The following is a 143,786-nucleotide window of genomic DNA, read 5'->3' on the forward strand; positions in this document are numbered from 1 at the left end:
GATGCTGTGGGTTAATGCTGTTGAGAACTACTGTTTCTAGATCCATTTTACAGATGAAAATCCCAGACAGGGTCGGGGAGGGGGTCGGGGGCCGAGAGGCTGAGGTCATACAGGAAGTCCCAGAGGCTGGGAAGGAGGAGAAGAGTGAGGGGGCTGGGCTCACCGGAGGCACCAGGTAAGTTCTCACCCTGGAAGGCCATGCTTCGAGCACCCAGTCAGCAAGCAGGGCCACCTCACAGGTGACACATCCAGACCCCTAGGGTCAGTGCAGTCTGATAAGGGCCATTCATTCATGCCTTTTGGGCGCTTGTGTCATTGAATCATGCTTACTGAATACTTGCTAAGTACAGGGCACAGGGCTAGGGGCTAGGAAGGAGGAAGCATCAGAAGAAGCCCCAACCCTACCTATGGGTGCAGGCAATGCCTCCGATGCCACAGTTAAATCAGTCCAATAGAGTTGGCCAAAGTTGGCCTATCAGGATGACAGGCTCAAGGCTAGGACCCAAATGGCCTCCAATCCATAGACTCCCGTGCACACCCACTGCCACCACCTAGTCCAGATGCCTGCAACTCTTGATGACTTCCCATTGCTCTTAGGATAAAAGCCAAACTGTAAGGGGGCCCAAGGAGATGTGGTGCAGATCCAGCCACACTCCCCTCCTTCTGCCTTTTGAATAGATCACAAGTCCTAGCCCCTGGGGGCATTTGTTCCTGGCACTCAGACTCCCTAGAATGTTCTTTGTCCCCTTGTCTTGGTCATTCTCCAAGCCTTCACTCAAGTGGCTGTAGCTCTTTTTCTGACTGCATGGGCCACCCAGACAAGGAGATTGCTTCCTCCCCCCAGTTTCCTCTGCTGACATTGCTCTCGCATAGTGGACATCACCCTTTATTGTTCTAGATGGTGAGCTCCAGGAGGGCAGCGCCCCATCTGAGTCGTCACTGGGGCACAGAGACAAGCACAAGGGGTTGGAGAGGAATTGCAGAAGGAGGGGATTGAAGGGTGATTGAAACTCTGGAAGTATTCTCATTTTCTCTTCCTGGGTTTTGTCAGGTGGGGAGGAGATGACCCTGTGTCCGTGTGACGATGTGTGTGGGGGTGGTGATGGGAGAATGGGAGAATGGGTGATGGGAGAATTATATATAATTCTCTGACATGACTGGTGTTCTTGGTTCATCTGTCTCTTGGCAGTCAGCATTTTTCTGCTTCCAGTCTGGTGACCAGCATCGAACGCCTTCCCATCCCTCACCTTGGGCTGCTGGTGGCCATGGATTTGGCTTGGCATCGTAACTCCTAAATATACCCACTGTATGACCTAAGGTGTGTGGACCCCCTTCCCTTTCCAAAACCCCTAGCTTAAAGATGTAGAATGTGGAGGGCAGAGTGATGGGATAGATTTAAGGGTGAAGAAGAGGGTGGCCCTTGCCTCCCAAGGCTACCAGTGGGAAAGGGCAAGTTTGGTCCAGAGCCTTAAGTGTGGGTGGGCCAGGTAGGGAGCACCAGCAAGAGTGGGGTCCAAGGACAGCAATGGCCACTCAATGAGGGCTGTCCTGGGTTGGGCTGCCCTGGGGCCTTGAGCTCTTCCCATGTCCCAGGTGACTCAGCCCTTACCCAGGCCAGATATGCCACAACAGCACCAGCCTAAGAGACCAGCCTTTCCTCAACTCCTCCCTCCCTCCCAGGCTGCCAGGCCCTGCAGCTGATCTCACCTACAAACGGGTTTGACTCGAATGGTAACTGCCTTGCCCTACCCTGCCCTGCCTTGCCCACCTGTTCACTGCCCCAACAGAACCCCCCCACTCCTGCCAGGGCCACCCCCAGCCACCTCAGCCAGGCTTCAAGGCCCAGCCAACTTCATCAGCCTCTTCTTTGACTCCTTGTCCTCACAGACCTGGGCCCAGACACACCAAGTGCTTTCACAACACTGTACAAGATGTGTTCTTTGTAGTGACCTTCTACCTACTCCTAGTCACAACATTGGCTTCTTTATGAACTTCACCTTGGCCTACAACTTGAGGGCCAAGACCCTGTGGCTGTTGGCTGCCTCCAGACTGGGCTCTACCTCTGCTGGGCCTGCAAGGCAGAGGCAGGAGAGGACACGTGACACCCTCTCTGAAGCAGGGGTGGGTGCGGTCACAGCCCCTGAGCAGGCAAGAAGACAGATTCTCTAGGAGACTAGGTTGAAGGTGAGTAGGGGGATAAGTGGCTGTGTGGAAGGAACTGGCCAACAGTGCTCCTAAGCGCTAGGGAGGCTCTAGGGCCTGGAAAAAACTCCAGCAAGCCAGTGTAGCCAAAAAGTTCCCAGACTTAGGAAGGGGGCTAATGGGTGGGGCTCTGAAAGCTGTCAGGCCTCAAAGCCAATCCCCCAGCACAGCGTCCTCATATTGGAGGGGACTGGAGACGAAGCCCTGACCCAGACCCTGCCCAGACAGGGATGGCATCTAGCTGAGGCCACACAGGCGGTCTGAAACCAAACTAGGACTAAAGCCAGGTCCCCAGTTACTCTGGATGGAGCCCCCGTCTAGCTAGGTCACTCAGGTTCACGTGTGGGGAGGCCTGGGCCCATGGTTGCACCCTAATTCCCTTCTTCCCTCCCTCCTTCCAGGGCTCACCCTGCTGCCTCATCTTCCTAAGCTCTTCAACCAGTTTCCACTTGCTGGGTGACTCTGCCAGCTCCAAGCAGGGTGGGTCGCCTGGGGCCAGGGGTCCCCAGGCATGGCTGCACTCATAGTGGCCCCTACGGAGCTCTGAACCTGCAGGGCCAGACCTCTGAATCTGTAACCAGCTCTCCAGGTTCCTGGGAGCTGATCCAATCTGTCTGTGAGACCCCGCCTGCCCAGTCTTGCCTTTGAGGGGCCCCCGCCCTGCCCTCAGCCTGTATTCCCAACTATAGGGCTGGTCCCCTTCCCTGGCACAGATGCATACTCTCACTCACCAAGTGTCCCCTTTGGGCCTCCTGTTCCCCACCACACTGCCACACCCTCCACCCACTTAGAGACCAGTCAGACCCAGTCCTGTCTTGGAGCAGCTCCCAGTCTGATGGGAAAGGCAGACCAGTTCAGTTCCAAGGGGAGGAATCCATGCCTTGGGATTTCTTGCTCTGTGGACAGTGGACCTACTGGGAGCAGGGACGTCAGGTCATGTAGGTCAGGACCAACTTGACATCTCCCACCCCTATAGGCTGGACTGTCCAGTGCTTTTGACTAAGTCCAAGAAACACTCTGCCATCAGTTTTGGCCTATGTGACCTGATACCCCAGAACTCAGACTGCTTCTCGTCTCTGGCTCTGAAGCAATCCTGGGCCAGGCCCCCAGAGCACGAGTGCACAGGCTGAGCCAAGGCCTTGCTGGCAGATAATCCTCGCATGCCCTGAAGAATGGCTTTTTGCTGCTTTAAGAATCATCCACAGATCGGAAAAAGAATGTTCTAATTGGAAAACCTCCCCGCCATGGTTTTCCGGAGTTTTAGTACAGTTGGCCGGCAAGGAGGCTCCAGGGATGAGGAGGAGACAGTGGGCTCCCTGCCCAGTGCCCCTTTATCCCCAAGCTCAGCTACTCTGGGCAAGGGGCCATGCTGAGGGTCCCAGCGACAGGAGAATTTGGAGGCTGTCTGGCCCTGCTGAGAGCCCCTCCCTCAAGCCAGTCCCAAGCCCTGCCCCTTAGGGGCCCTGCTAATGCCCCAGAAGCAGCCCAGACTCTCAGGACCCACTTGAAAGACTGATTTCCACTGCATTGTGAGCACTGGCCCAGAAGAAAAATGGCGTGGAAGCTACCACCTGCTCAAAAAACAGGAAGGCCAGACTTGGTGTTGGAGGGTGTGGAGAGCCTCTGACATGACTGGTGTTCTGGGTTGGAAGACCAGGTCTGGGCAGGGCAGGGGAGATGCAGGCTGCAAGGGAAAACTGACCTTGGAACAGCTAGATCTGTGTGGCAGGGATGGGAACTCTCACTCGGGGACCCTGCTAAGCCTGGCCAGGTTAAACCACTGGCCAGTAGAGCTGAGGCCCCAGCAACCTGTGGGTCTGTCCAGCTCCAAGAGTTTCTGATTTGTTCTTTTTGGTTAAGCATTCCCTCACACTTGGGAAATGCCTACCTGGGAAGGGGAAATGCAGGGGATTCTTGAATCTCTTTTACACAGGAGAGCCAGGTTACTGTCACTCACCTCTTTCAGGATGTTTGCTTTCCTATTAGTCTTTTCTGGAAACCTCCCTGAGTGCTTAGCTGCCTTGATCTCCTCAAGAGAAATAGCCTTTGAGACATTGGATGGAAGAGTTCAGAGGCTGCTTGAGCAGGGTCAAGGAACGGCTGGCTAAAGCCCTCTTGGATGGAAACTCACATCTCAGCATAGCAAGAAGGGTCTGGCTCTCATCACAAGGGATCAGGAAAGCCAGGATGTGGGGCATACCTGTGTCCTGTTCATTCCACTTGGCTCCAGTAACCTGTACCTGTACCTTGACCAAATGGCTCTAGGTTCCCTGGCATCCCTTCCTTCCCAACCTTCCCAGTGGTGACTTTGTGGACTGCAGCTCCTGAAGCAGCACATTTCTCTAGAGCTTCACTAGCCATTACAGTGGCCACTGACTGTATGAGGCTATTTAAATGTAATTGATCACAATGAAATGAAATCGAAAATCCAGTTCCTCAGCCACAATTGCCATATTTCAAGCACTCCATAAGCTTGGATGGTGCCACTCTAGCTGCTCCACTTCTCCTTAGAAGGAACCTCTCCATTTCCTCCTTAACTGAAACAAATCTCCCTGCATCCCCACCCTATAGATGCTCTTCCTTCTCCCACACCCCATCTACCTCTAGACAAACTAGTCGGCCCTGGGATGAAAAATTCTCCTTCACAGGTCAGGCCAACTGGCTAACACACCATCCAACATTCAGGCAAGTCTTCCTACCTGGCTCATCCTGCTTTTCCACTGAGATCACGTGGATGTGAGAAAGTGACTGGGAGGTGGAGTAGTAAGTGTGTGACTTCAGCACCTGTGCCTGTGGACCATTCGTCACCACCTTTCAGCCCTCCGGGTTCTTTGACCTTGACATCTCTGAAGATCTTGTCAATTCCACTCAGCCTCCTCTTCCAGAAGGCACAGCCTGTATCCTGTCACCTCTGGAAGCTTCCGTTTTCTGACCCCTACCTCCTCTCTTTCTAACAGGCTTGTTCATAGACTTTTGAGGAAAGATAGCGACTATCTTTCCAGATCACAGGGAACTTCCTTCCCACCTGTTTGCTCCTCTACTTTTCCCCCATCCATTACCTTTTCCTCTGCTTACTTCTCTCCCTATACAGCTTAGAGACAATGGCCCATCACTTTGACAACTCTCTTGTCAACATCTGAATATCCTTTATTGTACTGTCCCTCCATCACCTCTACTTGACATGGCATCAAATCTGGACAAATGTAAACATCTGCTTTCTTCATGCCTTCCCCAAGTCAATCATAGTGCTGGCAAGGTCACACAACTATGCAAAATAGTATCGTTATAAGTTTCTGGATCTTCCCCATCTCACATTCACAAGGACTACCCTCTTTGTAATTACCTCTTATCTCTTTTGTATCATTTGGAGCATTCCCATCAACATTAACAAATAAAAGAAGAATCTTGCTTAAACCTACTCCCATCTCCAGTCCGTGTCCCTTTTCTCTGCTTCTTTGCTGAGCAAATCTCTGTGAAAGAGGTGTCTAGGCTCACTATCTCTACTTCTCCCACTGTCTCATAAACCCATTTCCATTTAAGATTTCAACCCTAACACTCTCTTAAAATGTTGTCGAGGTTACAAATGATCTCCGTGTTGCCAAACCCAGTGCTCACATCTCTGCCCTTGATTATTAACCTTTTAATCATGGTTGATCGCGCCTTCATTCTGGAAAAAAACATGCTGCTCTTGGCCTCCCTGACACTCTACTTATCTGGAGGTATTGAAGGTTAGGAGCACAGCCTCTGGATCTAGACTGTCTAGGTACAAATCCCGGCTGTGCCAATTAATAGCAGTGTGACCTGGGCAAATTATTTGCCCTCTCTGGTTTCTATTTCTAACCTGTACAATAGAGGTGAGAAAGCCAGCATCTGCCTCCTGGGGTTGTAAAGGTTACATGGAAAGTACTAAGAATAGAGCTTCTTACATGGAAAGATGCTCAATGAAATCACCATATGGCTGTGGGTGGGGTTTAGAACATGTGGGTGGGGTTTAGGACCCCAAAACATGGCACCCTGGTATATTGAATATTTTAAGATGAAAGAGTTTGAGAAGACGGCATAAGCAGAAAGCCTTCTGACCTTCCCCTTCTCCCTCTTGCCACCCTTACTTCCTGAAGCAGATTATAAGACCCTCATGTGAGAGTGCCCTCCCCATGTGCCCTCCCTATATACCCTGAGGAAAACAACATCCAAAGGGTAGGGGGATGTCAAGAAGTATCTGAAAAAACAGGCCCTGCTAAATTCCCTCCCAGTTTACTGCACTTAGCCCCAACTCTTTATCCTATCATATCTTTTCACAACTTTCCACCCTTCACCAAACCTACTATGGAAACAGGTTTAACCATTTCTTCAGGTTTTTGCTTCCTTAGGAAGGCTCCCATGCCACATAAAACTTTTATTAAATAAATGTGTATGGTTCCCTCTTGTTAATCTGTGTCAGTCTAATTTTTAGATCCAACCAAAGACCCTAAGAGGAAACCTTTTTCCTCCCTTTCAATGTCTAAAGGTTGACTCAGATTAAACATGTTCAAAGATTTATTTATTTATTTGATACAGAGACAGTGCTTGTACGCGCACAAGCAGGGGGAGGGGCAGAGGCAGAAGGAGAGGCAGGCTCCCTGCTGAGCAGGGAGCCCAATGTGGGGCTTGATCCCAGGACCCTGGGATCACGACCTGAGCCAAAGGCAGATGCTCAACAGACTGAACCAGCCAGGCATCTCCCAAACTGAACGTGTTCAAACAAATCTCCATGACCTCCAAATCTCTCTTCTCCAAGTCTCCCTCCTTTTCTTCAGTTGCATTTCCCACATGTGCAGGTCGAAGGACTAGGTGGTTAACTTGATTTTTCTTCCTTCCCTCATCTCCACGTCCAACCAATCAGTAAGTCCTGATTGCAGCTCTACCTTGAAAATATACCCAGACCCTGTGTCTGTCTGCCCACTTCTACCGCCACCACCATGTTAGGCTAAGCCAGCGTTCTCACTCACCTCCTCCATGTCTCTCAGCTTCCACCCTTGCCCTGGGGCATCTATTCGCCACAAGTCATCCAGAGCCATGTCCCTGTATGCTCTCATTCTGAGTGATAAGGTAACTCCATTCACCCAGCTGTCCCAGCTGGAAACTGGGGTGCCATTTGAGAATTCTCTTTCCTTCTGCCACTCCAAGACCAGTTAAGTGCCTCTTCCCGGACTGCCCTTCTGCCCCAGCACTCACTAGTCTGTAAAGTCACTGTCTCCTGTCTGTTTCCTTTCTTCTTCCTGGTTGTGGTAGGAAACACATCTCATGCTTGCCCACTCACCCAAGCACTTGGTATAGTGCCCGAGTGGGCACATAAGAAATATATGCCAAATGAATGTAGGAAGGGATAAAGGTTAATTTCAAGTGCAGTGTATGATCAGGGTGGGATTTCATATCAGTGGATTAAAAGTGTATCATTCGATAGATGATGTTGGAATAACTGGCCATGTGGAAAAACAAGCTGGATTTCCTATCTTGCACGCCACACTGAAATAAACTCCAGATGGCTCAGAAATTTAATGTAAAAAAATTGAAACCATAAAAGTACTAGAAGGAATCCTGGGGTGTGGACGGCCTTTCTAAGTATGTCATGAAAACCAGAAATCATAAAAGAAAAGAGAGAGAAATTGAAAACTTCTGTATGGCAAAACTCACTAGAACTGTCATTAGGCAAATGACAAATGAGGAAGAGTTATTTTCTATTTGCACCACATATGACAGGGAAAGGCTTAAGCTTCCTAAAATAAAAAAGGGCTCCTTTCAAAGCAAGCAATAGGAAAACAGGGGGCAAAGAAGGGAGCAAACAATTCACAAAAGAAGTTCATTAACATATGAAGGCAATGCAAATGCAGTCAGAAATTCCAATCCCTCCCTCAGATATGGAAAAGTGAAAATGGGGTATGGGAAAATGGTCCCTCTCAGGCCCCAGAGGCCCTAAGGATGAGAGTATTCATTGTTGGAAACTTTTTGGAATGGCCATCTAGAAATATATAACAAAATGAACAATGAAGACTCCCTTTGACTCAGCAATACTAATCTTCAAAAATTCCTTTTATTATCTGGTTTTATATAATAGCATATATATGTGCATACATACATACATACATATGTATAATATTGCTCTGAACATATGTACATATGTGTACACATGTATATGTAAATTATATAAAATATGTTGCTGATAAACATTTACCCACTAGCCAGCATCATATCTATGCCTTCTGGCCTTCTGCCTTCAGTCCTTGTACTCAGGATGACCTGTCCTGGCTTGGGATGAAAGGCCAACTTCTATGCTTGTGCTCTTAATCCCATCTCCTGCCACCTACCCAGGAGCATCCCACTAACATTTCACTCTTTTTGAGTCATCCATTATTTCCTCTTGGCTGGATCATTCTGATCAGCGTACAAATATGCTACAATTTTTCCCACCATAAAAAAGTTTTTTCTTGATCACACTTTTCTCTTTAGCTACTCTCCCTTTATTGCCCATATCCCCTTCTTCCCACACTCCCTGTTTCTGATTCCCTTCTATCTCATTCACAGCACTCAACAGAGATGGCTCTTGCCAATGTTACCAGTAATTTCCATGTTGTCGAATTCAATGGTTTTCAGTTCTCATTTTACCAGACATGTCAGCAGCATTTGACATAAGAAACACTCCTTCTGGAAACACTTTCTCTTGGATTCTAGGACACCTTACTCTTCTGGTTTCCCTTCAACTTCACTGGCTCCTTTTAAGTTTCCTTTGACATCTTCTCATCGTCCCTACCTTGTCAAACTTAACTTTGGAGGGACCCAGAACTCTCATGTGTTTAAATACCATCTGAAGGCTGATAACTCCCATATTTACATCTCCAACTCGGGCTTTTCCTCTGAATTCCAGGTTCCTATATCACAAGACCTAAGCAATATCCCCACTTAAATTTATCTATTAGGCATGGTGGCTTGGGCCGAAAACCTTGGTGTGGTCTTTGACTCCTCACTTTCTCTCACTCTTCCCATCCAATCCATTAGGAAATCCCTCAGCCCCACCTCCTCAATAGATCCAGAAGTCTGGCCACTTCTCCCCATTCCCACCATTTGGTGAGTTTCTAGGTGTTTTGCTGTTAAGAACAACACTGCTCTGAACATTCTTATGTACATCTGATCACACAGGCAAAACATTTTCTAGATGAGCTGTTCTCAAACTTTGGGGGACATCAGAATCCTTTGGAAGGCTTGTTAAAACCCAGAGTGCTTGACCTCACCCCAGAGTTCCTGATTTGGTTTGGAATCCATCTGCATTTTTTTAAAAGATTTTATTTAGGAGCACCTGGGTGGCTCAGTGGGTTAAAGCCTCTGCCTTCAGCTCGGGTCATGGTCTCAGGGTCCTGGGATCGAGCCCCGCATCGGGCTCCCTGCTCAGTGGGGAGCCTGCTTCCCCCTCTCTCTCTGCTTGCCTCTCTGCCTACTTGTGATCTCTGTCTGTCGAATAAATAAATAAAATCTTTAAAAAATAGATTTTATTTATTTATTTATTTGTCAGAGAGAAAGAGAGAGAGAGAGCACACAAGCAGGCAGAGACAGAGAGAGAAGCAGGCTCCCTGCCGAGCAAGGACCCTGATGCAGGACCTGATCCCAGGACCCTGGGATCATGACCTGAGCCAAGGCAGCAGCTTAACCCACTGAGCCACCCAGGTGTCCCATCCATCTGCATTTTTAACAAGACCTCAGGTGATGCTGATGCTACTCATTGGGGGAAATTACACTCATTGGGGGAAATCTATGGCTCTAGGGTATATTATACCCAGGAATGGAAATGCTGGGTCATAGGATACACACATCTTCTACATGACAATGGAACACTGGTTTTTATTCCTATCAGCAGTGTGTGAGAATGCCTAGTGTTCCACAACCTTGCCAACACTTGATGTTGTCAGAGATATCAGTATCACCAAAGTAGTAGACACAAAGTGTTAGTTTTTGTGGTTTTGCATTGTATTACTGGTATTGCGTGGGATATTGCAGGGGGGGGTGGGCACAGTAGAAGTATACTTGTTGTAACATTGTTTATGATATTAAAAAAACAGTAACAACCTAGGTTTCCATCAATAGGTACTTTCAAAATTTACAACAGGATATTATGTGACTGATCAAGATGATGATTATAGGTGTCTAGTTACGGACATGGAAAATGCCTATAATATATTGTTAAACAAGAGGGGGAAAGCAGTTTACATAAGGTACATGACAGCATGTATAGTGTGATTTCATTTCTGTAAAATTGTTCAAAGGAACTGAGAAACACTTTGGAGAATGTTAACACTTGTTATCTTTAGGAGATGAATTTGGGGTTACCTTTACTTTCTTTGTTTTCTAAATTTTCTGTAATGTTGATTCTTTTTAAGTGTACTTATCTCCTTTTTCTTTAAAAGAGTTATTTTGAAAAAATACATTCTTATATTTCTGTTTGTATATGACAGAAAGTATCTGGAGGTTTCATATGAAACTGATCCAAACGGGTACTTCTAGGCAATGGGTTTGTGTGGGCCGAGTGGGAAGGTACTTTTATTCTATTCTGTACTCTTTGATTTTTATGACAGTGTATTACTTTCATAATAAAAAAACACTAATAAAAACAAAAAAGAAAAGAGAGCTATTCTTAACACCCAAGCCAGCCCTGCCAGACCCTGCTGCTGCCAGCCCAGCCCAGCCCAGACCAGCCCACCTAGCTCTGCTGAGCCTCCAAAGACTTCACAAGGAACCCACTTAAGTCGTGCCAGGGAGCTGTCAAGCTGTGGAGCCAGGGCCGGTCATTGGACTGCCCAAGAAGGAGTTCCTCCTGCTTCTGGATGCTGCCTTGAGCCAAAAGAAATGTGTCACCCCCATAAAGCCTGTGGCTGTGGGCTCCCCCACCCTCTGTGCTGGAAGGAGAGGCCAGCCCCCTAGAGGGCCCAGAGAGAAACCATTAACATAGCCAAGGAACTGACTGTCAGAGGTGGGCAAACTCCAATAATGAAAATCTGTGTCTCTAACAAAGCACTTTTAAGTCTTCAAAGATCAGAGGTAGGAAGAAATAAATTCTATAAAATCAGAAAGATAAAGAGATGGTGAACATGAATTCATCTACAGCACACTTGGATGGCAGAAACAGAAATCATCCTGAACTGAGAAAGAATTAATTTGACCTAAAACAAACAAGACTTCACAAAGGGACTGGATCTGCAATGGGACTATCTATAGTTGTGGTTTCCCAAAAGCTACCAGAAGGGAATGCTTCCTCCTCATGTCATCCCCTCTGAGCTCTGGGTGACTACCATGTGGTCATAATGTGGTTTTCCTCTGTCTCTCCCACAGCCCACAAGCTCCAGAAGGCAAAGACCAGCTCCCATTCCTCTCCTGCCTCTTTGTAACAGGCACGAGGCCTACCATACACTCAGTAACTGTTGGGGCAGTGGAACGGGATCATCTCCAATATAGAAAGAAAACAAAGGGGTGCCTGGGTGGCTCACTTGGCTAGGCGTCCAACTCTCGATCTTAGCTTATATCTTGATTTCAGGGGTTGTGGGTTCAAGTCCCATGTTGGGCTCCATGCTGGGTGTGGAGCCTACATTAAAAGAAGGGTAAGGAGAAGGGGAAAGAAAGAAAAAGGAAGGAAGGAAGGAAGGAAGGAAGGAAGGAAGGAAGGAAGGAAGGAGGGAAGGAAGGGAGAGAGAGAGAGAGAGAAAACAAAGATGCCATTTTGCAAACACCCAAGTTCCAAAACTCTTGGTAGACAGTCATAGCTAGATACCTCCCAACATCACTGCCCAATCTGCTATGGCCCAGTATGCCCACGAAGTGGGTAACACAGGGGCTTGGCTCAAACTGCTGGGTTCTAGACTGAGATAGCCTACTTGGAAAAGTGGGTTCCTCTCCAGGGAGTGGCTTGGAGAAGGTGACACTCTTGAATATATACTTTCTCTTTAATAAAACAGCCATACAGAACAAAAACTGAAATCCAGTGATGGGACTTCATGGTGCCCCCTCCCCCGACCTCTACCAGCCTTCAGCTGTCTTTCCATGATTACATTTGGCCACTCTTAACATTTGTATGAGGATAATATTTGTTCACAAGTAGAAGCTCAGTAAGCACTTGGTTTATTTTTAAAACAGGTTCAATTGTGCTTTTTAAAGTTCTTTTAAGGGGTGCCTGGGTGGCTTAGTGGGTTAAGCCTCTGCCTTTGGCTCAGGTCATGGTCTCAGGGTCCTGGGATGGAGCCCTGCATCGGGCTTTCTGCTCAACAGGGAACCTGCTTCCTCCTCTCTCTCTCTCTCTGTCTCTCTGCCTACTTGTAATCTCTCTCTCTCTCTCTCTCCCTCTCTCTCTGTCAAATAAATTAATAAATAAATCTTTAAAAAAATAAAAAATAAAGTTCTCTTTAAACTCATACATATTTGTTATAAAATATCAAAATTGTATAGGATTGTATAAAGTTATCCCAGAAGGTGCTCCCTGAGCTCCATGCCTTGCTTTTCTCTTTGCGAATGAGTGAGAAGGAATGAATTCAGGTTTCACATGGCCACACATATGTTCTGACTGCTGGGTTTGGGCCACGCCCTGGGCCAGCCCCAGGTGGCTCTGTCAGGAAGGGGATACAAAAGTGCTTAAGAGGCTTAAAAAGCCACTGAGTCCTGGGGCAAGACTGGAGCAAGGATGTGGTCAGAGCCAGTGGGGAGAGGACAGAGGGATGTTTGGGAGAAAAGGGAAAGAGATGGTGTTAGGAAGAAGAGACTGGAGGGGAGCCTGGAAGTGGCAGAGACTATACCCATTTAGAGCCTCTGGTCTCAAGGAAGGGGGAACCAGACGTAGAAGGTAAAATCATATCTTCCTGGGGTGGCTGAGATGTCCTTCAGGTCACAGGTCTTAGCTCCTGGCTGTGCCCACAGGGGACACAGGCTGCTCTGTCAATGTTAGCAAAAAGAAAGGAGAGAGGGAGAGAGGGAAGTCAGGAGGTAATCTCCTATCAGTGAAATGCCCCCGTCAGCTCATTCCCTACGTGTAAAACTTTATTCATTTATTGTGATATCTATTGTGTATTGTATTTCCACAGGGAAAAAGGTAGGGGAGGGAGAGAGGGTCAGCTTGTGCTTCAAAATAATAGAAGGAAGAAAAAAAAATGTTAGAAGAGATAAGAATCTTAAATTCCATAAACCACTCCTAAGTGGTGGTAGGTGGGGAGAGGGGGCTTTCTGCTCCATGAGCTTGAGAAGGAGGGAAAGGGATCAGGAAAATGGCACGGGTAGGGTGCCTCCCTATGTAGGCAGGACCCCACATAAAGCTAAGGAAGTGTGGACTCACATTCACCTGGCTTCTATTAGCTCATCTGTGGCCACTTTGATGCAGATTCCGTGCACAAGCAGAAACTTTCCTGTGTGGTTGTGATATACTTTAATTTCCCTTTTCCCTGGCAGCCACTCCCAGGTTTGACAAGGGAGTCCCCCACTAGCCCTCTTCTCTCTTGGTTTAGAGGGGTTAAACGGTTAGGCCTGTGCACAAAGAGGATGTTTGTTGCCTTGCCATTGTCACTAGCCAAGCTACAGCTCCTCCCCTTCCACGCTTCTCTCTACTAGGGAAGGAAGGAGAGCAGGAGCTGGTTGGTCCATGGCAGAGGACTGATAGTGGAGAGGCTTCCAAAGAACCCCCAAAAGAGTACACAACTTTCTCCTGAGCCAGTGTCCTTTAATTTTCTCAAAGAAGATATAATAGTGAGAGGACCTCAGGGAGGTTGCACTGGAGGAAGGGAGAATTAAATCGAGTCTGACATTGGCATTTGAATTTGCTCTCAGTTTTAATAACTGAAAGAGAAAAGAGACTTCTGAAACCTGCCCAAGATGCTGTTAATGGATGGGCAAGCCTTGCTTGACATAGCTCAGTTGAACGGAGTGATTCGTGATACCCAAATAACTGACATTTATTTAATGCATTTTATGTTGGACAATGTGCCCAGAAGTGTACCAAAATCATCTCAGTTCATCTTCAGGACAGCCCTATGAGATAAACACTATGGTTTTCCTCATTTTACGTGTGAGGAATCAAAGGCCCAAGGTCACGCAGCTAACAAGTGGTAGAGTTGGACTCCTAACCTCCACTTCTATTAGCTCAATTAGCCAGTAAGTGCAGAACCAGGTTGGGGGTGTTTGTGGGAACTGCACTAGTCATACCAGTAGTGATACTAATATTTATTTAGGGGTCACTATGTGCCAGACACAATGCTAAGTGCCTCTGTTACTAGATGTCCTGGGAAAATCCTCTTGAGGGCCTTTTTTCAGCCATTTTGTAAGGAGACTTTCTTCCTTTGGTCAAAATTAAATTATTGGAATTGTGCGGGCCTTAAATAGAAGAGAGGCCGATGCAACTTAAGCTTATGCTGGAGTTTAAACATCTGTGCGGAAAGCCACAATTGAAAGAAACCATGCAATTGGCTTTTAGCAGGATATTTCTAGAAAGATCAGATAACTTGCGTTTGGGCATCCCAGCCTTGGCCATCTGGCTGCTTGCAAGGAGAGAGAGAACTATACATGGTCCAGATGATGACACTAACGCTCAGAGCGATGAGGTCATTTGTCCAAGGAGTGAGTGAGCCTGGAGAGCAATGCAAGGTAGCCAGAGCCCTTCAGATAAACATCTCTGCTGGGTCTCACTAACTTTCCCCACGAGACTCAGCTGCCCGGCTCTGAAAGCCATACAAGGGCAGAGCCTTAACCCACTGAGCCACCCAGGCGCACCTAAGAGACTTTATATTCGACAGATTCTACTTCCTCTGTCAGGCTGAAGGTCAAAGGTTATCTTGAGAGGGACCTTTCTGAAGGTGCAGGGCAGGAGTGGCAGGGAAAACCTTTGCAACATGCACATGTCCAGGCTCTACTCCCAGAGTTCCAAATTCTTTGAGATGAGGTTTGACTACTCACATTTTTAGCAAATGTCCCCAGAGGTTCAAATGTACTCCAAAGATTAAGGACTGTGGCTCCTGAGTAAGGCACCAGGGTGGGGTAGGGAGTTTCAGGAGAGTAATGCAGGGGTGGGACTGGGAAACTTCCTCAACCAGGTTTGTCAGCCTTGGGTCCTGGGGCATGAAGGTGTCAAGGATACCAAAGATATGAAGGTAGTTGAGGTATGCTATTTGAAATACATTTCATTAGAAAGTTTGACTGTTAGTGTGTTATTACTCTCAAACTGAATAATAATATTATTTACATTAATATGAGTTGACCCTGCAAGACTTGATTTGCAAAATTGCAGGATAATCTAGAAATTTGAAACAAAATACAAATTCATAGAAAAAAAAGCAACTTAGAAAGGTCTAAGTAGTCTTATAAACTTTTAAAAATTGAATCAGCAATTGAAAGTCCTCTGTCCCATAATTGGTTGATTTTACATGCCATCTTGACTAGGCTACTAAGTTACTCAATCACTCTTCTAGGTGTTGTGGAGGCATTTTATTGATGTGATTAAAGCCATAATCAATTGACTTTAAGGGAGATTACACTGGATAATCTCGGTGGGCCTGATTTAATAACACTGAAAGGCCTTAAAAGCAGAACTGGAACTATCTAGCAGGAGCTGAAGGTGCCAATCCCCACAAAACAATGTTTATATGTAGTATTTTCTGTATTAAAATATTTAAAATATTTCAACTTTCCATTATGATTTTTCGACTTATACTTATTTAGAATTATTTTGTTTAATTTCCAAACATGCCAAGATTTTCCAGCTATGTTTTTATTTTCACTGTGTACCTTGTTCGCATTGTTGTCAGAGGGTACAGTCTATATGATTTCAAGCCTCTTCCCTGTAGATATCTTTTGAGGTTTTTCATTCATTTCCTGAAACATAGTAAATGTAGTTCTTTTATAGTATGTGTCTGATGAGGAGTGGTGGCACAGGTAAGCCTGGGAATGTGACTGACAGCTGAACTGTGGAGCTAATGTCTCTCTGTGCAACTAGGACATGTTCTTAGGGGCTCAGTATTCCCCCTCATTAATTCCCCATTAATTACTTGCATGCTATCTTCACCAATTTTTGCCATATCTAAGTACCATATATATAATTATTTACTTAAAATGTGTTATTTAAATTGACTCTCTTTAAAACTCATATTTTACATAAAAGGCAAAGTTTATGTTGCTATTGCAAATAGAAAACTAATCATTTGTCATAAATTGAAGATAGCCATAAAAAGAGACATTACAGGGGCACCTGGGTGGCTCAGTGGGTTAAGCCGCTGCCTTCGGCTCAGGTCATGATCCCAGGTCCTGGGTTCGAGCCCCACATCGGGCTTTCTGCTCAGCAGGGAGCCTGCTTCCTCCTCTCTCTCTGCCTGCCTCTCTGCTTACTTGTGATTTCTCTCTGTCAAATAAATAAATAAAATCTTTAAAAAAAAAAGAGAGACATTACACTAAAAAGAGAATAATACGACACATTATCTAAAATATTGTAGTTTTATGACTGCTTTAAGGCTGAGACCTGCTCTCTTATTGTGAAAAATAGAAGATTTACCAAGTGTTGGAGGACCTAATGAAATGCTAGCACCACAGGAAAAGGATGGACTTTCCAATAAACCTTATGTATAACATGATATTAAAAACACTTTTCTTGTTATTTTGCAATCATCACTGCAAAAATCATCAATGAAAGGGGCAAAGTTTGTGAAAATTATTTGCATGGGGGGAATGTAACTATGCAGGGGAGAACTTGGCTATCATTTTGACTGGGTAATCAAAATTAACATCATCTAGATGACACCCTTACAAGGACACGACATCACTTCACCGGGTACTCATATGGAAAAAAATGTCCATAGATTCTGCCACGTATCACACAAAAACTTAGTTGCAGGCAGATTGCAGATCTAAATGTGAAAGGTGAAACAACAAAGCTTTTATTTTATTTGAATTTTTAAAGTAGGCTCCATGCCCAGTGTGGCGCCCAGTGTGGGACTTGAACCTGAGCTGAGATCAAGAGTCAGATGCTCAACCTCAATCAACTGAGGCACGCAGGCATCCAAAACAACAAAGCTTTTAAAAGAAAAACAGGAGGTTAGTAGGGAGATTGGGTAATTGGGTGATGGGCGTTAAGGAGGGCACGTGATGTGATGAGTACTGGGTGTTGTATGCAATGGATGAATCACTAAATTCTACCCTGCAACTAATAATACACTATACTTTAACTAAATCAAAATTAGAAAATGAGACATTCAGCAGCGCAGACTGAGGAAACAGTATGATAGGATGAATATTTCAAAAAATATTATATATGTTAGTAGAAAGATGCTTCTAAAAAAAGAAAGAAAGAAAGAAAAACAGGAAACTATCTCTGTGAACTTAGAGTGGTCAAAGATTTCTTAGACATGACACAGAAAGTGATAAATAAAATAAAAATTTGATAAACTGAACTACAGGAAAACAAAGAACTTCTGTTCTTGAAAACATACTGTTGAAATGCAAGGCCACCCCAAATATTAAAGGAAATTTTCACAATACAGAAATCCAACACAACACTCATCCAGCATCCATCAAACAAACAGCTAAACAACTACTATAAATCAACACTAAGGGTACAAGATCTGAATGGGTGCTCAGTTTTAGTAGTTCTTAGGAAAATGCACATTAAAGGCATAAGAGCTAACATTTAAAAGACAGAGAATATCAAGTATTCGTGTAGTGAAGTCTTCTCCCTTGCTCTGTATCTCTCAGTGTGACTATAGTTGGAGCTAGGGTCTTTACAAAGGAGAGGAGATTAGGACACAGACATGCATGGAGGGAAGACCATGTGAGTCCACAGAAGAAACTGGAAGTGCTGACATCTTCATCTTGGCCTTCTAGTCTCCAGAACCGTGAGAAACTAAATTTCCGTTGTTTAAGCCACACAGTCGACGGTAGCACTTTGTCATGGTAGCCTGAGCAAACTATTCAACATAATTGCATAAATACATTCGACAAAAGGCAAACACAAGGAATATCCATAGCAGCACTATTTATAATAGCCCAAAGCACCCTCGTGCCCATGACAGTAGAAAGAGCAAGTCATGGGGTCTCCAGTGTGGAGGGAGAGACCCAGACATGTAAGTTTCTTGATCCGGGTGCTTTTACATAGACATGCTCTCTGTGTGAGCTGTGTTCAAGTGGGCACTTACGTATGGCACGCATATTCTTTGTAGTGTCTATTTTGCTTTACTACAAAGTTTAAAAACATAAAAGCACCAGACTTGGGGGGGTTCCCCCCACCCTGCCATAATCTGAAGGAATCAAAGAGAATTAAACAGGAATGGCCTGTCTTTATTTGTTATAAGTACCACTGATAATGTTCCAGACAACCTGGTAGAACACAGAGGGTGAGGGCAATGGGCAGCCTTTGCCTGGCGTTCAGTGAGAGATGGCAAGAGCAGACTGCCTGGCTCATGGAGCCCCTGGCTGCTGGGCAGAGGACAAAGGGGAGCCCAAATAAAGGCAGGGAGACCTGGGATGAAGCTGTTGATATCATCCAGGTTAATCAGTGGCGTAGCTGAAGGCAGGACTCCAACCTGTGTCCCCTGGTACTGTACACTACAGCATACCCACTATTCATGGCGGACCCTGGTGTGGTGTGGACAGCCCAGCCCTCCCCCTTCCCACCATGCCTTGCAGGCCTTGGTCTGAAACTCTCCCCACTCTGACTTGGAATGGGTTCTTGTCTCAAGGCCTTGCAAGCAGCTACTTGCCCAGCTCAAGTACTGCTCATCTGCTGGGGTCCTGAATATAAAGGGTAAGGGGATTATTCTCCTTGGTTCTAGAAGGAAGGGGATACAGAGGCCCTGGGGGTCAAAGAAAGAGCCCCACAGGGTTATTTTGTGGAAAATCTGAATATATATCTGAATTTTTGCAGGCTTTTGTTTGGAACTCCCATTAAGAGCATTTCAGTTATGTGGGACAGTACCGGGGTGTGCAGTTCAGACATAGACATGGACACACACACACACACACACACACACACACACACACAAAGTCGCAGAACCCCTTTGTGTCACATGGTCGTTTTCTGAAGCCCATGGAGCTGAGGAGGGTAGAGGGCCCTCCCTAATCGGTGTTCTGTGGGACAGGCACAACATGTTAACACAAGATGAGGCTCACAGCCCAGCAGTCACCAGACTGCCTGTGGCCAGATCTGGGCACAGAATGGAAATGATGTCACTAGAGCTTCACATTATTTCATCCAATTAACTGAGAGTTAATTAGCATGTCCAAAGTGCTTTGAAGCTGAGGAGCACTGTTTATTCACGATTGGGGTGAGCGCGGCGAGCTCAGAGAAGCAGCACAAGGAGCGCCGTCATTAGAATGGGAAGATGGACAAGGCTTCTGCTTCTGTCTTGCTCTGAGGAGCTAGAGGACATTTGTGCCAGTGTCTGTAGGAGTTTATATGTAGTATTGCTGCCACAATCAAATGCCACACACTAGTGGTGGCTGAGGGACTAAGACAACAAATATTTATCCTCTCACAGCTCTGGAGGCCAGAAGTCTGAAATCAAGGTGCTGGCAGGGCTGTGCTTCCTCCAGGGGGAGATCCTTCCTACCTCTTCCAGATTTCAGCCTTCAGTGTTGCCCTGGCTCATAGTCACATCACTGCAGTCTCTCTCTCTGTTGTTCACATACCTGTCTTCCCTGTGTCTGCATCCCTATTTCCTCTTCTCATAAGGGCACCATCATATTGCCTTAGGGCCCACCTGAACGACTCCATATTAATGTAAACGATAAAATTCAATTTGAAAACAACAGTAGCACCACTAGAGTCTTCTGTCCAGCTCTTTACAGAAGACTTTGGTTCTCTCTGTCACTCCTAGATTCCTGTGCTGAGGAAAAAGATCAGAGGGAAACTCAAAGGCACGAAGCACTCATTGGCCACGAGAGATCAGATGGGCACTGTTATGGGTTGCATTATGTCCCCCCAAAAGACGTGTCGATGTCCTAATTCCCAGGGCCTGTGAATGTGACCCAATTTGAAAACGGGTCATTACTGTTTTCTCATTGTTGCTGGGTTCCCTCTGGCTCTGTGGAGACTCCTGCTGGGGCGGGGACAGGTAGGGTCCAGGATGCCAGAGCCTGTGCTGGCACTGCAGGGGTCGCAGGGAGGTCCCAAGCAGGCACTGCCTTGGAGGACTCCTTAGTGTGGAGGGAGGCAAGTATAAGAACCGTCGGTGGAAGAAGCCCTAGGCAAGCACCAGTGGGAGCCTGGGAGAGAGCAGAGCAGGAGCTTCACCTGGCCTGGCCGCCCACCCAGTAGAGCGTTGTAGGACTCAGCCAGGAAAAGATGGCAGGAGGCATTCCAAGGAGAGACCCTCACACACTGCCATTAGCAATGGCCTTCTTAGTCCAGGGGAGTCCCTTTAAAGCTCCTGAACAGACTACCCGTGAAGCCCCCGGCCCAGGGGGCCTGTAAATGTTAAACGTTATCTTGGGCCCCTCCACACTGAAAGCAGCTTCTTAGCATGCAGTGGTCTGGCCAGAACTGACTTCAGAGAAGACAGCAATCAATCAACTGTTAATGGGATAAGTACCTCAGGACACTTGGTTCTGTAGTAGCATGGTGTGCCCCCTCCTGCACAGTCTACAGTGACTTGAGGCCTTGCATCTAGTCTCTGCCTCTCTTGCAGAGTCTAATCTCCCAGGCTTGGTCTCCGCACCACCTGGGCCCACGTTGGGAGCCCCTTTGATTGACCGACTATGGTTAGATGATCTTTGGGTGGCCTTACCTTAGTTTCTGGGCTCCACTTCCCTGAACACTAGTCCCAGCCCCAAATACAGCACAAAGAGGCATGTCTAAATCCTACTTCCTCTCCTACCAGGAAACGAGACCCAGTCCAGGCCTGGAGGCGGTGCTGGGACCTAACATTTGCTCGCCTGGGCCACTGGATTCTCAGACCTTTCTAAACCCGCCCTACACATCCACCCACATTTCTCAGCACCTTCTAAGCCGGCACCTCCTATTAGTGACCTCTGTACAGGTTTTGTAATCATCAGCTGGAGCCAAACTAGCCCAGTGAATTATCTGAATAGTATTTGGCAGGCAGGGCTGTAGGGATGCAGCAGTTTGCTTGAAGCCCTGGGCCTGTCAGAGATAGGCTGGAGCATTGGCACTTTACCCGGGGGGCCTGCCTCTCCCTGCTGGCTTGGTGAGGGGATGCTCCTCCCTAGATTCATGATTGTTGAGCCTGTTGGGACTTGCCTGTCCTCTGGCCCCTTTTCAGCTGGAGGCCTGCCTTGTAACCAGGCCCCAATACCTTCCACGCAGACTTCAGACAGAACTCTATCTGGCCAATGCCTTAGCTAGTCATCTCACTATCTTGCCCTTGGGTTCGGATAGAACCTCATACTTGACAGGTTCTGCTAGGCAGGAAAGAGGACCAGGAAACTCCTGCTCTGCTGAAAAGCCCAGAGCCGTGCTTTTCTATATCTCATGTACCTTATTAGCCACTGTGGCAGACTGAATAATTGCTTCACAAAATGTCCACCTCTTGAGGAGGAGATGTATTGATGGAAGTGGGGATTGGGGTGATGCTCTCTGAAGATGGAGGAAGGGGCCACGAGCCTTGAACTCTTTCCACCACCACACAAATGCTACCATGTCACTCTTCAGAGGGCAATGAAATCCAAGCTCCTTGACACCTGCAACCTCATTTCCCACCATTTCCTGTCACGGACCAGGTGGTTCCCTTGGCCTGGAAGCCAGAATGCCATTCCTTATCTTCTCAAGCTGGCCAAAGTGGATTCACCCTGTTTTATTTATACGTTTATTTTTTGAAAGTAGCCATCCTCATGGGGGTGGGGTGGTATATTATTATGGTTTTGATGTCCATTTCTCTGATGATGAGTGACGTTGAGCATCTTTTCATGTGCCTGTTGGCTTATCAGTCACTCTTAAACAGAGTTGGCAAACTTTTTCTGTAAGGGGGAAGGTAGTAACTATTTTAGGCTTTGTGGGTTACACGATCTCCGTTTACAACTGGTCATCTCTGCCATTGCACCATGGATGTGGCCATAGACAAGATGTAAACCAATGGGCGGGCTTGTGCCTGTAACATTTTATTGACCAAAGCACAGGCAAATAGGATTTGACCCCAAGTTCAGTTTGTGGACATTTGCTCCCAAGGCAAAGAACACTTGGGTTATTACTTTTCTCTGTGGGTCACTTCTGCATCGCTTTGGACTTAGCAGGTGCTCAGTTAATATTTTCTGAATTGATGGTCTCCACAGAGAATAAAGCCAGTGGTGTGTGTGTGTCTCCCAGTACTTACTAGAGAAGACATCTCATAAGAGTTGCAGTACAGGGAAAGGCTGAAAGGCATTCGCCCTCTTCCCCCCTTTTCTCTCCTACCCAGTTCACTCAAGAAAGTTTTCTGGGCTGAAGGAGCTAATGTGAACACACTTCCTGGGGGCTGAGTGGGTAAAAGACCTGACCACTATCATTCAGAGTCTTCCATAATTGGCAACTAGGCGGTGCTGGGGAAAAGAGGGGCATGATGGAAGGGTCCTAGTGTCTCTGAACGTGCCTCGTTTTTGTCTCCATTCCCAACTCTTCTTTGTACCCTTTCAGCCCTTCGTGTTGCAAAGCGTCTGTTTAGAGCCTGTGTCCCTTCTTCCCCAGATGAGCCCCTTTGCTCTGTCAGCTTCATAAATCTAGATGCGTGATGTGGGGTGCACTGGCCCGAGGGATCAGGAGCTTGTGGTTTAACCCTGGCTCTGCTAATTCCCTTGGTCATGACTTCTCTCTCGAGTTCCCCCAGTTGGTCATTGTGTTAGTAGTTTTCTTCTCTTAATGCCCTTTCAGTCTGGTCCCTCTTACTGGGCAGAGAAATAAATCAAAAGTCCCTGGTCCTCGAGGAATGCAGTGGCTTGTTGGAGATCTGGGCAGCTAAGCCAGTGACTGATGGCAATGCAGGGCGGGCCCTGTAGGAAGCCAGAAGAGGGAGACTATGGGGATGAAGCTGTGAGGAGTAAATAATGTTGGAGATGACATGTGAAAGAAAAGGAGGCTTCAGGCCCAGCAGTAGATACCCTGAGGTGAGCTGTGCAGAGGAGAATGTAGCTGAGAAGCCATGAGGAGTTTATAGGCCAGCTTGCTGGCATTAGGTGGAGAGAGGAAGGCAAGGACCCACAGACAGAACAGCTGGCCAGAGCCACCACTTGGTCCATGACCACATGCACCTAAAGATGCTAACGAAGCCTGGGATCCCGACTCTGGCCACTTCCCCCTCAGCTTGTCTCTCTTGGGCCCTTCCTCAAAAGCAGGCTTCTCTACAGCTGTTGGCACTCACCCCACTGACTTGAATTTTGTATGAGGCCACAGTCATCTTCGAAAAGCTAATTAGAGCTCTGCACCCTCTTCCGACAGAAGACACACACAGATGCCCCAAGGCTGTGTCCAGTTCCTGGGGTTCACAGGCCTCCTAATTCTACATATGAACGCCAGGCCTGGAACCTCTGCTCTAACCAGTCCCACTGGCTCTTCCCTTCTGTTGCTGCTTTTATGCTGGGATTTCAGTAGAGGCAGGTGGTTACCCACGTTTCTTGAGCACCCACTCTGTGGGGACACTGGTTGGTTCTGCCCTCAAGGGGCTCCGGGCCTGGCGGGTGTGGGAGAAAATGCACTGAATAAAGCAAACACTGAGGGCAATGGCCTGGGAGCCCAGAACAAGTAGATGATTTCCAATTGGGAAGAATAGGGTAGGGTAGATTTTTGTGGGGAAAGGGATCTGGCCACCCTGTGTTTGGGGACGTAACAAGGAGAGGACATGGCAGGCAGCCAGGGCAACCCGAGTAAGGGGATGTCCGACAACTCATGAGCAGTTTGGCTGGTGCAGAAGTGTGAAACCAGTGGAAGAAGCTGGAAAGGTGGGCTTAGAATAGGCTGTGACAAAATGGCTGCAGAAGGTGTTTGAGACAGTTGGAACGCACTGAAGTGTTTTTGATGGAGGAGCGACAGATCTGGTCTCTTTTGGGAAGGACAACCTGGAGATCCACAAAGGCTGGATCAGGGGAGGCGGAGAGATCGGCTTGGCTGTTCCAGTACACCTGACCCTGGTGCAGATAGGGCCAGGAGCTGAACTAGGTCAGTATCAATGGGGAGGGGAAGGGACTGAAATAACAATGAACACGCCGAGCTGGATGTGGGCTTTCAGCTGTCCTCAAGCCAGCAGACAATTGGCTTCCCTCCAGCCTGATTCTACAGGTGGATGTGACGAGGAGGCGGTTGGAGCCGGGAGGGAGGTGCAGGCCTAGGTCACTTCTCCAGGATGTCATTTTAGGGAAGTGTGCAGCAAAGTCATCAGCCATCCAACGAGGGACGGGTTGGAGTGGCCTGGGGACTCAGGCTGCTGATTGGGATGAGTTCAGTCTTGCAGTGGCTGTGGCAAGGTTCTAGCTGGACTTGGTGACCTGGAGGGAGTCTGCTTCGGTGGTTTGGAACCATGGGTGGGGCCTGTACACAGAGCGGCCGGCCCATGGAGCCTCCGCCAATAGGTCTGGGCAGTCAGACCTTCTCCAAACAGATGGGAGTGACACAGGTGTGAGTCAGGAACGCCGGGCAGAGCGAGGAGTGGCCATAAAAGCTGTTTCCACTGCGGTATCGGCTCCAGGCTGTGCCCGTTTCTTCCCCATGGCAGCCCACGCAGTGCCCAACAGACGTGTAGAAGGACTGGCTGAGGGGCGCCTGGGATCGAGCCCCGCATCGGGCTCTCTGCTCAGCAGGGAGCCTGCTTCCGTTCCTTTCTCTGCCTGCTTCTCTGCCTACTTGTGATCTCTGTCAAATAAATAAATAAAATCTTAAAAAAACAAAAACAAAAACAAAACAAGGACTGGCTGAACGGAACAAGTGAGCAGACAAAAGGTTCCCGAGGAAGTAGAAGATATTAATGGACTACCCCACCCATCTTAAGCAGAGGCAGCTGCCGGCATTTCCCGAAGATGGCTGGAAGGACAAAGCTGAGGGCACTTTGGTCTGCCAGCTTCGCTTTTTTAGGCCTGAGCCTGTCCTCCTAGCAGCTCTGAGAGCAGAGTGTAGCAGTCCCATGCCCCGGCCTCCCGTAGGGAATCAAGCAGTGAGCGCTGAGTCCTTTCCAGGTGCTTCTGCTAAGGCTTCACTTCTATTTCCTGGCTGCACCATCATCACCCAGACCTTTGTCACTTCCTATTCGATCACCCAAGCTCCACACAGGGTGGCCACAATATGTTTCTTGATTTTTACGTAAAGCGTCACTGGTTTCCCATGCCTGCAGGAGACAGTTTAGTGCTCTTGGCTTGGCAGCCCTCAGCCCTGCGTATCCGTTCAGCCAAGCCAACCTCCCACTGCTCCACGCCCCCCACCCCAAGCCCGACTGGTCACTCCTGTGCTTCGTTGGATCCGAGGAAGAAACTGTAACAAGACTCTGAACCTGACCTTTCAGCCTGAAGTGCCACCTACTGACTCAGTCCGATTCAGTGCTGTCACCTCCTCCTTGCAAGCATCTTTGACGGTTTTGCCTGGAGGCCGTAGCTCCCCTTCTTGAACTTAGACCACCTTGTCTCAAGTGTCTCATTTTCTGTCTGGTGTTACAGGGGCCTGTGAACATACCTTGGGCTCCTCATTCTAAGTACCTTAAGGGCAAAGACCTTGTCTGTCTTTTCTAGTTGTGCGCCCCTGCCCCGTCTGCTTAGCACAGTCTCCCCCCAGGCGTGTGTGATACTCCTGTCACAAACCTCACGGCACGTACAATATCGTCACTTTCTTCCAGTGTCCTCGGCTGCCTCTCCACCCCTAGGCAATGGCAGAGAAGAGAACAGAAGTCTTTCACATTACATTTCCATCAGTCTGGGAAGAAACCAGGTCCTATAAGCAGAACGTCACCAGAAAATAGAGAACACCGCATCTTGTGTGCTTTGCCTCTTGGAAACTGGCCTGAAGGGGTCTATGAGCATGAGCTGCAGAGAAATTGTCCTTTCTGCATCATCTCATGGACTTTCTGCCCAAACGCCAGTGGCTCACTGTCACCCAGCCCCATGTTAGAAGAGCTACACAGCAGAAATGGCAGGCCACTGGGGCACACTACCTTGCAACTAAAAAGGACAATGGGTCTCTGCTGATAAAGAGAGATGTGTGGGGGCACCTGCATGACTCAATTGGTTAAACGTCTGCCTTTGGCTCAGGACACGATCCTGAGGTCCTGAGATCGAGCCCCGCATCGGGCTCCCTGCTCAGCAGAGAGCCTGCTTCCCCCTCTGCCTGCCACTAGCCCTGCTTGTGCTCTCCCTCTTGCACCTGCTGGCAAATAAGTGGATAAAATCTTTCAGAAAAAAAAAAAAAAAAAAGAGAGACATGTCCACGAAAGAGTGTTTTATGAAAGAACAATGGAGGCAGGCACACCAGCTGTACTGGGCAGAGAACACAGAAGCAGAGAAGGAGGTGGCCAACCGTGGTCAGTTCCCGCTAGGGGCTGATGGGGTGAGGGGTGACAATTATTTAAGCTTTTAAAAAGTGTTTGCTTTACATTCTGCATCTCTCTGAAGTTTCACCATGTGTTTGAAACTCCTGCTTTTCTTCTGTGGCTTCTACTCTAGTACTGCGTTGCACGGAAGTAAATCTAGTTTACCAACATCGATTAGCAAATGGATTGTTTTTCCCCTACAGCTTTGATTATGTAGGACGCTGGAATGCTAAGTAACCTGGCGGGTGGGGGTGACAGGGAGAGAACACCAAAAAGCAGAATATGAAGCTGCCTGCTCTAAGAAATTCCAGTCCAATCTGACAACGGGAGAAATGCCAGCTGTTTCCTCCACCCTTGAAGGACGTTCGTTTGTGGGTCCACAGAGGAGTTGGTGGCTGGGGAATGCACGGAGGTAGGCCCAGTCTCCGGGCCGCATCAGTCGACCTTCCGCAGGTAACGAAAACTCTGCACGGTCCTTTCTATGGCGTCATCCATGCTGACCAGTGGCCGGTAGCCCATGAGCCTTTTGGCTCTCTCACAGCTGTAATAGTGGAACGTGCCAGCCAGCGCGACACGCATCGGTGTGAAAGTGGGCTGGAGCTGGATGATGGGACGCATCACCATCACCAGGAGGGCCAGCAAGAGGGCCAGGTAGTAGGCCACCCAATAGGGGATGTGGTACTTGGGGGCCTCGTAGTTGAGGCCTGTCAGGATGCGGGACAAGAATGTCCAGAAAGGGATGGGTTCGTCATTGGTGATGTGAAATGCCTGGAGAGAGAACAAGAAGTCAGGAAACGCTCCCTAGCTGGAGAGGTGGGCAGACCACACTTGGAACCTGGAGCTCAGGCGTAAGCTCATGACTCAGCCCGGGACCAGTATTTTGGGAAGCTAGTGGCCTCTCCCCACCGGCCCACCCAGCATCTCTGATCTGCAAACATCAGCCAGCGGCAGAGAGGCTTTTCTGATTGGGAGCTATGGGCAGCCTTAAGGTGTAGAAAGGAAAGGTGAGTTTTCTCTGTGGGGCAGGATTTTTAGGTGAAGCTTAGATTGCACTCAGGAAGGTATGTTTGTTAATTTCATTTAATAATCATGTTAATCGTGGTGAAACTCCTTATCTTCAGATGCAACAAGAGGTCACACGCCATTTCTCAACTGTGCTGTATTTGGTCTGAAACATAACGCCACACACTCACCGACCCCCACCACCCTAAGTGTCACAGGAGTGGGAAAACAGCAGAGGCCCAGGAGAAAAGTGAGATCCAAAGAGGGGGTCCAAAGGTAGCAGTGAGAAACAAGGAAGGGGGGGGCCCTATGAGTGGGAGGAGAGGGTGAGGGGGCCCTACTGTGCTCTCCCCTCTCCTCATGACAGCCTCTTCCCGACATGTCTGTCCTGTGCACCAGGTGCCAAACGCCAGGAGACTGAGATACATCCACCCCTCCGGAGGGGTGAGAGGCATGAGCAAGGGTGGGCAGTGGGGGAGAAAATATGAGATTTTCAGAATGACGGGGAGGGAAGGTGAGTAGCAAGCACCCCACCAAATGTACATGGGACCCTGCTAGAGCGGTCACGTCCACAGTGGGCATCCAGGTCACGTGGCCTGGAAAACTAGGCCCCGAATGCTTGGTCAATCCTGGCTCATTGGCTCTGGATGTGGGCTGTCCTGAGGGATGAGGCAATGTAATTCACCATACTCCCGCCCACAGGGCATCAGCCTGGGACCGAGGGGGTCCTAAAGCAGATCGGCCAGGATACAGAAGCATGAAAGCTATCAGCCAATGAATCCAATCCCAGGGACACACAGTCCGAAGACAGGCAACTGTGCTTGGGGCAAGAGGAGCAGGTGCCTTACCTTCCCACTCTCAGCTGCATCTCGGGAGAGGTGCTCTGCAGCCAGGATGTGTCCATGTACCACGTTCTCCACAAAGGTGAAGTCCACCAAGTTCTCCCCGTTTCTGCAAGCAGACGAGGCACGGTTAAGGGACCAGGATTCCTGGGGCCCTCAGAGGGCGATATAAGGGCCAAGTGACGAGTCTGAAAGCCCGGTCCCCTGCCTGCCCATCCTGGCATGGCGTACACAGGTACTCCCTGCTCTAGACTTCTATCTGAGCTGTAAATCATCTTCGGTTCCCCCTAGGACACTCAGGGCTAAGGGCTTGCTTTGGCCTCACACTTTTCAACCATCTCTTTCTAATCCCTCAAAGCAAGAAGACAGGGCAGCAGGGGGGCAGAGCTACAGGCAGGGAGGCAAGGTAGCAAGGCAAAAAAGAAAGGAAGCAAAGATGTACTGGGGAAACAGCCACGTGCTGTCAGCACCCACAAAGGCCTCGCCACCCGCACTTTCCTGGAGAAGGAATGTGAACACCTCTACAGGCCTTCCTAGATCCAAGGAGAGTTGAAGGCCTGGCCCTTGACCCTGTGCCAGTCTTTCCCCCTCCCCGGGCCTATTTCCTCAATTTCCAAAAAGGGACACACATATTTTCTCAGTCTACATGATGAGGTACTAAGTTGAACAGTGTCCTACCCAAATTCATGTCTCCCTAGAACTTTTGGATGTGACCTTATTTGGAAATAGGGTTTCGGAAATACCGTCTCTGAAGATGTGACCAAGTTAAGGTGAAGTCATACTGGGGTCGAGTATGCCCTAAATCCAAAGGCTGGTATCTTTGTAAGAGGCAAATTTGGATACAGACACACAGGAAAGATGGCTCATGTGCGGGTGGAGGCAGAGATTAGAGGGACTTGTCTACAAGCTAAGGAACAGCAAAGATGGCTGCCACCACCAGAAGCTGGGAGGAAGGCCTGGAACAGATTTTCCCTCTGTTTCCAGAAGGTACCAATGCTGCCAACACCTTCATTTCAGACTTCTTGCATCCAGAACTGAGAAAGCATTAATCTCTGTTGTTTTAAGCCCCTCGGTTTGTGGTCATTTGTTGGTGGCAGCCCCAGGAAACCCACCCAGAGGGCAGCAGAGAAGGCAGCATTAGAGAAGAGCTAACCAAACAAGACTGATCTTTGTTAGGGGTCAGGGAGAAGACCAACTGCAGGCCAACTTACCCAATCAGGAACTTCATCTTGCCTCTCCTGGCTGCCTCGATGAGGATGGGCACCAACTGGGGGTCTCTTGGGCCAAAAATGCCATGAGGGCGAATGGCCACGGTTAAGAAATTCCCCTTGGGATCATTGGCACCCAGGACTTCCTGTAAAGAAGCAGAAGGGGCATGTCAGCGGACACAGAGGCTGACTTCTGCTCTGGTATAATTTGGGGCTACTTCTCTATCCCATCCACCCATGGGAGACACAGCTGGGTCAAAACCAGTATGATCAGGGGCCCCTGGCTGGCTCAGTCAGTAGACCATGTGACTGTCGATCTCAGGGCTTTGAGTTCAAGCCCCACATCGGTCACAGAGCCTACTTAAAACAACAACAGCATGATCAAAGAGAAATGCCTGGGGTTGGGTTCAAAGACTAAAATGCACAAATGCAGTCAGGGCAAGATGAGCCTTGGCTGCAGTCTGTGGAAAAGATCTGAGGGTTCCAGGTGATGAGTTAGCCATGTTGCCTTAAGTTCCATGTGCTTGTTCCCACCAGTCCTGAGCTGTTCTGGTCAGTTCTGAGTGCCATCCCCTAGGAAGGGACTCTGATGAACCCAAGTGAGCCAGGAAGAAGGGGCTGAGAAGGTAAAGGGTCTGGGAGAAACAGGTCAATTCTTTAAGATGTGTCCTGTGAGGTTCAGTGGACAAACCAGAACTTAAGGGATTAAAGTACAAAGAGGTTTTGCCTCAAAAGTTAACAAAACATCCTATATGATTTGTTATGTTATTGGTCAAAATGGTAACCATGACAATTCCTACCTAGATGGGACTGTGCACTTATGACATGACTTAGGTCACTTGACTCAGGAAGTACGTGCTTGATAAGGACACTTACTGTAACGCCTCACCTAGGATTTCTACTCTATGGTGGCAAAATTCCTGTGTACATTTTGGTTCCAGTGATGTTAAGCTACTTGACTGAGTTTACCATCAGGTACCTAAAGTCAATGCAAGTGAGACACTGATGGTCTAAGCCATGGCTGTCCCTTGCAGCTCCTGAGCACAGGAGGTGGGAGTCTTGGTGCCTGAATCAGAGTACACGAGGCCCGGCAACAGCCTCGGTGCTTCCAGGTTAAGTCCTCACGGGTGGGAGCTCTGGAAAGCTCCCTGTGCTCCCAGGAACAGGGTGGCAGAACCTGGAAACAGGACTCTGACTTACAAAAGGCCAGGCTTCCTTCCGCCCCTGGATTGGGGAGGCCCTTGTGCCTGCCCGCAGACGAGTTCTCCTGGAACTTTCTGACCTGGAGTGACAGCAAACAGATGGGAGGCAACTGGCTCTTGGGCAGCTCAGAGAAATTCACGCCAAGCAAGCACTAAGCTCTAGCTCGATGTGGGACATGGTGTAAACACCTGGGAGAGGCACTCGCAGCTTCCCCAGCTAAGGCAAGTTGTCTGTGGCCCACAGGCATCCATGGCCTTCAAGTGAGTCTGTCCTTACAGTAATATTCTCCGTGGACGCTAGTGCTGGGGCTAGCTGCTCTGGAGTCCAAAGGCCTGGTGCCCATTACTCAACGCAGACTGCTGTAGAACCAGGTGCTCCCTGGCAAAGTGGGCCTGCCAAGTGGGAACCAGTACCTTCCCAAGTACTTTTCCTTAAAATAAAGCAAGATCCTTTCATGGTTTAAGTTAAATAAGGGAGGGGGGCAAGAGTGCCCCTAGGAAGGCGTGTTCAAATGAAAACACTTGCGTGTTAAGCCCAAGTTCTGCCTGTGTGCTCAGGGTCAGCATAAATTGCCTCTGATTTCTGCGGCAACTGCTGACCTTGCGTGGCCTGGAGGCCGTGTGGTTTTGGGCCTCTCCCAGCGGCACGGCCTCAAGACGCAACTGAATCCCTGCGCATCAACTGTCCTCCAGCATAACCTGCTGCTGCTGACAGTGTCTCCCTTACGGGCTCCTTGTGAAGCTTAAACGAGGTACTTCCTGTACAATACTCAGACCCCTGTCTGGTCACATTAAGCTATTGGCATCGTTTTGAAAGTTGAATTTCAGCCCCAAAGTTCACTTCCCAAGTTAGGTATGTAGGCTTGAGAACATTAACAGCATAAATACTTTTCTGAAAAATCTAAACCATCCAGATGTTCATGGAACTTGCTTGTCACTCAACCAGTTCTCGGGTACATACTCTCTCCTGTAAGATTTTTGTCTCCGTGTAATAGTCAATCGGTCTCACAGCATAAGGGAGGTCTTCAGTTCCATTCTTGATGTTGACACCCTCAAAAATGACACTGGCACTGCTGGTTAAAATGAGTTTCTGGCAGAAGAGAAAGGAAGATTTAAAAAATACAAGTAAGAAATGATCACTATTTAAAGAAGCTGATGGTCGTACATGAAACAAAATCAAATGGCCCAGTTTGTAACCATAGAAATGATTTATTGCTTTTCAGGCCTTCTTAAAATAATTCAAAGCTCACCTTCTTCTGTAGCTACGTGGATTTGACACACATTCTATTACATTCTAAAACAGTGGATTTCACCTTTTTTGTCTGCTATCACTACTGAGAGATGGTACAGACTTCCATTATTTGTGGTATCTCAGTATGGGAATGATTCCCCAAGGGAAAAGGATAGCCCACAAACTCCGAGGGTCATGTCTGTCTCAAAGAGATGCTTTGTGATTCTAAGGCCAACTCTGGCATGTCAGCACATGTACACATGCCCAATTGAGGGCGCCTGGGTGGCTCAGAGGGTTAAGCCTCTGCCTTCAGCTCAGGTCATGATCTCAGGGTCGTGGGATTGAACCCCGCATCGTGCTCTCTGCTCAGCAGGGAACCTGCTTCCCCCTCCTCCACCTGCTACTCTGCCTACTTGTGATCTGTCAAATAAATAAATAAAATCTTAAAAAAAAAACCCCAAATACCCCAAAGTTGTTCTCCTTTGCCGTTATTATTTTTAGTAGTCTCATTTATACATACTGATTTCCTACGAGGGTCTCCCCTTCCCTCTGGTTAAGGGTGACGCCCAATACTGAACACCATTAGCTCGAATCATAGCTTTACCACTTTAATTCGACATTGTACTGAAGTCCTAGCAGGCATGGTGGGTTAAGACAAACAAGGAATAATTTGGAAAGAAGAGACAGAACTATCACCATTCACAGATGTTGGAAATGTCTACGTAGAAAACATTATGAACATATAGAAAATTTTACAATTAGAGTTCAGCAGTACTGGGGAGTACAAAATCAATATACAAAAACCAACTGTTTCTATGCGTTAGCAATTAAAAATGTAATATGAAAGATATTACTTCAATAACCAAAAATTAGGTACAGAGGGATAAACTTGACAGAGGATGTGCAAAACCCTTCTAAAGTAAAGGGTAAAGTATTAAAAGGCATTTGCGAGAGAGAAAGAGATGATGTGTCTATGGATACAGAGACAGTATCGGCAAGGTATCTGTGCTCTCCCAAACTGCCTTTAAATTTGATGCAGTTACAGTAATGATTCCAAGAGGAACTTGACAGGCTGATTCTACAATTTAGATGGATGAGCAGAGAGCTAAGAACAGCCGGGCAGACTCTGAAGAACACAGCTGGGGGTGGCCTGTCCGAGCAGTTACTGAGATTCATCCTATGGCTAGCAGGTGAGGGCAGAGCGCGGCGGCACCGGCGCAGGCGGAGGCCGACCGGGCGGAAGAGAGCGCTGCGGCAGACCCATGCGAGGCACCGACGCCTGCGGTGTGCAGGACGGGGCGCTGGGCGGGAGGAAAGGATGGATCGTGGGATAAATGGTGCCGAGCAACAAAAATTCAATCGGTACCTCAGACCATATAGAAACGCAAATTCCTGGTGGATTAAAGATTTAAATGTGCAAAATAACACTTTAAACCTTTGGGGAAAAAACCCCAAATCAAATAATCTTTTGATTTTACTCTTATCAAATGATTCCTAAATACAACATGAAAGCCATTTTTTTCCTTTTTCTTTTCATTCGAGAGAAAGAGAGGGAGGGAGGGATAGAGGGAGCACGAGACGGGTAAGTCTCAAAAACATAACATTGGGGGAATAAAGCAAGTTGCAGGAAGATAGAGTCAAGATATTTCTATAAAGTTTTTAATTTTATAGAAACTGATAACTTATATTGTGGCTGCACCTGGAGCAAAACAGCAACGACAAATCCGGATTCAGAACACTGGTTCCCCAGGGGTGGGCAAGGACAGCAAAGGCCTCGAGAATGGATACACACAGAACTTCAATTCCACCGGTGACGTTACTGAAATGCTGTGATGATTATATGGGTGCTATGTCATTCCTGAATCTTTTCTGGATAACAAGATTATTCCATTTAAAAAACAGCAGCCAGAAAATTCCAAACTCTAGTTACACAAGCATGGTGTAGACTAAGGAGGCTGGGATTTGCCATCAGAGAGTCTGATCTGAGTCCCAGTCACTTTCATTTACTAGCAAAGGGCTATTTCCTCACCTCCTAAGTGACATTAGTAGCTCCTGGTTACCTATCCAGGAGCAAATCAGGTGACAACTGCAGGGCAAAGTTCCTTGCCATTTGCAAAGCATAAGGGGTGGTTTTGACCCTGATCCTTCCTTTCCAGGGCACTGAGCCCTGAAGAGCTTCTTCCTCAGATGTTCTTGCTGGGCCAGCTGATGATGCCGGGGACCCCATAAGGGTGAGCCTGAGAACCCACATTTGTAACAAAGCACGTGGTAGAAATGTATAGCTCCTCAGGTCTGAGTTATAACAGGTTTCTATTGGTGAAAAGTAAATAGTTTGAAAATAGAGGCAAAGTCTGGAAAACAGTATGGCAGTTCCTTGAGAGGTTAAACACAGAATTACTGTCTGACCCAGGAATTCCACTTCCGGGTCTTTACCCAAAAGAACTGCGAGCAGAGACGGGAGCAGGTATTGATACAGCCATGCTCCTGGCAGCACGATGCACAGTACTTTCTCAAAAGTGGAAACAACCCAAGTGTCTACTGGTGGATGAATGGCTAAACAAAATGTGGTCTATCCACGCAATGAAATATTATTCAGCGGTTAAAAAAAAAGAAGGATGGGGCGCCTGGGTGGCTCAGTGGGTTAAAGCCTCTGCCTTCTGCTCAGGTCATGATCCCAGGGTCCTAGGATTGAGCCCCATATTGGGCTCTCTGCTCAGCAGGGAAGCTGCTTTCCCCTCTTTCTCTGCCTGCCTCTCTGCCTACTTGTGATCTCTGTCTATCAAATAAATAAATAAAACTTAAAAAAAAAAGAAGGAAATTCAGAGACACGGTACAACATGGATGAACCTAGAACACATCACACTGAATAAAATGAGTTAGACAGAAAGGTACAGATACCGTTTACGAGTCCACTTCTTTGATTCATGGAAACAGAATGTAGGATGGTAGGTATCAAGGGCTTGGAGAGGAGGGGGTGGGGAGCTGATGCTTAATGGGGATGGAGTTTCAGTTTGAGAAGATGAAAGTTCAGGAGGACGGTGGGGATGTTTGCACAGCAATATGAATGCACTTGATGCCACTGAGCTGTAAATTAAAAAATGGTTAAGGGGCGCCTGGGGGGCTCAGTTGCTTAAGCGACTGCCTTCGGCTCAGATCATGATCCCAGGGGCCTTAATAGGGCCCCATGTTGGGCTCCCTGCTCAGCAGGGAGCCTGCTTCTCCCTCTCTCTCTGACCCTCCCTCTGCCACTCCCCCTGCCTGTGCTCTCCCACTCTTTCTGTCAAATAAGGAAATAAATAAAATCTTTTAAAAAATGGTTAAAATGGTAAACTGTATGACATTTATTTAACCACAATAAAAAATAAAAGCAATTATCGACACTTTTATGGCTCTTTAACCAAAGACTAAGCCTTAGGGTCCTCAAATGGTCTACTGACATGCAGCTCACGTAGGCCCAGCAGCAAATAGGACTCAGTTTCTAGAATCTGCATAACACTTTAGGAAGCAAGCCTGGCTAGGCCCAGGAAGAGAACAAGAAGAATCCTGGCTCCCACACTTAAAAAGGGCCATGACATGCTCCTGACAGCACTCACTCAGCTTTCCCCTTACCTGAACCCCAGCCGCTTTGCAAGTTTCAAGGACATTCTTGGTGCCAATGTAATTCACTCTATAAAAGAGTTCCTTGTTGTTACTGGATGGTGGGGGTGATGCACAGTGGAAAACTGTGCTTACACCTTTCAGAGCTGGGTACAGATCCTGGAAAAGCAAACAAAGACAAAAAAAAAAATCACTCCCGCTTTAGACAAGTAAACAGCCTCCTCACATTCCCACTGTCCAATCTGTGGCATGTAGGTGTCTTGCCCTTTTATAATTCTGTAATTAACATGAAAATACATCTCATTGTAATTAACATGAAAATACATCTCATTGTAAAAGAGTCAAACAAAGTACCTAGGATGGAAACCATGTTGTCCCTTCAATTGCCTCTCTCCATTGACTGGTCCCCAATAAAAACTGTGTTAGGGCTTTAGAAACCTGTGGGATCCAGAATAAGGTAATATCTGTACCTCTGTGCACCATGGGGGTGGGGGAGTGTGACAATACAGGACACCTGGGGGTAAGTCTTGGGAAAATAGATACAAACTATGAATCACATGAAAAAGTTCCATACCATGAAAGGCAGTGCAAATAGCCAATACAAGGAGTATCCCTTTCTGTGAAAATAGATATAGAACAGCAAGCTGAAAGGGAATGAAAACACGTCCATTTGATTTACTGCTAAAAGGAACCCAAACTCCTGGGAGCAATGGCTGATTGCAGATCTGGGTCAGGAAATAGACAAAAAAAGCCAGGAACACCTTGTCAAATCACAAAGTAAGGAAGCTAGCCAAGACTGCTGGGGTCCTGTCGAACTCAAGAGTTAACCTGAAGAGGCTCTCACTGTTCCAAGAAGGGACAATTTGATCACCAGTAAGAATAAGAATTCGTTCTATAAACTAATGAGTAAAGGTAAGGCCAAGCAAAGAACTGAATCAATAAAGAAAGATAGCATGTCACCATTTTCTGAAACGTTCATTCGGTAATAAGATCTAAGAATGACCATCGGGGCGCCTGGGTGGCTCAGTGGGTTAAATCCTCTGCCTTCAGCTCAGGTCATGATCCTAGGGTCCTGGGATCGAGCCCCACATCTGGCTCTCTGCTTGGTGGGGAGTCTGCTTCCCCCCCCTCTCTCTGCCTGCCTCTCTGCCTACTTGCGATCTCTCTCTCTGTCAAATAAATAATAAAATCTTTTAAAAAAAAATCTAAGAATGACCATCAATAGATTAACATTACTAAAAGAAAGACAATCATGAATTATGTGCCTAGATTCAATGATTATCAATATTTTTCCATAATTGTCTTTGTGTAGATAATGGACATATGATTTTTTTTTGAAACCATTAGAGAGTGAGCTGCAGGCAATGTGCCACTTTGCCTCTAAGCTCTTCACTACGTATCTTCTAACAACAAAGACATTTTCCTAAATACTGCTAAATAATGATCACATACAAGAAAGGTTACAGGATAGGACACTCTTTTCCAATAATCAGTCTATATACAAATTTCCCCCATTGTCCCAATAATGTCCTTTAAAGGCATTTTTATATTTTGATCCAGGATCCAGTCACAGATCATATTACATTTAGTCCTCCTATCTCTTCTGTTTCTTTGAATCTGGAACATTCAGTGATGATTCTTGCCTGGAACAATTATTAACATACTGGTTGCAAAATGGTAAAATCCTACTTTTTACTTTTATTAGTTGACATTCCTCTGTAATGTAGATGTTCCCCTTCCTCTATATAAGTTTTCTTTTTAGCATTTCCATGGACACATGGATTCTTATTTTATTCATTGCATTACAATCCACTACTATTGTCTTTTGTGAGGCTTAAAACGTCCCAAATTTGGCCAGTAGGGGTTCTTGAAGTTGGTTCTTGCATTCTTTTGGTATGTTCCCATTAGTTTTTGAACACGTTTTTAAAAAAGTAGGCTCCATGTTCAGAATGGAAGTCAATGTAGGGCTTGAAATCACAGCCCTGAGATCAAGACCTGAGCTGAGATCAAGAGTCGGACACTTAATGGACTGAGCCACCCAGGTGCCCATGAGCACTTCCTAATTCTGTCCTTAGAAAGCGTTTCAGACTCACTTGGACCACCCCCGCTCAGAGTCCTGAATGGGAGCCCTGTTTTCTTCTATGGGCAATTGTGTCTAGCAATGAAAATCTGAGCATTAGATAACGCTGATTGCTACTGGTGCCCCAGAAGAAAAAATGGAACCAAAGTCATATCCAGCTTTTAGTCCACTAGAAGTATAGTAATACAAGGCACAGCTGCGACTTTAAATTTAGTAGGACCCACATCAAAAAAGTAAAAAGAAACAGATGAAAATAATTATAACATATTTTAAGATAAGATTATCTTATCTTATGTGATAAAAATATTATCACTTCAACATGTAATCGATAGAAAAAGCATTTATGAGTTATCTATATTCCCTTTTTCTATTCTAAGTCTGCTTTACTAGACAGTGCAGTCCTAGGTCTTCCAGTTTGGAGGGAACACCAGAGGACAGAGGGACATAGCAAACAAAACCATGGGGATGCAATCTGTAAAATCTAGTCCCTGAGAAATGTTGTGGGACAATAAGCACAGTTTTAACTAAACATCGGTTATTCGACAAACAAAATGGGAAGGGGAACATATAGGAGAGACTTAACTAGGTCAATCAACTTCAATGTCTTCACCTTCTTGGCTCCTTATTTGGAAAAAAAATCTACATAAAAATTCTTATTAGACATTCAGGGATATTTGAACACAGGTTGGAGATAAAGGAATTGTCAGAGTGTTTCACGTGCAGTCATGGAATTGTGTTTTTAAAAAGGCTCCTTTAAGGAGCACTTGGGTGGCTTAGTCGGTTAAGTGACTGCCTTCAGCTCAGGTCATGATCCGGGGGTCCTGGGATCGAGTCTCGCATCGGGGTCCCTGTTCCATGGGGAATCTGCTTCTCCCTCTGCACCCCCGTCTCTCATGAATAAATAAATATTTTAAAAATGCAAAAAAACCCGGCTCCTTTAAGTCTTGCAAAAAGCGGGGGGGCACCTGGGTACAGTTAGTTAAGCGTCAGACTCTTGGTTTTGGCTCAGGTCTCATCTTGGCGTCGGAAGATCAAGCTCCCTGGGCTCCATGCTCAGTGTGGAGTCTGCCTGAGATTCTCTCCCTCTCCCTCTTGCCTCTCCCCCACTCATGCTCTTTCCTCCTCAAATTAATAAGTAAATCTTTAAAAAGGATCCTATCTTTTAGAGACAAATACTGAAATATTTATAGAAAAAGTGATAATGGTGCCTAGGATTGGCTTCAAAATAATCTGAGGGTGGGGTGGGGATACAGGTGAAGCAAGACTCTCCATGAGTGGACACGAAACAGGAAACCTATAAAATATTACAAAGACAGAAAGTAAAAGAACATATGAGGGAGAAACTAACAGACATGTAGATTATAATGAAGACTCTACTGTATGTCCGGTAAGGCTTCCAGAAAGAAACAAAAGAGAGAATGGAGGTATAGTCAATATTTGAAGAATTTTCCAGAAATGAGGAAAGGCATGAGTCCTCAGATTTTTAAGGCCCACTAGCTGTTGAGTAGGTTTTAAATATAAAACTAAAACATAGACCTAGACATATTCTCTATAAAACACATGGGATAAAAAAGAAAATCCTAAAAGGCATGAGAGAAAACCCAGCTGACCCTCAAAGGAATGATGATCAGATTGAGCACCGGGAGGAATAATTATGAACCTAAAATTCCGCCCCCTCCCAGCAAATCAGCATTTATGAGAGGGTGAAATAAAGACATTCTCAGGCACACGAGGACTCAGCTCAGTGCCCAGATATTCAGTGAGAGATGCTAAAGGAAATGCTTCAGGAAGAAGAGGAAGGAACCTGGGAGAAAGAAATGGGGAATAAGAAGTACTGATGAATGAACTCAAGAATATGGCAGAAAACCCAAGCGGTAACTTTCACACCCATTTCTGAATGTCCTTCACCCTCTTCATGGCCTCCTGAGTTTGGACTTCATGATCCATCATTGCAGTCTCGGCCTTGCTCATGTCTGTCTTTACCAAGCTGGTCTGGCAAACTCTGGCCCTGGTTAAGGGCGACTCTCTCCTTGTCTCTGCAGGTGCCTGAGAGCAACACACCATGGTAGCGGGTCTCGCTTTGAGTTTGTGTTTACAACAAATCTGTAAACAAATACTAGCAACACCATCACAGGAGCAGTTTGGAGGGAAGCTGAAGTTTGCTATGGAGCCTCATGTCCTTTGAGGGGACACAGCAGTGATCTGAAGAGACAATATCCCTGCCTTCATGGAGCTTATCTTCTGTGGGGGCAGTGGGCAGAGAAACCAGCAGACACAGGGTACATCAGGTAGTACCAAGTGTCATACAGAAAGCTAAGGTAGAATAAAGGTGATCTGGAGAGACTTAAATAAATTTAGGGAGCAAGCTCTGTGGTTCACAAAGAGCACTCCTGGCAGAAAGAGCAGTGAGTACAAAGGTCCTGAGGCAGAAACACAGTTGGTGAGTTTGAGGAGTAGGAAAGAGGCCAGCGTGCCTGAAGCACTGAATGAGTATAGGACAGGGTGAGGCCAGAGAGGGAGTGAGGCAGATCATGCAGGGCCTCGAAGGTGATGATAAGGGCCTATACATTTGCGCTAAACAGAAATGGACCACTGGAGGCTTCTGAACAGAGGGGCATCACGATTTGACTCACGCATTAACAAGGTGGTGGCTGGGACCAGCATGGTAACAAAGGAAGGAGTGAGAAGTCGCTGGACTGTGGATCTATTCTGAGAGTTCAATGGACACAATCTGCTGATGAATGGGATGGAGGGTACAAGAGAAAGGAATCAAGGGTAAATCTAATGTTTTCTTTTTTTTTTTTTTAATTGAAGAAGCCTGGTTTTATTTTTTACTATTTTTTTAAGATTTTATTTCTTTATTTGACAAAGATCACAAGTAGGCAGAGAGGCAGGCAGAGAGAAAGGAGAAAGCAGGCTCCCCACTGAGCAGAGAGCCCGATGTGGGGCTTGATCCCAGGACCCTGGGACCACGACCCGAGCTGAAGGCAGAGGCTTTAACCCACTAAGCCACCCAGGTGCTCCTAAATCTAATGTTTTTGGCCAAAGCAATTGGGAGGACAGAGTGGGCCATTTACTGAGACGGACAGGACTTTAGTAGGTTCGCTGTAGTGGGGGCGGGGACTCGCAGCAGGGAACCAGGAGCTGAACGGTGAACTGTGAACACGGCAAGTACAAATGTCTATTATGTATCCACACAGAGATGTCCAGCAGGCAGCTGGATGGACACGAGTCCAGCAGAGCTACAGGCTGCAGATCTCAAGCTGGAGCTTGTCAGCTCCGACACTGTACTTCGTCTGTGAGCCGGGGACGGAGGGCTTCGCTTGGACACCGAGTGTGCTCAGAGAAGGAAAGAGATGTAAGCAGTGAGCTCTGGAGCCTGCTACATTCAGATATTACAGAGCTAATGAGGCAGAATGGCAGGAGGAGAAATGGGCAAGTGGGGTGTCCTAGGCTTGGCCACTGGATCTGGTTGCCTCCAGGTCCTTGGTGGCCGTGACAGGAGTTGCTGGTGACAACCTCACGGGAGTGCTTGCAACAGACAGTGGAATGAAATAATCACAGGCGGCAAATGGCTCTGAGCTCTCCTGTGACGGTGGAGAGAAGTGGGAGCGCACATCAGGGCGATTCTGCAACGTGTCTGCGTGTTGTTGGCTATGACTGGGTGGAGAAGGACCCATTGCTGATGCGGGAGAAGAAGACCAGAATCCCCAGTGGGGCTGGCTGAAGGCCGTGGTCAGTAGAAAGAGGCAGAAACCTTGTATTTTCTTCTCCAGCCCTGTTCAGCTGCCCAGAGGCTCCCAGGGAGGAAGGAGAATCAGATTTAAACGTGGCTGGGGTTACACCGAGGAAGTTATTCCATCCAACACTGGTCTAGGTACTGTTGCAAAGGTATCTCACAGCTGGGGTTGACACCTGTCATCAGCTGACTTTAAGGACCGGAGAGTGTCCTCCGTCCTCTGGGTGCGCTTCATCTACTCACTCAAAAGGCCTTAAGAGCAAACCCTGAGGTTTCTGTAAGAAGAAATTCTGCCTCAGGACTGTAGCAGCACGTCTCGCCCGAGTCTCCTGCCTGCTGGCTTGCCCTGCAAATTTGTCTTGCCAGCCCCACAATCACACGAGCCAATTTCTTTCATTAAATCTCATTCTATCGCCACGCCCCCCAGCCACTTCCTCTCTGTCCACATACACACGCACCTTACTGGTTGTTTCTCTGGAGCGCCCTGACTGACCATAGAGACAAGAAGAAAGAGGCAAGGCGGCTAAGTGTTATGCAAGACAGCGAGTCAGTCGTGGACTTCAAGGCAGTGAGGACACAAACGGGGTGAAGGGCAGTGGCAAGGAGCCCGATGAACTGGTACAGCGCAGGTATTAGAGGGCCTGAACTAGAAAGACAGTAGGTGGTGCTCAGATGGAGGGCTTGCAAGTGAGATCGTGGAGAGGGAACATTTACTGGTGACAATAGGCTCTGGGGCGGGGGACGACAACAGGCCTGGAGGCCAAGAGGAGTGAATGAGAGGAGGCCAAGGAGAGGTGAGGCGAGGGTACTGGCAGGGTCATGTGTGTGAATACTGAGCTCATCAGCAATTATGACAAGGCTGACCTCAGCCAGGAACTAAAATCACTAAGAAATGAGAAGGAGCCACCTGGGAAAGTTGGGAAAGGGAACAGGTGCCCATGGAGGACTGTCACAGGGAAGGGCACTGGGGTATGTACAGTCTGCCGGCATCCCCCACACAGCCAGAGGGACCTCAGGGCAGTGAGGAAGTGGCAATGACAAACAAGGAAGACTTCTACCCCACCTCCAGGCTCAGAGGCGTGGGCAGTGTGGGAGGGAAAACAGCCTGGAGGGGAAGCGGTATCTTAAAATTCAAAGTAACAAAACCATAGTAAAGCCAAACAAAACAAAGTACATAGTAAAGCCAAAAACAAAACCAAAGCCAAGAAAAAAAGATCACTGATGGGCGAAGGGAAGCTATCTGTGACACAGCATTCCAGATCGAAAGGAATTAAAGAGCCATAAGGAAAACAAGGTAAGCCAAACACAAATGGACAAAGGTCACTGACAGGCAACCTCACAGACCATCAACAAAGAGCACAGAGCCTGGCATCCTGAACAGGGAGGGCACATGCCTGTAAGCCTCACCTAGGTACCATTCTACACCTTTCAGAATGGTAACACCAGAAAGTCTAACTACATCAAATGTTGGCAAAGACATACAATAATGGCGATCCTACCTACCACGCTGCTGGTGTGAATGGAAAATTGGCATAGCAGCTTTGCTGAGCCATAGGGCAACATCTAATAAAATTCAAAATGTTAATACCCTATGACACAGATAAAGCTTGCAAACATGATGCTCCGTGAAATAAGCCAGTCACAAAAGGACAGATATCGCATCACTCCACTTAGATAGGCACCTCCAGAGAGACAGGAGAGGAGTGCTTGTCAGTGGCTGGGAGGGTAGTAGAGGAAAAGGGGAACGATTGCTAATGGGCCTGGGATTTTCTTCTTGGTTGACAAAAATGTTCTGGAATAAGATAGAAGTGATTGTTACACAACTCTGTGAATACACTAACAACCACTGAGTTGTATATTTTAAAAATGTTAAATTTACAGAATGTGAAGCAAATCTCAATGAAAAAAACTCCTGAAAGCCAGCAATTGCACTTCTGGGCATTACAGGGGACCCTTGAACAATATGGGTCTGAACTGCACGGGTCCCCTTATATGTAGTTTTTACATAAATACAGTACAGTACCATGAATGTATTTTCTCTTCCTTATGGTTTTCTTTTTCAAATTTTTGTTTCAATTCCCTTCCTTTTGTTTTTCTTCATAACATTTTCGTTTCTGTAGTTTACTTTATTGTAAGAATATAGTATATAACACAACACACAAAATGTGTGCTAATTGACTGTTTATGTTATCAGCAAGGCTTCTGGCCAAGAGTAGATTATTGGGGACTCCCCAAGCTTTTGGGGAGTCAAAAGTTGTACACAGATTTACAACTGCATGGGGGTCCATGCCCTGACCCATGCTGTCTCAAGGCCAACGGAATACTCTGCAACAGCAGGAGGCACGCTATAGCTGGTGGACAACTTTGTTTGCAAATGAAGGTGTCCTGGCCCATGGCCACACCCACTCATGCGCGGAGCTCTGCTGCTTTCCCAGTACCATGGCAGAGTAGAGTTGTACTGACCGAACGTGGGTTAAGTTCTTTCCTGTAACTTCAAAATTTTTCAAAAACATGTTGTTTTTTTTTTTTAAACAATGTGGCTGACCTGTGAGTCGGGCAAGCCTGTAGTTTCCTTCTGGGGGCCTGTGGAACCCTGACAAGGCTGGGTGGTGCATTACCTGTTGGCTGCAGAGATCTCCTAGGAAGAACTGCACCCGGGGATTGTCGAACCCCTGCCGCATATCAAATACATTGACAGTGTAGCCTTTTGCCAGCAACTGCTCCACCATGTGCTGCCCCAGAAATCCAGAACCTCCGATAACTGTGCACTTAGTGGCCTGCAGAAAGAAAGGGGTGGTAGGTGGTACGTGAGCACTGGAAGCTACAAAGTGCGTCCAGCTGTTTGAACTTCTGGTGTTCTATTGCCAGTGGTACCCTCATCTCCTGGGGTCAGTTAAGAAGGAAAGAGAGAGAGCAAATGAGACCAAGATAGATGTGGCTGGACTGGATGATCTCATACATGCACGCCACACATTTAACGAAAGGAGCAGGAGGCATCTCCGAAAAAAATGAAACTACCAACGATCAAAACTGGACAATACAAAAAACCCCAAAGCGATAGCTTCTTGCTCCTAATAACTGATCCCTGGGACTTCTAAGGCATAAGAAACAGAAACAAAACAGAACATACCACCCACTCAACTGACAATGTCCACTTAAACCATCAGAGAAGAAAGCAAGGTCTCTATGCTCACAGGACAAAGCCCCTTTCCCTCCCTAACCAGTCCAGGGCTGGGCTGTGTGACTTCAGGCTTGTCTCCTACCCACTCCCTGCCTTAGTATATCCAAGACTGTTGCTGTCTGGTAGGATCTCCTGAGGAACCTTGCAGGGAGGATCGGCAAAGTGTTAATCAGCCAGGCCCAGGACTTTGTTTTCCCTTCTCTGAGCCCTGAGCAAGTTGAGGTATCAGGAAGAGCCGTGGTGTTTACATTTCAGCTTTTGCAACTTGTGCCCTTTCCAATTCTGCTAACTGGGGATAATGGAAGGACAGAGCAGCAGATGCGGGCACTTCAATACTTTGACACCAGGGAGGCAGTGTAAAACTGCATCTGCTGCATACTGATTGAGCTGGCTCCAAGTGTCTCTGAAGGCACACCTTGGGGGTCTTTTGGAAACCATATCTGGGATTCCTGAAGATGACAAATCCCCATTCTCTCTCCCTAAGATCATCAGAGCTGGGAGTGTGGAAACGGAAGACATTAAAGATGTGGTCCATATACACAATGGAATATTACTCAGCCATCAGAAAGGATGAATCCCCAACATTTGCATCAACATGGAAGGAACTGGAAGAGATTATGCTGAGTGAAGTAAGTCAAGCAGAGGGAGTCAATTATCATATGGTCTCACTTACTTGTGGAGCATAAGGAATAACATGGAGGACATTAGGAGATGGAGAGGAGAATGGAGTTGGGGGAAATTGGAGGGGGAGAGACTGTGGACTCTGAGAAACAAATTCTGGGTTTTAGAGGGGACAGAGTTGGGGGGATGGGTGAGCCTAGTGGTGGGTATGAGGGAGGGCACGGATTGCATGGAGCACTGGGTATGGTGCATAAACAATGAATCTTGGAACATGAAAAAAATAAAATAAAATTAAGATGTTTAAAAAAAAAAAAAAAGAAATTCTGGGGTGCCTGGGTGGCTCAGTGGGTTAAAGCCTCTGCCTTCGGCTCAGGTCATGATCCCAGGGTTCTGGGGGTTCTGGGATCGAGCCCCGCATCGGGCTCTCTGCTCAGCGGGGAGCCTGCTTCCCTCTCTCTCTCTCTGCCTGCCTCTCTGCCTACTTGTGATCTCTGTCAAATAAATAAATAAAATCTTAAAAGAAAAATAAAAAAAAATTCTGCTCCTGATTAGAAAACAATCAACCAACCCCTCTATTTTTTCCTTAAATACCTATGTGATTGCGATATGCAGGAGACTCAGGAGGTGCCAGGGTCCCTTCTACACATTCACCCCTTCAACCTGGTGTCCCATCCAGGCTGGCATCTTTAGTGGAGTCCCTTGGGCCACCTGGAGATGGCTCTGGAGCTTTGGCATCATTGGTTTGGGCCTGCATAATCTACTGACATAACCAGCCTTGCCATTCCACCCCCCCCCCACCAAATGACCTCTTGAACCCATTTCTGTCTAGGTTTTGTTTTGATGACTCCCATATACATGTCATCATACCATGGTAAATAATTTGCACTTTGACTCAAATTTTGACTTTCTGCAGGACACAGGCAAACTAAATATGCAATTCCATTTGATCCTCATGTGGGCTACCCCTTCTCCTTTCCTCAAGTCATCTGTACAGGAAAATGCAGTATTTTTAGATAACTCCAAGCCTCCCTGCTCCCCAAACTGATTTTTCATGGTTTACTAAAAGTTTGCCTGAATCCAAAGGTGTTCAGACTAGACATGTTTTGATAGTATCCCAAAGGATTTCAGATTATTTTGGTTATATTATCTGGCATCTCTAGTTACAGTTGTTTCAAAGTTTGATGGTCTAATTAAAAAAAATCAGATAATATTTCTATTATGTCCAGTGTAATTTCATTTCATGATTTTAAATGTGGACAATCCTTTTTTTAAAAAAAGATTTATTTATTTATTTGAGAGAGAAGGAGAGAGCATGTGCATGGGGGGGAGGGGGAAAGACTTTTGTAATGATGGGACCTTAACTGACATTTATCTCAGAGAAGTCAGGTATGAGATGGGGCAATGTCTCCAATCATACCCGTAATACTACATGGTTAGAGATCGTGTGAGATAACTACTTGCTTTTTACCGCCACGAATGATGATGCAGAGGAAGTGGGCACAGCGGATAAGAAGGAATGTGTTCTAACCACTCCAAACTGAAATCAGGTAGTGAGACACAAGAAGGGGTTACTCAGGGAAATTATAAACTCAACATCTTGGAAAGAGTTTTAAGAAAGAGTTTTAAGAATAGAAAAGAAAGCCAACCGAATGATTTCAATTGCACTATGATCTTGAGCTAAGAGAATGGTTTAGGCCCCTGGGTTTCTTTAACCTGTTCTGTTTTCCTTCGTCGCTAGCAGTGGGCCTCTTTTCAGAAGTCTTACATAGCATATATTATAAGGTAAGATGAAAGTATTCTTTTTATTTTAGTAGTTCAAACTTATAACTTCTACTTCTTATCAAGTCAGCCAGCAACAAAGAACGCCATTGATACAACCACTGAAATCTACATTTCTTTGGCAACTAGACTCTTACATTAACCTTCAGCTAACAGAGGCGATTTAGAGGCTTTATTCTGAGCTACGCATGAAGACCAGGATGATCTGGTGGTCCAGGGCACCTCCTGGGCGTCTATAATTTATTAACATTTGATACAAACACATTTTACCTTGGTGTGATTTCATTTCTGAAGTGTTAGCATTCATTAAAAGTGAGTCAAAGAGTCAAACCCAACATCTGCAGATCTACACAAAGAACCTCCAGGGGGGCCTAACAATTCCTTCAAGTCTTTTCTGACACTTGCTCAAATCACAGCATCATAAACAAAGAAAGGGATGTTGAAACCACTACGTTCTGACATTGTTACACAGCAGTAAGTAACTGGTAACTTAAATAAATATATATGTATCTTAAAAGTCAACATTGATTGATTAAATAAATGTACCAAATACAATTTTTGACCCACAGCTAGTATCAATGGTTTGCTGGTAGTGTATGTGTGCTTGAGTTCCCCCTTACCTGGTTTTGGCTGATCGTTTTCATGTCGTACTTACATTGGGAATGTCTTCTGTCCGATGTGTCTGTGTGTCTCTCACTGGCTCATCACATGCTTGGTCCATTTCAGCTCCGAACATGGTTACGCTTGTGATGAAGTTTTCGCTTCATAAAGACATATTTAGAGACATTCATGTTACAAGACTGAAACATCTTTTAGGTGTTCGTGTTTTTGTGGATGCCATTCCCGTCGAGTTTTCACGAAGAGCTGAACCACTGCTATTGCTGTTAAAGGAAGCCCTCTGCTTCCCGCTCCCGGATGGGCTTCCCTCTGACGCAAGGGTGTGACTGGGCCCATAACTCACCATACACTTGGATTAGAGGCAGAGTGAAAAGTGAGTTAAATGACTTCATTCATTGTTTACAACAAAAGGAACACCTGTGGCATTGTAGCTTTTTCCATGGCGCTCACGTGCTCCGATTGTCCTGTTAGTCTGTACTTATCATTACGCTGTGGTAGTACAGTGGCAAAATGCACAGACCTTAGGAGTCCCGGGTTCTGGTGCCAGCCCTGCTACAAACTAGACACAACCTGTCTCTTTGCTGCTGCTGAGTTTCCCCTAAATGGACGACGTGCTCATCCCCGTGACGCTAGGGCAGGGGCTGCCGGGAGGGCTAGAGTGTAACAGGAGACAGAGCTCTTCTTCTCGGTGAAACGAAAGCCACCCTGACAAGGTGTGGAAGGACCCAGTGTCTGTGACCGTCAGAAGCCCGCAGGAAGTGGCCCCAGCATGGTGAGCACCGAGTACCTCACAACCGGGAGACAGTGACGTCTATCGGCTGACAAAGACACACACCGCCAAACGGAAGAGTGGTTTCTTTTTTTTTTAAAAATAAAGATTTTATTTATTTATTTGTCAGAGAGAGAGAGCGAGAGTGAGCACAGGCAGACAGAGTGGCAGGCAGAGGCAGAGGGAGAAGCAGGCTCCCCGCCGAGCAAGGAGCCCGATGTGGGACTCGATCCCAGGACGCCAGGATCATGACCTGAGCCGAAGGCAGCCGCTTAACCAACTGAGCCACCCAGGCGTCCCGGAAGAGTGGTTTCTACGAGAAACTTTTGTGATAGCCCTTAGGATATGCTCCTCTCTCCATTCACCCACAATATTGACGTGAAAACCAAGAGCAGTGTTCAGTCTGGGTTAGATGTATTCGGTCTTACACCTGTTTTCTTTATAGCGGTCAATGGATTAAGTCATGGATTTCCAACAGAGAACCAGATACCATCTGGAGACGGTGAAATCTGTCACAAAGAAAACCATCGAACCGCCTGCAAAAAGCCGTGAGAGAGAACACTCACCGGTGAGCAGGCGTCTGCCAGGCAGCCGACGCTGCGGCCTCAAAGGCCATGACTGCTCCAGTCCAATCCCATGCCTCTAGCTACACACACACACACACACATCCCTGTAGGAAAGGATTCTGCGGGCGGATGAAATGGCCTTGAAATGGATACTATGAACCTCTATGTCCCATGGGAACCATTTTAGGGAAACATATCTCTGAAATCATAATGGAAGTTATCAGGAAAACGTATTTCAAAACTTCACTTTTCATGACCTTTCCAGATGCACAGCAGAACCCCTCTGCTCCCTACCATGCAGACACCCCTCTAAAATGCAGGAGCTTCCCTGAGGGCCGGTGGGTTGCCACAGTGCTGCACTCACAATACCCACTATTTCCCAGAAACCTGAAGAAGCGTGAGGAAACAAGAGGGCAGCTGGTCTTTGCAGTAACGTGGCCGTGAGCCAAGGAGCGTCTGGAGCCATCAGAAGCCAGAAGAGGCAAGGAAGTTCCCTTCCTTGGTGCCTTCAGAGGGAGCATGGCTCTGTAGACACCTTCATTTCAGACTTCTGGCCTCCAGAACTGGGAGAGAAGAAATTTCTGCTGTTTTAAGCTACTGGGTTTGTGGCTGTCTGTTACAACAGCCACAAGAAATCAAAACAAGCATTCTTTTAGTTCGGAAATCCAAACAGCACAGCTGCCGATCCCATAATCCTCTGTACTGTTAGAAAAGCAAGAAGCCTTTAAGCCTGTTCCCCACTTGATCTCTAGGGAAAAATCTGGGAGGTAAAAGAAAGCCATTTTGCTGTCATGATCCATACCATTGAAACAGTGCTCACTCAATCCTCAGCAAACCAACCCCCTGTAGAAGCAAAAACAAAATCAAATCTACTTTGTCTCAAATTATATACAAATCACTTTAAAGTCTGTAAACACTATGAGCCAATTCAGAATGTTGGTGATACTTTAGTTGTCTCTATGGACGAGGGTACCAAAGACGAGCTCAGAAAATGAGTCAGATCCCACTGGTGATCCCCTCCAACCTAAACCCCCATTTGATATACACTCAGATTAAAATGAACACCAAGAACAGCTCTGATCAAATAGGCATTTCTTCAAAAAAGATATACTTTACAGATGGCCAATGGGCAGATGAGACGATGTTCCATATCACTAATGATTACGGAAATGCAAATCAAAACCACAATGATACCACCTCACACCCATTAGGATGGTGATTATAAAAAAAAAAACCCAGGAAAACAGAAATTGACAAGTGTTAGAGAAGCTGTGGAGAAACTGGAACTCTTGTGCACTGCTGTTGGGAATGTGAGACAGCATATGGTTCCTCAAAAAATGAAACATAGAATCACCATAGGACCAAGGAATTCCATGTCTGGGTATACAGCCCCAAAAACCGAAAGCATGAATTTGAACACATAATTGTACACCCCTGTTCACTGGCACCACTACTCACAATAGCCAAAAGGTAGAAGTGGGGGCACCTGGGTGGCTCAGTGGGTTAAAGCCTTTGCGTTCAGCTTGGGTCCTGATCCCAGGGTCCTGGGATCGAGCCCCACATCGGGCTCTCTGCTCCGCGGACAGCCTGCTTCTTCCTCTCTCTCTGCCTGCCTCTCTGCCTACTTGGGATCTCTGTCTGTCAAATAAATAAATAAATAAAATATATATATATATATATATATATATACATATATATATATATATATATATATTAAAAAAAAGGTAGAAGTGACCCAAGGGTCCATCAGTGGATAAATAGATAAACAAAATGCAGTATTATTCTACCTTAAAAAGGAAGCAAATTCTGGCAACTATGTAATGGGAGGAAACATCTACAAACCATATATCTAATAAGGGTTTTTAAAAAAATGGGCTAAGGACTTGAATATACATTTCTCCAAAGAAGACATACAAATGGCCAACAGGTACATGAAAAAATGCTCAGTGTCACTAATCTTTAGGGAAATGCAAATCAAAACCATAATGAGATATCACTTCACTCCTGTTCACTCACGATGGCTGTTATCAAAAAGTCAAAAGAGATGGGGCGCCTGGGTGGCTCAGCGGGTTAAAGCCTCTGCCTTCGGCTCAGGTCATGATCTCAGGGTCCTGGGATCGAGCCCCGCATCAGGCTCTCTGATCAGTGGGGAGCCTGCTTCCTTCCATCTCTCTCTCAGCCTGCCTCTCTGCCTGCTTGTGAACTCTGTCTGTCAAATAAATAAATAAAATCTTTAAAAAAAAAGTCAAAGAGAAGTGTGGGTGAGGATGTGGAGAAACTGGAAGCCTTGCACACTGTTGGATGGAATGCAAAATGGTACAGCTCCTATGGAAAATGTTATAAAAGAGCCTCACAAAATTAAAAATAGAACTACCATATGATACAGTAATTCTACTCCTGGGTATATATCCAAAAGAATTGAAACCAGGATCTCGAAGAGATAAACATTAGCCCTCCTTTGCTCATTACAGCACTATTCACAATGGCCAAGATGGAAACAACCTAAATATTCCTCGACAGATGAAGAGATAAAGGAAATGTGGCCCAACCACACAATGGAATACTACTCAGCCTTAAAAAGGAAGGACATTCTATAATATGCAACAACATGGATGAACTTTGAAGACATTATGCTAAGTGAAATAAGCCAGTCACAAAAGGATAAATACTATACGATTCTACTTATATGAGGTATTTATAGGAGTTAAATTTAAACACATAGAAAGTACAATGGTGGGTGCCAGGAGCTGGGAGGAAAGGGGAATTGGGGAGTAAGTGTTCGGCAGGTACAGTTTCAGTTCTACAAGATGAAGAATTCTGGACATGGATGGTGATAAAATGTACTTGATGCCACCCACTGTCCTCTTGAAATGGGCTCAGAACAGCTCTGATTGGGAAACATAAGACCCCAAAGAGCAACATGGATTGTTAAGATTCACATATCAGAAGCCTCAAGTCTGTCTCCCTTTACAAAGTTATGTCTTTGAACCCATTGAAAACCAGTATGTATGCCCGCCATACACATTGGGACAAAGCCTTGAACTAAAAAAAAAATATCTAGGAAGAGACCAACTGAGCCCAATCTCCTCCCTCTTGCTGAGGCAAGGTCCCAACAACTGTTCTGGAGGCAAAAGGAAGGGACAGCCTGTCCACTTCAAACCAGACAGAAAGACAAGTGTTTTCTCCTTTGAAAACATGGGAGATCAGCTTCTTTGTAAAGATGAAATACAGAGCAATTCAGAGGGACCCTGCCTGCTGTCCTCCATGGAGTCAGTGCTAGAAGCTAAGATGTGGTGAGCCACAAGTTCACCACTCTAGTCTGTGCACAGAAAATGCCTGTGTGCACAAGAAAACTGCAAATAGGAATCAAGGCAAAATGTTCTTCCTTAAAGGACTCAATTAGTGCAATCTTGTCCTTTCATAGATCTGAGGTATCTGGTTGTTTCTGTCAGTCATTCGTCTCCCTGCTTGTCTGTTTTTTAGGACACAGAAAGGCCCTGGCTTTGAATTTGAGGTGGCCCCTGAGAAAACCATCAGCACGCTTGCAAGTTTTGTCTTATGTTGTTCCCTCCACCTGGAGTGTCTTCTCTCCTTGGTGAGTTCTTTAAATAAGTCCCAAGGGGAAAGGGAGCTGCAAGCTGGAAAAGAGCACCTGGGCACTGGCTCACTCACTGAATGCTGGCCACCGCCAAGCAGGACCTGCACAGGACACAGCACCAGGAAGCCCACGATGTAGTATGGGAGACAGACTCAGCGGAACACCGTGGAAGTGCTTCTGAGATCTGATGAAGGTACACCCAGAGCAGGGAGGCTGGCCCACGGTGATAACTAGGCCAAGTTCTCAAGGCCCTGGAGGAGTGAGTCAAATAGGGGTTGGGTGTCCTGAAAGACATTCCATGGCCAGGGATGGAAAGGACAAGATACCAGCATATTCTGGCAACTGTGACAAGTTATGTCACAGTGAGTGTGAAGCAAGACTGGGAACAAGGTCAAGAATAGGAAGGGGCTGTGTGTCAGGTTAAGGGGTTACACCAAGAGAATATGGGGGAGCTCCAGGAAGTTGCAAGCAGGGTGAGTGTTAAGATCCGAAGCATCACTCTGGCTGGAGTGTGGAGAAGGGATTTGATCCAAGTCTAAGGCTTTGGGCGTGCCCGGAAGGGAAAGAGCCGATCAAAACGCTGCCAGATGTCAAGTCCTTTCACATCCAAATATATTAGGCCATTAAGATCCCCAAAGCAAGGAGAAACCCAGGCCTAGAGAGGTCAGCAGACTTGGCGGGAGTCACGCTGATGTTCCACAGCAAACGCAGCACTTGTGGCGGTTTTCTCTGCTCTGCCAGGCTGCCGCCCCGCACGCTGACTGGGAAGCAGGGTATGGAGGGACGCCATGTGCAAGGACTAGCAGAGGCAAAAGTGGGCACGAGGCTCAGATGCCAGGCTGAGTGTGGACTTTACTCAGTAGTCCCGGGAAAAAAGGGCAAAGGGTCAGCAAACACTTTCACTTAATGGATGCTAATATACTGCATGCCTTTCTCAGCCTGAGAAACTTATGCTGTCCCCTGCCTCCCTAAATAATGCTCCAATGCCCAGAAGGGAAGCACATAAGGGCTGGGAACCCTCTTACATTGGGCTAGCTGCAGATGGCAGCTCCTGGATCTCCAGCTCCCCTGCTTCAGCCCATACCCTTGCACACTCCCCTTGTAATTATCCAAGCATGCATGCAACCAGGAGCTGGTTCTTTGACAAGATCAACAAAATTAATAAACTTCCAGCAAGACTCATCAAAAACAGAGAGGACCCAAGTAAGCAGAATCACTAATGAAAGAGGAGAAATGAAAACCAACATCAGAGAAATACAGAAAATTGTAACAGAATATTATCAAAACCTATATACCAACAAACTGGACAACTCAGAAGAAATAGGTAAGTTCCTAGAAACATATAACCTACCAAAACGAAGCAGGAAAAATTAGAAAATTGGAACAGACCAATTACCAGCAACGAAATTCAATCAGCAATTAAAAAACTCCGAACAAGCAAAAATCCAAGACCAGAGAGCTTCATAGGTAGATTCTACCTACTCTTTTCAAGTTATTCCAAAAGATACAAGGAGAAAGAAAACTCCCAAATTCATTCTATGAGGTCAGTGTCACCCTGATGCCAAAACCAGATAAAGACAGCACAGAAAAAGAGAACAGGTTAGTATCTCTCACAAATGAAGAAGCAACAAATCCTAAACAAAACCTTAGCAAACCAAATTGAACAATACATTGAAAGAAATCATACACCACAATCAAGCGGGATTTATTCCTGGGACGCAAGGGTGGTTCCATATTTGCAAATCAATCGACATGATCTATGACATGAATAAGAGAAAAGATAAAAACCATATGATTATTTCAATAGATGCAGAAAAAGCATTTGACAAAGTACAACACCCATTCATGATTAAAAAAAAAAAAACCCTCAACAAAGTAGGTCTAGAGGAAACATGCCTCAATATATTAAGGAACTTATATGGAAAACACACAGCTAACATCATAGTCAACGGGGAAAAACTGATAGCTTTTCTCCTAAGGTCAGGAACAAGAAGACAAGGATGTCCAGTCTTGTCACTTTATTCAACATACTACTAGAAGTCCTAGCCACAGCAATTAGACAACAGAAAGAAATAAGAGGCATCCAAATTGTCAAGGAAGAGGTAAAACTTTCATTGTTTGCAGATGACATTCTATATATAAAAAACTCTAGGGGCGCCTGGGTGGCTCAGTGGGTTAAGCCGCTGCCTTTGGCTCAGGTCATGATCTCAGGGTCCTGGGATAGAGTCCCGCATCGGGCTCTCTGCTCGGCGGAGAGCCTGCTTCCTCCTCTCTCTCTGCCTGCCTCTCTGCCTGCTTGTGCTCTCTCTCTGTCAAATAAATAAATAAAAAATCTTTAAAAAAAAATAAAATAAAAATAAAAAACTCTAAAGAGTCCACCCCAAAACTATGAGAACTGATAAATGAATTCAATAATGTCACAGGATATAATATTAATGTACAGAAATCTATTGCATTTCTACATACCAATAATGAAGCAACAGAAAGAGAAATTAATGAAACAATCCCATTTACAATTGCACCAAAACAATCCGCTATCTAGGAATATACTTACGCAAAAAGGAGAAAGATCTGTACTCTGAAAACTGTAGAAAGTGATGAAAGAAATTCAAGATGATGCAAAGAATGGAAAGACATTCCATTCTGATGGGTGGGAAAAACAAATATTATTAAAATGTCCATACCACCCAAAAGCAGTCTACACATTTAATGCAATCGCGATCAAAGTACCAAGAGCATTTTTCACAGAACTAGAACGAACAATTCTAAAATCTGTGTGGAACGACAAAAGACCTCGAGTAGCCAAAACAATCTTGAAAATAAACAAACAAACAAAACCGGAGGTATCATAATCCCAGATTTTAAGTTATATTACAAAATGGTAGTAATTAAAACAGTATGGTACACCATGGTATTAAAATAGGCCACAGAGATCCATAAAACATAATCGAATACCCAGAAATAAACCCAGAACTATGTGGTCGATTGCTCTATGACAAAGCAGGAAAGAATGTCCAGTGGGAAAAAGATAGTCTCTTCAACAAATGGTGTTGGGAAAACTGGACAGCCACACGCAGCAGAATGAAACTGGAGCACTTTCTCATAATATGCACAACAATAAACTTGAACTTTGGATTAAAGACATAAATGTGAGACCCGAAACTCTAAAAATCCTTGAAGACAGCACAGGCAGTAATCTTTCTGACATTGCCTACAGCAACATTTTTCTGGTAGGTCTCCTGAGGCAAGGGCAATAAAAGCAAAAATAAACTTGGGACATCAAAATAAAAAGGTTCTGACTGGCAAAGGAAATAATCAACAAAACTAAAAGTCAACCTATTGAATGGGAGAAGATATCTGCAAATGACACATGTGATAAAGGGTTCATATTCAAATATATAAAGAACTGGTAGAACCCAACCTCCAAAAATCCCCAAATAATCTAATTAAAATGTGGGCTGAAGACAAGAACAGATATTTCTGTATAGAAGACATCCAGATGTGCAACCGACACATGAAAATATCCTGAACATCAGCCGTCATCAGGGAAATGCAAAAATCAAAACTACAGTGAGCTTCACCTCAGCTTCCAGAATGGCTAAACTCAACAGCACATGAAACGGGTGTTGGTGAGGATGTGGAGGAAGGGGAACACTCCTGCTCTAGTGGTGGGAATGCAAGCTGGTGCAGTCACTGTGGAAAACCGTATGGACATTCCTCAAAAGATTAAAACTACAGGGGTGCCTGGGTGGCTCAGTCGTTAGGCGTCTTCCTTTGGCTCAGGTTACGAGTGGAGAATCCTGGGATCGAGCCCTGCATCGGGCTCCCTGTTCAGTAGGGAGTCTGTTTCCCTTCCTCTCTCTCTCCTCTGCTTGTGTTCCCTTTCTCATCTTGTCTGTCAAATAAATAAAATGTTGAAAGAAAAATTAAAACTAGAACTACCCTATAATCCAATAACTGCACTACTGGGTATTTACCCAAAGAACAAAAATAAAAATTCAAAGGGATACATGCACACTGATGTTTATAGCATTATTTATGATAGCCACGATATGGAAATAGTCCAAGTGTGCAGTAACTGATGAATGGATAAAGAAGACATGGTCTATGTACACACTGGAATATTACACAACCATCAAAAGGAATGAAATTTTGCCATTTCCAATGACATGGGTGTAGCCAGAGAATATTATGCTAAATGAAATATAGGAGAGAAAGACAAATACCATATGATTTCACTCATATGTGGGATTTAAGGAACAAAACTAATGGACATGGGAGGGGGCTAAAAAGAGAGGTATACCAACAAAAGGCTCTTAACTAGAGAGAAAACAGTGATGGTCACCAGAGGGGAAGCAGGTGAGGGGATGAGTTCCACAGGTGATAGGGAGTAAAGAGTGCAGTTATCATGACTGAAAAAAAAAAAAACCCACAATAAAATAAATTAAAAAAAGAAAAACAGAAAACCTCACACTTCCAAAACTCTTGTGTGACTTTGCTCACAACATTGTCTCGGCCGAGTGTTTAGGTGTCAAAAAGAGTATATTTTGATGACCTCTCCGTCATGGTCGCTCATATCTCTTTCGCTACCTTCAAAGTCCGTTCCCAAGTCCCCATCTTCCTGGGCTGGCTTTGCACTGGAGAGAGAAGTGATCCTCTCTTAAAATCTGTTCGGGGGGGACGCCTGGGTGGCTCAGTTGGTTGGACGACTGCCTTCGGCTCAGGTCATGATCCTGGAGTCCCGGGATCGAGTCCCACATCGGGCTCCCAGCTCCACGGGGAGTCTGCTTCTCTCTCTCTGACCTTCTCCTAGCTCATGCTCTCTCTCACACTGTCTCTCTCTCAAATAAATAAATAAAATCTTTAAAAAAAAAAAATCTGTTCGGGGGACGGGGCGGTGCTCTAGAACGGACACTCTCAAAGGAAGAGCCTCGGCTGGATTCGGTTTCTAAGTCTCGGTCGTCTAAAACTCTGTGACACGCCCATTCCCTTCTCTGGGTCTCGGTTGCCCTTTGAGCACAGTCTCACGCAAGGTCACGGTCTTCTCTGGCCCCTCGGTCCCTAATTCAGAAAGTCCCGACCCAGAGGCCCCACCCAGTCCCCTACTCTTCCGCCCAGCAGCCGTTAGAAAGGTAGCCTCCAAGGATGAGGTCGTGATCCTTACCCGTCCGTAGGTGATCCCCTGTGCGCCTTCGCCGTTTGCACCAAAAGACCTCCAGCCCTGGCGGCCACCTTTTTCTCCCCGCCCGCATGAGCAGAGGATCTGCCGAGATGCCTCCGCCGAGAGGATTGGCTCAGCTCGGTGCCAGCTCAACCAATCGGTGCTCAGAACATGATCCTGCCCAATGAAGCCAGGTCTCTGCTGGGAGCGCGCAGCCCCGGAGCCCCGCGCCTGGCGTTTGTCCGGTTAGACCCGCCCACCACAGCCCTACACCAATGGGGAGCGGCGCCCCGCGCGCGGGACGGTGGGAACAGCGCCGAATCAGTGTGTACGTCGGTTGCCGTAACAACGGCCCGCGGAGTCCATCGGCAATGGTGAGTGGGGGCCGCCCTTTGGTGCCCCGCGCCCAGAGGCTGAGCTCTTCCCAGGCCTCATCGGGCCCTGGCAGCTCTCTGGCGCCGTTCTCGGCTTTGGAGTGACCTTACTTCCTCTGAGCTCTTTCCCGGAAGGGTAGGGTAAAGACGCTGGCCGTCCACCTGGGCCTGTGATTCTCCGCTGCCTCCCCTTCACCCACTCTGCGCCCACCCATCCCTCGGGCTCCCCTGGCCTTCCCCTGCCAGCCCCCTCGGTGATCGCCCTTGGTCAAAGAAAACTCGGGTTACCCGCATGCCCAGACCTTTCAGACCCTGACCTGCTGGCCGCCTTGCGCTACCGAAGTTTACCCACAGAACCGGGGGGAGGTTTATTATGTTTGTTAACGTGCATTCTAAATAAGTACAGGGACAATTGGGAGACGTTTGGAGCTTCTTGAAGGAGGCACAGATGTGTCGAGTGGATTGAGTTTTATTATTCGGTATTGGCAGAATATATACCTTAGCTACGTAGTAATATTTGGCGAAATGTAGAATAATCACAAAGTCGGAATACATAGAAGGAAGTGGAATACTGCGAGCGGGTGTTATAAGGGCATATCCAGAATTAGGATCCCCCAATTCAAGGGTAGCTGATTATCTGTACAGTTATCCACAGCTCCTTGGCTGGATCTCTTTGGGGATGATTTTCAATAAAAGATGTCCAAAGGAACAAAGGGTCTCCTTGCTTCTAGAAACAATGGGGAAGAAGAGGGAGGGATAGATGTGCATGGAAAGATTCGTTGTTCTTTCCAGTAAAGCATTGCACTTTCTGTTAAGCAAAGCGTTGGAATCGCTTGGTGTAAATATTGTTAAAACACTTTATAATTATTTTATGTAAAATATGGATTGTATTACATAATATTGTGCTTCTATGTTTGTAAAATATCTAAAGGCCTCTAACTTTAAGAAGGCAAGCATGGCTTCGTCTGCCCAGCGAAAAAGGATGAGTCCTAAGCCAGAGCTCACTGAAGAGCAGAAGCAGGAAATCCGGGAAGCTTTTGACCTCTTTGATGCCGATGGGACTGGGACCATAGATGTTAAGGAACTTAAGGCAAGCCCTTTACATTCCCACTGTGCTGCCTTGCCTTTCCTCTACTTCTTCATCTTCTTTCCCTTTCACTGTTCTACCCCTTTTGCCCTCTTCTCCCTGCAAAAAGTATCAGTGGACGATGTACTATGCTCTGTTTTCGGTCTTTATTTACCTCAAGTGTTATAAAATGAAATTGAGCACAGATATCAATCTGCATAATGTTGTAGTATTTCCCAATCATTTCAACTTGATTGTGTCAGATGCTGGCTTGATACTCTCCATGCTCTGATTTTTGCTCCTGCAAGGGTTAGCTGTGTCTATTGAGATGGTCCTGTTTTCATTGTAGGTGGCGATGAGGGCGCTGGGCTTTGAACCCAAGAAAGAAGAGATCAAGAAAATGATAAGTGAAATTGATAAAGAAGGGACGGGAAAAATGAACTTCAGTGACTTTTTGACTGTGATGACTCAGAAAATGGTAAGTTAGCTGGGATAACTAGCATATTTTCCATGCATAATAGTGAACACATTTGAATCTGGATATAAAAATGTTTTCAGTGAAGAAAACGTGATACAGACTGGAGGGTTCAGCTGAGAAAGTATAGTACTTACGACTGACAGGATGCTTACATTCTACTTGGCTTTCTTCAAGGCCGCAGAATCACAGGAAAAGTCAGCTTACCCTCTGTAAACTCATAAACTAGCGCTGTCACTCTTGTGATTATTTTTCTCCAACTGATACGTCACTGTGACAAGCACAAGCAGGAAATGCTGTAAATGCCAGCAATATTGCACTGCCTGACTAGATGAAATGCCTATACTTTAAAGGTCAAAATTCTTTTCTCTCTCGTTTATTCTGCGAAGCTTTAGTCTGAGGACAGGTTACCTCGACAGCTGTGTTTTTTCCTGCACCAGGAATTGGCCGTTCAGCACTTTCACCCATTGTCTAGTCCCTCAGATGTCACCATTTTACAGGATCCAGAGGGTCAAGAAAGACAACGTGACCCGAAAAAGCCACTTCACTCCCCCGCATGTCATCGCCCCGCCCAGGCTATGTGTTTATGCGCCCCGTGGGCCATTGCTCCTTCATGGCCTTTCTGGCTCCTCTCTTGTGTGGCTCAGCTGCTTGACTGGCCTGTGGAAAAGTAGCTCCATGTGTGCCTCAGGTCACAGGACTGTTCCTATTCTGATAATTCCGTTGCTTTGAAAACATCTAATCCTACCTGTACTTTTTGTGTATGTACTAATTTAAGAGATCAGGAAGCTTAACATTCTGTAACTACCTAGTAAAGCCGTCCCACACTGAAGGTGGGTTCCCCGATTACTCTTATTAGAGGGGTTCTCTCTATCTTTAGCTACTTTTCAGAAGTTTCTGGAGTTTGAGTTCTTGGAGATTTTCCTTTCTTCCTCTTAGAGTACTTGGGATCCCAGTAACTCTCTGCAATCCCATAACAAGTTCAATGGCCCCTGCACCTCCCTACCCCTGCCAAGTTCAATGGCCCTCTCTCTCCTCCCTGCACCTCCCTACCCCTGCCAAGTTCAATGGCCCTCTCTCTCCTCCCTGCACCTCCCTACCCCTGCCAAGTTCAATGGCCCTCTCTCTCCTCCCTGCACCTCCTTACCCCTGCCAAGAGGATCCCTTACACCAGCTTAAGTAGTGTATTTTCCCCTAGCTTTAACTCTACCCTCTACTCCTATTTCTCTTTGGTTTGTACAGAAGGAATGTTTTAAGTCAATCCTTTATATTTCTTTTTTTTATAATAACGTCTCTGACTTTGTGCTCTTCTACCCGGGATGATGTTCAGTCTCCGGTGAGCTAAGACTTCTGTGATGAAGGCTATCATCAAGACCATGTGAAGGGGTTTGGTGGTAGTGGGGCTGCCGCATGACTAATTGCCCCTGTGTTTTCTGATTTACTTGTTAAGTCTGAGAAAGATACCAAAGAAGAAATTCTGAAAGCTTTCAAGCTCTTTGATGATGATGAAACTGGGAAGATATCCTTCAAAAATCTAAAGCGCGTGGCCAAGGAGTTGGGTGAGAACCTCACTGATGAGGAGTTGCAGGTTTGTAAGGCATCAGACTGGACTTCAATTCCTGCTTAGAGCTCCTGAGTTTTATTTTCTTGATGTGAGCCCCAATGTGAAGGGAAAATAGTGTTCCCTTACCCCTCTGTTGACCACTTAATTTCTCCTTTGATAGTGTGACAAACCTATGGGTCCCACTCCTGGAAAAATGCACACAGATACATTCTTACTTACTATTTTAGGTTTTAGGAATTCCCTTGGTCAGGATGATCTTCAGGTTCCCTTCTAGATGATATGTGTGACAAAGTATTGCTTGATTTTTAGATAACTTTTTGGTAGGCAAGCTGTTAGAAAAAGTGCATTATTTGCATTGGGTGGACCACAACTGTCTATTCATGTAACATTATAAAGACCTACTGCTCAGTCATAATTTAGTTACATTTATGAATTAATCTAAGCTGATTCTTCATTATCCTGCAGGAAATGATCGATGAGGCTGATCGAGACGGAGATGGAGAAGTCAATGAGCAGGAGTTCCTGCGCATCATGAAAAAGACCAGCCTTTACTGAGATCGGTCTCTTCTTTTCGTATTGTGTGAAACCTGGGTTTTGAGAACATAAACTATTTTCTCCTACTCACCTCCCTGTATGACTTCAGTAACAATCTTGGATCTCTTTTAGGTATCTGAAAGTGTTCTTTGACATTTAGGTTCTTTGTAAGGTGATCTGCTGATTGCTTCAATTCCTCAGAGCAGAACAAGAGCACATTAGGGTGGTGAAAAGGGTCTTAAAGCTTTCGCCCACCTGCACTCCTGCCTTTTAATCAGCTCACTCAAAACTTCATGCATTTCCACACTGAGGCCACCAGACAAGCACATGTTGTACCCATGCCACCAGGAGCAAGGGGCATCTCCTTGATGTTTCTAGTTATAACTGACAGCTGAGTGCAGCTTTCTCTTTTATAAAACCCAGTGAACTTACTCACGTGCATTTGGATGTGTGTTTGTGCTATTTGTTTTGTCTTAAAAATAAAGCCTTTCTTATTTTAAGCTTTTGTTCTCTAGGGCTGAGTTCTTTGGCCTTGACTATGAGTTCGTCTTCTAAGCCTCTGTGTTGAAGGCAGCCTGGTAGATCCCCAAGTCCTTCCCAGCCCATGGACAGAAAATGAAATCAACCTTTACTATTAAATTGTTTCTTGCCTTGGGAATTTGTCAGGGTTAAAAGTAGCAGAATTTCCATTTATCTACAGCTAAATGCTGCCTTAAAAATAGTTTGTGCAAAGTATAAGGCTGAGAGTCCTATTGGTAATTTGTGCTTGGACAAATTGGGGAAAGGCAAGTTACTATGACAGTAGGTTGAATTCAGCCAACCTCTGGTCAGTGTCTCAGACCTCAGTGTTAGGTTGGGCTGAGTGACCTTGTCCAGCCTCCTCTGGGCCCTGCATGGCATGGCCTATAAGAGAAGCCCTGGCAGATAAAATTAAAGTCTCTGCCCCAGGCTGGGCGAGGAACAAGAAGGGTCAAGGGGAAATGGAAAACCTGTAGAGGGAGAGAATAGGTTTTATTTTTTTATTATTATTATTTTTTAAAGATTTTATTTATTTATTTGACAGAGATCACAAGTAGACGGAGAGGAAGGCAGAGAGAGAGAGAGGGAAGCAGGCTTCTTGCTGAGCAGAGAGCCCGATGTGGGACTCGATCCCAGGACCCTGAGATCATGACCTGAGCCGAAGGCAGCGGCTTAACCCACTGAGCCACCCAGGCGCCCCAGAGAATAGGTTTTAAACTCTGGGGACATCCTAATCCCAGGCTGGGGTTGTCTGATACAGATAGCAAAGAGAACACCTAAGTCTATTTGAATTTCAGATCATTTTTTTTAGTATAAGTATATCCCATTTGGACTTTTTGTTATTTATCCACTGTTGATCTGAAATTTAACTTGACTTGGGTTTCCTGTATTTCACGTGGTACCCTTACATGGGGAGCAGGTAAAGAGGTATGGCTCTGGGCCTCATCCCTGGACACTGGCACCCTGAAGGACTTGGGAACCCTCCAGACATGTCTGCAGAGGGATCATTCCCTGAGAAACACTGGTGTGGTGGGGGGAGCCTAGAGTAGCCTCAGACCTGGGTTCTCTCATGGGCTCCACCACTTTCTGGCTGGGTAATCGGGGACAAACTCCTCCAAGTGCCTTAGGTTCCTTGTCTGCATAGTGGGGAGAAGGGTTGTGCTTAAGTCAGAGTCACTGAGGACCCAAGACAGACTCACACAAAGGGCCAAGAAGGCATTTCAGAAGTGTTTGTTTTCAATCTCATTTCCTTGGTGTCATTGTCACATGGCTTTGTTAGGTGTGGGTCTGTGAGGCTTTATGTTTATTGTCCCCCAGAGCTGAGTTGACAGCATTTACCAGGAGGGTTTGACCTTTTTCATATTGCTGTTTTCTAATAAGAGGCACATGATCTGATAAAAGACATACAATATTGGAAAGGAGTGAGAAGACTGGGCCCTACTTCCCATTTTACTGTTAACTGTCACCCTGGAAACATTCTTATCTCCTGCTCCTTAATGTTCTCATAAATGAAATAGAGTGAGAAATATTGGGGGAAGGGAGGGTGATAAGTAACCTGTTATCCTTAAGGTTAAAAACAAGCATAAGGTACTCACATTGGTGCCTGCCAGCCATTTAAAAAAAGATTTGCCATTGCTCAGTGGAAGGGTTTGGGACAGAGGGAGCAGCACAGATCAGTGGGTGTGGGACTGGAACAGAGAGTCACATGGGGGTCAAGAATATGGGGAGAGAGTCAGCTGGGACTGCTTCATGTGGAGGCAGAGAAGAGAGCTGCAAGGGGCTAGGGGAATGTGGATGGAGAGAGGGCTGGGGTCAGTTTATGAAGGGCTGGACCAGATCGTTGAAGGACTGGAGGGGATAGGGAAGAAATGGTAGGGGAGGTCGGTGCAGGTGCAGATGATGTAGAGAGTTGTAGAGCAGGTGTAGGATAATGGGGAGGGAGGGGGCAGAGTCAGCTCAGGTGGGGTTGGACCAAGAAGTGTAAGGGAGGTGGCAGGGGGTGGGGACAGAGAAGTAGAAGAAGCTTCTGTGAGGCCAGACCAGGGAAAGGTTGGAGTATTTAGGTAAGATGTGGGGGGTGGAGGGTGGATAGGGAGGGAGAGTCAGACTACTCTGCCTACTCAGTTCACAGGGAGGATCTACAGAGCTGGAGTGGAATGGAGGATGTTGGGAATGGAGAAAGAGGGATCAAGAGTCTACTAGAGAGATGTATGGAGAGTAGGAAGGTGGGAGAGATCAGTTCAGCTGGGGAAGAATTAGAAAGGTCATGGAGAGTGAGAAGGGGTTGGGAAGTGGAGGGACCACAGCCAGTCCATGAGGTCAGGAAAGAGTGATTCAGGTGGGGGGGGGGAGAGAGAAAGGGAGCAAGGGCTAGTTTCTATATAGATAGCCCAGCCCTGTAGGGGCTTGGAAGGGGGTGATGGGGAGGTGGGGGGAGCAGAGGTCCATTCATGTGGGGCTGGAGGAGGGAGCTGCAGGGGAGTGGGGGTGGGAATGACGTAGACAACACAGAGATTGGTTCATGAGAGTGCGGGGGAAGAGAGGGAAGAGAGGGGAAGCGGGGGAAGAAATTCCTTCATGTGGAGTTGAGGAGAACAGAGCAGAGGTTAGTTCATGTGAGGGTGGAGTAGAGAAGTGTAGGAGTGTGGTAGGATGGAGAGCAAGAGACAGCATTTCATGTCAAGCTGGATATTGGCAAGGAGAGGCAGCTGAAGTTGGTTGATGTACGACGGACCAGGGAGAGTCTTAGGGAGGTGGCAGGGATGTGGATATGCCTTCATACGGAGCTGGGACAGAGAGGTGTAGGGGTGTAGGAGTGAGGATGGAGAGGGAGCTGGGGTCACTTCCTATGACGATGCAGCAGAGAGATCCAAGGAGATGATGGGAATGGAGGCTTTAGGGAGGGATGGAAAAGGAGCAGTCAGTTCCTGTTGGGCCTCGTGGGCCTCCTTAGTAACTCAGGGATATAGTGAACTTTCTTGAAAGGACTCTTCGGTGGAATAGTCTTTTCTTTGCTCCAAAGTGTTCCAACTGCTAGGAACAGCTGCTTTAGCTGACAGCCGTAGTCAGGCTTGATATAAGTAAAATCTGTCTCAGAAAGTTGTTTAAAGAAAGGAGGTAGCCCAATCCCTGTCTTTCCGACATGGAATCGAAGCTGGAGCCAGGATGCTGACAGGGCATTAAAGGGCAGAAACCTACATTAGCTGCCCTGGGGGCACCTCTTGGGGTCTGTTCAACTTTTATCAGATTTTATTTTATTTTATTATTTTATTTATTAAAGATTTTATTTATTTGACAGAGAGAGAGAGCGAGAGAGGAAACACAAGCAGGGGGAAAAGCAGAGGGAGAAGCAGACTCTCTGATGAGCAGGGAGCCCGATGCAGGACTCCATCCCAGGATCCTGGGATCATGACCTGAACTGAAGGCAGATGCTTAAGCGACCAAGCCACTTGGGTGCCCCTTCTGTCATATTTTAAATGCTTGTTTTTGTCACACTTTCAAATACTAAGAGTTTGGGCAGCCTGCTCAGAGGGAATAACACACCCAAAGCACTTTACCAATGATTACAGCTCAGCCACACCTGCACAGTCATCTCACTACGCACTGAAATATCCCTTTGACTAGAACTGCTCACTCCCTCACAAAGCCAGCTCCTCCACAGTCCAGGTACTACCTCTTTTTGAGTCCTCCATGGCCGCTGTGGTAAGTCTCTTGTAGCAAGTGGCTCCCTTTTCCGCTCCATGTCTCAGGACCCGCTCAGCTCAACATCTAGAGGTCACTGGACCATTGCACATCTTCATCTGCAGCAGAAGTAGTCAGTCTGCATTGATCACAGCTGTGAAGTAGTAACACTACTGACCCACTCCTTCCTTTTTCAGTTCTGAAGCTACCACCTCAACACAAATCTGGATTGGTGTAGTGTCCTTCTTTCCTTGCCGTCATGGGACCTGGGATCTCTGCAATGCTGCATCTGCCCCTGTCTAGACTTCCTCACAACTATTCATTCCTTGGAGTCCCTGGGATCCAACAACCTCACTACTCACCTGGATTTCCTCTCATCTCGCCTCTCTTCCCTCCAGCCTTTTTGAGCTTGAAAAATCAATCCTCTTGAAGGAATATGCCAACAAAAGAGGATTTATTTTCTTTCAGAAAGTTGCTCTTTTTCTTCCTTGCACTGACTAAAAGGCTTTTTACTTATCTGTCTTTAGCAGTTTTTGAAAGCTTCAATACATTCTTGGCTTTAGCCTCCCTGAGATTTTTCTTTGGGATCCACATCATTGTTTTTTTTTGTTTTTGTTTTTTGTTTGTTTGTTTGTTTGTTTGAGTGCATTATTAGATGTGTTCTCTCCTTCTATCTTTTACACTTATTTATTTATTCATTCATTTAGCCAATACTTAAGAAACACCCAGCCCTTGACCCAGGCCCTGAACTGAAAGAAATACAGTTGCTAGCTTCATGGGATTTATACTCTAGTGAATGATTGAGGGGGTGCTCTTTTAGACAGGGTGGTGAGGGAAGATCTCTCTGTGGAGATGACTTTCTAGCAAAGACCTGAAGACATGTGGAAATCTGGATAAAGACTACCAGGCAGAGAAAATACCAAGTGCAAAGTCCCTGAGGTAGCAGCAAGCTTAGTGTGAGTAAGGAACGAATGAGGAGGTTCATGCAGCTGCAGCAAAGTAAGCAAAGTGCAAAATGGCAAATTGCAGAAGGAGGCAGGGGTTGGGTAAGTCAAGGTCTTGTAAACCCCAAAAGTAAGGGTTATGTTGTGTGGGTGATGGGGAGTATATATCTTTTCACAGTATGAACTTATTTAGAGGTCTCCCTGCATAGCTACATGGCTGACTTAGAACCTTTTTATTTTTAGATTGTTTTTAATTTGACAGAGATCACAAGTAGGCAGAGAAGCAAGCAGAACACCCGATGTGGGGCTTGATCCCAGGACCCTGAGATCATGACCTGAGCTGAAGGCAGAGGCTTTAACCCACTGAGCCACCCAGGTGCTCTGACTTAGAACTTTTAAAAATAATTTTATTTATTTATTTGTCAAAGAGAGAGAAAGAGAGCACAAACAGGGGGAGGAGCAGAGGCAGGAGAAGCAGGCTCCCTTCTAAGCAAGGAGCCCAATTCAGGACTTGATCCCAAGACCCTGGGATCATGACATGAGCCGAAGGCAGATGCTTCACTGAGTCTCCCAGACATCCCATGACTTAGAATTTTTTTTAAAAATTTGGATTATTTGAGATTGAGAAATTTCTGGGACAAATTTTGCTCTGAAATGTGAAGCGATAAAGTCAGATTTTTCCTTTTTAGAATTCCCAACTTTCAGCAGCTGCATTCCCTTCTAGAGTCTCCAACAGTGGGATCACAAATTATGCTCTGTGCTATTTTGCTTCCTGTCTTTTTGCCAGGTCCTCAAAATGTCATTATTATTTTCTCCCATGTTCTGGTTATTTTCTCGCCCCACAGCCAATCCTTTCTAGCTGGTCAGGTTTAATAGATCATTCTAGGGACTGTGGCTTATTAACTCCCAGACCTAGGGTTTCTCAAGCTCCTTATGGTTTATTTAGAAAGGACTTGATCCTTGCCTTATGAGTGTTGGGCGTGGATAATTATTACCCCATTTTACATAGAAAGCAACTGAGATTCAGGAAGGTCAAATATGAAAGCCAAGACTCAAACTCAGAGTTTCTGACTCTAAAACTCATGTTCTTTCTACTCTAGCACTCTTCTCTCTAAGAAAATTTGCTTCTTATTTCAATGAGTTTAAACACTTTCAAGCGGAAACTGGTTGGTTTATCCTATTCTCTTTCTCTCTGGATTGGCTTACATCATCTCTATCTTAATTTCTCCCTTGGAACTTTGATTGTCTAACCCTAACCCATCAGGATAATTACTTAAATGCGCCACAGCTTCCTGGTATAGATTTAGACCCCCAAAGAGGTTCACATAGATTTAGACCCCCAAAGAGGTTCACATGACCAGCGCAATGATTAAGTTTCTGTATCAACCTGACTGGGTTATGGGGTATCAAACATTACTTTAGGCATTTCTCTGAGGTGTTTTGGCTGAGAGTAACATTTAAATCTATAGACGGAGGAAAGCAGATTGCTTTCTAATTGCTTTCTAATGTGGGTAGGCCTCATCTAATAGGTAGGAGGTATGAATTTAACAAAAAGGTTGACCCTTCCCCCAGTAACAGGGAAAGAATTCCTCCTTCGAACTGGAACATTGGCTTTTTCTTGCCTTGGAACTCAAACTGACTGGAACTGCACCATTGTTTCTTCTGGTTCTTAGACCTTTACACTCAGATTGAAACTTACATCATTGTCTTTCTTGGGCCTCCAACTTGATGATTTATCCTGAAAATCTCTATAATCGTGTGAGCCAATTCCTTATAATCTATCCATCCATGCATCCATCTCTGTCTCTAGATAGACAGATAGATAGATATATAGAAAAATAGATAGATAATAATCATATGTATATGTACAAGTATAAGGTATTGATTCTGTTTCTCTGGAGAACCCCAACTAATATAACCAGCAGAGGGCAATCTCCTATCAAACACTGCCTGTTTCCCATTTGAAACTCAGACAATTGCTCTCTTCCAAGGGGAGAAAATCTTTATAATTCTTTTTTCCCCCTCCGGACAAAAGAAGGTAACTTCAGAGAGCGAAAGGAGCATAAAGAACCGTTGGTGTATGTGATAGGAAGAGGTCATCCCCAGAACAGGTCTGAGGCCTCCTGGGAAATACATTCTGCATGAAATAGACACCAAAGTTCTGCTGGAAATTATAATTAAAATTATAATCAGTGGGATAAGCTATAGGGCAAGATTTCACAGATAGAAGTTCTCTAACAGAAAGAACAATGGAATGAGTAGGAAGAAGGATGGAAACTGACCTTACTGACATAGTTTATGTGTATACATTATGTATAATCTTACATTCGTACCTACGTAAGAATGTAAATTCAGGAAACAAGGTTTGGAAGGAGGCACACCAAACTTTTAATAGTGGTTTTCTCTGGAGAGAGGAAAGTGCTTGGAAGGGGCTAGAGTGAAGTGGATTTCTTCCTTTTATTCTCTGCTGGGTTTGAATCTCTTCAAGATTGTATTGATGTATGAATTATATTTTTAAGATGTTATTAAATAACACTTCACACATTTTAGGGTGGTCATACTAAAAAAAAGCCATAAAATAAGTGTTGGTGAAGATGTAGAGGCATGGGAACCCCGACACATTGTTGGTGGGAATGTAACATGGTGCAACACTTTGAGAAACAGTTTGGTGGTTTCTCAGGATCAACACTGAACTATCATATAACCCAACAATTTCACTCTTAGATATATTACCAAAATAATTAAAAGTAGGGACTTGGAAAGATATTTGCACACCCATGTTCATAATAACATTATTCATGGTCAAAAGGTGGAAACTCAGGAGTCCGTACACAGATGAATTGATAAACACAATGTGGTATATACACAATGGAATATTATTCAGTTATAAAGAAAAGTTAAGTTTTTATATGTGCTGGGGCTCCTGGGTGGCTAGGTTGGTTATATTTAATGTCACTGAATTGTACACTTATGAGTGGCTTCTAGGGAGTGCAGAGGCGTGGCCTCAGTTTTCTGGATGATGTCTTTGAGTGAAGCAGCAAGTGCTGAAGAAGTTTCTCACAGTTGGAATATAATAAGGAGATGTGAGAATTCACTGTCACCCACTTAATGCAATCTTAGAACCTAGCACAGGGTTGGTGTACCATAGATACTCAATAAATATGTGTTGAATAAATGAATGAATTTCTGTGACTTGCTAATAATCTACTTTAAAAAACAGTTTCTATACTATAATTTTGGGCACCATAGTCAATTATTTGATCCACAATGAGAAGTACAAGCCTGGAATTCACATGCTTGGTTGTCATTAGCATAGAAATAGTATATTAGTTGGGGGAGGTTAACTGCTATATCAAACAATCTCTGTATCTCAGTGGGCTGACTCAAGAAAGGATTATTTTTCACTAGGGTTGTACTACAAAATCAGTAAGGGTGGGTTAGAGTGGGGGGTTGGGCTCAACTCCACACGGACTATTAGGGACCCAGTTTCCTTCTGTGTAGTAGCTCCACAGACCCTAGGCACTACAAGATCTCCACTGGCTTCTTTGCACCTGGTTGGCAGATGAGTGAAGACAGAGATCTCAGAGGACCATGTGTGAGGTTTGAGTAGCCAGACCAGCAAATGTCATATATCTCTTTTTCCTATACCCTTTGGTAAGAACTCAGTCACATGACTGCACTGAACACAAGGGATTGTGGAAAATGTGGTCTAGCTCCAAGTAAAAGAGGAAAAGGAAATGGTGTTTGATGAACATGTAGCATCACCTATGTCATAAATAATATAAATGTGGAAAGCACTCCTGAGGTAACTGCATATCATGCATGCTGAAGGAAATTTGCCCAGGACCAGAGTCCCAGGAGCTTCAGTGTTTAGGAAATGGGAAGAGGAGGGGAGTCAAAGCAAAAAGACTGAAAATAAGGAAAGTGACTGCAAGAATGTCACCAAGCAAGGGGAAGGTATGTCAAGAGACAGATCTTAGAAAGAGCAATGTCTTTGGAAATCAGACTGTGGTGGCTTAAGAGTGCAATGTGGTGAGAAAGTAGACTACTGTACAAGAGTAAGAGAGAAGGGTAGTAGCTGGTGGTCATGCAGAAGTGGCATGGGGGGGAATTGTTTTGCTTTGTTTTGTTTTTTAGTGGGAGAGACTTGAGAATGTTTAAAGGCAAGGAACCACAGTAAATAAAGACAGAGTGGTATGGGGCAAAGAACAAATACATGACTACTGGAACAGAAGAAATGGTCTCAAATCAGACTTCAGTGTACATGGTGATTTGGTTTATGTCAGGAAAGGTGTAAAGTGACAGGCTGTCTCTGATGCACCTGTGAATGTGGTCATCCATGTGTATCCTTTTATTTTTTCAAGAAAGGACTAAGGCAGCTTGAAAAGATACATTCTGGTGGCAAAATAAATTTTTAAGGAGGGAATAAAATGACGTGTTGGGACAATGACCTGAAACATGCATTTAGGTTTTATAAGTGAACATCTCTTTAACACTGACTGCTTTAAATATCAGTGCTAAACTGATTTGAGATGACTTGATCAATTTGTCCTGTGAACCATTAGATAATTCCATTTATGTAACTTGCTCTGCAATGTCACTTTTCAGGCAGAGACTTAAATTTATTCTGGATGTTGCTAGGAGAATCACGCAGTCCCTGCTCTTTGCCCCGTGTATTGTGCAACAGTCTTTGACCACAAGCAATAAAACCTGAGATGAACATTAGACAGGCACTGACTGTTCTGGCCTCAGAAACAGCTTCAAAGTCTGACAAGAAGCTCATTTTCATTTCTCTATAATCATATCTTGTTCTTGATCCCAGTGGCACCCTATAAGCCATCCCATTTACTCTGAACTCTTTCTCCCAAGCTGTTTGATACTGCTAAGGCTTCACACATCCCTTTGTCTACAATGTCCTCTTATTTCTCCTCTCCCCACAGCAGACTCATTCTGAGCCTACAAGATCTAGTTTACTTGTCACATGCTTTAGGAGATTTTTTTCGTGACTGGCCTGGGCCGGATCTGTACTCCCCTCTGTGCTCCCCCAACCCCTGTCCTCTCCATCATAGCTCGGGTCCTGCTAGATTAACGAGATCACCACTCCACTGACTTTGTGCTTCAACTCTGCATCCTTCGGGCCCCATACCTAGCATGGTCAGAGCTGGCATACCATATGTAGAAAGACATTGTAGCAGAGAGGTAAGGATTTCTATTAAAAGCACAGCTACCATTTTGACCTTGGTGATACTTACATGGGTGTGTACCCTTGTCATATTTCTCATCAAGATTTACACTTACAATCTGCGCAGTTTACTGGATGTAAATTATACCTTGATAAAATGCTGTTAACCTAGAACAAAAATTAAACACTGTATTTATTTATTTGTCAGAGGGAGAGAGTGTAAGCACAAGCAGGGGGAGCTACAGGCAGAGGAGCCTGATGCAGGACTCAAGCTTTATACTTACCATCTGTGCAGTTTACTGAATATAAAGTATACCTTGATAAAGCACTGTTAACCTAGAAAAAATGTTTAAAGATTGTATTTATTTATTTGACAGAGAGAGAGAGAGAGAGAGGGAGAGAGAAAGAGGGAGAAAGAGAGAGAGCACATATGAGCACAAGCAGGGGGAGCAACAGGCAGAGGCAGAGGGAGAAGCAGACTCCCCGTTGAGCAGGGAGCCCAATGTGGGACTCCATCCCAGGACCCTGGGATCATGACCTGAGCTGAAAGCAGATGCTTTATTGACTGAGCCACCCAGGTACCACCAGAATTTGTTTTAATAAAAAAGAAGAAAAATTTCCTTAACTACTTGCAGTTGCTTTTCCTTTCCAGGGGAATGACACACTTTTCTCTGAGTAGATAGTTCTTTGCTTAGGGAGATACTTGACTGCCTTGGGGATGAAAGGAGAAAGCCAAAGAGAGAACTTAATTGCTCTCCACATGAAGGCAGCAGAATCTGGGATTTCCTAGTACAGCCACTTTAACACTAAAGAAAGTTGTCCCCCTAGTGCTGGAGGGCTTAGGGACTTTGTTTCATGATATCTATGAAAGGCCTTGTGTATCTACTCTTTTGTTTGGTCCTCAGGACCAATGTCAATAAGTCTTCAGAGTCTTTCTGTGAAAGAAACCAACCAGGCTGATCATCTCAGACTGGGGCATGGGTGCCAATCACCAAGAAGCTTTGAGATGTTGGAACCCTAGGCAGAAATATGCTGGTCATGGGTCCCAGGGCAGGAGAACTGTGCCAGAAGTCCTTGAGCGCACAGATATAACAGAGGGACAGGTATGCCCTGGAAAATGCTCTAGATGTTCAGAATTGGGTGAGCTGGGGTGCAGTTCATCGAGGCTGGCTGAGTTGTAAATCCAGGCTTGTGATTGGTTGGTTGGGGGTTACTAAACTAAACTGGAGTCCTGGCATATCTGCCGGGTACCTTGTGTGACCCAGAGAAAGATATTTAAACTTCGAGTTTTGAGTCTCTTCTCTATAAGATACTCACAGTCTTTACCTCACAGGACTGGAAGCACTGAAGGATGTTGTATTAGTCTGCTTGGGCTGTCATAACCATGTACCACAGATTGGGTGCTTAAAAAACAGAAACATATTGTCTCCCAGTTTTGGAGGTTGGAAATCTGAGGTCCAAGTGTCAGCAGGGTTGGTTCCTTCTGAAGGCTTTCTCCATGGCTTGTAGATGGTCCTCTTCTCTCTGTGTCCTCACATGCTCTTCTTTCTGTATTTGTGTCTTAATCTCCTTTTCTTATAAGGACACCAATCAGATTTGATTAGAGCCCACCTATAGGACCTCATTTAACTTTAATTACCCCTTTAAAGACCCTGTATCTAAATATAGTCACATTTTGAGGTGCTGTTGTTGAGAGTTCAACATAGAAATTTTAGGAGGATACAATTCAGCAGAGAACAGGTATCACCCCAGAGTCTGGTGTGCAGGAAGTCTCACTAAATATGTGTATAATTTTGCGTTGGGATTTTCTGGTTGCTGTACAATTAGTGCCTAAGGGACAAAGAGATGGGACAAGTCCACTCTCCAAAGAATCCAGGGCAATAGGAAGCAGACATACTCTTCAGGGCTTTCTAAGACATGAACAGAATCAGTACTGCTACCACCTCCCCCCGACCCCTGCCATAGACTTGCCACCACGTCAACCCTTATTCCAATTTTGTCTTTTTATTGCTTGCAGTCTTCTCTACTAGACTGGTGCTCCCCAAAGCTCTGTTTACTCCAGTTCTCTATTCAACCCCCAGAACAACTGAGGGGACCATGACTCTGGCCATTCCTATTTTCCTGCGAAGTGGATATCAGAAATGCTTTCCCATACTGAAGGCATTTTTGGGTTAAGTCCCTCCAGCTGCTGGTGTCTGAAAGCAGCTAAGGGCAAATACAGTGGCCCCTAAGGGGTGCTTTCTGACACATGAACTTAGGCTCATTATATCTGCTCCCTATTGGTCAATTTTCTGCTTTGTAAATTATAACTATGACTGGCTACATAATTTGTGGAACCCAGTACAAGATAAAAATCCAGGGTTTCTTGTTCAACAGTTGAATTTCAAGGTTACAACGGAGCATTATATCAACCATTCAGAGCTCTTCTAAGCATGGGCTCTGTGGGATTGCCAAGGTTACAGACCCATGAGGGAGGCTGGTGTTAGTTCTAACCTTGGGCTTTCTCTTGAAACCAGACAGGTGTGTGCTGCATGATAATCTTAGGGAAAGTGCTTTACAAATAGCCAAGTGCTGGACTTGAAGACTGTAAATCTTCCCAAAGCCCAGCGTCTTCCACTTCCTGAAATCTGCTGGGCTCATTTGGACTTTGCTAATTGGTTTGCTTACTGCACAGCACTCTCTCCTTATTCTCCTCTTAAGACCTCTCACCCAGTGTGCATCCCCCATTCACTTGGCTATAGGCCAGGATGACCTAAAATGATTAGAATCAAGGGAGACCATCCATTCCTTAGGACTAAGATCCACAGATGTTCTCACACCTCTGCCCTCAGTCTAGAGAAGTCTTCCTTATGGGGCAGCCTAGGAAATCCCAGCGTTCCCTAGCAACAAGACCGAACCAGAGCTGTTGCTAGGGAAACCCTGGGATTTCCATAGCTACCAAGAGCACAGTGAGCATCTCTGCTTCCACAGCTGAATATATCCGGTGTCAGCAGAAGAGGGGGAAGGGGAGCTAATGTTTTGCTGCCAGGGAAGGCAGGACTTGTTCCTCTGAATTTCATTATCTGCACAAAGGGGGGCAAACAGGTCACAGAGTGTAGGACCTCCTCAAGGCTGACAAGTGGATGGTCTCTCCTACTACAAATAGACTTCTGAGAAATGGCTGGGGAACTTTTCTGTGTAGAGTTGTGCAGTCTCCTGGGCTTCCACAATGTCTGGTGCCCCTGGCACAGAAATAACCATACTATTTTGCATCTACATATTTGTGTGCTCTCCTAATGCCCAGCATCTGAGATCTTTCCAAGGCTGTGTCATGGGTTGCTGTGTCCCCAGTGGCCAACACAGGGCAGGGTTTCCTAACTTCCTTGCTCATCTGGGGAAGTCTGTGGGGCTCTTCTCAGAATGTTTTTGAATGCATGAAACAAAATAGGTAGGATTACAAAGGAAAGCAGTTTTATTGAAATACAGTTATTAACACATCTTTTAAATCATAGTCTTGATATTATAAAATATATATGCATCTTTATTGATGCATTGAATGATAAGATTGAATGGCAGGTCTAATAATTCCTGTAATTTAAAAGTAGTAACAAGTGTAAAGGATATTTGAAGATACCTGCTTCCACAGTAACATGATATGAAAATATCAAGGATTTCTCTTGGTGACAAAGTCAGAGGTACTGCTAATATTCCTGTCATTGGTTGTTTACATTCATTATCCATAATGCTGAATTTTAGTGAGAAGTTAGTGAAAATTGTGATGTGGAGTATGTAAACCTGGCAATTCACAGACCTGTACCCCTGAGGCTAATAATACATTATATGTTAATAAAAAATAAAAAAATTAAAAAAAGGAGTTAGTGAAAATAAAGAACTTTCTTCCTCCTTCTAAGTTCTTTGTAGGTTGTGGCTCTGTGTTTGGACATTGCATACTCTATGAATGAATGGGCAATGAATGAATGAATGAATGATGAAAGAATACTAGCTGAATAATTTGCCATGTTCTTTGAGCAAGTTAGTATCTCAAGAGGAAGGGCCTTGTTCAGTCACCCTATCCCTTGTTGCTTCTTTCTTTAAGAGCTGAGGAATTTCAATAAGTGATCTTGTAACAAGTGGGTATCTATATGAAGAAGAATGAAATTGGACCCTCATCTGATACCATATACAAAAATTAACTCAAAATGGATCAAAGACCTAAACATATATGCTTAGAGCATAAAACTTTTTGAGGAAAACATAGTGGAGAAACTTCATGATACTGTATGTGAGAATGATTTCTTGGATATGACACTAAAAGCACAGGCAACAAAAGAACAAGTAGACAAATTGGACCACATCAAAATTAAAAATTTTGTGCATCAAAAGACACAATGAACAGACTGAAAAATAACACATTCAATGGGAGAGAACGTATTTGCAAATCGTATGTCTGATTAGGGGTTAATATTCAGAATACATAAAAAAGTTTTACAACCAAACAGCAACAAAACAAACAGCCTGGTTAAAAATGGGCAAAGGACTTGAATAGACATTTCTCCAAGGCAGATATGGAAATGACCAATAAACACATGAAAAGGTGCTCAAAATCACTAATGATTAGGGAATTGCAAATCAAAACCTCAATGAATACCACTTCACACCTATTAGGATGGCATCTATAAAAACCACCACTACCAACAACAAATAACAAGTGTCAGCAATAATGTGGAGAACTACCACATTCATCCAGCAATTACACTTCAAGTATATACCCCAAAGAACTGAAAGTAGGTTTTTTTTTAAAAGATGTTATTTATTTATTTGACACAGAGAGAGATCACAAGTAGGCAGAGAGGCAGGCAGAGAGAGAGAGGGAAGCAGGCTCCCTGCCGAGCAAAGAGCCCAATGCGGGGCTCAATCCCAGGACCCTGAGATCATGACCTGAGCTGAAGGCAGACGCTTAACCCACCAAGCCACCCAGGCGCCCCTGAAAGTAGGGTTTTGAAGAGATATTTGTTCACTCATGTTCTTAACATTATTCACAATAGCCAAGAGGTGAAAACAAATGTTCATTGATGGATGAATGGATAAACAGAATGTGATATATACATATGCAATGGAATATTATTCAGTCTCAAAAAAGAAGGGAATTTTGAGACATACTACAACGTGAGGACATTATGGTAAGGGAAATAAATCAGTCATAGGAAGACAAATACTGTATGATTCCACTTACATGAGAAGTCAAATTTATTCATTTATTTATTTTTAAAGAATTCTTTTAAAAATATTTTATTTATTTATTTGTCACAGAGAGAGAGACTTAGAGAGAGAAAGAGAGAGAGAGAGAGTGAGAGAGCACATGCAGGGGGAGAAGCTGGCTCCCCGCTAAGCAGGAAGACTGATGCAGGACAGGAGTCAAGTTTATTGAGACACAAAATAGACTGGTAGTTTCCAGGGGCTGGAGGGGGAGAGGGAGATGGGGAATTAGTGTTTAATGGAATAAAATTTTAGTTTTGCGAGGTGAAAAGGGTTTTGAAGATGAATGGTGGTGATGGCTGAACAACAATGCGAATGCACTTAATGCCACTCAATTGCACACTCAAAGATGATTAAGATGGCAAATTTTATGTTATGTGTATTTTACCATGATTAAAAAGATCTGAGGGAAAAGAGGAGGCAGCCTCTTGGTTTCAAAATGCTTTGTGTGGGAAAAAGCTGCCCATGGATCCTGGCAGGGGACTAGCAGGCAATCAACAACCTTCATGCATGGTCCTGCAACCAGAGAATGTTGAGCTAGTGTTTGGGATAAATGAATGGCGCAATCCAACTGCTTTGCAGAATGTTGGAGAAGGATGCCTGTTTCAAGGAATTCTGCAACAAGGACTCTCCAGGGGGCCCTGCGGGAGGTACTAATAGCTCTCAGCTCTCAGGCCTCCCAGCCCTCTCACTTTCCATCTCCTGGAAACCCAAGCAGCTATAGTGGCTTCTTAGCCAAACACCTGGGGAAGCAAAGCCAAAGGAGGTGTTGCTCCACAATCCCATTATTGTGTCATCAGTGGGGTGGGGGCCTGGTGAGTCTGAATCCTGCACAGGGTGGCCCTCATAGGCCATAGAGGCTCAAGGGCACAAAGGCAGTGTTGGTTGGGGGCCCCAGCATAGCAGATAAGATCTCCATTTGAGGGGTGTGGAGATACAAGGCCCGAGATTGCAGCCAAGTGGAGAGAGTGGCAGGAGGCAAGACTGGATAAGGGGCTAGCGTCCTTGTTGTGCAGGACGCTGTGGGCCATGGAAAGGAGTTGAGACTTTATTCTGAGGGAAGTAGGGAGCCACTGGAGGGTTTAAGCAGGGGAGAAATATGATCTAATTTACTTTTTAGTTAAGATCTTTTTGATAACTGTGCTGGCCAGCACACAGTGATGCAGTCTGTAAGTACTGGGCTCTCAGAGAGCCCTCCCCACTAGTGGCACTTCAAAGAGCCAAGGCCCCAGCCCAGTGGCCTTTGCTTGCAACTGCTGAAGCACAGTGGTGAGAGGCTGGGGCCTATTGTCCCTTTCCTATATTGGCTTTGTTAGTGGTCCTTGATTTGGAAGTCGAGACTTTTGGTCCAAACAGCAGGTACAAACTAGTAAAGTTAATGAGGATGAGGGGCCCCCAACTGGGATTGGGAAAGCAGGGACAGATGGAGGGTTGGTTGGGAAAGCAGCAAGGGCTTCTCTTTGGGGTTCCCTCCTTGGCTAGACTGCAGGAGGCAATCAGGACTCTAAAAGTGTGGAAGTGGCAGTGGGGGAAATTCTCTCTGTTTAAACTGGCTTCACTCTCAGGCAAAGTCTCCCTCTTCCTAGGACTTTTATCTCATATATCTTCCAAGGTTCCATGGCCAGAAACCTGCTTCCTACCTCCACCACTGCCAAATTTGGTGATTTTTTTTTCTGAGCATCAATGTTGTTACATTCTGCAGAGTTACCCAATGAGGAAAAGACTGCAAAATAGCTGCTGTATTTAGTAACAGAGAGACAGTGGAGACTGAGATTACATTCATTCATTTATTCAGCTAAATCTACTGAACATCAGCTATGTTACAGGTACTGTGTTAAGGGAAACAGAAAATAAACAACAACGACAACAATAACAACAACAACAAACCAGGAAGGATCCAGGTTTCAAAGAAAAGAGAAAGTCCAGCACCAAACCTGTGTCCCTTTTGCCTTCTCAATTCCTTAAGAAGACTCTGGTGGCCACGAACTCTACCAACAGGCCCGTGTGATCCAATCTCCAAACTTTTTTACTGGTTGGCTTGGCCAGGTGGCAGGACCCTAGGAGACCATGGGCCCCAGCGGGCTGAGACAGGAGCTGGGTGAAGGGATGTTCTCCTACCTCCTATTGCTGGCAGGACTGTGGGTAGGATTTGAGGCAGCTTCAGAGATCAGACCCCATAGCCTGGTCTTTCCATCACAGATACCTACAGAACATGCAGCAGTGTCCAGGGATCTTGACCTGGAATTTATAGCACTAGAAGAATGATAGACTAGGGCTGGAGTGTCATGGGCTTTGGTCAGGGAGAAACCACTGTTTCCTGCTTTCCTTCTGTTTCCATTTATTGTAATTATTGTTATATTTGGATTTATTTCTACTATCTTATTTTGTGCTTTCTGTTTCTATGCTTCTTTCTTCTCCTTCCCTGCCATGTAATACATCAATCAAATTTTGTTTTGTTTTGTTTTAGACTGAAATCTTTTCCTTTCTACTGGTTTGGAAGTTATATATTCTTTTTAGCATTTTGCCTTTGAGTATTCTATATGCACAATTGATTAAATAAATCTAAAATTAACCACTATGTCTATAGTGCTCTCAAACTGCATGACAATCTTAGAACATTTTAATTTTTGCTGCCCTTTCCCATCTTATATGTTATTGTTGTCCAGTTATTTTTCCTTGTTTCTCCTCAAATTTAGCATTTTCTTTATAGTTTTTTTTTTTTTTTTGTCAGAGAGAGAGAGGGAGAAAGCAAGCACAGGTAGACAGAGTGGTAGGCAGAGGCAGAGGGAGAAGCAGGCTTCCTGCCGAGCAAGGAGCCCGATGTGGGACTCGATCCCAGGACGCCGGGATCATGACCTGAGCCGAAGGCAGCCGCTTAACCAACTGAGCCACCCAGGCGTCCCAAATTTAGCATTTTCTTAATCATCATTATCATCTTCACTATCCCTATTGTTTTATATATATATAGAATAAATCATATTACAAATACAATATTTTATTTAATTTATAAGTATGATGTGTATAAGCTTATATGTATAATTTATAATTTAACTGTAATTTATACGAATATAAATTTGTAAATATATAAACACCTTTGGTGAACTCATCATCACTGCTATGTGAGGAATTACAAGTGGTGGCAGTAGTGAAAAGCTGCCCCTGCCCGGCTTCTGTGGTCATGGAAGTACACACTGGTGGCATATATGGTAAAGGAAGAACATACTTCGTGTTCCAGGCTAAGCATAGGTGAGGGACTTGCTTGGGAGCTCCTGTGCTACCACACTCTGGAAATTCTAGTGATTCCTGGGTGAAGCTTTGATGTTACTGACAAGTTTATACTACCTGCTGGAGGCCAATTAAGGGTATGGACTCAATGTAGTATATCTCTGTGGTCAGATTCTGTATGTCTTGGAATATTTACCAAAAATTATGTGTTAAAACTAAGAAATGTATAACCCAAGTCCATCACCTCACAAAAGAAAAATAGGTCCAGAAATGGGCAGTGGCCTGGCCAGAATCACACCAACAGGTCAAGACTATACCTCAGTTTTATTGCCTTTTACCTCCGTGCTCTTTCCACTACAACATGCTATTCTCCTCCAGTCATTTGTAGCTTCCAGTTATGCTCTGTCTCCAATGTTCTGTATCTCTGTTATTGATATCACCAAACACTAAATGGCCCAAATCAGAAATCTGACATAAATCCGTGACATGTTCCTCTCCTTCAGTGCCCACACCCTGTCTATTTCTAGGTCTTAGAACTTCCTCAAATCAGCTCACTTCTCTCTACTTCCAATACCCCAGTCAATTAACAAATATTTATTGAGGACTTACTGTTCTGAGGCACCATTCTAGATATTAGGACACAGCAAGTAAACAAGACAAAATACCTGTCCTCAAGGATCTTACATTCTGGGGTGTGTGTGTGTCTGTGTACCTGCACAAGCACATGAGAGAGAGAGGTAGACACACACACACACACACACACACACACACACACACAGACATACACACACAGGCAGAAGAGTGATAGATAACTAACAGGTAAATAAATACATGACTAAAAACATTGAATCTCACAGTTAAATGAATGAGTTATATGATATGTAGACTATATCTTATTAAAACCATTTTAAAATGTATATGGACCATTTGTGCTTCTTTATCGGTGAAACTTGTTTATTTTGCCCATTTTTAGAGTGCATTGTCTTTTGCTTTTAGTTTGTAGGTGTTCCTTGTATATTCTGAACATCATTCCTTTGTTAAATGTATCTGTTTTGAATGTATTTTTATAAGTGGGGCACCTGGGTGGCTCAGTTGGTTAAGTGCCCAACTCTTGGTTTCTTCTTAGGTCATGATCTCAGGATCGTGAGATCGAGCCTTGCGTTGGGCTGTGCTCTGCACTGGGCATGGAACCTGCTTAGGTTTCTCTCTCTCCTTCAGCCCTTCCCCTCCCTTATATATGTAATATATATATTTTACAAGTGTGAAATATATGTATAAAAAACTGCATATACATACAGTTTGGTAGTGATTATGAATGTAATACTCATATAACCACCATAAAAATCTAGATATAGAATATCACCAGCAATGCAGCAGTCCCCCCACAATGTGAATCATAACCAATTGCTTCCACACTAAAGAGGGGGTTATAATAATAATTTCTTTTTTCTTTCAGTTTTACCAACTTCCAATATATTTTTAACAATATTGTTTAGTTTCAACTGAATTTTAAACATTTTTATCACTTTTAATTTCAAAAATAACTTGTATATGTTAAGTTCACAGTTATATGAGTTTTGACAAGTGCATCTGCTCATGTGTCCACCACCAAAATTGAGACAGAATTTTTCCACAACCTCAGAAAGTTCTTCCATTAATTTCCCATCCAATTTTCCTTCATCCAAGGCAACTGCTATTCTGACTTCCATCACTACTTTTAGTTTTTCATGTTCTCAAACTTTATATAATTGGAGTCATATAGAGGTAGTCCTGTGTCAGAATCCCTTCCCTCAACGTAATGTTTTTAAGACTCATTGCGGGGGTGCCTGGGTGGCTCAGTTGGTGAAGCATCTGCTTTTGGCTCGGGTCATGATCCCAGAGGCCTGGGATCGAGCCCCACATCAGGCTCCCTGTTCAGTGGGGAGCCTGCTTTTCCCTCTCCTTCTGCATGCAGCTCTGCCTACTTGTGCTCTCTTTCAAGCTGTCAAATAAATAAATAAGAACTTTAAAAAAGGCTCATTGTGTTGCATGTATCAGTACTGTATTCATTTTTATTGCTAAATTCCATTGTAAGGATATATCAAAATTTGTTTAACCATTTACCTGCTTTTTAGCAGGTAAATGTCTTTTGACATTTGACATTTGGATTGTTCCCATTTAGGGCTTTTATGACTTTGTTATGAACATTCCTAAATATTCTTATTCACATGCTTCTTTAGACACATGGTTTCAGTTATTTTGGAGAAAATACCCAGAAATATAATTTCTGGGACACAGGCTTGATGTGTTTAACCATTTAAAAACTGCCTGTTTGGTCAGAGTCCCAAGAGATTTGTATGCATGCAGGAAGATTATTGGAAATACATTCAGGGAGGGAGTAAATACACCTGGAAGTGCGTAAAGAAAATAGGGAGGGAGAAGTAACGGAGGGAGAGTTGAATTGTGACTCAGTCACAATACAGACTTTCCAATCCCTTGAGGAACTCTGGAGCTGGCAAAAAAAGCCCAGTCTTTATACATCTGCACTGACGAGTCATTGGACGTTGTTTTCTCCTGGGGAGACTATATAACCTTTGGTTATGTTAATTCCTGTAATTAAAAAGCAAAGATTGTCATATTGCTTTAAAAAGCATGATCCAATTATATTTTCTTTATAAAATTCTACTTTAAATATGAAGAAACAGATAAACTGAAAATAAAAGAATGGTAAATGATATACCATGGATTAGCTGTATTACTCTCAGATAAGGTAGGTATCAGAGCAGGGAATATTATTAGAGATTAAAAAAATAAATATTTCACAATGATGAAGAGGTCAATCTACCAGGAAGACACACTAATCTTAAATGTGTACCTATTTAATAATTTTAAATTATTAAATTTAGTTTCTAAATAAGTGAAGCAGAAACTTAGAAGAGAAATAGACATATCACAATTTTACTTGGAGATTTTAATACCTCTCTTTCAATACTTGATATTGATATCGGTAGAGATATGGAAGACTTCAACAGCATTATCGACCAACATGACATAATTAGTATTTACAGAACATTCCACCCATTATCAATATACACATTCTTTTCAGAAAACATATTTTTCAGGTGCACATGGAATATTTGTCAAGATAGAATGTATTCTGTCATAAAACAGGTCTGAAAAAATTTAAAGGATCGAAATATAAATGTATGTTCCTGTGCAACAACAGAATTAAATTAGAAATCAGTAAGGAAAATCTGGAAAATCCTAAAATATTTGGAAATTTAGAATTAAACTTCTAAATAGTCCACAGATTAAACACGAAATCCCAGGGGAAATAAGAAAACTTTTGCAGTTGAATAAATTGAACTACAACACATCAAAATCTGTGGGATTCAGCTAAAGCAGTACTTAGAAATATAAATGTTTATACAAGAAAATAGGAAAGATTTTCTTTCTCCAACTTTATGTAGGTATAGTTGACCATTAAAAATTGTATATATTTAAGGTGTACAATTTGATGGTTTGATGCACATACACATTGTAAAATATGCATTAAGCTAATTGATACATCCTTTGCCTCACACAATTACCATTTTTTCCCTATGGTAAGAACACTTAAGATGTACCCTTTCAGCAAATTCCAAGTATACAATACAATATTGTTAATGATATAGTCACATTGCTGTACATTATATCTCCAGAATTTATTCAACTTGCATAACTGAAATAAACCATCTAAGATTCTATGTTTTTTAGATTCTATTTTATGAAATGAGAAAAAGAAAAGCAAATTAAAACTAATGTAAACTGGAAAACAGAAAACAGTAGAAGAAAGGACACTAAATGCTGGGTCTTTAAAAAGATCAATAAACTTCTAACCAAAACTCTTAGAGCAAATGAGAGAAGACACACATTATCAATATCAGCAATGAGATAAGTAATGTAATCACAGACCCTACAGCTATTAAAAAGAATATTATGAACAAGCTTACGTCAATAAATTCATCAACTTACAAGAAATGGGCAAATTTCTTATAAGATATCAAGAAGGTACTAAATAATATGAACAGTCCTATATCTATTAAAGAAATTGAATTAGTAGTTAAAGTCTCCCCACCAGTAAAGCTTTAGGCTTAGATGGCTTCACAGATGAATCTTACCAAATTTTTAAGAAAAGAATAATGCAATGCTATACAAACTTTCCCATGAAATTGAATATGAGCAAATACATCCCAACTTATTTTATAAGACTCTTATTACTGTGATACTGAAGATATCCACAGATAATACTAGTACAACAAAATACTACAGAACAATATCCCTCACAAACTTAGATGCAAATACCTAACAAAGTATTAGTAAACCAAATCCAGAAACATATAAAAAGAATTATACACCATGACCAAGTGAGATTTATTCCAGGCATGCAAGGCTGGTTCAGCATTTGAAAATCAGTCTTTGTAAACCACTGTATCAATAGGCTAAATAAAAATCGCATAACAACTATAGCATTTTGAGTCAGAAAAAGCATTTGACAACACCTAACACCCACTTTTGATAAAAACTCTCATCAAATTAGCAACAGAGGGAAATTACTAAAACTTGATAAAGAGCATCCAAAAAAAACCCAAAACCCAAAACCCAAAACCAAAAACAAAATCCCCTACAGATAGCATCATACTTAAAGGTAAAAAACTAAATCCTTTTACCCTAGGATTAGGAGCTAGGTGAAGATGTCTGTTCTCACTACACTTATTCAACATGGTGCTAGAAGCTTTAGTCACTGCAACGAGGCAAAAGGAACCCATAGATGGCAAATAAGCTCATAATTGGCCATTAGGGAAATGTAAATTAAAGCCACAATGAGATATCTCTATATATTTATCATAACAGTTCAAATAAATAGTGACAACACCAAATGCTAGGAAGAATGTGGAAAAACTGCATCATTCATATACTGCTGGTGGGAATATAAAATGCTAGTCACTCTGAAAGACAATTTGGCAGTTTCTAATAAAAGTGAATGTGCAACTTATTTCCCAGAAATTGTGCTATTGGGCATTTATCGCAGAGAAATAAAAACGTAAAGAGATTTAACTTCAGTACTCAGTCTTTATCCAGTCCTTGCACCCAATGCCTGGCTAACTGTGGGTCTAACAGTCTGGCCCCAACCCAGCAGAACCCACCCTTCTTCCCTCCTCATATACCTATCTTTTACCTTCTTCCCTCCCCACCATCAAAAACTCGCAGAGACACACATCTTCGCACAACAACTTGATTTTACTTTAGTCATTACTCTTGGTGTACCCTATTGGTGTAAAACTTGATGTCTACATAGCTGACAATTTCTCAGTAGCTAGATCTCAGAGACCATGCAGATAGTTCTGAGGCATCAGGCATCATTCCAAAGTTAATTGCTACACAGATTGTCACTAGAAGTAGTGGGATTATCCATGCTTTCTTGGTCCTTGTATGGCTTATTTTGATTCAGTCTGTGATAGTGGTCTCATAGTGTTGACCCCCTAGGTTTCTTGGATTTTATGGAAGAGGTGGGAATTTTTAGAGAAGCTTTTTCCTTCCTTTTTAGCTCTCTTGAAGGGGTCTATTTATTTGTCTAGGATACCTGGAAGAACAGTAGGGTGAGCATAGAAAGGTATTGGTTTGGGGGAACAGGATAAAGGACGGATGAAAATAGCAGCTTCAGAAGAAAGGGTGCACTCCTCTTCTGGGGAGAGGATGTGTGCCAAGCAAAGACAGGGGAGTAACCTTGTTGAGGGTGTTAATGGAGAAGAGGAAGAGGAGCCTGGGTGTAGTCACCTCACCTTGACACTGTGTCTGGACCTGGATTGACAGGGCATCTTCCCTTCTTCATCCCTTTGGTGTTTGGGGTAGGTTGTTCCATAAATGCATTAGGAGAGTCTAGTTTCCTGGTTACCTTTGCCATGTCATCATCTCCCTGTGGTGTACCCCAGATCGCCTGAACTTGCTGTATATACCCCTGGCCTGGACAATGAAGGGGGCTATACCCTTCAGCTTTGATTGGTCAGCAGGGCATTCCCTCAGCCAATGGTAGCCATAAGAGCAGCTTAGACATCACAGAGCACCCGCTTGGCATTCCTATAGTGGGAGGGGAGATGCTGGGGAAGTCAAGATGCAGCTTACACATCTCACAATGCATCACCCTGATACCTCCATGGTTGAACGAGGGATGCTGGAGAGCCTAAATATCTGGTTGGAGAAACGAAGTATTTTTAGCACCCTTAAAGAGGCCTCCAAACTGACCTTCCATCCCCTTATCATCTTCCCATGTTTAATTCTGGTGGGTCACATGGCAGGGAGAAGGAAATACCTTTCCCCGTGGCCACTCTATTCAGTGGTTCATTGTGTTCTCTCCCACCCTTCATTATCTAGTATTTGTATGTCTTAGCTAAAATTTCTCCAAGGTATTATGGATGTATCTAAGTCTTGTTTCAAATCTGGGGATCATGTTCATCTCAGTAGGTATCCAGGCTTGGGTTTTAAAAGTGCAGGGAGTATAAGGGAAATATTTCCATATGGAAGTTGTACAGGATGTTTTCATGTAGAAAACTAAAGTCTAAAACTAATGATATCACAATATGGGGGTGAAGAGGAGATGTTCAACATTGTACTTGAAGTTCTGTCTAGTACAAGAGGAAAAAGACTTCCTGATTGAAAGGGAAGAGTGAACCTGTCTTTATTCAAAGACCACAAGACAGTTTGCAGAAAATTTATCTAAAAAAATGTTTTTAGAGCTAGTAATTGGGTTTATGAAAATTGCAGAATACGAGATCAATAAAAAATCAATTATTATTATTTTTTTTCTTTTTTTAAAGATTTTATTTATTTATTTGACAGACAGAGATCACAAGTAGGCAGAGAGGCAGGCAGAGAGAGGAGGAAGCAGGCTTCCTGCTGAGCAGAGAGCCCGATATGGGGCTCGATCCCAGGACCCTGGGATCATGACCTGAGCTGAAGGCAGAGGCTTTAACCCACTGAGCCACCCAGGCGCCCCAAATCAATTATTTTTTATATTATAGCAATGAATATTTGGAAATTGAAATAAACAACACAGCAATTTAAATTACCTTTAGAAAAATGGGATATTTAGAAATAAATCTCAAAAAATATGTAGAAGATCTCTACACTGAATACTACAAAACATTGCAGAGATAAATTAAAACCTAAATAAATATATGGAGATAGATATCTTTTTCAAGGATTGGAAGACTGAGTCTTGTTAGGATGTCAATTCTTTCCAAGTTAATTATAGGTTTAATGCAATCCCAACTGAAATTCAGAAAACTTATTAGTAGAAATTGGCAGCTGGATTGTAACATTTATATGAATATGGATAGAGCTTACATAAGTAAAAACGGTAAATAGGGGAACAAACAGGGGAGGAGTTACACTCCTTGATTTAACGCTTATTATAAAGTGAGAAAAATCAGTACAGTATGATATTGGCATAATGACAGAAATATATCAATGGAAAAACAGAGTGCAGAAATAGATTCAAATGTATACACACATATAGACAATTGGTTTTCAATAATGATGCAAAGAAAGATTAGAGAAGAAGAGAGAAACTGTGTTTTCAACAACTGGGTCTGGAAAAATTGGATATCCATACACAAAAAATATATTTTAATCCATATCTCAAACTATATAAAAGAGTAACTCAAAATGGATCATAGACCTAAATGTAAAACTAAATGAATAAATTTAGGAAAAAAGCACAGATTAACACCAAAAAACAAAAACAAAAACAAATGCAAACAAACAACAGAGATGAACATGTTTATTGTCTTTGGTTAGTACATAAGTTCTTAGCTAAGACAGAAAAGCCCAATCCACTAATAAAAATACTGATAAATTTGAGTTCATTCAAATTAATATCTTCTGCTCTTGAAAGACATTGTTAAGATAGTGAAAAGACAAACTATAGACAGGGATAAAATATTAATATTCTAAAAATAAATATCTGATTATCTGATGAAGTTCTTGTATTTAGAATATATAAAGAATTTTCAACTCTAAATAAGAGAAAATAAAGCAACCCAATAAAAATTAGGCAAAAGATTCAGACACTTCCCAGAAGACATACAGATGGCAGATATTTACATATATAGAAGCTCAACATTATTAGTCATTAGGGAAATGCAAATAAGAACCACAATAAGATATCACTACAGATTGATTAGAATGTCTAAATTTGTAAAGACTGACCATATGAAGTGTTGGTGAAGATATGAAACACTGAACTCTCATTGCACACTTGGTAAGAATGTAAAATGGTACAACCATTTTCCAAAACAGTTTGATGGCTTTTCAAAAATGCTAAGCATATAGCTACTATGTGATATAAGCATCCCACTCATAGTTAATTATATAAAACTTTTTAATATGCAAAATAATCCATTGTGACAGAAAGCAGACCAGTGGTTTCTTGGGGACAGGGGTGCAGGGAGGGGCAGGAAAGAAGAATGACAAATAGCTATGATGAAACTTTGGGGATGATGGATATATTCACTCTCTTTATTGTGGTGGTGGTTTCCTAGATGTAAACAAACATGTATCAAAACTTAACAAATTTACATTTTATGCAGTCATTTGTATGCCAAATATACCACAATAAAAGTGTTTTTTAAAAATAAGTGTTATATTCTCTGCAGGAAAAAAACAACCTTTGAAGAGAATAATGATTAAAGATTTGGTGAGGGGCACCTGGGTGGCTCAGTCAGTTAAGTATCTGCCTTCAGCTCAGGTCAGGATCCCAGGATCCTGGGTTGAGCCCCACATAGGGCTCCCTGCTCAGTGGGGAGCCTGCTTCTCCCTCTCCCTCTGTAGGTATCCCTGCTTGTGCTTTCTCTCTGTCAAATAAATAAAATAAAATAAATAAAATAAAATAAAAAGATTTGGTGAAAGAATGTATTTAATTACTGGAATTACTTAGCTATATGGATTATGATGTTGATAAAATAAGAACTGCTTTTTAAAATAGATTTTAGTTTTTAGAGCAGTTTTAGATTCATAGCAAAACTGAGTGGAAGATACAGAGTTCCCATATATCTCCTGTCCCCACATATGCACAAGCTCCCCTGCCATCCACATCTTACAGCACATGATATATTTGTTACAATTAACATTCTTTTTTTAAAAAAAAGGATTTTATTTATTTGACAGAGAGGGACACAGTGAGAGAGGGAACACAAGCAGGGGAAGTGGGAGAGGAAGGAGTAAAGAAAGGGAGAAGCAAGCTTCCCGCTGAGCAGGGAGACCAATGCAGGGCTCGAACCCAGGACCCTGGGATCATGACCTGAGGTAAAGGCAGACACTTAATGACTGAGACACCCAGGCAAGCCCAATCAACATCCTTCTTTAACAGAAAACACCATGCCCAGATGGATTCACCGGTAAATTCTACCAAACATTTAATGAAGAAATTATACCAATTCTCTCAAATCACTTCCAGATGATAGAAGCAAAAGGAATACTTCTTAACTCATTCTATGAGGCCAGCATTGCCCTAATATTAAAACCAGAAAAAGACATTACAAAAAAAACCCCAACCCTACAGACCAACATCTTTCATAAACATAAATGCAAAATTCCTCAACAAAATACTAGCAAATATAATCTAACAATATGTAAAAAGAATTATGCACCACAACCAAATGGGATTTATACCAGGCATGGCTGGTTCAACATTCAAAAATCAATTAATGGGGGCGCCTGGGTGGCTCAGTGGGTTAAGCCGCTGCCTTCGGCTCAGGTCATGATCTCAGAGTCCTGGGATCGAGCCCCGCATCGGGCTCTCTGCTCGGCAGGGAGCCTGCTTCCTCCTCTCTCTCTGCCTGCCTCTCTGCCTACTTGTGATCTCTCTGTCAAATAAATAAATAAAATCTTTAAAAAAAATCAATTAATGTACTCTACCACATCAATGGGGTAAACAAGAAAAATCACATGATCATATCCTAAATTCAGAAAAATCTTTTGACAAAATCCAATACCCATTCATGATTAAAAAAACAAAACAAAACAAAACAAACCTCTCAGTAATGTAGGGAACTTCCTCACCTTGATAAAAAAAAAAAAAATCTACAAAACCCCTGGAGCTCACATCATACAAAATGGCAAGAAACTCAAAGCTTTCCCACTAAGATCAGGGATGAGGCAAAGATGTCCCCTCTCAAAACTACTTTTCAATATTGTACTGGAAGTTCCAATTAATGTAATAAGACAGAAAAGGGGAAGTAAAAGAGATACAGATTGGGAAGGAAGAAATAAAATTTTCTTTGTTCACAAACGACATAATCTCTTTGCATAAAATAAGAAAAAAATCAACAAAAGTAATTCTGGAATAAGCAGTTTTAGCAAGGTTGCAGGATACAAGTTAGTACACAAAAGTCATTTGCTTTCCTATATACTAGCAGTGAAACAAATGGAGTTAGAAATTTAAAACACAATACCACTCACATTAGTACCACCCAAAATGAAATAGATAGAAATAAAAGAATGTCTACAAGGTTTATATGAAGAAAACTGCAAAACTCTGATGAACAAAATAAAAGAAAAACTAAATTAAGGGAGAAATATTTCATGTTCATGGATAGGAAGACTCAATATTGTCAAGATGTCAGTTCTTCCCAACTTAATCTATAGATCTGATGCAATCCCAATCAAAATCCCAGAAAGTAATTTTCCCCCCACAAAGTTATTTTGTGGCTATGACAAAAACTGATTTTAAAGTTTAAATGGAAAGAAAAAAGACCCAGAATAGTCAACACAATATTGAAGGAAAAGCACAAAGTTGGAGGTCTGACACTACCTGACTTCAAAAGTTATAGAGCTACTGGGGTGCCTGGGTGGTTCAGCCAGTTAGGGATCTTCTGAGCATGACCTTCTGCTCAGGTCATGATCTCAGGGTCCTGAACTGAGCCTCATGTCAGGCTCCCTGCTCAGCGGAGAGTCTACTTCTCCCTCTCCCTTTGCCCCTCCCCCCACTTGTGCTCTCTTCCTCTCTCTCAAATAAATAAAAACTTTTTTAAAAAGTTAAAGAGCTACAATAATCAAAGCAGTTTAATATTAGTGAGAAAATAGACAAATAGATAAATGGCAGAGAACAAAGAGCTCTACGTAAATATAGTCAAATGATCTTTGACACAGGATCAAAAGCAATATAATGAAGAATGGCAATCTTTTCAACAAATGGTGATAGGAAGTTGGACATGCACATGCAAAAATAAATCTAGGCACGGACCTTACACATTTCATCATAATTAACTCAAAGTGGATCATGGACCAAAATGTAAAGCACAAGAACATAGAACTTCTAGAAGATAATACAGGACAAAATCTAGATGACCTTAGGTTTGGAGATGACTCTTTAGAAACAATACCAAGGGCACCATCCATGAAAGAAATAATTAATAAGCTGGACTTCACAAAAATAAAAAAGAATTTCTCTACAAAAGATACTGTCAAGAGAGTGGAAAGACAAGCCACAGTCTGGAAGAAAATCTTTGTAAAGACATTACCTGATAAAATACTGTTATACAAAATATACAAAGAACTCTTAAAATTCAACAATAAGAAAAGAAAGAACCTGATTAAAAATGGTTCAAAGATCTGAATAGAGAATTTAGCAACAAAGATATATGGAGGCCAAATAAGCATATGAAAAGATGCTCCACATCATAAGTCCTCAGAGAAATGCAAATTAAAACAATGAAATACTACTGCATACCTACTGGAATAGTCAAACTCAAAAATACTGACAACACCAAACGTTGCTGAGAATGTGAAGCAACAGGAACGCTCATTCATTCCTAGTGGGAAAGATAGTGCATCTGCTTTGGAATGCAGTTTAGAGGTTTCCTACAAAACTATGCTCTTAACCATACAATATAGCAGTTACACTCTTTGGCATTTACCCAAAAGAGTTGAAAACATGTCCACACAAATACCTGCACAGAAATATTTATAGGAGCTTTATTAGTAATTGTCAAAACTTGGAAGCAAACAAGGTATACTTCAGTAGATGAGTGGATAAACAAACTGGGGTATATCCAGACAATGGAACACCAAAATTTAACAGTGAAAATAAATACCCTATCAACACATGAAAAGAACTTCAATGCATATCACTAAGTGAAAGAAGTCAATATAAAAAGGCTACATACTGTATGATTCTAAGTATATGACATTCTGGAAAAGGTTAAACCATGGAGACCATAAAAGGGTCAATGGAAGAGAGCATGAATAAGCAGAACACAGAGTGTTTTTTGGGCAGTGAAACTACTCTGTATGATAGTATAATGGCAGATACATGTGGTTGTACATTTGTCCAACCCATAGAATGTACAACACTAAGAGTCAACCCTAATGTATATCATGAATTTTGGATGATAATGACGTGTCAATGTAGGTCAATCAATTGTAACAAACGTAACACTCTGGTGGGGGATATTGATAAAGCAGAAGACTATCCATGTGTCGGGGCAGGGAGTATATGAGAAATCTCTGTACCTTCCTCTCAGTTTTGTTCTGAATCTAAAACTGCTCTGAAAAACAAATTCTATTAAAAAAAATACATGTCAGACTTAAGCCCTAACATTTCCATAATTACATTAGGTCAAATGGTCCAGAGACATCAATTAAATGATAAATAGTGAAAGAGTGGATTAAAAAAATGACCAATTATATGGTATGTATAAAGAACTCCATGCAAATATAATGATATAAGTAAATAGAAAGTAAACAGGTATATCACTGTACTTTTATTTGTAATAGTAAAAAAAAATTGTAAACAACCAAAATGTTCTTTACTAAAGAAATGGTTAAAGAAACTATGCTTCTTATATATCATGGAATTCTACTCAGCAATAACAATGAGCAAACTCTTGATATATGCAATAATTTGTATGACCTGAATGGTATTCAAAATGAAAACATTCAATCTCCAAAGGTCTCATACTGTATAATTCCATGATAAACTTTCTAGAAATAATAAAGCTATAGAAATGGAGAATAGACAGTTGGTTTTCAGGAAATAGGAATTGTGAGGGGAGAAGGATGAGTATGATTATGGAGACTAAGGTAGCACTAGGGAGGTCTTTGTAATGACGGAATAATTCTGTATCCTGATTGTGGTGGTGGATGCAGAAATCTATGGTTGTGATATATTGACAGAACAATACTAATACATTGTATCAGTGTTAGTTTCTTGATTTTAAACCCCTGGGTAAAACTGGATAAGGGGCACATAGGACCTCTCTGTACTATCTTTGCAGTTTCCTTGAATCTATAATTACCTCAAAAAAAAAAAAACCTAGTAAGTGAATGTAGACTTCATTTAAAAAATCATTTTTAAAAATTTCTATTAACATTTTAAATTAACATATAATGTATTATTTGTTTCAAGGGTACAGGTCTGTGATTCATCAGCCTTACACAATTCACAGCACTCACCAAAGCACATAACTTCCCAATGTCATCACCCGGCCACCCCAACCCTCCCTCTCCCTTCCCTTGTTTCCTTAGATTAAGAGTCTCTTATGGTTTGTCTCCCTCTCTGGTTTTGTTTTGTTTCATGTTTCCCTCCCCTCCCCTATTATTCTTTGTCTTGTTTCTCAAATTCCTCATGTCAGTGAGATCATATGATAATTGCCTTTCTCTGACTGACTTATTTTGCTCAGCATAACACCCTCCAGTTCCATCCATGTCGTTGCAAATGGCAAGACTTCATTTTTTTTGATGGCTGCATATATATATACCACATCTTCTTTATCCATTCATCTGTTGATGGACATCTAGGCTCTTTCCATAGTTTGCTTATTGTGGACATTGCTGCTATAAACATTCGGGTGCACGTGTCCCTTTGGATCACTACATTTGAATCTTTAGGGTAAATACCCAATAGTGCAATTGCTGTGTCATAAGGTAGCTCTATTTTCAACTTTTAAAAAAAGATTTTATTTATTTATTTGACAGACAGAGATCTCAAGTAGGCAGAGAGGCAGGCAGGGGGTGGGGGAAGCAGGCTCCCTGTTGAGCAGAGACCCGGATGCGGGGCTTGATCCCAGGACCCTGGGATCATGACCTGAGGTGAAGGCAGAGGCTTTAACCCACTGGGCTACCCAGGCGCCCCTATTTTTAACTTTTTGAGGAACCTACATACTGCTTTCCAGAGTGTCTGCACCAGCTTGCATTCCCAGCAACACTGTAGGAGGGTTCCCTTTTCTCCACATCCTCGCCAACATCTGTCGTTTCCTGGCTTGTTAATTTTGACCTTTCTGACAGGTGTGAGGTGGTATCTCACTCTGGTTTTGATTTGTATTTCCCTGATGCCAAGTGATGTTGAGCACTTTTTCATGTGTCTGTTGGTGATTTGGATGTCATCCTTGCAGAAATGTCTGTTCATGTCTTCTGCCCATTTCTTGATTGGATTATTTGTTCTTTGGGTGTTGAGTTTGATAAGTTCTTTGTAGATTTTGAATACTAGCCCTTTATCTGATATGTCTTTTGCAAATATCTTCTCCCATTGTCAGTTGTCTTTTGGTTTTGTTGACCATTTCCTTTGCTATGCAAAAGCTTTTTATCTTGATGAAATTCCAATAGTTCATTTTTGCCCTTGTTTCCCTTAACTTCAGTGATGTTTCTAGGAAGAAGTTGCTGTGGCTGAGGTCAAAGAGGTTGTTGCCTGTGTTCTCCTCAAGGATTTTGATGGATTCCTGTCTCACATTGAAGTCTTTCATCCATTTTGAGTCTATTTTTGTGTGTGGTATAAGGAAATGGTCCAGTTTCATTCTTCTGCCTGTGTCTGTCCAATTTTCCCAACACCATTTGTTGAAGAGACTGTCTTTTTTTACATTGGATATTCTTCCCTGATTTGTTGAAGATTAGTTGACCATAGAGTTTAAGGGCCATTTCTGTGATTTCTATTCTGTTCATTGATCTGTGTGTCTGTTTTTGTGCCAGTACCATACTGTCTTGATGATTATAGCTTTGTAATAGAGTTTGAAGTCTGGAATTGTGATGCCACCAGTTTGGGGTTTCTTTTTCAACATTCCTCTGGCTATTCAGGAACTTTTCTGTTCCATACAAATTTTAGAATTATTTGTTCCATTTCTTTGAAAAAAGCCGATGGTATTTTGATAGGGATTGCATTAAATGAGTAGATTGCTCTAGGTAGCATAGACATTTTCCCAATATTTGTTCTTCCAATCCATGAGCATGGAACATTTTCCCATTTCTTTGTGTCTTCCTCAATTTCTTTCATGAGTACTTTATAGTTTTCTGAGTACAGATTCTTGGCCTCTTCGGTTAGGTTTATTCCTAGGTATCTTATGGTTTGGGGTGCAATTGTAAAGGGGGTTGACTCCTTAATTTCTCTTTCTTCTGTCTTGTTGTTGGTGTATAGAATGCAACCGATTTCTGTGCATTGATTTTATATCCTGACACTTTACTGAATTCCTGTATGAGTTCTAGCAGTTTTGGGGTGAAGTCTTTTGGGTTTTCCACATAAAGTATCATGTTATCTGCAAAGAGTGAGAGTTTGGTTTCTTCTTTGCTGATTCAGATGCCTTTTATTTTTATTTATTTATTTATTTTTTGTTGTCTGATTGCTGAGTCTAGTACTTTTAGTACTATGTTGAATAGCAGTGGTGATAGTGGACATCCCTGCTGTATTCCTCACCTTAGAGGAAAAGCTCTCAGTTTTTCCCCATTGAGAATAATATTTGCTGTGGGTTTTTTTTTATAGATGGCTTTGATGATATTGAGGTATGTGCCCTCTATCCCTACACTTTGAAGAGTTTTGATCAAGAACAGATGCTGTACTTTGTCAACTGCTTTTTCTGCATCTATTGAGAGTATTGTGTACAACATATATTTTCTTAATATTCTGAAAACCTTCCTCATGAAAACAACTAAAGTGCCAAGTAAGTAAACCAAAGCTTCTTTTTTTTAAAAAGAAATATTTATGTATTTTTGGGAGAGAGAGGGATGGGAGGGGCAGAAGGAGAGTGAGAGAGAATCCTCAAGCGGACTCCTTGCTGAGTGTGGAGCCCAATGCAGAGCTTGATCCCAGGACCTTGAGATCCCAGGCCAAAATCAAGAGTCAGCCAACTCAGCCATCCAGGTGCTCCAGTAAATCAAACCTTCTTAATGCATCAATTTTTGGCGTTCAAGTATGGAATTGACAGAAACCATAAATGAAATGGTAGTGGGAAACTGGGAAGTGAGAGTGTTTCAAAGTCAGCTTTCATCCCTGGGGTTTCTGGAAAAATCTTGGAAGCCTGGAGCTTCCATCTTGATAGAAGCACATAAGATGGAAAGTGCATAGGATGGGAGATAAAGTCTAGAGCTTGCTCAAAGTAGGATGTTTAGTGGGAGATTAATAGGAGGCTTAAGACTAGGTCCCCTGCTTAGGAACTCACTACAGTATCAATAAAAGGATAAACAGTAATATGTCTGCCAGAGATATAGAATGGTAAGGAAATATACTTGCTGCTTTGGCAATGGGTAGTGGAAAAACTTGTATCTTGAAAAATTGTATTTTTAAATTATATATTTTATAAGGTACTGGTACCCAGAGTACATAAAGAGTTTGGGGCACCTGGGTGGCTGAGTCCATTAGACATCTGCCTTCAGCTCAGATCATGATCCCAGCATCCTGGGATTGAGCCCTGCATTGGACTCCTCGCTCAGTGGAGAGCCTGCTTCTCTCTCTTCTTCTGCCCCTCCCCAACTTATGTGTGCTCTCATTCTCTCTCTCTCTAAATAAACAGAACAAAAGAAAAATACATAAAAAAGAAATCGTACAACTCAAAAATAAAAGGGAAAATACTGCCATTTAAAACATGGGAAAAATATTTAAATAGATGTTTCTCCAAAGAATATGTATGGATGACCAATAATGACATGAAAAGAGGCTTGATTGTTGATTATTAGTAAAATGCAAATCAAAACTACAATTAGATACCACTTTACACCCACTAGGATGACTAGAATCTAAGAGGCAGGTAATGACAATTGTTGGCCGGGGTGTGGAGAAATTGGGGCACTCACGCCCTGCTGATGGGAATATGAAAGGGTGCAGTCACTGTGGAAAACAGTTTGGCAGTTGTTCAAATAGGTAAATATTGAGTCGTTGTTTGACCGAACAATTCTACTCCTGGGTATATAACCAAGGGAATTGAAAATATATGTTCACATAAAAAGTTGAATGTGCGTACTTTCAGTAGCATTATTTACAATACCCAGAAGTTGGAATCAACCTAAATACTCATTAGTGGGTGAATAGATAAACACTATGTGGCATATCTATACAATGGAGTATTACTTGACCATACAAAATGAAGTAATGATACAAGCTATAACATGGACAAAGCTCTTGAAAACATGCTAAGTGAAAGAATACAGACATGAAAGACCACATATTGTATGATTCCATTTATCTGGAAGGTCTGTAATAGGCAAAATAGAAACAGAAAGTAGGCTCGTTAAGTGTCTGTGGCTGGGGGTGTGGGATTGGGAGAAGAAATGAGGAGTGAATACTAATGGATACAAGGTTTCTATTGGGTTGATGGGAATGTTCTGAAGTTGGCTGTAGTGATAGTTGTATAACTGTGAACATGCTAAAAACCACTAAAGCTGTATAATTTAAATGGGTGAATTTCATAGTATGTAAATTATATCTCAATAAAGCTGTTTTTTATAAAAGGGCAAGTAGCAGCATAGTTATGAGCAATATGATGAAAGTTTTGTAAAGTGGTAGATGGCTGGGAATATTAGAAACCTTTTATAAACAGCTGACATTTGTGTTTACTGAATCCATTACTAATTTGAGTAAATGTTACATATCCCCTTTGATAGCTGAATTCTATGTTAGCAGATCTACCTTTCTCCCATATCTGACAAAGCAAGCAGGAACCTTGGTGGCAGCTCTGTCTCCACATACCCCCAGGGCACACACAGGTGAAGAGACTGAGACACAGAGAAGGGATTGCACTTGTAATTTAGTAAGTCAGTGGCAGAGCAGTGACTAGAATGTGAATTTCCTAACCCCTTGTCTAAGGCTTCTGTCACTGGACAGTTTTTCATTAACCTTACTTTCTTCTGTTTCCCCTTCTTTTCTGTCCACCACCAACTGCCGCCCCCACAATAAGCCCTGTCAATTATTTGCCTTGTGAATTTATAAGTAATTTCTTTTCCTTCCATTTCTTCCTTCCTCCCTTTTCTCCTTCCTCCTTACCTTCCTTTCTTCCTTCCTCCCTCCCTTTCCTTCCTGTTTAAAAAAAAAAAAAGATTGCTATTTTCACAGGGAATGATTTTACCGGTTCTTTATAGTCTACTGTAATCAAGGCCTGACTCTCCCTTTAATCCTCATCATTCCTCAAAGTCTCAAGTTCATCCTCTAGGGTTTGCTTTACAAGCACCGTAGGGAATGAGGATTGCATACTTGGTAGGAGATAGGGGAAAGTCAGGCAAGATTGCCAGTGGGAGAGGGTTGGGGCAATTACTATTCCACACATATCTGAGGCTCTGCACCTTCTAACTGAGTGTCTTGGTTTCTTAATCTTATTTCTTCCTCTCCTCAGTGCTGAGTGTCTTTACATTCAAAGTGGGAAGTATGCATTTAAATCATTCCGTCTGGTGCTTGCACCCAAGACTGCTATTTTTTTTCTCCTTGATAGTCTATTAAAAATACTGTATTTTGTATTTGAAGCCTTTGTTTCTGATTATTTAGAGGGTGACTCATGTCTAGCTGTTGGATGAAGGGAGAGAAGGCTTCAGTGGCATGTGATGTGGGTAGGGGGTATGGAGAAACTCATCCATTAATGCCTGAAGTCTTGTTGCATTGCAGATAGTTCTAAGAAGGCAAATGGGGCCTTAGTTAGGGGTTGGTGCCCTGAAGGATGACATTGCACCAACAGTAATGTTGTCTCCAACTTGGGGGCGTGTGTTCTTTTCAGAGAAACACGTCTGGACCAACTGTCTAGTTTTGGCTTTCCTGCTATCTCTCTGATTTTCAGAGATCCTTACTTTCACCTTTGCAGCACTTTCAGAATGCTATTAAATCAGCTTTCTGTATTTGAAATACAATCACAGCAGAGACTATCAGCTCCCCTCTTTCATACAAAGGGATTGCTTTTCATTTCCTTCCTTGATGCTTCTGTATGGTTGGTCTATTTCTGCAGTCAATATTCAACCTAGAGATCAGATCTACTCTTACTTCCTTTTTTACCATTTTTCTCTTTCCACTACTTTGCCTGGAAGCTGACTAAAGTGGAGGTTGTGGCTTCAATGGGTCCAGAATGGATGGGAATGGAACATCCCAGGGACTTTCCTCCCTCCTCTTCTTGGGCACTAGGCAGAGTTCAGCACACAGTGGGTACTGGATACAATTGCACTTAGTCTCCTCTCTGGTGCAGACATGTATCATGACTCTGACCTGTACCTCCTGGGGTCAAAGGGCTTAGGCTGCATGGGTAGGTTTCTGTCTCAGCAGTCCATGGTCTATTTTTTTTAAAGATTTATTTATTTATTTATTTGTCAGAGGGAGAGAGAGAGAGTGAGAGAGAGAGGGTTTGTGAGTGAGCACACAAGCAGGCAGAGCAGCAGGCAGTGGGAGAAACAGGCTCCCTGCTGAGCAAGGACCCCCCCCCCCCCACAAGGTGGGGCTTGATCCCAGGACCCTGGGATCATGACCTGAGCCAAAGGCAGATGCTTAACCAACTGAGCTACCCAGGCATCCCAGTCCATGGTCTTTTCAGAGGGTGAGGCATTGGCATTGTGGCACCTGGAAGAACCACTAGAGGCAGTGAGAACCTCTAGTCAGCTTAGGAAGGCATGCAGCTCATTTTCTGAATTGGCACTTGGTGGGCCTTTTCATATCAAAAAGCCTGGGAGGGACTTAGGAAATATTACAAGGAAACTACAAGTTCAGCAGGGTTGGAGGATACAAGATGACACACAAAAATTAATTGTATTTACATACAACTAAAATTAAAAATTGGAAACCCCAAATTAAAAACTTATTTTCAATAGCTCCAAAAATGCAATACTTAGATATAACTCTAACAAGGCATGCACAGGATCTGTATGCTGAAAACACAGAATGCTGATAAAAGAAATCAAGACTTAAATAGTGGGTGGGGAGTTGAGTGAGTCTGGTGGTAGGTATTATGGAAGGCACGTATTGCATGGAGCGCTGAGTGTGGTGCATAAACAATGAATTCTGGAACACTGAAAAGAAATAAAAAAAAAAACCTAAATAGTGGGATGCCTGGGTGGCTCAGTCAGTTAGGCATCTGCCTTTAGCTCAGGTCATGATAACAGGGTCCTGGGATTGAGTCCTGCAGTGGGCTCCTTGTTCAGCAGGGAGACTGCTTCTCCCTCTCTTGCTCCCCCTGCTTATGCTCTCTCTCTCACTGGCAAATAAATAAATAAAATCTTAAAAAAAAGAGAAAGAAGACTAAAGTAGTCTGTAAGTACAGAGATATACTGTGGTCATAGACTGGTAGACTCAACATAGCGAAGATGTCAATTCTTACCAAATTGATCTATACATTCAAAACAATCCAATCCAAATTCCAGCAGGATGTTTTTGGATATAAACTAGCTTATTCAACAAGTTTATGGAAAGGCAAAGGAACTAGAATAGCTAAAACAACTCTGAAAAATTAGAATAAAGTCAGAAGAATCACACTACTTGATTTTAAGACAAAGCTATAATTATCTAGATGGTGTATTAGCTAAAGGGTAGACACATAGATCAGTAGAACTGATCAGAGTCCAGAAATATACCTACACAAAGAAAACTAGTAGACTTTATTTTTTTATGAAGGAGTAAGACAATTCAATTGAGAAATGTGGGTCTTTTCAATAAATGTTAATAGAACAATTAGATACTCATATTTAAAAAAAAAAGAAAAGGAAAGGAAAAAAAGAAACTACTTAAACCTCACACTTCATAGTACAAAATCCAGTTAAAATGTATCATTGATCTAAATGTTAAATAAAAACCTTAAAATTTTTATTTTTTAATTTTTTAAAAAGATTATTTATTTATTTGGCAGACAGAGATCACAAATAGGCAAAGTGGCAGGCAGAGAGAGAAAGGAAAGCAGGCTCCCCACTGAGCAGAGAGCCTGACATGGGGCTTGATCGCTGGACCCTGGGATCATGACCTGAGCTGAAGGCAGAGGCTTTAACCCACTGAGCCACCCAGGTGCCCCGAAAACCATACAATTTTTAAAGAAAACATAGGAGAAAATCTTATGACCTGGAGTTAGACTTCCTAAAAATTAAAACTTTTGCTCTGAGAAAAACAGAATAAAAAATGAAGCTACAGACTATTAGAAAGTATTTGCAAATCATATATCCAACAACAGACTTGTATCCAGAATACATAGAAGTTTTTCAAAAGTCAAAAATTGGAAAACAAATGACACATTTTTACATTTTTTGCATGGTGTTTGAATTGTCTTTTTAAAAAATTCAATTAGCCAACATATCATTAGTTTCAGATATAGAGTTCAATAATTCATCAGTTGCATATAACACCCAGTGCTCATCACATCACATGCCCTCCTTAATGCCCATCACCCAATTACCCCATCTCCCCCACCTCCCCTCCAGCAACCCTCAGTTTGTTTCCTAGAGTTAAGAGTCTCTCATGGTTTGTCTCCCTCTCTGATTTCTTTCCATTCTGTTTTCCCCTCCCTTCCCCTATGATCCTCTGAGCTGTTTCTTACAGTCCACATATGAGTGTAACCATATGATAATTGTCTTTCTCTGACTGACTCATTTCACTTAGCATAATACCGTCCAGTTCCATCCAGGTTGATGTAAATGGTAAGTATTCATCCCTTCTGATGACTGAGTAATATTCCTTTGTATATATATAACATATCTTCTTTATCTATTCATCTGTCAGTGGACATCTTGGCTTTTAAAAATGAGCGAATGATCTTGATAAACACATCACCAAAGTGGGCATATGGGTGACAAATATGCACATGGAAATTGTTCTACATCAATGAAGAGAAATGCAAATTAAAATCAAGATGAGGTAATACAACACACATTTGAGAGTGACTAAAATTTTCAAAATTACTGACTTTACTAAATGTTAGCAAGGATAAACAGCAACTTGAACTCTCATATATTACTGGCCAGAATGTAAAATCCTACAGCCTCTGTGGAAAATGATTTGGTCATTTCTTCTAAACAGACATACACTACATGACTCAGGAATGCCACTCTTGGAAGAAATAAAACCTATGTTCACAGAAAAACATACCTGTGAATGTTATGGCAGCTCTACTCATATTTGTCAAAATCTGTTTGTTTTTACCCAAATGTCCTTCTATAGGTGAATGGATAAACAAACTGTGGTGCACCCACACAATGGTACAAAAAAGTAATGAACTATTGATATATACAACAACTTGAATGAACCTCAAATGCAATTTCCTGAGAGAAAAAATACTGTCTCGATAAATTACATGCTCTGTTCTTCCATTTCTATAACATTTTTGAAAAAGACAAAACTACAATGATAGAAAACACATGAGTGGTTGTGTAAGTTAGGTGTTGGGGGAAATCATGACTATAAATGAATAGTATATGAGAGGTTTTTTTTTGGGGGGAGCATGATGAAACAGTTTTGTAGCTCAGTTGTGGTTACCTGAATCCATACATCACTTTCAGCTGTATACCAAAAGAAAAAAGTAATTTACTGTTTGAAAATTAAAAAATAAGAAATATAGAAAGCTAGAGTGACTATATTAATATCAGAAAAAAGTTGACTTTATAAGAAGGAGATTTACCACAGATAAAAAGGAACATCTCATAATGATAAAAGAGTCAATTCACCAAGAAAATACAACAATTCTGTGTTTTCACCTAAAAGCAGAACTTCAAAATATAAGAAACAGAATCTGATCTAGCTGAAAGAAGAAATAGTCACATCTGCAATTACATTTGAAGACTCAACACTCCTCTCTGGGTAAATTACAGAAATAAACAAAACATCTTTGCAATGTTCTGGGGAAGCAGAAGCAATGGGTAGAAATAAAATGAGCCAACCTCCATACTCTTGTTGAGGGTGCTTGAATGTGATTGGAGGATATGTTTAAAAGAAGGAAGGCATGGGCAAGAAGGTAAAGAAGGCCCACTGTTTTTTTTTGGAGTAGGGAGCTACCTGGTAAAGCACCAGTAAGGGACTCTTTTCAAATGAGAATTTAAGGCAGGTTTGGAAAGAAGAGAAAGGGATGGTGGGTTAGAGGGAGGGCAGCCAATTCCATGCTGAGAATAGAGAATAGTCAAGTGGGTAGAAAGATAATGTGTTCCAGTGTGTGTCTGGGTTGGAGTGGGAGTGGGGGGAGATGGGCAATGAAGAGTCTGGAAAATAATGGGATGATAAGCTATGCTGAGAGCATAGAGGTTAGGGAACCATTTGCTGCTGGCAGTGCTGGAAACCCAGACAGAGAAAGTAGTATTGGAGTCCACACAGACAGTTGTCTGTGCAGGAGCATGAAGGAGTCCATGTCTGAAGAAGGGGCGTCTAGCACACAGATTTCGCATCTGTGATCAGGAAGACCCCAGCATTCTGTGACTGGGTGTCAGGGTCCACTTCTTTGAGGGGTTAGGCAGGATTTTAGGATTATAGTCCTCACTTCAACAGTTCAGCCAGAGTGCTCTGCCTTCTTCATGTTGATGGAGTGGATTTCTGTTGAAGGCTTCAGTGGAAATAAGAGGTCCTACACCTAAAATTTTGATGACCACTGTCCACTAGATAAATGACACATCATGGAATCCCATCCTCTCGATACCTGTGTTGAAGGGTACCTCCAGACCCCTGACCTCTTTATCATGAACAACTTTTGTTATTGAAGAGCTGCTAACTGCCTAAAACTCACACACTAGGTTTGAAAAGATAGTGTCTGGATATTGTGGGAGGCAGAGAGTAAGCTCAGTTTTGCCAAAGGCTGTCAAGAGTAAGTGATCTGACACAGCAGATGTGGAATTGAAAGGTCATTATTATAACTGCATATATGAGCGACAAATGCACAGAATATTTTATAAAAACTTTATGTAATTGATTTTCTGGTTGAATATTTCTCCCATTAAAGTCCTTCCTAAATTTAATATGTGCCTTTAGTTTCCAACTGTGTTTGCTGGAGAGAAGATGGCCTGCTATAGCATGTAGGCCACAATTCATGCAACACTTTTTTAAAGCTAAACATATGGTCTCAATTTACCCCTAATGATGCAGCCTAAAAATGCCCAGCACAAGCTCTTATGTTAGACCCATTTTTCCTACTACCCACTGGACAGCCCCACCTGGACAGCTGGCAAAAGCTCACTGCTTACATGACTTACACTGACTGCATCCTCCACACCTTTCTTCATTAACTCCCTACCACTTCTTCCTCCCTGATCCTCAATTTCAGATGAGAGGAAAAGCTTCTACCAAGTGAGAAACCTCAGAATTCAGGGTCATTATAGACTACCCACCATCTCAAAGTTCCTAACTTCCTAAAACTCCTTCACATCACATCTTTCACCATCCTCCCACTCAAGCTGAATTAAGTGTTTTGTCATGTTATTTTGTTTACTTTTGATATTTTTTCTCAGCATATGTTCAATAAATGTTTGCTGGATGAATCAATCAAGTTGCTGGGGGGTGCCATTCAGTAATTCAAAATGTGGAGCCTGCCACTGCCTGGGCCTTCCACCTCCTGGGATGAAACCCACAGTTCCCCAACTGCTCACACAACTTCAGAATTCCCATGGGAAACTATTATTGAGGGTGTTACTATGGACATCTCCTCCCCAGGTCCAAACACCATCTTGGAGTTGGGGATGTTCTCAGCAGGGTGGTCCATGGTGCTTCCTTCCTAGGAAACATGGTCTGCCTATCAGGAGATTCCCCAAGCCTGTTCATGCTCCTCGTCCTTCACTGGAGGCCACACTTTCTCGTCAGTTGAGTAAGAAAAAGTGCCATGTCCACAGGTTTTCCACCTACCCTGTAAACTGGTGGCAACACAGGCCAGCTATCATAGCCACAGGATAGATACCCACCCCCACTATCCCACGACCTCTGGAGCCCTGGAAGGCAGTCTGAACCAGGGACACCATTTGGGCAGCTTTCGAGCATGTCTAGGCCCAGCGTTTTACCTGCAGAGTCTGAGGTGATTAGTGCCAGTGCTTTCTCCTTCCGATTTTACCCTCCTTGCAGCTAGCAGCATGCTCCCTTCCACTGCTCCTGGGTATTCCTGGCCTATCTCAGCTGTCTTTTCTTGGTCACTAACCCCTCCCTCACATAGCCCTACCCTCTATGTGGGGTTTCACTGCACCCAGAGGGAAAGACCCCACCTCCAGCCGGCATCATGACAGCTCCGAGGCCTGGAACCTTGGCAAGGATGCCCTGGACCGCTAGAGTAGTCAAGAGATGTCGTTTGCTTGAATTCAGGGGCAGGGAGCCAGGCGTACTCCTCCTGACAGAAGTAGGGGAACCCTACGGTAGTGGGGTGTCTGGCCTGCTGCTGATCCATTCATCCAACAGACCTCCCCTGTCAGACCTTCCCGCAACTTCCAGCTGGTGATAATGATTCAGAGACTTCCCCAGCCCATCCATGTTCTTTCTTCTGAATCCCTCCACCTCCCCACCTTCTCTCCTTCTGGCCCTTTCCCCCCTAAGCTGAACTCTAGATTCGGAGCCCTGACTGCCAGCCTGCCTGGGGCTCTCTGCACTTGGTTTTGTACTTGTTTTTTTGTCACGGACTCTGGCCATCACTTTCCCAGGATGCTCTCAATGCCCTCACTAGCTGAGGGAGTCCTGGCTGGTCTCCTCCACTGGCTGCTGGTCATTCTGGCCAAATCCTTCCTTCTCAAAGTAAAGGGGGAAATGTCTTATTGATATTGGAGAATCTTAAATCATTTCCAAGTTTTATGAGAATGCAAACTGGCATAACAATTTTGGAATAAAATTTCAGATGTATTTATGAAATGTTAAACTATTCACCCTCTCCACTCTAACTCAATGTCTATGTTTGTATGTATATATTATTAGAAAATATAGGCGTGTGTGGTTGGCTCAGTCAGTTAAGTGTCTGCCTTTCGCTCAGGTCATGATCCCAAGGCCTTGGGATCGAGTCCCACGTCGGGTTCCCTGCTCAGTGGGGAGCCTGCTTCTCTCTCTGCTTGCCATTCCCTTTGCTTGTGCTCTCTCACACTCTCTCTGTCAAATATATAAAATCTTAAAAAAAGAAAACATTCATGTCTACCCAAGGATTCATATTCAAAGATGATATTTCATTTTATTAATCATACAGCAAAGGTAAAACAACTTATGTTTCCGCCAGGAAAAAAATTGTTTATGTGATTAATTATGGTATATACTGACTTTAACATTCCAGGGAGTAGTTTCAAAAGTGAGGTAGATCTATATGCGCTCTCACGGGAAGATCCTGCATCCATTTTATTAAGAGACAAAAGCTAGTGGCCTTGGTTGAATAAAAACAATACATTTTTAGAGCATATCTAAGAAAAAACCATAGTCATCTTTAAAATAACACATACTAGGGGTGCATGAGTGGCTCAGCCGGTTAAGCGTCCAACTCTTGATTTCTGTTCAGGTCATGATCTTAGGGTCCTGAGACTGAGTGCCAAGTTGGGCTCTGTGATGAACATGGAGCCTTGAGAGTGTCTCTTGAGAGTGTCTCTCTCTCTCTCTCTTCCTTTGCCCCTCCCTCCACTCATACACACACTCTATCTCAAAAATTTTTTAAAAAAATTAAAATAACACACTAGATTGTTCATTACGGTGACTTCTGAGGAGGAAGCTGAATCGTGGAGGAACTTTGAAAAGGGGATATTGTGATTTATCTGTATTTTTGGAACTTTTTTGCAATAGGAAGATATGTACTACTACCTTCGTAAGTAAGATTTCTAGATAAGCCTAACAACAAAAAAGCAGCCATGTGAAAGTGACTGCTAACTGATGTAACAAATCCTGATGTTTGAAGGGCTAACACAACAGAAGTGAATATTTTTTAAAGCTTTTAAAAATTTATTTATTTGACAGAGAGAGAGATCACAAGTAGGCATAGAGTCAGGCAGAGAGAGAGGGGGAAGCAGGCTCCCTGCTGAACCGAGAGCCCGATGCAGGGCTCCATCCCAGGACCCTGGGATTGTGACCTGAGCCGAAGGCAGAGACTTAACCCACTGAGCCACTCAGCTGCCCCCAGAAGTGAATTTTTGTGCACATAAATTCTGATACAGTTTGGTAGGGGTCCTCTTCTTTTCCTAGACCCTGGGTCCAGGTTGTTTTCATCTTGTGGCTCCCCATCTCAACGTGGGGTCACCAATTTGCTGGTGAATCAAGGGAGACAGCATGGAACTGACAAGACTGTCTCTCAAATGCCTGGATGTGAGAAACAGTGCTTCTGCTCACATCTCCATGGCAAAGGGTCATCACACAACCCTCCCTAACTACAAGCAGACTGGCAAGGTAGTGTCCCCTGTGTTCTGGAGGGAAAGCAAGACACACTATGGATGAATATTTAAGTTTCTCCCATGTATTGTCACACAGTAGGTGCTTAACCAAATGCAACTATTATAATTTGTTATGACGACTGACTTCATTGCTGGAAGGAGTTTCTGAGGTCGGATTTGCCTTGGAATTCTTTGGGCTTTTCAAGCACCTCCTGTGTGACCAATACTTTCAAATACAGGATGGCATCTAATTTTCAAATGATTCTGTAATCCCAGCAGGGACTGCATTTAGTGGCCAGGAGACTACAACAGAGAGTAAGGTTCTATGTTGGGGGAGAGAAGGTGCTCCCTAGCTGTTCCATGGGGATCGGCGATGAGCACACTAGCAGGCCAGGTTCAAGAGTTAGGCAAAAGAGCACATAGGGGAATACCAGGGAAAGGCTGCTGTAATTTGGGGAAGTGCTAAGTCTGGAAAAAATGCCAGCGCCTGGGCAGTCAGTTCTCAAAGAACTCTGGGGCTCAGGCAGAAGAACTCTAGGTTATTAAAGCCCACAGACAGTACCCAAATCCTGTTTGATTCTCATTGTCACCTTCCTTCTTTAGCCCAGGTTTTAGTACCTTCACACAGCATCCTTCTTTTTGTCACTTGGGAGATACCATGCTGTACTCAGGAATGATGTAGGACTCAATGTTGTCCGTGGGCTGCGGTGGGTGGGAACAGCATAGACTCTACATGAATTCAGGCGAGGGTTCTAGTCTCTGCCCTGTCACTCACTAGCCACGGGATCCTGGGAAAATGACCAAGTCCCGCTAGCCTCAGGTTCTTTGTTTGTGAAGTGAGTGGGTTTGATAAGCGCCATCTTGTAGGACTGCAGGAATGGATGTAATATATGGAAAGCACCTTGCACAGTGCCTGGAACATATTGGAACTTTGATGAATGGAAGTGATTTTTTTTTTTAAAGATTTTATTTATTTACCTGACAGACAGAGATCACAAGTAGGCAGAGAGGCAGGCAGAGAGAGAGAGGCAGGCAGAGAGAGAGAGAGGAGGAAGCAGGCTCCCCGTGGAGCAGAGAGCCCGATGCGGGGCTCGATCCCAGGACCCTGGGATCATGACCCAAGCCGAAGGCAGACGCTTTAACCCACTGAGCCACCCAGGCGCCCCTGGAAGTGATTTTGAATGTTGTTTTGATCCCAGAACCTTACTCTCTTTTCTCTGGGATATTTTTTTGTTATCCAGGTCACGTTAAGAGAATGTGCAGTTCAATAGGACATGGGATAGCTAATTAGCCAAAGAGGGCGCTACATAAATAAAACTCAATCCATTTTCTAAATCAGAGGATATGTGTGGGATATATGAGAATATGTGTGGAATTCAGCTGTAAGGGAGTTGTCCCAGCTGGCTACAATACAAAGCTCCTATAATTTGAGTCAAAAACCAGCTCCTTCCCTCCCTCCCAGCTGCTCTTCCACCCAAACCATTCCTTTAACTCATTTCTCCCCCACCAAAACCTAGACCTTGCTTACTTACAGCTGTCCAAATTACACCCAAGATAACCAAACTAAAATGTCTTTTTAATGCAGTGGGTCCTGGCTTTCCATGGTCAGGAACAAGAGTGTCAATCTAGAGTCTTCTGGGCTCCACTTCAAAGGAATATCACTGTATTCAAATGATGGATATAAAATACCTACTCTGTGCACTGTGTTGAACTGCACTGGGACAAGAGTGCAGGACACCTTCCTTTCCTGCCCCAGGAGGAAATTTCTCTCTAGTTTGTCCATGATCCCAAAGGAACTTCTCAGAGCAATTATCCATTTCAGACTTTGCTCCCACCCCTAAGGCACCCTGTCTCCAAGTAGGGCCACTGTCATCCCCCTTCCCCCGGTTTACAGTGATCAGCTGCACAGAAGGAATCATAATGAGCAGATATCTTGAGCCACCAGGCCAGGGGCATTCCACTGCAGTGCTCTTCCTGGGAGCAGCACCCCCACACCCTTCATCCCCTGGTTCTGTAGGTCTCAGGGCACCCCTCCCTACTTTTCTGCCATGAGTACAGCTGCTAGAGAGTCACCTAAGTGTGGGATGTGTCCTGCTTCTCCTAGTGTCCTCACTGCTCATGCAAAGGGCCTTTCAGAGAGCAGAGCTCAGCCCGTGTCTGGGAATCAGTGAGCCAGAGAGCAGGGCTCCCTCTGTGCTGAGAGGACGTTTCTCCTCCTTTCTTGAAGAACCAAGTGAATACAGGAGCAGACCTCTATGTTACTTTTGCAAAATGACAGTTGAGAAGGAATAAGAAGCAAAAATGAACAATCTTTTATTTCTGTATTTCCTGGCCCCATCACTTGATTCCTCCATTCTTTTGCCTTTCCAAAAAATTCCTAGGCCAATGCCTTGTAATTTCATTCCAGAACCCAAACAAGGAGGGAAGATCTTTTTTGCAAAATGACAGACAAGAAGGAACAAGAAACAAAAACGAACAATCTTTTATTTCCCTATTTCCTGACCCCGTCAATAGACTACTCTGTTCTTTTATGCCAGCGCCCTGTCATTTCCATTCTAGAACCCAAACAAGGAGAGAAGGTCTCCCAGCTTATTTCCAGGACATGACCGAACTCTTAAATCTTGAACTGGGTAATTACAAATGTTGTGGGGTGGATGTCACTCACACACTTAGCCGCTGAAGCTGGTTGAACCTTCCATTCTAAGGAATAACATTTCAGAACTTCCTCAAGAAAACCAAGCTCTGGGTGTGAAGTCACTGTAGAGGACAGCCTCCAGAGAGGTTCCTCCCCCTCCTTTCTTCTCCCAACCCTCCCTGGCCCTGCCCTGCTTTGAACGCACAGGGTGCTCTCTCTCCACACACACACACACACACACACACGCACGCACGCACACACACACACACACACACACACAGACACAGGGAAGAACCATGAAACAATCTCACTTCGTGCCCAGCGCCCCGCAGGACAAGCTGCCGACCCCGCCGGAGCCGGGACCGCACCACAGCCGCCCCTGGGCCTCAGGCCCCCTCTTCCTCATGGCTCACAGCCTCTTCAGAGGGGGCCAGGGAGGGAACCGGCAGCCCGCGATTGACCCGCAGCAAATACTCCAGCACTTGCAACCTGCTGGTTTCCGCGTGGGCCCTGGGACCCCACAGGAACTCGTAGCGGGCAGGGTCACTGCCGGGCACCTGCCGGTACTCCAGGTACCCTTCCTGCACCCAGACATTGGTCAGGAGCTCCCGGGGCTCCCCATAGATGATGTGCTCCTCGCCGGCATACACCCCCATGACCCCCAGCGCTTCCCACACCTCCTCCTCGGGGGCACGGTCGCCCTCCAGGAGGATCACCCCCAGGAGCACCACCAGGAGGCCGGTCTTGGGCGGGCCCTGCTCACCGCTCAGCATCGCATCGCAGGTGAGGCCCAAGATGGTGACCAGGATGTAGAAGTGCTCGCTGGGGTCCACTTCCTTCACATCCACACCAAACACCAGCTGCATGCACTCGGACGCCTGGCCCAGGATCACTGGGAAGTAATCCTGGTAATCCTTGCTGACTATCTCCAGCATCTCCGCCTGGCTGGTTGGCTGCTTGGTGCGAAACTTAAGGAGCAGGAACTCCACCAGGTCAGCCACTTTCATGTGGAGTTTCTCCTGGAGAAAGAGCTGAGTGACTTCCAGCTCCTCCCAGGTGCTCAACCCGCCCTCATCTGAGCTGCTGGAGCCCTGGTCGGGCTGGCTCCCAGCAGTGGTTGCCATGGCAGTGGGGGAGGGGCAGGCATGCTGAAGGCTCTGAGGAGGGCTCAGGAACCCAGCCTCAGACCTGTCGTCCACGGGAATCAGGAACAGGGCAGAGCAGGAGGAGGAAGGGGAAGAGGAGAAGGAAGTACTAGTATTGGAGGAAGAAGAGGGACAGGAGGAAGAGGAGGAGGAAGAGGAGGAAGGAGACTGGATCTCCTCCTCTTCAGCCCCAGACAGCTGTGCATTCACCAGGCCCTGGGCCTCTCCTGGGTCTTCCTCCAGCTTCCAGAGCTCACTCCTCTGACCCAGGGGCATGGCGTTCGCGTTGGGCTGAACCTGAAAAGAGATGTGGGATGGCCTCTCAGGGTACAGCCCAGCCAACAGAGGCCTGACGTCGCAGAGCTGACAGTGGGCTGCGTTGGCTTGGATGCCAAGGGGTTCCCTCTGTGTTGGGATGGGAGAGCCCCTGGCTCCATGCTCGTAGCATGTACCTTACCTCAACAGCTGGCACTCACCTTCTCCTCTTCTGCTCTGTGACCTCAGGGACTCTTGCCTCACACCGAGGCAAGAGTCAACTCCTAGTTCTTGAAGCCCCTGGAGGAGAAAAGGAGGAGGAACCTCAGAGTGCAGACTGTGAGCATGGCCCTGGGCCCCCAGTGCACACAGGAGGGCTGGGTCGGACTCTGTGAGGTTGTTGCCAGGCAGGCTGGGTGGTCCCCTCCTTGGCCTCTCAGGGGACTGCTCTTTCCCTTGGTGGGTCCTTCCCCCGCCCCCACACCCTGCAGGCCTGAACCCAAAGGGACCCAGCAAGACCACGCAGCCCTGAGACTCCACCGAAGGTAAGCGAGGGGGCCCACATCTAGCCACGCCTGCCAAGGTCTACAGGGCTTGTCATGGATCTCCAAGGATGGCCAAGCTTGTGGTTCCATCTGTGCTGGGATAGGTATACCTCTCCGTCTATACCCTGACCCCACAGGCGACCTGGGAAAATTACTCTGTTGACCTGAGGACACCGTTCTGGTGCCGAGGCCTCATCTCTGGGAGAAACCAGAAGGAAAATTCAGGAGACATCACTAGGCCCACCAATCCCCCGTCTCCCCACGGCTGACAGAAGTGGGAGGGTAGGCTTGGGCCCTAGGGATCCTGCTGTGGGAGTCATCTCCTCATTTCTCACCTCCACCTCCTGCTAGGGCCAGTACCAGGGCCCCTGCCTCTTCCACTGACCACAGTCCAGACCCTCAGGCACAGGCCCTCCCCTCCCAGAGCCCAGGGATCTGGGGACCAAGAGGGGCTGCGCCTGGCAGACCCGGCCAGGGTTCTCAGGGCGGTCAGGGAGAGCTGGCCAGATTTCTGGGCCATCCCCTCCTTGTCCCAAGGGGTGGGTTGGGAGCCCTCGCTCCTGCCTCGGGGGTCCCCACATTGACTCTTGCCAGGACCAGGGCCTCCTGTGTGTCTGCCAGGTGGGCTTCCTCGGATGACCCGACTCCGACCGACCTCTCCCAGCATGGCCCTCGCCTCCCTGAGAGCTCCCAGAGGAGGGTGAGGAGCCACCACGCCCATGTCCGAGGGTCCATCCCCCACCGTCCGCTTCCAGCAAGATCCCAAAGGGCTGGCGGTGGGGACCGACCCCTCTGTCCTGGGATGGGGATGCCCTCAGGCTCCCGGGAGGCTAATCCTCCTTCCTGCCAGGGCCGGCCCTTCCACCCAGCCCCCGACCTGAGATAGAGGCCAGGTGCCCCTCAGCCCGAGACCTCACTCCCCGAGGTCTCCCCACCTTCCAGCCCATGAGACAAGTGAGCATGCCTGCCACTTTGGGCCACCGCTGACCGATCCTCCCTGGGCTGCCAACAGGGCAAGGCCGGACTCCGGGGCACTGGCTTCTTTGCTGAGAGGGGAGGACCGGGTCCGGCCAGTCCTCCCCCAGGGTCCTCATCCTCACTCCCAGAAGGACCTGTGACCCTCCTCCCCACCCCGTGCTCCACACTCACACCCTCACGCACACAAGCCCACCACACCCCAGGCCCTGTTCCTTCTCACCACAGCCCGCAGTCTCTCACACCCGGATGTGGACATCAGGACAGGCATGTGCTCCTCCTACACTGGGGCCTCCTCTCCGAATTGAACGTGCTGGGGACCAGGATGCCTCAGTCCTCCCTCTGGTCCTCACCTTCCAACACAGCAGGCCCGCCGTCCGCCCGGGAGATCTTGAAGCCTGACGCTCCCACCCAGACCCCCGGGTCTGGGAGACTTGGTGGGAATGCAGGGCTCGCCCTATGCGGTCATCTGTCCCTGGGGCCTCCTGGGACCAAATCTGGTCTCTGTCCCCAATCCTGCAGTCCTCCTTGCAGTCCTCGCCTTTCCCCCCAGCAACACACGGCCCATCTCCCCCCTTACGCATTCTTGAGTGGCTGCTCCATCCTTGTGACCACCGGTCCTCAGAGGCCCTGAGGCTGAAGTGGCCATGCACGGCGTGGGATCGCCCACCCCAGGAGCCTCCCGTGGCTGAACCAAGGCGCGGTCCAGCGGGCTCCCTGGGGACTCCCTCAGGTCCTCTCGCCTCGAGCCCTAGCGGGTCCCGGGCCTCTCCTGTCTGCTGTCCCGGGGCCGGTGCTCCCACACCAAGGCTATCGCTCCCCTCAGCCCACTGGCTCAAGTCTGTGACCACGATGTGCAGCGGCGAAGCCCAAGATTTCCCAGGGCTGACCGCGGGGGCTGAGATGGGGCATCCAGGTCTCTCGGGCCTTCTTCCCCTTTCCAACGGGGCTCCCTGGTGCCTATGCCTTTGTCTACTGTACTGCCTGTGGATCGACTCCTGGACACCAGCGCATCCAGCATCTGGGAGACCCAGGTGGACAAGTGGGGGACACACACACACACGAACACAAATGGGGGGGTCTGTGTCCTACACTCACATTTCTAGGGACTGACTCTGGTTTGGAGTGAAGGGGTCCTCAGTCCTCCCTCTGTATCCTCACCGTGAAGCCCAGCAGGACCTGGGCCGTCCCCTCTGCCCCACTGAGCACCAGTGCCTACTGCCAAGGTTCCCAGTGTCTCTGAGTCCAGGATACAAAGTCTGGACTCACCACCTGCTCCCATCCCCCCGCCCCCCGAAGACATTCCCTGACTGACTCTGGGTTGGGGTCCAGGGTCCCTCAGTCCTCCATCTGCATGATCACTGTGAAGCCCAGCAGGGCCTGCGCCCGCCCCTCTGCCCATCTGAAGGAGACCCTGCTCCTTGCACCAAGGCTTCCAGTCCCGCCGGAGACCTGGATATGCCAGTCCCGCCACACTGTACACGTGTCGCCATCCCGCCCGGTGGCCCTTCTGGAATGACCACGGGGTCCGACCTCGGTGAGGTCCCCTCTGTCCTCCCTCAGGGTTCATACATTGAATCCCATTCGCAACTGAGCACTCCCTTCTGAGGACCAGAGATGGGCTCCTTACACCAGGCCCTTCCTTACTCAGAGACCCGGATGCGGAAGTATGGACTCGCCACATCCCCCACTTACATCCCCCACCAAGGACCTTTGCTGACTGACTCTAGGCTGGGCTCCAGGGTCCCTCAATCCTCCTACATCCTCACCATAAAAACCAGGAAGACCTTCGCCCGCCCCTCTGCCCGCTTGAGGGAGGCCCTGCTCCTTCTGCCAAAGCCCACAATCACTAGAGAAACCGCGATGTGCCGAGCCACCCCAGGGGTTACGAGTCCCCATCCCAGGCAGGTGCATTTCTGGACTGGCCCTGGAGACCCAATTCTGTGAGGTCCCCTCTGTCCTGCCTCAGGGTTCATACCTTGAATCACAGTCCCCCTCCCTTCGGACGACCTGAGATCTGCTCCTTACACCAGGCCCGTCGTCACTCAGAGACCCGGATGCAGAAGTCCGGATTCGCCACGTGCTCCCAATCCCCCCCAGGGACCTTCCACGATTGACTCTGAGCTGGGGTCCAGGGTTCCTCAGTCCTCCCTCTGCATGCTCACCGTGAAGCCCAGCAGAACCTGTGCCATCCCCTCTCCCCGCCGAGGGAGGCCCTGTTCCTTCTGCCAAGGTCCCCAATCACTAGAGAAACCCGGATGCGCCAGTCCCACCCTAGGGGATACGAGACCTCTTCCCGCCAGATGCCTTTCTAAACTGACCCTGCAGACCCTATTCTGTGAGTTCCCCTCTGTCCTGCCTCAGAGTTCATACCTTGAATCCCATTCGCGGCTGAGCCCTCCCCTCGGACGACCTGAGATCGGCTCCTTACACCAGGCCCTTCGTCACTCAGAGACCCGGATGCGGAAGTCCGGACTCGCCACGTGCTCCCATCCCCCCACCACGGATCTTCCACGACGGACTCTGAGCTGGTGTCCAGGGTCCCTCAGTCCTCCCTCTGCATCCTCACCGTGAAGCCCAGCATGACCTGTGCCCACCCCTCTGCCCGCCTGAGGGAGGCCCTTCTCCCCCCACCAAGGCTCCCAGTCTCTCCGGAGGCCCAGATGACCCAGTCAGGCCACCGGACCACTTGTCCCCATCCCGCCCGGGGGACTTCCCGGAATGGCCTTGGGAGCCGATGTCGGTGCGGTCCCCTCTGTCCTGCCTCAGAGTTCATACCTTGAATCCCATTCACGCCTGAGCCCTCCCGCAGACGACCTCAGATCGGCTCCTTACACCAGGCCCTTCATCACTCAGAGACCCGGATGCGGAAGTCCGGACTTGCCATGTGCTCCCATCCCCCACCACGGACCTTCCCTGACTGACTCTGGGCTGGAGTCCAGGGTCCCTCAATCCTCCTACATCCTCAGCATAAAACCAAGCAAGACCTTCGCCTGCCCCTCTGCCCCCCTGAGGGAGGCCCTGCCCCTGCTCCTTCTGCCAAACCCCCAATCACTAGAGAAACCGCAATGCGCCAGTCCCACACCAGGGGCTATGAGTCCATTCCACGCAGGTGGGTTTCTAGACTGGACCTGGAGACCCAATTCTGTGAGGTCCCCTCTGTCCTGCCTCAAGGTTCATACCTTGAATCCCATTCGCGGCTGAGCCCTCCCCTCTGAGGACCCGAGATCAGCACCTTATACCAGGTCCTTCATCACTCAGACCTTGGATGCAGAAGTCCGGACTTGCCATGTGCTCCCATCCCCCTCCAAGGACCTTTTGTGACTGAGTCTGGGCTGGGGTCCAGGGTCCCTCAATCCTCCTACATCCTCACCATAAAACCCAGCAAGACCTTTGCCCGCCCCTCTGTCCCCCTGCGTGAGGCCATGATCCTTCTGCCAAAGCCCCCAATCACTAGAGAAACCCCAATGCGCCAGTCCGACCCCAGGAGCTGCGAGTCCCCATTCCACGCAGGTGCATTTCTAGACTGGCCCTGGAGACCCAATTCTGTGAGGTCCCCTCTGTCCTGCCTCAGAATTCATACCTTGAATCCCATTCGCGGCTGAGCCCTCCCCTCTGACGACCTGAGTTTGGCACCTTATACCAGGCCCTTTGTCACTCAGAAACCCGGATGCGGAAGTCCAGACTCGCCACGTGTTCCCATCCCCCTCCAGGGACCTTCCAGGACTGAGTCTGGGCTGGGGTCCAGGGTCCCTCAATCCTATATCCTCAGCATAAAACCCAGCAAGATCTTTGCCCGCCCCTCTGTCCCCCTGAGGGAGGCCATGCTCCTTCTGCCAAAGCCCCCAATCACTAGAGAAACGCCGATGCGCCATTCCCACCCCAGGGGCTACGAGTCCCCATTCCATGCAGGTGCATTTCTAGACTGGCTCTGGAGACCCAATTCATTGAGGTCCCCTCTGTCCAGCCTCAGGGTTCATACCTTGAATCACAGTCCCTTCTGAACCCTCCCCTCTGAAGACCTGAGATCTGCTCCTTATACCAGTCCCGTCCTTACTCAGAGACCCGGATGCAGAAGTCCGGACGTGCCACGTGCTCCCATTCCCCACCACTGACCTTCCACTACTGACTCTGTGCTGGGTTCCAGGGTTCCTCAGTCCTCCCTCTGCATGCTCAGTGTGAAGCCCAGCAGAACCTGTACCCCCCACCTCCCCAGGGAGGCCCTGTTCCTTCTGCCAAGTTCTCCAGTCACTAGGGAAACCCGGATGCGCCAGTCCCACCCTAGGGGATACGAGACCTCATCCCGCCCGATGCATTTCTAAACTGACCCTGCAGAGCCAATTCTTTGAGGTCCCCTCTGTCCTGCCTCAGGGTTCATACCTTGAATCCCATTCGCGCCTGAGCCCCCGCTCTGACGACCTGAGATCGGCTCCTTACACCAGGCCCTTCATCTCTCAGAGACCAGGATGCGGACGTCCGGACTTGCCACGTGCTTCCATCCCCCTCCAAGGACCTTTCCTGACTGACTCTGGGCTGGGGTCCAGGGTCCCTCAATTTCTACATCCTCACCATAAAACCCAGCAAGACTTTCGCCCGCCCCTCTGCCCATTTGAGGGAGGCCCTGCTCCTTCTGCCAAAGCCCCCAATCACTAGAGAAACTGCGATGTGCCAGTCCCACCCCAGGGGCTACGAGTCCCCATTCCACGCAGGTGCATTTCTAGACTGGCCTTGGAGACCCAGTTCTGTGAGGTCCCCTCTATCCTGCCTCAGGGTTCATACCTTGAATCACAGTCCCATCTGAGCCCTCCCCTCTGAGGACCTGAGATCTGCTCCTTACACCAGGCCCTTTGTCACTCAGACCCGGATGCGGAAGTCCGGACTCGCCACGGGCTCCCATCCCCCACCACGGACCTTCCACGACTGACTCTGGTCTGGGGTCCAGGGTTCCTCATTCCTCCCTCTGCATGCTCACCGTGAAGCCCAGCAGGACCTGTGCCCTCCTATCCCCACCCCCCCCCCCGCCCCCTGCCCCGGGAGGTCCTATTCCTTCTGCCATGGTCCCCAGTCACTACAGAAACCCAGATGCGCCAGTCCTACCCTAGGGGATACAAGACCTCATCCTGCCCAATGCATTTCTAAACTGAACCTGCGGACCTAATTCTCTGAGGTCCCCTCTGTGCTGCCTCAGGGTTCATACCTTGAATGCCATTTGCGGCCTAGCCCTCCATTCTGACGACCTGAGATCGGCTCCTTACACCAGGCCCTTCGTCACTCAGAGACCCGGATGCCGAAGTCCGGACTTGCCACATGCTCCCATCCCCCACCAAGGACCTTTCATGGCTGACTCTGGGCTGGGGTCCAGGGTCCCTCAATCCTCCTACATCCTCACCATGAAACAAAGCAGGACCTGTGCCCGCCCCTCTACCCCACTGAGGGAGGCCCCGCTCCTTCTGCCAAGGCCCCCAGTGTCTCTGAGACCGGGACGCGCCAGTCCCGACGCCCTGGCCATGTGTCCCCATCCCGCCTGGGGCCTGTCCGGACTGATCCTGGGGCCCGACCTCAGTTTCGACCCCTGTGTCCTGGGCTCCCAACTCCCTCGGTGCTGCCCGTGCTCGGGCCCGACCCCGTCCCCCCTGGACTCCCTGGGCCTCCCTGGGCCGCGGTCTTCCTGACCCGGCATCCTTGCCCTCCGACCAAGCTCCTCAGCCCCCTCGGGCCCCCCAGGCACCTTTCAGCCGATGCGCCCTGTGGCCACCCTCCCCAGGGGCCCCAGGGCCGGTCCGCGGCAGGGCCCGAGGGGCTGCACCAGCTCGGGGAAGGCTGAGCCCCACCGATCTCCCTCAGGTGCCGACACCCACTCCAGGGAGGGCCTGGGCCCGTCCCTCTGGGGACCCGTGTCCCCTGCCCTGGCCCCGGCGGGAAGGGCTCAGCCCGGTGGCGGTGCCAGGGGCCCCCTGGATCCCGGGAGTCCCCCCACGCCCCCCGCTCGGGGCACCCTCAGGGCAGGGTCTACCTGCACGCCTGGCTGCCGGGCCTGGGCTCCTTCCCTCCGCCAACCTGAATCCGGCTTCCCACACGCAGGGCCTCGCCTCTCTCAGGCCTCGGAGGCGGAAGTCGGCGCTCGTCACATCCGGACCCCAGAGGAAGGGGTCCCCTAGGGCTGACAGCACCTTGGGCGGCGATGGGTCCCGGGTGGGCGAGGTGGGAGCAGGGGAGCGGGGAGGAGGGTCCCTCGGTCCCCCCTGGGCGCCTCGCCTGCCCTCTGGCAGCACTGGGCCCCGCTCACCGCAGACCTGAGCCCCAGCGGGATGGTTTTCGGGGCTTGTGCCGCACCTGCTCCCGGGGCCCGGGGTGTCTCAGGGCTGCTGGCAGGGACACAGTGCGCTGGGACATGGGACCCCTCGGCCCTCACCCAGGAGGCCCTCCTCTACCCTTGTGGGACACACGCAGTCACGGGACAGATGCCTGATGTGGACCTGCAGCGCCCGTGACCGTGGGGCAGGGTCGGAGGAGAAGCGTTCCTTCCAAGGGGTCCCTTCGCCAGCGGCCAGACTTCAGCAACAGTCTGAAGATTTTATAAAAACATTTGATTTACTGACGAGGCTGAGCAGCTGCAGGAGGTTTGGGGTTCGGTCCCAGGGTTTTAGGGTTATCCACTGTTGCAGGGTCCGCTGCAGTGAGTTTTCCTTGGTCGTGCTCGTTCATCGTAAGAAACACACTGTCCGCCTCTACCCAGTGTGTGTTCTACATATGTTTATATATGCATGCTTGTTTATGTTATATGTGTATTTATATGTGTGTAAACTATACTTATTTTATGAAACTACATTCTCTTACTCTATGTAATTTACTTTGATAATCTCTCTTCTATTTCTAGTCTGCCCTTTATATTCTATGAAAATAACAAGTTTTGAAAAGTCATTCCTTACCCCTAAGATGATTTCAGGTGGTTATTAGCACAGACTCTGGAGTCAAATGCCTCAATCGCTCCATCTTTCCCTCTGTCCTGATAGTTTGCCAGGTCTATTGGCACGGATGCTCTGAGAACCAGCCTTAGATTTATACCAGGAATTAGGGCAGAAGTTTAAAATCATTTCTCCTACCCATCCTGTCATCTGCATCTATGCAGCTTCCAGTACCTCCCCTCATATCCCTGCCGTTCCTCACACCCCAGCCCCAGACACAGGCACCAGCTCAGCACTATTCATCTCCTGCAGGATTTTCTCCTGTTTTGTTGTTTAAATTTTGTTGTTGGTTCGCCTTCCCCCTCTTCCTTCTCTAGTCTTTCGGGTTCAATTTGGGAAGCAGAATTCAGCAGTCTGAGCTTAATTGTCATCTTGCCAGCTACATGGTAAGGTGCTAAATGTATAAATTATTTCATCAGAATTATATGTTTGCAATATTCTGGTCCCTGTTAATGAACGTGGTATACTGGTCCATTTATTTGGGACATCTTTTATCTGAATCTATCAGTAAACTTGTGTACTTTCTTGTATACTTAACTATATTTATACAGATATATAAAACTATATAACTATATGTATAATAATTATATTATTATAGTATATAATAAGTATACATATAGTTATAGTTTTATACATAGTTACATAGATCTTGTACATTTTTGTTGGGCTTCTTTATAGGTAATCTTTGGATTTTGTTGGTATCGTGAATGGCATATTTTCTATTACATGTTCTAATTAGTTACTGATTTTGTAGGGCAGAGCTATGTATTTTGCTATAATACTCTTTCATACACTATCTGAAGTCTTATCCACTTGAATATCCCACATGTCTAGTCCTTTAACTTTTCAAACTAGATGATTAGATTGTTTTGAAACTCTCTTTATTTTCAATATTCATATATCTTATTTATGTGACATCCATAGCTCTGACTTTGTGTTCCAGTACCTTTATGAATGGTGGAGGTGGAAGTATCTATCTAAGTGTAGTTTCTGACTCTAATGGGAATGCTTCTAATATTTGACATTCAAGTATGTTTAGTGTCTAATTTTGGAAATGGAAGTTCTTTTTATTGTGAATTCATCTTGAATTACGTTAAAAGACTTTTTCTTGGGGCACGTGGGTGGCTCAGTCAATTGAGCATCCAACTCATGATTTCAGCTCCATCTCCTCAGCTTCCTGTGCTCAGCATGGAGCCTGCTTGGGATTCTCTCTCCCTCTGCCCCTCGCCCTCCCTGGTGTCTCTCTCTCTCTCAAATGAATAAATTCTTTTTTTAAAAAAAAGACTTTTTGTTTGCCTACTGATATGGTCAAATATTTTTTATTTCCTCTAATTTGTTAATGTAGGGAATTACAATTGAAATTATTTTCGTCCCTTAGACACAGACTGTTCATTTAATTCATTGCTGTGTTGAATATGCTATTAATTTATTTGAGATATTTGCTGCTATATGAATAAACATGGCACCAGTATTCTTTTTGTGGTATGTACACCTTTGGTTTTTGAATCTAGAATACCTAGACTGGGAGAGTAAGTTAAACAGCTGCCCATCTTTCCATAGATTTGGAAGAGTTGATGTAAAATGGTGATTAATTTTCCCTGATATTTTGTAGAATTGTCTCCCAAAACTGCCTTTCCTGGAACTTTGGAGGGTGACTTCAATTTTGAATACAGTTTCAGTTTGTTAAGGGTTTTCATTTCTGTATAGTATGGGCCAATTTGCTCATTCCCCCCCCTAAAAAGTGATCAGTTTCACTTAGGATTTCCAATTTAATGACATAATTATTATAATGAAATGTTTTCTTATAGAAAGTTTAAAATACATAGAATAGTAGAGAGAATAGTATAATGAACCCATTGTACCTGATCCTCAGCTTCAAAAACCCAAATACGTGGCCAGTCTGGCTCCAACTATTTCCCCACATACCCTGCATCTCAGCTGCTGGAATAATCATTTTATGTTTAAGTACTTCAATATACATTTCTAAAAGATAAAGACTTTAAAAAATAAACCATAAAGTCAATACAAATATCATTTCAAAAAATTGAATGTCATTAGTATCATTAAATATCTAGTTATTTTTCATATTTACCTGAAGGCCTTATACTTTTTCAAAAATTTGAGTTGTGTCAAAATATGATTTGCAGGTGTGATTGTTCATTAGTTTCTTAAGTCTTTGAAAATCTACAAATTCCCCTAACATTATATCTTTTTCCTTATAATTTTTTTGTTGTTGGAAAAAAGAAAACAAACCAAGTCTTGTGTTTTGTCCGGTTTCTTAGTGTAGATTTTACTTAATATAACACCTTGGTGTCCTTTAACATGTTTTTAGTGTGTTGTATTTCTTTTAATTAGTGATTAGAGGTATAAGCTTGATCAGGTTAAAATGCTTGTGTGTTTGTTTAATTGTTGTTATTGTTGTTTTGCAAGACATTAGGGGTCACACATTGGTTGTCTCTCTTTGTGCCATACTGGCAGTCATTAATACTTATTATCTTTATCCATTAATCCTTTAGAGATGGTAATTCTCTCATTCTCTCTTTCTTAGTTTATCAGCTGAAATATTTCTACATGTTATGTTAACCTTAAAAATAAAACAGCCAAATATTTTACCAGCAAAAATGGATTTATTCGGGAATAAAAGAGAATTGCAATTTAGGACATGCAAACTATGGTGAAACCATAAGCTATGCTGGAGAACGAAGGAGGGGTTCTCACTTTTATAGAGAAGAGGGGAAAGTTAGGAGGGCACTTATGAGCAAAAAAGCCTATGGGAGTAAATTAGGAGTTTGAAGTATAGTGGCTTTTCATTGGCTAAATTGTGACCTTCTCTTATTGGCTGGGCTGTTGTCGGGGGATAAGGAAACCTTTCTTCCTCTGCGGGGATAGTAATGTAGTAGCTGAAGTAGAGTCTACTTGCAAGGCGGGGCTCTTACTGTTGGCTCTGTAATTGACCTAGACTGGTAGGGTGTGAGAGCTCCCCCTACTGGCGTTCTGACTCCGTTTTAACCGAAGTTTCTCTTTCGTTTTCACAGGAGAAATCTTTTCTTGTTCACATCCACCATTGGTTATACTGAGGGAAAGATATAACATATTTGTAGTGTTCTCTTATAACTTTTAAATCTCTTCTACATCTCTATGTTGTACAATTTTATTTAACTTGTTTATTTGTGCTTTTTTCTTCATTAATTGATCATATTTGCAAAAGGTGTTTTGTAAGTATTTTCAAAGAACTGGCTTTTGTTATTTAGCTCTACTGTTATTTGTTTCATTATTTCTGCATTTATATTCATTATTTCTAACTTTCCACTTCTTTAGGTTTATTATAGTCTTCATTGTCTAGCTTCTTGAATTGCTTGATGTTTTAAATATTTATTTTTTTTTCACACATTCAAGGTTATATATTGCCAGCTAAGTATCATTTAGACAGTATCACACAGGCAGTGTTGTATAGCTTTATGTGTATTACTTTTTTTTACAAGTTGAATATATCACTCTATTACTTATGATATTAGGCTTTTTTCAACACATATACAAAAACTGGAGACTATAAAAATTATTTTTATTTATTTATTTTTGTTAAGACAATATTTTAGAGCAGTTTAAGGGTCATTTCAAAATCAAGGGAAAGGTATAAAGATTTCTCATATTCCCACTGTCCCCACACATGCATAGCCTTCCCCATTATCAACACTCCCTACAGGAGTGGTAATTCCCTAAGTGTTTTCTTTGTAAAATTTCAGTTACTGTATTATTCAACTGTGGTTCGTCCTTTTATATATTTTCTATCTCTTTATTGAAATCCTCATTGATTTTTTTCCCATTCTTCTCTCTAGCCTCATGGGTAACTTTATGATCATTACTTTTTTTTATCAGGCACATTATTTTTCTGTTTTATTTAGCTCTTTCTCTGAGTTTTTTCTTGTTTTCTCTTTTGGAACATATTTCTATCTCCCCATTTTGCTTGATTTTCTGTGTTTGTTTTTATGGATTAAGTGGAACAGCTACTTTTCCTCAACTGGAAGGAATGTTCTTGTATATGGTTGTTCTGTATGTTGACTGTGTGCGCTTGGTAAATTTGCAGGCTGGTTGGAGCTGAGGTCGGCATGGGCTGGAGGTCCTGGGGTTTTCCACATAGAGGGCGCTCTATCAGGACAGCTAAAACTGAAGTGGATGCAGGTCAGGATATCCCAAGGTTCTATGTGCTGAGGGAACTCCAGCAGGACATTGGAAGCTGAAATGGGTGCAAGTTGGAGTATTTCAGGGTGCTCTGTGCAGGGGGTGTCTTGGCGGAGTGGCTGGAGCTGATGTGGTGTGTGGACCAGGAGGTGCTTGAGCTATTTGTGCAGAGGATGCCGTAGTTAGATAGGTGAAACTATGGTAGGTGAAAGCTCAGGGGACCCAGGGCTGTATACACAGAGGGCATGCTGAAGCAGATGTGGATGTAATCAGGGGTGTTTCTGGACTCTCTGCACAGAGGGTGCCCTGAAGGAGCAGCTGAAAGTAAAGCAGGATATAGGCTAGGAGGTACTGGGGCATACCATGCAGGGGGCATCCTGGCAGTGCAGCTAAAGCTAAAATGGGCACAAGCTGGTGTGGTCTCTGGGCTCTTCATGCAAAATGTGCCCTAGCAGGACAGCTGAAGCTGAATTGGGTGCAAGCCATGGTATCCCAAGGTATTTAGGTCAGTGGGTGCCCTGGCGGAGCTACTGAAGCCAAGGCCAGTGCAGGTGGACATGTTCCAAAGTACTCCATGTAGGCGTGCCCTGATGGGTTGGTTGAAACTGATGCTGGCACAAGCCCAGGGTTCCTGGGGTGCTCCTCTTAGGGGACACCCTGGCAAGGTGGCTGGATTTAAAACAGACATTGACTGAGGTATTCTAGAGACTCTGTATCAGGGGTGCCCTAGCAAGCCATCTGAAGCCAAAGTGTGGGCCTGGAGTGTTCTGGGGTGTTTTGTGTCTGTGTCACCTTGGCATGAAGACTGAGGCTGTAGTGAACACTGACTAGTGGTGTCCCAGTGTTCATTGCCCTTTGACCACCTTGGTGGGTCAGCTGGGATTGGTGTGGGCTGGGGCCTGGGGCTCACTGAGGCAGCAGGCCAGTTAGGGTGCCCAGGCTATGCACTGGTCTCTCATTTCAAGATGGAGGTGGAGGCAGAGTGTAGAATGTGTCTGTTAACCCCTCCCATCTGGGGAATGTTCCAGCAGCTCCCCTGCAATGGTGGAGTTCTAGGGCTGACTCTTACTTTTTTTAATTTTAATTTTTTAAAGACTTATTTATTTTATTTTAGGAGGGGAGGGGCAGAGGGAGAAAGAGAATTCCAAGCAGATTGCCTTGGAATCCTTGTCTAAGCACAGAGCTCGTCTTGGGTTTGAGCTCATGACCCTGAGATCATGACCTAAGCGGATATCATGAGTCTGGTGCTCAATGGACTGAGCCAGCAGCAACCCGGGGCTGACTTTTTAACGTGCTAGTTGATATTTAAGATTGTGGGTTTTTAAAGAAAGAAAATAATAATATAAAATAATTTTTAAAATCAATAAAAGGAAAAAAGGCAAAAAAGAAAAGACAAAATGAAACTTAAAAAACAAGACCAAAACCAAACCCAAAAAACAAAACAAACCCCCCCAAAACCCCAAGTGACAACAAACCCCATGGCTTATTTCCTGTTCCCCAGTGCTACTGAATCTGGTGTGGGCTTGTAGACTCCGGGCTCACTGTGGTCTCAAACTCGCTGTGATGACTAGAACTGTCAGTTATGACATTCAGACCTTGCTCCCTTCTGGGTTTTTTAAGCTGGAGTGGGAATGTCAATGTGTTTTTTCCTCCAGTCTTTCTGACCTGGAGAGTGTTCCCACAGTTCTTCCACCATTTGGCAGAGTTCTAGTGGTTGTCTCTTTTACATGCCAGTTGCTCTATTTTTATTTTTGTCTTTTTTTTTTTTTTGCTAGTTGTTCTTTTAAACTGTGACTTTCTTTCTATACCCAAGGACACAGGAATCCATTCCTGGTCCCTCAGTAATATCCCTCTCCACTGCTGTTCTCAGTGTCGGGGGTAGGGATTCCTTTCTTACTGTCTCTCCATCTTTCTTGCTATTCTCTTTTGTAGTTCTCTCTATTTTTGGTTGTGCAGAAAATATTCAGTCAGCCCTCTGTTCTTCAGGAGGAGTTCTCCAATTAACAGGTATAATTTGGTATGTTCCATGGAGGAGCTGAGTTCAGGGTCTTTCTTCATTGCCATCTTGGACCCAACAGTTGTTTCAAAACTACTAATTTTAACGTGTATATCTTTTTTTGTTAATGTGTTTGTTAAGGTCTTTGGCCCATTTTAAAATCAGGTTGTTTTCTTAATTTTGAGTTTTAGATGTACTTTTAAATTTAAATTTTTAGATGTACTTTTAAATTTAAATTTAAATTTAAAAGATGTACTTTTAAATAATGGACCTTTATCAGATATGTCCTTTGCAAATATTTTTTCCTAGCCTATGATTTCTTATCTCATTCTCTTGACATTGCTTTTCATGGAACCGAAGTTGTCAATTTTAATGCATTCCAGTTTAATCAATTATTTCTTTCATAGACTGTGCCTTTGGTGTTGCATCTTAAAGGTCATCGCCATACCCAAGAGTATCTAGGTTTTCTCCTATGTTATCTTCCAGGAGTTTTATAGTTTTGCATTTCACACTTAGGTCTGTAATCCATTTTGAGTTAATTTTGGTGAAGGGTATAATGTCTGTGTGTTCCATGTAGTTGTTTAGTTGTCTAACACCGTTTTCTTGAAAGTACTATCTTTTTCCCATTGTCCTGTCTTTGCTCCTTTTTAAAAGATCAGTTGAGGGACGCCTGGGTGGCTCAGTTGGTTAAGCCGCTGCCTTCAGCTCAGGTCATGATCCCAGCGTCCTGGGATCGGGTCCCACATCGGGCCCCTTGTTCTGTGGGGAGCCTGTTTCTCCCTCTGCCTCTGCCTGCCACTCTGTTTGCCTGTGCTCGCTCTCTCTCTCTCTCTCTCTCTGACAAATAAATAAATAAAATCTTAAAAAAAAAGATCAGTTGACTATATTTATATTTGTCTATTTCTGGGATCTCTATTCTGTTCTATTCTATTCATCTATTTTTTCACCAATACCACACTGTCTTGATTACTATAGTTTCATAGTAAATCTTGAAGTTGGGTAATGTCAGTTTTCCAACTTTATTTTTCTCTTTCAATATTGTTTTTGGTCTCTCACATTTCTTTCTGGTTCTTTCTTAATTGTTTTTATTTATGATTACATTACCTATCTGATTTTGCATGCTGTCTATCTTATCCATGAGAGTCCTTAGTGTATTAATCATAGTTATTTTAAATTTCTGGTCCAATACTTCCAATAGCCCTGCCACATTAAATTCTGATGCCTCCTTTCTCTCTTTAAACTGCGTTTTTGCCTTTTGGTATGCCTTGTAATTTTTTCTTAATAGCTGGACATGATGGGCTGGATAGAAAGAACTACTGTAAATAAGCCTTTAACATGGTGGTAAGACGTTTGGGGAGAGGAAATTTTCTGCAGTCCTATGTTAGATCCCAGTCTTTTAGTGAGCTTGTGCATCTGGACTGTGAACTTCACAAGTATTTCATTCTCCCCGCCCCTTAGGTGGGACAGGATGACTAGAGTAGGCTGGAGTTGAGTATTTCCCTTCTCCAGTGTGGAAAGCTAAAGCTAACTGGAGTTGGGTATTTTCCTTCCTGTTGGTCACTTATGCTCTAATGATACCCCAGCAGGTTAGGCTCCTGTTAACTGGGTTCTCCAGAGGGCAGGCCTTATTAAGAAGAATAGGGTGAGTGCCTGTGTGGTTCAGTTGGTCACGTGACTGCCTTTGGCTCAGGTCATGATCCTGGAGTCCCAGGATCGAGTCCTGCTTTGGGCTCCCCGCTCAGAGGGGAGCCTGCTTCTCCCTCTGACCCTCCTGCCTCTCATGGTCTCTCTCCTTCTGTCTCAGATGGATAAATAAAATCTTAAAAAAGAAGAAGGACAGGGTACTCTGGCATATTTCAAAATGGTTCTTTTTTTGCCCCCCTGCCAGAAGCATGGGGAGATTTTTCTTGATATTTATTGTGGGAACCTGGTTGAGCTCTTGGAGTAAATCTCACAGTATTTTGGCCCCCCACTCAGTGACTGCCCCCTGGAGTTTTTAACTCTCAATGTTGTCTATTCTGAGCCTCTAGTAATTCATCAATTACAGTTCAGGTAATCCCAGAACTGGTTCCCACAATGGTTTCCAGTTATGAGCCTCTGCTCTGGTAAGTTTTCAACTTCCTGTAGTCACCTGCCTGTCTCTCCAATCTTAGGGACCATGTTTGCCCTGTGTCCTCACCTCTTCTAGTATACAAGAAGAGTTGTTGATTTTTCAGTCTGTTCAGCTTTTTACTCATTTTTAGGAAGGAGAGACAACTTCCAGTTTCCTTACATGTGGAACTGAAAACTGACAGTAAAAATGATTTTTGAGAATGCTGTGAAGAGGATGAGAGAAATAAAATGTCATTTAGAAGAGATTTCATGGAGGGACACCTAGCTGGCTAAGTCAGTGGAGGATGTGCCTCTTGATCTTGGGGTCATGGGTTCGAGTACCACATTGGTGTGGAGCCTACTTACAGGTGATTTCAGGGTCCAGGGTGTTTTGTTTTGTTTTTGTTAGTCATAAAGATAAACATATTTAATTGCTGGACACATAGTTTGTTTATCCCTGGAATACAAAGAAATTTGACACTAGAAAATCAATCAGTGTAATTAGCCTCATATCACAGTCAGGGATTGTCCAGAAAAATAGAAACATCTCTAAATATTTAACGCAGTGAAAATTTAATACAGAGGACTATTTGCACAAGTGAGGAGCCAAATGAGGGAAAGTTGGGGAACCAATAAATAGCAACGTGAGAAAGTCAATCTGACCTCCAGGCTGAAAGGACAAAGAGAGGTGGTAGTGTTACTACAATCTAAGTATTGGATTCAATAGGCTCTGGAGGCATAGTAGGCCAATGTGATGGTGGCTGGACCCATAGGGAATATGTAGTCATTGAAGAAGAAGCCACTTGATGCAAAGGAAGAAGGAGAAAAAAAGTTTGTCTATCCTGGGTTCTAATCTCCTGCTGGTGCCTCCAGTTGGCTGCACTAAAATGGTAACCAAATATTGGTGAGCTTAAGGATCGTAGCCTTCAGGGGTCAGCCCCTGTGTAATTGAGGGAAGAGCAGGAGAAGAATGAGGGATGGATCTAGGAACAAATAGGCCCAGGATTGTCTTACCATATTAACAGATTGAGTAAGGAAAATAATATTTAATTTGATAAATAAAAATAATTAATATCTGCATCCAGTCATAATAAAAAGAAATGCTAATCCTAGAGCATAAAGTGTGTATTTGTGAGTCCATACTGATGTAAATGAATGATTGGTAAATAAACAAATGGGAGAGAACAGGTACATCTCCCCATGTGGGAGAATTACAAATTGTTTATGTAGATACCCCCATTCAAGGCAAGGGAGCATAACTCTTCACTCCTTTAAGTGTGTGCTGTGCCTAGTGACTTCCTTCCAAAGAAAGCACAATGTGGAAAGGGTGGGGGAGAGAATAATTTTACAACAGAGAAGCCTGAAGAATATGACCTTAGCCAGGTGATCAAGATTAACAACTCTGATGTCAAGTTGGTAGTATGTACCCTTGATATGATGTCATGAGAGTAGCACTTTCTCTTTGTGTTATTCCTCCCTAAAACCCATAACCCCAGTATCTGTATGAAAAAAATCATCAGAAGAATTCCAAGAGTGGCATCCTGTAATATACCTGACCAGTAGTCCTCAAAGCTGTCAAAGTCACCAAAGTAAGGAATGCCTAAGAAACTGTTATAGTCAAAAGAGTATTGTAAGGAGGCATGATGACTAATTGTATTGTGGGATCCTGGATACGATTCTGGAACAGAAAAAGGACATTAGATAAAAACTTAGGAAATCTTAACGAAAAAACTAAGGAAATCTGAATAAAGTATGAATTTGTGTTATTAGTATTATAACAATATTGGCTCATTAGTTGTGACAAATGTACCATGTGAATACAAGATGTTAATAAAGAGGAAACTGAGTATTGAGCATACAGGAACTCTTTATACTATCTTTGCAAATTTTTTTAAAGATTTTATTTATTTATTTAACAGACAGAGATCACAAGTAGGCAGAGAGACAGGCAGACAGAGAGGGGGAAGCAGGCTCCCTGTTGAGCAGAGAGCCCGATGTGGGCGGGGCTCTATCCCAGAACCCTGGGATCATGACCTGAGCTGAAGGCAGAGGCTTTAATCCACTGAGCCACCCAGGCACCCCTATCTTTGCAAATTTTTTTATAAATCTAAACTATTCTAAAATAAAAAGCTTATTAACAAATGAATAAGAGGGGAAATTTAGCCACCAGAAAAAGGATATATATGAAAACCTACAGCAAACATCATACTTGAATGAGGAAAAGTTGAAAGCTTTTAATTTGAAATTGGGAACTAGACAAGGATACCTGCTGTTATTTCTATTCAATAGTTTGATGGAAATACTAGCAAGTGCAGTAATGAAAAGCAGAAAAATAAAAAACATAGAGATCAGAAAAAACAAGAAATAAAGCTTCCATGAATAACATGATTATACTGCCTGCAAAGAAAATTCAAAAGTACTTGCTGGGTTTAATATTAATATACAAAAAGTAAACTTTGTTTCTACAGCAACAAACAGTATGAAAATGAAAGTAAGAAAACTGTAAATTTGAAACCTATCATACTAAAGTATCAGCCACCAAGAATAATTCTAGCCAAAGAATGTTTAAGAACTTATGGAAAAAAATACAAAAATGCTATTTAGATAAATGAATGAAGAAATACATAAATATAAAATAAAATATGATCATGGTTATGAAGATTCAACAAGTTATTTCTCCCTAAAATTAATCTATAGATTAACTGTATTTCTAGTACAAAGCCCCAAATCTGTGGGTGAAAGTATATTTATGTGCATATATGTATGAAACATGACACAATGATTCTAAAATTTAAACTGAGATGCAATAGGCCAAAAATAGCCACGGCACTCTTGAGATAATAGAAGGTAAGAGGAGTTACACTGCTAGATATGTAAGAATTGTTAAAATGCTATAGTAATTAAGTTTGTGGTGGATGCAGGGGCTGACAAATAGACCAATGGGAATGAATAGAGCCTTGAAACAAAGACGCTTATTATAGGCCCTTGATTTATGAAAATGGTATAATTTCAGAGCAACGGGAAAAGGAAAAGTCTTTTTATTTGAAAAGTCTTTCAAATAAATGACAACAAACAATTGGATATCCACATAGAAAACAAAATACAACTGGAACCTTCCTGTCACCACACAAAGTCAATTGCAGAGGAATTAAAAACCTCCATTTAAAGTTGTTATTTTTAAAAACTTATTTTTATTAGTTTCAGAGGTAGAACTTAGTGATTCATCCATTGCATATAACACCCAGTGCTCATTGCATCACGTACCCTCCTTAATGCCCATCACCCGGTTACCCCACCCACCCTCACCTCCCCTCTAACAACCCTCAGTTTGTTTCCTAGAGTTCAGCATCTCTTATGGTTTGTCTTCCTCTCAATTTTCATCTTATTTTATTTTTCCTTCCCTTCCCTTATGTTCATCTGATTGTTTCTTTTTTTTTTTTTTAAGATTTTATTTATTTATTTGACACAGAGAGAAATCACAAGTAGGCAGAGAGGCAGGCAGAGAGAGAGGGGGAAGCAGGCTCCCTCCTGAGCAGAGAGCCCAGTGTTGGGGCTTGATCCCAGGACCCTGAGATCATGACCGAGTCGAAGGCAGAGGCTTAACCCACCAAGCCACCCAGGCGCCCCTCCCCTGATTGTTTCTTAAACTCCACATATGAGTGAGATCATATGGTATTTGTCTTTCTCTGATTGACTTATTTCACTTTACATAATATCTTCTAGTTCCACCCATGGGGTTGTAAGTGACAAGATTTCATTCTTTCTGATGGCTGAGTAATATTCCATTGTATATATATATATATATATATATATATATATATATATATATACCACCTCTTCTTCATTCATCTGTAGATGGACATTTGGACTCTTTCCATACTTTGGCTATTGTGGGCATTGCTGCTATAAACATTGTTATAAAAATATTCAATTGCATATATAAGTATACATAATAGCAAAATGATCCTTTATATATTCTATCATCTGGAGAGCCAGCAGTCCTGTTCAAGTAGGATGTGGATAGTGCTGGAGAGGAAAAGACTAAAAGAGGCTGGGGATATTGGTCAAATGAGTAACAAAAAGGGTGGAGATTATATGAATTAGGGACTGGAAATCATAGCTTCTTTTGCCCCTTTGTGGCCAATATTGATGGCTTTGCCATCTTCATGGGCCTTTGCTTTCAAAGAGCAGGACCTGGTACTCAGCAGTGGCTTGGGAGAAAGATACCTGGGCCAATAATCTGTTTATTCAGACTCCTACCAGACCAGTCTTTCTTTTTTTTTTTTTTAAAGATTTTATTTATTTATTTGACAGAGAGAAATCACAAGTAAGCAGAGAGGCAGGCAGAGAGAGAGGAGGAAGCAGGCTCCCTGCTGAGCAGAAAGCCCAATGTGGGGCTCGAACCCAGGACCTGGGATCATGACCTGAGCCGAAGGCAGCCGCTTAACCCACTGAGCCACCCAGGCGCCCCCAGACCAGTCTTTCTTCTGATCTCTTGAGTTCTGGAGAGTATGTCTTGACACAATCATACATGTGTGACTTGACAGTACAATTTCAGAGATTCATGGCAATGAGATGTTGGGATGACTACAGACACCCTGAACAAGCGCAGTGGTCCTCTACTGACTTAGAGTCAGTGCCAGGCTGTTGACATGTGATGGAAGCAGAGTCCTCACTCCCTCCTCACCTGGATTAGAGCTCTTGCTAGGCGGAAGGACTTGGAGGTCTTGACCCCACTACTTTTCTGCTCTGGTGAAGGTGACCTGCAGATCCTGTTGTCTTACAAAAATCCCTTCTTATAGACCTTTACTACTGGGGATTTGGGTACTTAATGGAGTAATGGAGGGGTTTCTCTCCTCCCTGAGGTCAGGGGTACTCTAAGTGGGGAGAAGATAGGAATCATGTAATGATTCCACAGTGGTCAGGGAGCTACTGGGAGCACCTCCTCTTCTACCACATGAACTACCACAAGTCTGGGCAGGATGGAAGTGTTTAATAAAGTCCCTCCACCATAAAAATAAGATTTGAAGCTCCTAATTGGAGATGCTTCAGGCTTGCTGTCTTATTCTCTAAGAATGGCATCATCCATAAACAGGGCCATAAGGTCATTAGGTGAGGAGACCCCTTAGGAGGAAGAAGTTCATTTTAGTCATTTGATTCACCCATGGATAGTTGCTACTCAGAAATGAGCCCATCCCATTGCTGCTCCACCACTTTAAAAAAAAAAATTTTTATTTAGCTGCTCTCACTCTTGACAGGACTCAGAGAAGAATTCAGAAACATTCAGAAATCCTGAGATCCCCTCTCTGATATGAGGAATTTGAGAGGTAGAGTGGGGGGCCTTGGGGGGTAGGGAGAGAAAAAATGAAACAAGATGGGATTGGGAGGGAGACAAACCATAAGAGACTCTTAATCTCAGGAAACAAACTGAGGGTTGCTGGGGGTTGTGGGGGGAGGGATAGAGTGGCTGGATGATGGACATTGGGGAGGGTACGTGCTATGGTGAGTGCTGTGAAGTGGGTAAGCCTGACGATTCACAGACCTGTACCCCTGGGGCTAATAATATATGTTAATTTTTTAAAAGTATATGAAAAAAAAAGTATTAAAACATTATATGTTAATTAAAAAGAAAAAGAAATCTTGAGATCCCTAAAGACGTTTACTTGTAATTTTGTCAGAGATTTCAGTGGAGGCTTGAATTATCTCCAAGTCTACTTTGCTCAGGACCAAGTCAGCCCAGAGTGGGTGAAAAGACAAATTGAAGTCTTGTCCATAGGAAGGGGGAGGTAGAACTTCCTCCAGAGGTCAGAAAGCTCTCCTTTAAGAACGGCAAACACTCTGATGATTGGCAGTGCTTTGGAATTTTAATGTATGTTGCTGGTTCATGTGTCAAAGTTAAAGATGAGAAGACTACTACAAAGGAGGGCATAGGTATCTCTGAGTTGGAAGAGGAGCAAGTAATATTCCTACAAAGATCAAGGGAAACTCCCAATGGTTGTCATTAGTACTTCTCAGTGATAGGTTCACCTTTCCTGGGTACATAGCAAACTAAATGTCCTGGCTTTTTATAGTTATGTCAGGCTATAATTTCTAGTTAATTAGTTGTGAGTACATGTGTATTCCTGGTGTGAGACCCCACCCCCAACTTTCCTTTTCCTCCACTACAAAGATTGGAGAAGCACATGCCAATGATGCCTCTGTCAGCTTGTCCCTGAATGGCTCCCATGAGCAGAAGTTCTCCTGATGATGTGCATTGATATACAATACGAGATGGAAATAAAGATATTTTGGGCTTAAGTTACTGGGATTTTGGGACTGGTATCACAAGCAGCACTCACCTAACCTTTCTGCATGGATTATCCTATAACAAATTGGGCATTATATGGTTAGCCATTCTCTGGTGGTGTGATGGGGCGGAGTCCTTTGTACATACAATTTTGCACCTAACCAAAGACCATCTGTTTGTGGTTTGGCATAGGCCAGGGCTCCAGGACAGCCTCCATCCTGGCACTCTCTACATAGAGGAATATGCGGATACTTTGATAAGGAAAGTGAGACCCAAGCTTTCTGTCCACTGTTTCCAATATATTTTTAACCTCTGTCCCCCCACGTGATATTAAAGGGAGACTTTCTGAGAGGTTGATTTGGTTTTTCTTAAAGATTTTCATTTATTTATTTGAGAGAGAGAGAGAGAGAGGCAGAGGGAGAGGGAGAAGCAGATTCCCCGCTGAGTAGGCCCCCATCCCCTGACACAGGGCTCCATCCCAGGACCCTGGGATCATGACCTGAGCTGAAGGCAGATGCTTAACTTACTTAGACCCCAGGCGCCCCTAAGAAGTTGAATTGTAATGGAAATAGAGAAATCTAGAGTCAAGGATGCTGAAATGCATTCTGTTGCAGAAAATCTTAGGTTGGCCATGGGAAGAGTTCATGTTCAAGTTCTGGCACTTGTGCATTGGGTGTAGTCCCTGAGCTGTTTTCAGACCATTGGGCGGGAATGCATTTAAATCTTATGATAAATAGTTCCTTATCCCCTAGTACTTTAAAAAATATCAGTATAAAATGCACTTAAGATTAAAAAAATAAAGCTGCCTCAGTTATGTATTCCTTACTAATTCTCTTGAGATTCTGGTCAGGAGGAGAGCTTAAGAGAGACCTGGACTGGGTAAGCAGTACCAGGGCAGTGCCAAGGGGCCCCAAGGAGGCCCTACTAGGGCTTGGAGTAAGCTGAGCCAACATGGGAGGCTGGGAAGAGAGGCCTTGCCAAAAGCCTCGAGACATTGTGGCAAGGGCTCTTTCACCCTAAGGGGAGCTGTAAAGGGAAAGGGAGGCCATATCTCCCTTCTTCCACCCTATCCCTTAAGGTAGTTGTTTGATCGGTGGGCAGCAAGTGACAGTAGGAACATTCAAGGGCAGCAAACTCCCCTTGGGGTCGCTGGCCACCTTCAAAACCTAACTTGTTAAAAAAAAGACAAAACCTGACTTGCGGCAAGAAATTAGCCAGCAGAAAAGAGCTCAGTAGCTAACAGTAGGCTCCAGGTGTACTGTGAAAACTCCTCCTTACCTCCAACTGCATTTTCTGCTGTGTGGACCTGTAACACCACCAGGCCCCTCCCACCATGGGCAGATCAGCAAAGCAAAGTGCCCAGAAGGTACTGCTCTTCTGGCCTCTTTGGGCACTAAAGGGACCACAGAAGAGGAGACATCAGGTTAGGGCCCGTGTTGCAACTCCCAGGGTTTTCATCAAGTGGTGTTTGAAGGTGGAAGTATCAGCAGCAGGCTGTTTCAATGTGACGTTACAAAGTTTTATTATTATGTTAAATTTTTATACTTATAGCAAGAATTGCTAACAAACTCTACTCACTGGGCCAGAGACCCTCGAGGTACCTACACTTGTGAATTCATTGGCAGGCCAGGGACCTCAACCCCAAGTTCTAACTATGGTCAGGACTCTACAAAGTTTTTAAAACGTGAGCATGCCCTCGTCCCAACCCCATAGGGCTTTCTTGCTCTCTCGTTTGTACATCCATGTTGGCAAAAGAGATTTTTTTTAATGTTCTTAATTAAGATTCCCCTGCCAATGGAAATAAATGTTCACATTATATTTTGGCACTATGGTGGCTTGACTTGTTTCACAGTTTTTGTTTTACTTATTATTTATTTATTTATTTATTTTCCATCATATTCAGTTAGCCTGCCTATATGGTACATCATCAGTTTATTTTTAAGATTTTGTTTATTTAGGGACGCCTGGGTGGCTCAGTTGGTTGGACGACTGCCTTCGGCTCAGGTCATGATCCTGGAGTCCTGGGATGGAGTCCCGCCCGCATCGGGCTCCCAGCTCCACGGGGAGTCTGCTTCTCTCTCCCTGACCTTCTCCTCGCTCATGCTCTCTCTCACTGTCTCTCTCTCAAATAAATAAATAAGATCTTTAAAAAAAAAAGATTTTATTTATTTAACACACACACACACACACACACACACACACACACAGCAGGAGCGTGTGCATAAGCAGGGGGAAGCAGGCAAGGGAGAGGGAGAAGCAGGCTGTGGGTCTCGATCCCAGGACCCCGGGATCATGACCCGAACTGACAGTAGATACTCAACTGAATGAGCCACCCAGGTGCCCCTTAGTTTTTGATGTGGTGTTCAATGATTCATTAGTTGCATATAACAGCCAGTCCTCATCACAACATGTGCCCTTTGTTTTAAATGATTAAAATGGCTTGTGTGAAAGTGTAAACTGATATCAACTGTACATTACTATTTCCACTCTGCTTGAAAACCATGGATTCAAATATCTTAGGGTATGAGCAGGTCAGTGTGCAAAGCCTTGGGGAGGCAAAGGTGAAGAACAGTGGAAGCCGGAGGCTTCCTGGGCCCAGAAGGAACTCCTTTCCAATCGGACAGAGAGGAAACACAACAACCCATAAGTATAATTGCCACTACATGTTTATTTTCTCCTTTTGACTATTTACAAACCTTTATTTCAGCATACTTTTCAGAAGCATAATTTTGTTTCTTCATGTTTTCCTTCTTTGAAGTCTGGACTGGTCAAGGTCTTTTTCATGCAAAAATGTACATTTAATGAGGACAAAGAGGGAATTGGGTCTTCGGGGGGATCTCTGCTGTTCTGTACCCTTCTGCAGGTCAGGCCAGTAAGACACATGGGTCTCAGTCCTCCTCCTCTCCTGGTTTCCTTGAAGACCTCCATGTTTGTGGTTTTACTGTAGTTCATCTGCTTCAGAATGGCACTGCCTTGCCTATCTGAAGAACTCTCTGGCACTGCCCAAAGTCAGGCACCACAGCCAGTTTCACTACACTCGGGCTCCTTCAGTTCTGCTGATGACTCCTGACCCCAGGGATACAGTACGGCAAGATAGAGTAGGTGCAAAGTCTCACACACGTTGAATTAACAGAGGTGACCCTGACCAACTGGGGCTATTTTATAATTGAAAGATATCAGAGAGACACTGTAACACCCCCCCCCCTCCCCTCCCCTGAAAACCCAACACTGATAATAGAGATTTCATACTGATCACAGGACACTACAAAACAAACACAAACACACTGCACTTTCAATAGAACAAGTCACGATTTCTTTTGATGCTCAACACCATGGCAAGGTACCATGCAGGTTGATAGCTTAGCAAATGCATTCATTAGTTAATAGCTCAAAGGGTTAGTTCTTTAATGTACAGAAGAAACCTCATTAGGAATGGCCACAGTCTCAGCAAAGCTCAGTTCTAAATATGCAAAGACATTACAGCCTTGCTATTAACAAGATGACCCAGATTGTAAGAATACATTTTACAAGCTCCAGTAAGACCCAACAGATCATCCGTTCTCTCTGTAAAGGCACACGTCCTTACAATAAGGTAGTGGTGGTGAAGGAATTCTAGGGGCAAAGTTAATGGGATAGCCCATGTGAGGAAGAGGAAAGATAGGTAGAAAACTGAAGTGGGGGTTGCTCCATCCCAGACTCAACAAGACCTTTCCTTCTGCCCCCAAGCACCCTCTGATTGGCTGGGGCTGAGAAAGGCTCCGCACTTCCGGAGTTACTTGGTGTGAGGTGAGGAGTGGGGCGGGATGTAGGCAGCTGGCTGAGGATAGGGTCAACAATGACGCTGATGACAGAACACACACGGAACACAACAAGGGGAGATCTGGCAATTTTCAGGCTAAAATGACCCAGTCCATGACAAACTCAGAAGGTTCAAATTTCTGCAAAGGTGTCATTGCCAAACCTCCACCTCACCTTGACACATAACCTCACACAGTGTGAGTTGTAGTTGAGTTCAACTGTTTTCATTGCAGCACTTGAGGGCAAGATGTTCTTTTTAAGGTATAAATATTTTTATCTAGCTACATGGATCTACAGAGATATTTACAACTGGCCTCTCTGCCTCTCTTCTGGGCTTGAAGCCTTCCCGTGCATTGCCGTGAGACACATCTTCAAACCTACTTTGCAGTCCCCATGGCTCCAATCTCTCTGTATGACATCACCTCAAATAAACCGCTCATTTCCCACAGGGCTCAAAGGCCCTCCAGGGTTCTGGAAACCCATATCCCAATAAATCATCCAATGCTTTTCTCCAGGAAGCAAGTCTTCCAATAGCCATGATGGGAGCCTCAGATGTGGGGTCATTTCTCTTCTCCCAACCTGGATCTTTCTTTTTTTTTTTTTTAAATTTTATTTATTTATTTGACAGAGAGAGAGAGAGAGATCACAAGTAGGCAGAGAGGCAGGCAGAGAGAGGAGGAAGCAGGCTCACTGCTGAGCAGAGAGCCCGATGCGGGGCTCGATCCCAGGACCCTGAGATCATGACCTGAGCTGAAGGCAGAGGCTTAACCCACTGAGCCACCCAGGTGCCCCCCAACCTGGATCTTTCTGTGAGAGGTTTCCAAAAAGAGATCTTAGATACCCCAGTGGCCACTTTTTTATTTTTAGCTGTTTTTTGAGTGTTTGTGTGTGTGCGTGCACACGAATATGAGGGTAATCGTGTGTGATTGTGCATGTGAATATATATGTGAGTGACTGTGAGTGTGTACATGTTTGTGTATACCTCTGTTTGGTGCTGAGGATGACCTGTCCACATGTCTTTACGTGTATGTGTGACTGCGTAGGTGTCTGTGGGTATGTATGGGCAGGAGGCTGTATTTGTATTCTGTGTGTATAGAAGAGAAGAGAGCTGTCAAACTGGGCTGATCTAGGTAGTCAGCCCCTGGGGCTCCTTTGCACCTCTCTCCTTGGTCAATCCTCTCACCCCTCTGATGCTATCTTTCTGTGGACTTCAAATCCAAGGCCGTCCCAAGATGCAGGATGGGTTACTACAGTGCTCCTGGCCCCCAAAGGGTCCAGCCCTACTGTCCATGCCTGCAGCCCTCTCCCAGGCACCTTTAGCTCTCCGCTTCCAGTGCTGCAGTGGATACCGTGGGCGATTTCCTCACATCAACCAGCTGCCTCTGGCGGCCTTCAGCCCCGGCATGTATCGGGCTTACAATGTGATTGCAAGAAGGGGTTGAGTTCTCAAGGCTATATACAAGTCCCTCTCCAGTTCTTTAGCTTTCCCCACCCATTATCTACATCATATATCTGTCCTTAATGCATCTTCAAGGCACTGCTCCCCCCACCCAAACCCTGCCTTTGTTACTGAAACCTGTCGTTTCAGGACAAAGCAACATGCTCTGCAATCCTAGCTTATCCCCTGTTCAAGCGCTTCCTATCTCAAAGCACTAAATTGTCACTTTCTGGGACGACCTTCACTTCTCCTGTGTCTTCTGTCCAGGAGACAGCACAGATGGGTGGAGAGAGGAGGAGAGGAGTGGATGGGGACCGGGAGACACTGCTCCCTGGAACAGGAAGTTGGAAAGAAACAGTCAGTTAACCAGCCCGGCCAAATACGCACCCCCCACTAATGTGGGAACAGGCCAAAGGAATTTGGATGGTTCTAGAAGAGCCACCAACGCGAAATACATATGCTTTCGGGTGTTTTTCCTTTCACACTCATTCGAATCATGCTCTCATATACACACGGCATATACCCATGTGCGTCCACTCAAGCACACACACTCTTTCATAGGGGTTGTTATATATACACTCTTATACACACCGATAGAGATTTACATTACTATACATAGAACTGTACAGCTTCTCAAATGGGTGTATGTACATACAGAATTACTGTGACGCACACATGCACTCAGCTATACACAGAAACACAAACACGGACACACAGTTAAAAGGGTAGGTGGCTGAGGGGCTGCGGGAGAGGCTGCCTAGGCAGGAAGGAGAAACACAGGCTGAGTGCTCGGCAAGTCCTGTTCCCCCATGGCCTCCATTAATGAGGTGGAGCTGCTAGGAAAGGGAGCGCAGGCTACTTTCTATTTCCCTTAGTGGCCCCCCGAGTGGGCAGTACCCATGTTTCATGTGCTTGGTTCACACTCACTGGCCGGCCATGGGCCACTTCCTGCAGAGATGTTCCACGTGCTATAGAATGAGGTCTGGTGCCTAGCAAATTAGCTAACCTGATGGAGCGCCCCCATTTGTAAAGAGGGGAGGAGAAAGGGGAGCACTTCAGATGAGAGAGTTAAGAGGATAAGGAGAAAGAAGAACAAGTGGCGTGGCTCTACCACTTACTACCCTACTACCTCTACCACTTACCATCCTTAAGCATGAGACATAAGCTCCATCTTTTCCCCTTGGAAGAGTGGGGACAACGTGCTTTGCCTTCCCTGGCTCACTGGGCTCCTGTGAGGCTGTGACAATATGATGGGTCGGTGAGCTTGTTGACATCTGCTATGCACTAGACACACAGGATTACTACAGAGATTCACAACAATTGTTCGTCTGCTGTTCTAGACCAGGGAATGAAACAGCAAGTCGGAATTTCCTGACCCTAGTCTTCTTTCAGCAAGTGTTTGCTCTGGGACTAGTGATCAAGTCAGCATCTGACCTGGACAGACGTACCCAGTCCCCAGTCTGTATTATCAAACATTGTCAAGCAGAAATATAGACAAGAGAAGTCCTAGTCCCTCCAGAGATGCCAGTTCAATCTGGGAATCTCCAACTTGACCTCATCACCCCCTGCAAGCTCCTGCTGGAAACATGATCTCTCACTTTGACATCTCACTCCGTGGGGAAGAGGCACTTTCAGATCTCCCCAAGTTACCTAGAGCCAGCCCCCTGCACTTGCACATGATGGCTAGTGCTCCCCCTGTGCACCCCTGCTCAACCTAGCTTGACTTTCTCTGGTGAAACCTTAATCAGGGGGTGAGCAAGGACTCAATTCCCAGGAGGGAAAAATAGAAGAAAAAAAGTAATGTAAAAGGAAATTCAGCACATCATGGGGCCAGGGGTGGGGGAGGCAGAAAAACGCCCAGAAATGTTTATGCATAGGGCTTGGATCCTTCCTCTGTCTCCCATCCTGGCTTTGTCCTCCAAGCATTTCCAGGGGCTTTTCTGTGCTTCACAGCTGTTAGGAGTCTTTGAAAAGGTGATAGTCCTCTAGCAGAAAAGGAAAATCAGTGTGCTGCGATAACTCCAGCTCCTCCTCAGTCCCTTTCCTTCCAGCTAGAACACATCCTTTTCAACTACTTCCCACCTCATGTTTATAAAGAGAAGGGCGGAACTGATTCAACTGTCCAAATAATCACAAAATAAAGTGAACCAAGAAAAGAAGGCAAAATGGAATCAGGAGGAACCTTGAAAGGGGCACCATGGGACTAATAGATATGATATGCCCAGTAGACAATGTTGAACACCACAAAGGCAAGAGGGAAGAGGATCCGGGACCACTTGTCGACCTGAGGGACATAGTCAGGGTCAAAGAGCTTGGAGGAGAACGCTTCGCTGAAGGAGCACCTAGGACTTGGGGGGCGACTGTCATCAGACTCTGAGTTACTGTCCTTGTCTTGGTCAAAGCCTGGGAACCCATCAACATTAAGGCTCCAGGTACTATCAAGATCACGCCTAAGTTGCTTCTCAAGGTCAAGGTAGCCGCTCTCAACTCTGATGTCATCAGGCAAGCTACGGATCTCCTCAAGGTTGCTACGGATCTCCTCAAGGTTGCTACGGATCTCCTCAAGGCTGTAGCTTGCTTCCTGCACACACCTGTGGCCATAGACAAGCAGATGCCTCCCCCTAGGGCCATGGCCATGACTTTCATCCAAGCTCAAGTTCTCTTTGGGATCTTCTGGGTCACGGGTATCAGCATGGCCGTGGGCGTCAGCACGGTTGTGGATTTCAGGACAAATAAAACGGTCATCAGTCTCAGAACCACTAAAGTGAAAGCCATAGCTGTGCAGGGCCTGCTCTGAGGTGGAGGGGAGATCACTCAGGCTTTCCCTAGAGCCCGTCCAGGCCTGCTCCGAGAGAGAAGAAAGTGAGCTAAGGCTTTCTGAGGTGGCCAATGGGGCCTGCCCTGGGATGGAGATCAAAGAGCTGAGGCTTTCTAGGCTTGCCAGGCAGGCCTGCACCGGTCTGGAGGAAAGAGAGCCACTTTCGTCTTCTATGCTAATCTGGTCACCCTTCAGGGAGATGGTAGATAGACTTCTGACTTCGGGAGGGTCATATCCTACATGAATAAGCACCGGTGGTGGGGAGGGAGGAAGAGGGAGAGGGCTTTCCTCGTCAGCACTCGCAATGTGACTGGTGATCTTTTCCACTGACAGAATCATCTCTTCCCGGCATCTCCGGCGCGCAAAGGGCTGAGGAACAGGACCAAGAGGCTGTTAGCATGTAAGACACACCCGCGGGGGCTGCCCAGCCCGCGTCTCCCTGGGGCAGCTGCTCTCTCTGCAGTGCTATGTGGTGCAAGGAGCCAAGC

At 44.8% G+C, this 143,786-nt stretch overlaps 4 protein-coding genes and 1 long non-coding RNA gene across 10 annotated transcripts in view; 1 reads left to right on the forward strand and 4 right to left on the reverse strand.

Annotated features, from left to right (window-relative positions):
* Nucleotides 1-26,563: 26,563 nt before the first annotated feature.
* On the reverse strand, nt 26,564-58,010 carry NSDHL (NAD(P) dependent steroid dehydrogenase-like). 3 transcript variants are annotated; one of them, XM_047716089.1, is made up of 8 exons: nt 57,867-58,010; nt 47,807-47,912; nt 44,189-44,347; nt 35,764-35,910; nt 31,885-32,013; nt 29,725-29,867; nt 28,520-28,622; nt 26,564-27,437 (listed from the first exon to the last, which is right to left on the reverse strand). In XM_047716089.1, exons 2-8 carry the CDS (start codon nt 47,885-47,887, stop codon nt 27,105-27,107), a joined length of 1,095 nt encoding a protein of 364 aa, XP_047572045.1. In that variant the 5' UTR covers nt 47,888-47,912; nt 57,867-58,010; the 3' UTR covers nt 26,564-27,104. The 3 variants fall into 3 exon arrangements, with proteins under 3 accessions (XP_047572045.1, XP_047572046.1, XP_047572044.1); XM_047716090.1 differs by lacking the exon at nt 57,867-58,010 and adding an exon at nt 55,259-55,273; XM_047716088.1 differs by lacking the exon at nt 57,867-58,010 and having other exon boundaries at nt 31,933-32,013.
* A 102-nt stretch (nt 58,011-58,112) lies between these two features.
* Nucleotides 58,113-62,376, forward strand: CETN2 (centrin 2). Its single transcript, XM_047716741.1, has 5 exons — nt 58,113-58,237; nt 59,169-59,327; nt 59,653-59,781; nt 61,229-61,366; nt 61,808-62,376. The coding sequence occupies exons 1-5, from the start codon at nt 58,139-58,141 to the stop codon at nt 61,895-61,897; spliced, it is 615 nt and encodes a 204-aa protein (XP_047572697.1). The 5' UTR covers nt 58,113-58,138; the 3' UTR covers nt 61,898-62,376.
* A 48,112-nt stretch (nt 62,377-110,488) lies between these two features.
* LOC125091888 (melanoma-associated antigen 8-like) lies at nt 110,489-119,840 on the reverse strand. Of its 4 annotated transcripts, none has more exons than XM_047715998.1 (3): nt 119,741-119,840; nt 112,429-112,507; nt 110,489-112,249 (listed from the first exon to the last, which is right to left on the reverse strand). In XM_047715998.1, exon 3 carries the CDS (start codon nt 112,226-112,228, stop codon nt 111,194-111,196), a length of 1,035 nt encoding a protein of 344 aa, XP_047571954.1. In that variant the 5' UTR covers nt 112,229-112,249; nt 112,429-112,507; nt 119,741-119,840; the 3' UTR covers nt 110,489-111,193. The 4 variants fall into 4 exon arrangements, with proteins under 4 accessions (XP_047571954.1, XP_047571952.1, XP_047571955.1 ...); XM_047715996.1 differs by having other exon boundaries at nt 112,410-112,507; XM_047715999.1 differs by lacking the exon at nt 119,741-119,840 and adding an exon at nt 116,101-116,128.
* An 18,052-nt stretch (nt 119,841-137,892) lies between these two features.
* On the reverse strand, nt 137,893-140,490 carry LOC125091889 (uncharacterized). Its single transcript, XR_007124779.1, has 2 exons — nt 139,840-140,490; nt 137,893-139,621 (listed from the first exon to the last, which is right to left on the reverse strand). It is a non-coding gene; the product is annotated as an uncharacterized LOC125091889 (long non-coding RNA).
* Nucleotides 140,491-142,600: 2,110 nt separating this feature from the next.
* GABRQ (gamma-aminobutyric acid type A receptor subunit theta) overlaps nt 142,601-143,786 on the reverse strand; it is a 17,179-nt gene continuing 15,993 nt past the window's right edge. The window contains exon 9 of the mRNA XM_047715984.1: nt 142,601-143,667. Coding sequence (XP_047571940.1) covers nt 142,684-143,667 — 984 coding nt within the window. The 3' untranslated portion in view covers nt 142,601-142,683. The remainder of the gene's footprint in view (nt 143,668-143,786) is intronic.

Source organism: Lutra lutra, chromosome X, assembly GCF_902655055.1.
Source record: "Lutra lutra chromosome X, mLutLut1.2, whole genome shotgun sequence".
In the NCBI taxonomy this organism is placed as follows: domain Eukaryota; kingdom Metazoa; phylum Chordata; class Mammalia; order Carnivora; family Mustelidae; genus Lutra; species Lutra lutra.

Excerpts from the sequence above, each read along its gene's own strand:
- LOC125091888 (XM_047715998.1), bottom strand. The coding sequence starts at position 112,228 with ATGCCCCTGGGTCAGAGGAGTGAGCTCTGGAAGCTGGAGGAAGACCCA.
- NSDHL (XM_047716089.1), bottom strand. The coding sequence starts at position 47,887 with ATGTTCGGAGCTGAAATGGACCAAGCATGTGATGAGCCAGTGAGAGAC. Across the intron at positions 44,348-47,806 it reads GGACAGAAGACATTCCCAAT|GCCACTAAGTGCACAGTTAT; the intron begins GTAAGTACGACA and ends TTCTTTCTGCAG. Across the intron at positions 27,438-28,519 it reads ATGCAGCTGAGAGTGGGAAG|GCATTTCACATCACCAATGA; the intron begins GTAAGGCACCTG and ends TTCTCTCTCCAG.
- CETN2 (XM_047716741.1), top strand. The coding sequence starts at position 58,139 with ATGGGGAGCGGCGCCCCGCGCGCGGGACGGTGGGAACAGCGCCGAATC. Across the intron at positions 58,238-59,168 it reads CGCGGAGTCCATCGGCAATG|GCCTCTAACTTTAAGAAGGC; the intron begins GTGAGTGGGGGC and ends AAATATCTAAAG. Across the intron at positions 61,367-61,807 it reads TCACTGATGAGGAGTTGCAG|GAAATGATCGATGAGGCTGA; the intron begins GTTTGTAAGGCA and ends ATTATCCTGCAG.